Source organism: Nycticebus coucang, chromosome 7 (genome assembly GCF_027406575.1).
Source record: "Nycticebus coucang isolate mNycCou1 chromosome 7, mNycCou1.pri, whole genome shotgun sequence".
NCBI classification, from domain to species: domain Eukaryota; kingdom Metazoa; phylum Chordata; class Mammalia; order Primates; family Lorisidae; genus Nycticebus; species Nycticebus coucang.
In genome coordinates, this window is record NC_069786.1 from 16,020,899 (window position 1) to 16,163,841 (window position 142,943).

Here is a 142,943-nt window from a genome sequence, read left to right on the forward strand (position 1 = left end):
CCACTAGCTCTGGTGTATGTGTCTGACGCCTTAGCCGCTTGAGCCACAGACGCTGAGCCAGAGTTCCAGTTTTCTTACCAGCGAAGTGGGTGTGATGACATCTACTTCCATAGGATGTCAGGAGTTAAATGGGATCACGAGTGGGGAGCACCTGAGTTCTCTCCCTCCTTGGCTTTGGCTTGCCTTTGAAGAGAGTCTCTCTGCAGTCTCATCTGCTGCTGTTTCCATTGTTTTGGAGCAGGAGTCTTTGGGAGAAGAGGTGCCCCTCATGACCTCTGCAGAGGCTGGCACCTGTAACAGGAGACACTTGCAGAGGGGGATGTGCAGTGGGTAACAGGATGTTTCTCTGATCCTGGAGGGAAGGCACTGTGCCAAAGTGCATGTGGCAGGCTCCACCCACGGTGATTTGCTGTGACTACTGAGCAGGGCAGGCCTGGTCAGAAAGGGGATACTTGACTGCTCCAAAAAGATGGATCGCAGCAATCTAGGGCAGAGAGGGAGAGCAGGTAGAGGATCATAGTAGGGTCTTTTCAGTGGGAGTTATCAGGGTTCAAATCTAAGCTCCTCTACTTGCTGGGATGTGAAGCTGGGGGCAGGTTGTCTGACCTCTTGGGCCTCTGCAGCCTTATCTGTAAAATGGGCCCATCAGTGGTCTCATAGGGCCATTGTGAGCACCAGATGAGCTGGTAAACATGATGTTTCCAAACAGGGGTTGGATATGCCAGGGGCTGGACATATGGTGGCTCTCTGTTAGAATACACCCAGCCTGTCTGGGCTATGTGGTGCATGACAAATATCAGTGATGCAAGTGAGCTTTGCTTTAAGAAAACCAAACCACAAATGCCCAAATCGATAAGTTTGACCATTTGAATTCTAAAGGAACTTTTTTTTTTTGGAGACAGAGTGTCACTATGCTGCCCCCTTGGTAGAGTGCTATGGCATCACAGCTCACAGCAACCTCAAACTCTTGGGCTTAAGAGATTCTCTTGCCTCAGCCTCCCAAGTAGCTGGAACTATAGGCACCTGCCACAACACCTGGCTATTATTTTTTTGTCGCAGTTGTCATTGGGGTTTAGCTGGCCTGGGCTGGATTCAAACCTGCCAGCCTTGGTGTATGAAGCTGACACTGTAACCACTGTGCTACGGGCACCAAACCATGAAGGAACTTTTTAAAAAATAATCACTTCATTTTGGAATAATTTTATTTTATTTTATTTATGAGACAGAGTCTTTACTTTGTCTCCCTCGGTAGAGTGCTGTGGCATCACAGCTCACAGCAACCTCCAGCTCTTGGGCCTAGGCGATTCTCTTGCCTCAGCCTCCCGAGCAGCTGGGACTATAGGTGCCCGCCACAACGCCTGGCTATTTTTTGTTGCAGTTTGGCATGGGCCAGGTTCAAACCTGCCACCCTCGGTATATAGGGCCGGCGCCCTACCCACTGAGCCACAGGTGCCACCCTGGAATAATTTTAGATTTATAGAAAAGTTACCAATAGAGTATAGAGAATTTCTGTATCCCCTTAAACCAGTTTTCCCCAGTGTTTACATTTTACCATGTATATTTGTCAAAACTAAGGAACTGAGATCACAGCAGTCTTCTCAAGTCCATGCAGGACTTTATCTGAATTAAAGGAAAAGTTACTCTCGTGTCCTGAGAAGCCAGTGAAGTTCTTGATGGAGAAGCTGGACTCAGATACCAGGATAAATCACAGTGAAGATGATGATATGGGCCTTTCTATGGATAAATTAACATAGAAAATCAAAAGATTCCTCCAAGTGAATGACAAAGGGGGCACAAGCTTTCAAAATCTATAAGATATAGAAAAAGCAATCCTATCAGGAATGAGATTCAAAGAATACAAGTTTATAGGACCAAGATAACCCAGGGGTCAGGAGGCCTCAGTTCACCCTTGGGTCTGCTATTTACTCTGTGTCTTGGTAAGTTTCCCTTACCTATGTGCCTCAGTTTCTTCATCTGCAAGATGGGAATAATATTCCTTGCCTGGTGGTCCTGGGCAAAGTATGGCAGACACTAGTTTTCTCTTCAGATCCCTTCTCCCCTGATTTTTAGCTGGGCACATGACACTCCATAAAGACTACATTTCCCAGCCTCCCATGCTCTCTCACCTCCAGTTGTGACAGCTAAAAATGTCTTCAGAGCAGTGCCCTTAGCTCAGTGGGTAGGGCACCAGCCATATGCACCCAGGCTAGAGGGTCTGAACGCAGCCCGGGTCAGCTAAACAACAATGACAACTACAACAAAAAAGTAGCTGGGTGTTGTGGCGGACACCTGTAGTCCCAGCTATTTGGGAGGCTGAGGCAAGAGAAAAGCTTAAGCCCAAGACTTTGAGGTTGCTCTGATCTGTGACACCATGGCATTTTACCAAGGGCAACATAGTGAGACTGTCTCAAAAAAAATTAAAATTAAAATGTCTTCAGAGACTGTTATTGTCCTCTGGGTGAAAAGCCAGTTTTGATCAAGAACCACTGCTCTGGCACCAGTTCAAATAAGAACAGGAATATAAACTAAGCCACAAATAAAAGCCATATACGTAAATTTTTTTTTTTTTGAGACAGAGTCTCACTATGTTGCCCTCCGTAGAGTGCCATGGAGTCATAGCTCACAGCAACCTCAAGCTTAAGGGATTCTCTTGCCTCAGTCTCCCAAGTAGCTGGGACTACAGGTACCCGGCACAACGCCCGGCTACTTTTTGGTTGCAGTTGTCATTGTTGTTTAGCAGGCCCATGCTGGGCTCAAACCCGCCAGCATCGGTGTATGTGGCCGGTGCCCTACCCACTGAGTTACAGGCACTGTCCATATATGTAAATTTTTTTAAGTAAAAAATAATCAGGTGAAATCAATTTCATAATATATTGTATTTAACCCCGTACATTCAAACTATTATCATTTATCATGCAATCAGTATAAAAATTATTGATGGGCTGAGCTCCAGTCTTTTTTCCTATAAAGCTTTGAAACTGCTGTGTACTTTATACCTTGATTTAAATCCACCATATTTCGAGTGCCCTATAGCTATATGTGGCAAGTGGGTAGCATATACTGACCACATGATAAATGATAATAGTTTGAATGTATTGGGTTAAATCCGATGTGTTATGAAATTGATTTCGCTTGTTTATTTATTTCTTTTTTGAGACAGAGACTCACTATGACACCCTTGGTAGAGTGCTGTGCCGTCACAGCTCACAGCAACCTCAAACTCTTGGGCGTAAGTGATTCTCTTGTCTCAGCCTCCCAAGTAGCTGGGACTACAGGCGCTTGCCACAACACCTGGCTTTTTTTTTTTTTTTTTATTGTTGTTGTTGTAATTGTTGTTTGGTAGACCTGGGCTAGATTTGAACCTGCCAGCTCTGGTGTATGTGGCTGGCACCCTAGCCGCTGAGCTACAGGCACTGAGCCTCGCTTGTTTATTTTTACTCTAGAAGTCTGTTCACTCTAGACTTCTAGAACTTCAGGGGGAAAGAAGCCTCTGTCTTGTCTAAGCCACTTTTTATTTGGGGGGTTTCTGTTACTTGCAGCAGCATGACCCTCACCAGCACATGGGAGGGTTTGATCAACCACACACTATTGAACTCTCAAGAAGTAATTAAAAATGAGACACAGCTGAAAAGTGAAAGTGCTTTCCGAGAAGGCCAATAAGTGTACCTGTGTAGTCCCTGCACTCTCTCACAGGCTCCAAAGGGGAGGCATCATCAGCTTTATTCCTTAGATAAAGATCTGAACTCGGACAGCGTGGCAAGTGCTGTCATGTCTGACCCAGTGCATCCCCCCACCAGACACCCGGGCCCCTGCTGCAGGGAGACTTGGCAGGTGATAGCATTGCCCCTCTCTTGGATTCAGCGGAGCTACTTTGCCCAGTCAAGTCCCTTCCCCAGGGCAAACATCTGATTATGACTGGTCATTGTGGGCATATAAAGGCCTGACTCCCACAAATTCTGGACAACTCTGAATGCCATCCCAATCCCAGAGATGTCGTAGGCTCCATCTAGGCCTCCCTGCTTGACTCCACTCCCTGCCCTCTCCTTACCCCCACAAACATCCAATGCTATTGTGATCATGTTTTCACATGCTTTCCCCTCTGGCTAAATCCTATCCTTAAACTCCTATGCATCCCTCAAAACCATTCTCTCAGGTGTCAAGCCCCAGCCTTCATGGTGACTTTTGCCAAGAGCAGCTGAGAGTGCCTTGTGGAACTGCCAAAAGAGTAACCCCTGGGGACCCTGTGCGACCCTTTCTGCTACCTCTGGAGGGACCCCAGGCTGGCCTGTGGGAGCAGAGCACATCTGATCACAGGATCATGGGCATGTTTGCCCAGCACTGGGTGAAGAAAGGAATGCAGGACCTGAGGACAGGAATTGATAGTAGCCAGACAGCACAGGCCTAAATTGGCAGACCCAGCCTTAAATCCCAGCTGTGGCATTCAGGCTCCTGAGCCTGTTTCTTCATTGGTAAGATGCAGTGATGGGCTTACTTCTCAGCATTGGGGAGATGAAAGTGTATCGTCCAGGTCTGATGCGAAAGTCAATATTCCCATCATCCATGAATCATGACCATTCACAGAACAAAGACATGGAAAATGGTAGGCCATCTCCTGCACATCTGTCTTCTGCCTCTCACGGGACTGGCAGCCCCTGAGGTCCAGACTAGGCCTAACAGTGCCCCGTTACACCTAAGAGTCACAGGTTAAAATATGCATTCTTATTTACACAGTATGACTTACACCACAGTATGATGTATCTGTAGGTATTACTGAGTTTACATTCAAGTTAAAAAACCTTCAAAGGAGAGAAGGTATGTAGTCACCCAAAATATACAGAGTTATAACTAGGTCATAAGAGTGATCATCTCTGAGAAGCTAAACTCACCTGACTCTAAGCTTCATCTCAATCATGAAACTAAACCTTATTACTCCCACTTATGGCAAAACCAAGATTCAAAGGGCCCAGTATACCATTTTTCCATTAGTATGAAACAAGCCAGCCCACACCTTTGTGGCTTAAAACCACAACCATTCGTTTGCTTACAAGTCTGCATTTTGGGCAAGGCTTGTCTTTGTTCCATGAGGTGTGGCTGGAGCACGTCAGGTTGGTTCTGCTGGGTGGCCAGGGTTACTGGAGACTGGGTGGGTCTCCCTCTCCAACTGTGCATTCGGATTCTCTATGTGGTGGTTCAGAGCTCCAGGAGAATGAGGAGAAGGTGCCTGGCCTCCCAGGGGCCAGCCAGGAGCTGGAACAGCCTTGCTTCTGCAGCATGCTACAGTCGTTCAGCAAGTCACAGGGCCAGCCCTGATGGAAGGGGGAGGGGAGGGAAATAGAAGCCACCTCTTGTTGGGAGAAGTAGCATGGGGTCAGTTTACTCCACCCAAGGTCACACATTCTGACCAGTTCAGTGGTAAACTCAGGTTGGAGCCATTATAATCTGTTTTCCCTCCGCCAGGGCTTTGCACACGCTGCTGGGTGCTCTACTGGAGAACTTCCTCAATCTCCACTTCATGGATTGTCTTAATTTACACCCACCCATGTGTCAGGGGGACATCACTTTACCCTGGAGACTCTGTGAGCTCCAAAGTCCTCCTCTGGGTTCACAGAGCAGCCTCTCACCACACTGCAATTGCTGCTTACCCAGTTAGAACTCAGGAAGGAACCAGCAAAGGGTGTGTTCTTTCTAGACCACCCCAGAGAGCCTCCCATTTAAACACTGTGCTTGTCAGGAAGACTAACAGGGAGCTTAGTGTTCAGGGTACGTATTAGGAAGTCCCCTTAGGATTAACACTTGGGCAAGGGACAGCATGAGTAACTTCCACTGTCTCATGGGGAGTGCTGGGGCTAAAACACCCCATCAGCATTGTCTCCAAATGGGCAGAGATAGCCAGATTTTTATACTCTGGTCAAGATAGCCAGTGGGATGTGGACCATCCCAAGAGGGTATGCCTTTGGTGAAGGGGCTCTCTGTAGCAGAGGTAGTTCCTGGAGAGGATGATGGCTGGAGGCTGCCTGGTGATAGCACTACCTGTGACTGGGGAATCATTTCCACTTTTCTTGGAGGCCAGAAGAACAGTGGGCAGGTTGTAATCCTTGAGAGCTGTTCGGAGGAATTGGCTTGGAAGTTATGCCTGTGGCTGGAGGGAGGGGATCAGGAATAGCAGAGCAAGGAAGGTTTTACCCTCATGCATGTTTGGGGGAGCTGGAAGTTCTGGGCCTGGGTCTCAGCTGGACTTCATTTGCCTGTATACTCAAGGACAGAGTGTCCACACAGCACTGTCCCATTCATTGGAGAACTGTATATCACCTGGTGTGTGTAAGTCCTGGCTCATCTTCATAGAACTCCCCTCCCTCCTGACACCCCCCCCTCCATGACCCACTGTCTACATACAGGAGTGATCTTTCCAAATGATAAATCACAAATACAATTCCTCTGCTTAGAGCACATGTAGAATAAAATCCCAGCTTCCTTCCCCTGGGATCTGCCCCATCCACTCTTCCATCTCATCTCCAAAGCTCTCCCCACGGTGTCCTCAAGGCCTTGGCCTTGCTGTTGCCCTGTTCGGAACCACTTTCCCTTCAGATGCTCGCATCCATCCTCTGCTCAAAGTCACCTCCTTTGGGAAACTTCTCTGATTGCTCACTTGATCTTTGGTATATTCTTTTTTTTCGTATTTATTAAGCGCTTAATTCGACGGGTCCCCAACACCGTTATAGGGAGTGGGGATAACGCAGTGAGGTCCTGCCTCCTGGAGCGTACATTCTAGTAGGAAAGACAATCAACACACAAGTAAATATTAAAAAAAAAAAGCCACAATTTCAGAGACCGTGAAGCGCTAAGAAAAATAAGAGCGACGTAAGGGGATAGAGAGTGCCTGGGCGGAGGTCTCTGACTTCCAGCTCAGAGCGGCCTGTCCCCAACCACAGAGCGGCTCTAGGGACCAGCCCAGGGAGCACAGAGGGAATCAGGGGCTAAGGAGTGCGTGAGGCGGGTTACCTGAGCCCACCCTCGGGGCCGGGTCCCCAGGGCTCTGGTCTCGCAGCCCAGGAGCTCGCGCTCTCTGGGGAAGGTACGCCCGCGCGGGTCGGCCAGGTACTGCGGCCGGCCGGGAGCCGCCCACCCCGCCGCGCTTCCTGGGGGGCGGGTCAGGCTGCGGCCCCGCCCCGAGGCCGCCCATAAATGCGCCTGCCGGGCGGGCGCCGCAGGTTCAGAGCGCGGCTTTCAGGTGACCGTGGGAGGTCGGCGCGGCCCGCGTCTGCGCTCGCTGCCGCGCCTCGGAGGGCGCGCCCAGGGCTCCAGCCATGCTGTTCTGGCACACGCAGCCGGAACACTACAACCAGCACAACTCCGGCAGCTACCTGCGGTAAGGCCCGTGCGCGGGGGCGCAGCTCCGGGGCTCGGGTGGGGGGCGCCGTCGGACGCCCCTGGGCGGCGGGGACAGGAGAGCCCCTGCTGGGCCCCGGCCTCCCGGCTGTCTGCCCTGGGGGAGAGACCCTCCCAGAGTCCCGCCTAGGGACTGACGGACGGACGCGGGCTGGACCAGACGCGCCGAGTTAGGGGCCGGTAGGTGGGCGCACGGAGCCGGATGATCCCGGGCGCGCACCTGCTGGCCACAGCCGCCTCAGGTCGGCCCACCTCCCGGGTCTCTCCTTTCCCCGCACGTGTGAGACAAGTAGAGGAAACTTGCTGCCCTCAGCCCGGTGCCTGTCCCGGGGAAGCTCGGCCCCTGCTCTTGGCCGGTCTCCGCCGGGGTCCCTCTGTGAGCCTCGCGTCCTTAGCGGCGCCCTTGGTCGGTCCCAGGGGCGGGCGGTGGCCTCGACGGGCAGCAGGGGCGGCGGGCTTGGGAGGGGCCCGCCGCCCCTTACCCCCGGGTGGTCTTGCGTGTTTGCTGGAAGCCTGCGGGTTATTGCCCTGGGTGGAAATCTGCGGAGATTTGACTTGTGCTCTTCAAAGGGAAAAGTTGGCCTGTTTTACAGAGTTTTCCACACCCCCCTTTTAGGAAGTAGGACCCCCGTTTGCTTTAGTTTCCAGAGGATTGTTTTTCCTTGTTCTGCAGCTGGCCGGGTACTAATGGGCAGTAATTTCACTTTCTGAACTCGCCTGAACCAGCTTTAGCCTGTCTTTATTTCCATCCTAGTCACAGTTTATTAAATGTGCCTAATTTAACTCAAAGGGCATTTGATGTGGGCTCAGGGAAAGTGAATTATGAGGCCAAAGCAGTCACGACATTGACAGCCCCCAAACCAGAACTACCCTAGTGCTCGTTTTTTGGCTCTAAGAAGTTCCCGCTCAGATTTTAACACAAGTTAGTTGTAATTCCGGGCTTCTGGTAGGTATTTGTCCAGTAGTCTTCCCTGAAGACATTCCCCCATTCCAGAAGGCAGGGGAACATCGGTTTTAACGGACATATCTGCTGTTTTTGATTCATGGGCCTGAGTGGTAGGAGATGGAAGCCCAGGACTGGCAGCCTTCCTGCCACGGTGGTGTGTGTCTCTGCAGTGAAGCCCGCTGGGGCACGTCAGCCCCCCTGCCCCGGAGACTGTGTCCATCCACTTTCAAAAAAATGCTGCAACTGAATATATTTTTGCAGTATTGTCCATTGCTGTTTTAGTTGTAGTTTTGCTTAAATTTTAGTTTATGACTATTAAATTCATTGTCATATCTTAAAAATGAATTTGAAGGTGACCCTGAGTTGAGAGTGAGAGTATTTAAAATTTCCTAAGTACCTACAATGACATCCCATTAGGGAACCATTCTCCTGTCATATTAGAGGTGCAGTTTTGACATTTGTTACTGCGATGGAAATTTGTCCGTGGAATACCTGGGATACCGTGATACCTTTTAGGATTTGGTATTGCATGAAGAGAGGAGGGTGGGAGTTGGGGGGGAAAGGTGCTATAACGCCATATCGGTTTCTGGGGTCATTTTGGGACCATGGATAAAGAAGGTCCATACTCTTTGTTTCACTTCTTGGAGGCTGGGGATTTTGCCCTCATAGAGGTTCACCTCTTTGAGGGTCGAGGTGGTGGTCAGTGCATGTGTCTGACCCCTGACTCTAGAGTGAGGGCCTTGTCTTTTTCCTTGCTTTTTTTGTATTTTATTTTTGGTCATCTTCTCGCTCTGCAGAACTCCTGCAAATCGTCTGACCTCACCAGGGTAGTGGCCTTTACTCCCTTCCCCCTTTTCTGTTTGATGTTCTCGTGACTTTTATTCCTTGGCAAATAAGGATGCCAGGCTTCAAACAAGTTTCTGTTGAGTGATGGTTCTTAACCATCCCCCTCCACCTTTTTTTTTTAAATTTAAAGGCAGTGGCCCATGGATTATTAACTTAACATGGTCTGGGCAAACATGAAATTATGCAATCCCCGGGTGAGCAGGCCTGCTCGCTCCTCCTGTGTTCCTAGAGAACCACACAGGTTGGGAGTGTGCCCTGCTCTGGAAAAAGGAAGGTGCAGTGTGGGGGAAGCCAAGATAGTCCTTTTACCCCCTGTCTTTTGGCAGTGGACGGTGGCAGCAGAGCCCTACCTGGGGCAGGTGTCCCAGATGTGCCGAAAGCCAGGCTTTTCCTTCTCAGAGTTGGTTAGATATTGTTGGGGTGTGTGCTGGGTTTGTGTTGTAGAGTCATTCGTTTATGAGGTACGAGGAACAGATTGTACCGGTGACTCTGTGTTTATATAGTAAAGCGGGGTCAGCTAATTGGATTCCTAACCCAGGACCCACAAAGGGAGGAGGCTTATCAAGATAAAGGGCATGGGCACTTTTTTGGCACCCATTTCTGTGCTGTTCTTAATTTACAGGTCTTAAACACGTTTTGCCTGCTTACAGGTTATTCACATTCTCAAGGATTTCTTTGTCCCTTATGAGGACATTTTAAAAATACATTTAGAAACAACTTCCTCGAGCAATCACAGGTTGATAGGGAGCTTCTTCTTTTTTTTTTCTTGAGACAGAGTCTCACTCTGTCACACAGGCTACAGTCCCATGGCATCACAGCTCACTGGAACCTCAAACTCCTGGGTTCAAGTGATCCTCCTGCCTGAGCTTTCCGAGAAGCTGGGACTACAGGCACCAGCCACAATGCCTGACTAATTTTTCTATTTTTACTACAGATGGGGTCTTGGTCTTGCTCAATGTGGTCTTGAACTCTTGAGCTCAAGTGATTTTCCTGCCTCAGCCTCCCAGAGTGCTAGGATTACAGGTGTGAGACAGGGCACCCAGCCTTGATTTTCTTTTTTAACATGGGGAATTTTGTTTAGAGGTGGAGGAAAAAAATCATTGAGCAAGCATCTGAAGATTTCCCATTTAAATTAAAAAACAGACTTGAAACCAAGGTCCTTATATCTTGTTTTGCCTCTGGGAGGGATTACTGTTACTCTGAAAACAGATACGGGCCAGTTGTCCTCTTTAAAGGAGGGACAGAGGTATGTCTCAAGTGGGTGAGTGAAGTAAACAGTTTCTTCATTTACACAGTTTACAAGGACTGGAGGAAAGGGTTGTATTGGTCTAAGAAGTGGCTAATAAAGAGAATTATAGACTTTTTTTTTTTTTTGATAGAGACAGAGTCTTACTCTGTTGCCCTCGGTAGAGTGCCGTGGCGTCACACAGCTCACAGCAACCTCCAACTCCTGGGCTTAGGTGATTCTCTTGCCTCAGCCTCCCAAGTAGCTAGGACTACAGGTGCCCGCCACAATTCCTGGCTATTTTTTTGTTGCAGTTTGGCCGGGGCCGGGTTTGAACCCGCCACCCTTGGTATATGGGGCCGGCGCCCTATCCACTGAGCCACAGGCACCGCCTGAGAATTATAGATTTTTAAAAACTCAAAATTTTTGTTCAGATTCTTACTCTAAAAGCGAAGCTTTACAAGTAGTTGGTCTCTCATGGATAAAAACCAAATAAATGACTCCTGAAGGCCATTTCATTGCTGCTATTCTCTCCCTCTGCCTGTCACGGAGAGGATTTCTGGAGATCATAGGTCACTTTGCCTTTTTACCTCCTCTGTGACCTGATTTGAATAAACCTCTTGGGGGCTGTTGAGGGAAACCAGAAGGGTGAAAGGGTGGTTTACTCTGCTGTGAGGCATGTGGAGTGTGCTGGAAGTTGGGACCCTGGGTCTGGGTCCGCCTGCTGTCGGGAAGGGGCCCCTGGGGCTCTGCTTTGACCCCCGCGTCCTTCCTGTGTGTTGCAGTGATGTGCTCGCTCTGCCCATCTTCAAGCAGGAGGAACCCCAGCTGTCCCCTGAGAACGAGGCCCGCCTGCCGCCCCTGCAGTATGTGTTGTGTGCCGCCACGTCCCCAGCCGTGAAGCTGCACGAAGAGACTCTGACCTACCTCAACCAAGGTAGTGGGGAGCCCTGGCCAGGGCAGAACTCTTCACGTGAAAGGCCCATTTGAGCCTCATTACAGTGTCACAGTGGGTGAGGGGCTGACCCTTGGAAAGGATTACTGGCTTTGGTGTGAGGTTAGGTTCAAAGTCCATTTCCTAGCTGAGAGAAGCTAGAGCCTCAGTGTTTTTATCTGAAAAGTGGAAACATCAGCCAAAAGTAGTAACAGGGTAACATTCCTCACCAACCACCTCTGTGGAGCAGAGGCCCAGTGACTGGTAATGTTATTACTATTTATTGTGACTATAATTAATGTTCTTGGAAGGCACAGATTGAGCACCTTTGGTGGACTAGGTTCTCTCTTCTTTCTGGAGCTTCCCCTGCAGTGGGGGAGGTTGGCTTATGTCCTGACCCAGCACTGCAGCTGGGTTGTCAGGCTGGACAGAAGCCTCTGTGGTTGTGAGGACCGGACTGCTCACCGTGTTCTGAGAGAAGTGAGCTTTGTGGTTTGAATGCCAGTGCTAGCACTTCCTAGCTCTGTGACTTTGCGCTGCCTTTTTTCTGAGTGTCAGTGTTTTTATGTGTAAAAGAAGTATCATTTTGTGAAGTTTAAAAGAATGAAAACATATGAAGTGCCTGGTATGACAGCAGTTGTTCAACATCAGACCACATGGGCCAGTGTCCTGACGGATACTCCATCATGATCGTGTGTATGGGTTTATTGTGCATTCTTCCTGGGCCATCTTATAACCATCCTGGCATCGAGTAGATTTATATCCCCTCTATTTAAAAAAGTTTTTAATGGACTTTTTTGAGACAGAGTCTAGCTATGTTGCCCAGGCTCCTGGATTCCAGCGATCCTTCTGCCTCAGCTTCCTGAGAAGCTGGGACTATAAATGCATACCATTGTGCCTGGCTCCATTTAAACATTTTTATTTATTTATTTATTCATTCATTCATTCACTCATTCATTCATTTTGAGACAAAATCTTAAGCTGTCACCCTGGGTAGAGTGCCGTGGTGTCATAGCCCACAGCAACCTCCAACTCTTAGGCTCAAGCAATCCTCTTGCCTCAGTTTTTTTCTATTTTTAGTAGAGATGGGCTCTTGCTTTTAGCTCAGGCTGGTCTTGAGCCTGTGAGCTCAAGCTATCCACCCACCTCGGCCTCCCAGAGTGCTAGGATTACAGGCGTGAGCCATTGCGCCTGGCCTAACAATTTTTTTTTTAAATGTACCCTGGGCATGACATAGCTCTGGCCACCAACCCAGGCATCAAGCTGGGATGAGCAAAGCACTGTCCGTCTGCTCTGCCCCTCACTGATATTATACCCTAGCAGCAGGGCATGGGACACTGGTTTCTATATGGCTGCACCGAAATGCAGGGAGCTGTAGTGTCTTAGCAGTTTGTCTTTTCTCTGTAGAGCTTTGACTCCTCAATTTGGGAAACCAGCCGGGGCTGGAAGTCCAAAGTGATTATCAGACTCTTTTCTAACTGCTGAACTTACCAGCTTCTGGGCCAAGAAACCAGCTCAGAATTAGCAGCTGGCTCTGTTTTTATATCCCTCTGGGTAGAAACAGCTCCCTCCCATTGTGGAGATAGCTCCATGGAGTGTGATGGCTTATCCCTTGTAGTTGGCTTGCTGAGCCAAGCTCCGTCAGTTGTGGAGTGTCTGGCTCAGGTCCTGAGACCTGGGTCCATCTGCAGGGCCAGTGGCCATTGATGGTGGGCAACATGGCCAAGTGTGTGTGTCTGTATTTGAAAAAGACCTCTGCCATTTTCTTTTTTTGTGGAAGGTCAAGTGCTACTTGTGCACCTTTGAGCACTTTCTTTCCTCTCTGGATCTCTGCTTTCTTGCTTAAATGTAGCAGGAAAAAATTAGATGTTTACAGAGTCTGAGTTCTAATGTAGTTCTTGTTCTTGGCTACGTCCTGTGGTACTTGGGAGTGAGTCCGAGGTCCGAGGTCTTGCAGCTGGACCAGGACGTTATGTGTTTCCTCCACCCCACCCCCACACTTTTTAATCAACTAACTTTGGAAAATGTTTGGCATTCAGTATACTAGATCTTTTTGAAAGACTTAAAAAATGTTTTGTTCAATATAGATAAAAAAGAGGAAAAAGAATTAATCTTCATCACCTCACCCTGTGTTCATTTGGTGTATTTTCTTTAGATATTTTTAAAATTATATTTTCCTGATTATTAAAGTATGTTTAGAAAAGTAAAAAGAAGACTATTAGAAGAAAAATAAAATTAAAATCCTAAATTCACCAGAAACCACTGCTAAACTTATTTCTACATATTTGCATATGTATCTTTTTTTTTTTTTTTTTTTTTTGCCATTTTTGACCGGGGCCAGGTTTGAACCCACCACCTCCGGTATATGGGACCGGCGCCCTACTCCTTTGAGCCACAGGCACCGCCCTGCATATATATCTTTTAAAATTCTATTCACTGTGGTGGGGCAAGGTGGCTCATGCTCATAATCCCAGCACTTGGGAGGCCAAGTTGGGTGGATTGCCTGAGCTCAGGAGTTCCAGACCATCCTGAGCAAGAGCAAGACCCCATCTCTAAAAATAGCCAGACGTTGTGGCCAGCGCCTATAGTTCCAGCTAATCAGGAGGCTGAGGCAAAAGAATGCTTAAGGCCAAGAGTTTGAGGTTGCTGTGAGCTATGATGCCACTGTACTGTACCAAGGGCAACAAAGTGAGACTCTGTTAAAAAAACCAAAAACATAAAACTCCATCCACTGTATTTCTCAACTATCCTCATGTCATTAAAAATACTTTGAGGACTTAAATTTTGTATAGTTTCATTCTTTGACCAGTTTCATATTATGGATGCTTAGTTTTCAGTTGTTAGAAATTAAACCCTGCTGGCCGGGCGCAGTGGATCACACCCGTAATTCTAGCACTCTGGGAGGCCGAGGCGGGTTGGATTGCCATTTGAGACCAGCCTGAGCCAAAGTGAGACCCCCATCTCTAAAAACAGCCGGGCATTGTGGTGGGCTCCTGTAGTCCCAGCTACTTGGGAGGCTGACACAAGATAATCGCTTGAGCCTAAGAGTTTGAGGTTGCTGTGAGCTATGACGGCACTCCACTGAAGGTGACAAAGTGAAATTCTGTCTCAAAAAAAAAAAAAAAAATTAAGCACTGCTAGGATGAACATACTTATACATAAAGCTTCCATGAAATGATGATTGTTTATTTTTATTATTATTATACTTTTAGAGACAGGGTCTGACTCTGTCACCCAGCAGTGGCCGGATCATGGCTCATTATAACTTCAAACTCCTGAGCCAGAGAGATCCTTCCGCCTCAGCCTCCCAAGTAGATGGGACTACAGGCACATGCCACTGTGCCCTGCTTACTTTAAAATTTTCTTCATAGAGGTGGGGTCTTGCCTTGCTGTGTTCCCTGGGCTGGTCTTGAGCTCTTGGCCTCAAGTGATCCTCCTGCCTCAGCCTCCCAAAATGTTAGGATTACCGGTGTGAACCGCCATACCAGCCAACTTTTAAAATAAATACCTAAGAAGTAGAATTTCTGGATCAAAGGGTTTAAACATTAAGGTTTTTGATACATATTACCAAATTGCCTTCTCAGAAGAATGTACCAAATATCCCCTTTCCAATATTGAGTATTGTCATCTGATGATGGTGAAACATGGAATTTATTAGAGTAGCATTTCTATGATTGCTAACACAGTTGATGATTTTAAAATGTATTTATTGGTCTTTATTTAGTAGGTCCATGTTCTCTCCACATATTTCTGTTGGCTTATCTCTCATTGATTATAAGAGTATACTGTTGATGAAGAATACCAACCTTTTAGCTTCTGTATATTGCAAATATTTTTCTCTGTTGGTTGCTGGTCATTTATCTGTTTTATTGTGTGATATCTATAGTGTGGGATATATGTCATGACTTTACTTTTTCTGTAGCAATCTTTTTAAATGTCTATAATCAAATCTTTTTATTTTTTACTTATTTATTTTTTATTGTTCGAGATTCATTGAGGGTACAATAATTAGGTTATACTGATTGCGTTTATTAGGTAAAGTCCCTCTGATAATTGTGTCTTGCCTCATTCATTCTTTTTAAATGAATTTTTCTTTTATGCTTAGAAATGTTTGCCTATCTCCAAATTAATTAGCTTAGTAGTTTTCTTTCTTTCTTTTTTTTTTTTTTTTGTAGAGACAGAGTCTCACTGTACCGCCCTCGGGTAGAGTGCCGTGGTGTCACACGGCTCACAGCAACCTCTAACTCTTGGGCTTACGCGATTCTCTTGCCTCAGCCTCCCGAGCAGCTAGGACTACAGGCGCCTGCTACAACGCCCGGCCATCTTTTTGTTGCAGTTCAGCCGGGGCCGGGTTTGAACCCGCCACCCTCGACATACGGGGCCGGCGCCCTACTCACTGAGCCATAGGCACCACCCAGCTTAGTAGTTTTCTAAATTTCATTTAATGTTGTCTAAATTTTAACACTGAAATGCATTTGGAATTTATGATGTGATGTTAAGATCTAAGTTTATTTAGTTATTGTCTAACTTTTTTCTTTCTTTTCCTCATTGGTTTATAATGTCACTTCTGAAACATTTAAAAAGACATCTTCTAAAGTGTTAGGGAAGACTCTTGTGGAGATATTTGTTCTGATGCTCTATTGCTCACGGGACTGATCATTGTAGACTGGAAATGTGCCTTCCTGTTTGTTTATTATTATTATATTTGGTAGCAGAAGTAACTTTCATCATTCTTCTTAGCCATAACATTCCCAATCATTTATTCTAAAAGAGGGAGTTTACAACCATTGAGATTTCTTTCTGTACTTTTTATAAACATTGATGAGATTACATGTTTTATATAGTTATTTCTCACTTTTATTAAATAGCATTCTTGTAATAACATTTTCCTTTATTATTAAAGTATCTTAAACATCATTTAAAACATCTACATATTTTTCACTCTATATTATTTTGGGCAGAGAATGTTGTCATAATTGTTGGAAAAAATATACAATGTAATTACTTTAGTATCTATTGCCCATAAAAGAGTAGACATTCTATATGGCTAAGCTATATCTGTCATTAAGGTTGAGTATCCCTTTTCTAGAATGCTGGGACTAGAAGTGTTTCAAATTTCTGGATTTTTAAAAAAATTTGGAGTATTTTCATATACATAACGAGATACCTTGGGGATAAGTTCCAAGTCTAAACATGAAATTCATTTATGTTTCATAGATCTTTATGCACATAGTCTGAAGGTAATTTTATATAGTATTTTTAATAATTCTATGCATGAGACAAAGTAAGTAAAAGTGTCATATCTCAGTCACCCATGTGGACAATCTGTGGTGTTATGCTGGCACTCAAAAAGTTTTGGATTTTAGAGCATTTTAGATTTTGGATTTTTGGTTGAGGGATGCTCAACCTATATTGCATCCTGACTGTTAAGTTTGGTGCCTTGAAGGTCAAGTGCTCTGCAAATACTCAGAAATTTTAAAACAGGCATGATTATAGTTCTATTATCTCTCCTTCTTTCTCTCTCTCTCTGCTATTATTAACAATACTGGCGGCGCCTGTGGCTCAGTTGGTAAGGCGCTGGCCCCATATACCGAGGGTAGCGGGTTCAAACCCGGCCCCAGCTGAACTGCAACCAAAAAAAAAAAAAAATAGCCAGGCGTTGTGGCAGGCGCCTGTAGTCCCAGCTACTTGTGAGGCTGAGGCAAGAGAATCGCTTAGGCCCAGGAGTTGGAGGTTGCTGTGAGCTGTATGAGGCCACGGCACTCTACCAAGGGCCATAAAGTGAAACTCTATCTCAACAAAAAAAAAAAAAAAAAAAAAAATACTGTACTAGGTATCTTTTTCAGCATTTAAGTAGCTTATTCTATGTCATATGAAAAATAGTCATTAATTCAGTTTTTAAAAAGTAGTAGTTTTGACACAGTACCTTTTTGGTTAATTGAAAAGTGTGCTATTGGCTCGGCACCTATAGCACAGTGGTTATGGCGCCAGCTGTATACACTGAAGTCGGTGGGTTTGAATCCAGCCTGTGCCAGCTAAACAACAATGACAACTGCAACAGAAAATAGCTTGGCGTTGTGGCAGGCACCTATAGTCCCAACTACTTGGGAGGCTGAGGCAAGAGGATTGCTTGAGCCCAAGAGTTGGAGGTTGCTGTGATCTGGGACGCCATGGCACTCTACTGAGGATAGCGTGAAACTCTGTCTCAAAAAGAAAAAGGAAAGTGTGCTATTAAGTATTTAATGTTTATAAAGCACTATTGTATTTATTATATTATTCTGTGAGACCATTTCATATCTTTTTCCTTGCAATGATAATATTTAAGATTCTCTGAAAATATGGAAAAGATGCTGTATATGTAAATCCAAAAGTCATTTAAATCACTGGAGGCCCATTTCTCAGTGCCGCATTAAACCGATGCCTTGACAACATGTAGCTTGGGTAAGATGTGTTTCTTATGGATTCTTGTCACCAAGCCCAATGGCTGAAAATGGCCTGGAAAATAATGTCCTCTTCCTCTGAAAAAGTCCTTCTGCAGGGAGGGAGAGCTGTTGAATAGAGGTTTGTAGACTTTTCAGATAATCTCAGTTTTGTCAATGGCCAAAGGTCATTGTGGACAGATCTTCCTGATGAGGTAGGTGGTGTGGGATGGGTGGGGAGGAGTCAGGGATATCAGGAAAGAGAGAACCCCAGGCAGTCTGCTAGGGAATTCTGGCTTTCAGATAAGAAACAACTTTACAAGAATGGCTTGCAATGGGGAAAGCTTTGGTATTTTCTACCAGAACAGCTCTTGAGTCTTGAAATGCGTTTCCACAGTAGGCTTACTTACAATTTTATTCATGGAATAAAATTTCCTGTTGGTTGGAAAGGAGGATAGATCAATAGGAGGAGAGACATGCCACGTACAAAGAGAAAAATGGGGTGAAGGAGAGTACCAGTTGAACACACTGTCTCTCCCAGGTATCCTAAGTGGTGAAGGGTGACTAGGAACAGTGTGAGTGATGTGGCTGGAGAGGTAGACCAGATGACCAAGAGCTCTAGCTGCCATGCTGAGGCTATTGGGGCCAACTAGGCAAGTCACATAACCTTTCTTTGCCTCCAATTCCTTATCTTTAACATGGGTGAAATAAAACTCTTACAAAGGAGGTGCTACTGTATGGTTAAAATGAGCTAATGAATGTAGAGTGCTGAAAATGGGGCATGGCTCATAGTAAGCACCCACATAGTAGTTGCTGTTATTAATAAAGAGGAAACATTTCACCAATTTTCATCTATTTTGGAGGTGAACAAGGTCATTGAGTTGGGACTTGGAGAATTTTTATCTTTTCTTTTCCCAGTTCAAAGATTAACAGAGTTGGCTCAAGCACTAAGAAGTGCATCTTTTAGAACTGGAAGGCTGCAGCTTTGGGACTGATTGAAGGCAGGAGGGCCTGCCTAACTTTTTTTTTTTTTTTTTTGCAGTTTTGGGTGGGGGCTGGGTTTGAACCTGCCACCTCTGGTATATGGGACCAGCACCCTACTCCTTTGAGCCACAGGCACCGCCCAGGCCTGCCTCACTTTACTATTCATTCTTAACTCACTGTAGAAATCACGTGATAGACTTAATCCTGGGTGAGAAATTTCTTATGCAGGATGTTGAGAGTAATGATTACAAAGAGTGCTAGATTCTCAAATAAGGGGAGCTGTTGGATTAAGAAGGGATTACATAACCTGGGAGGTGGGAGCTTTAGCCTTTAGGGTTAAACTTCTTTGTTTAGCACTTTAGCATTTAGAATCCACTTTCTGATATTCTCTTGAGTTATTCTCCCAGTTTGTTATTCTTCCCCAGTTGTTCCCGTTTTATGGATGACAATCTGAGAGAGGTGAGGTCAGGCCCCCCTCCCATATCATGTGCTTAGGCAAGCCTGGGAAGGGATTGGGGAGTTCTAGAAGGGGAGGCACCCTTTTCTTCTCTGGCTGCTGCTTCTAGGGAGGATTCTGGGGCGAGGCACTCCCACGAGCTTCACCTTCCACTTGGTACTTGTGATTGAGCTCTGAGGGGAAGTGGTGGGTGGGAGGAGGAGGAAGAGTATAGGGAAAGATGGGGAATGGAGTGGAGGAGGGAGGAGTGGGACTGCCACCTTGGAGAGATAGAAACCGCATAATCAGTTGCTCCCACCCCACCCCTCTGGGGGAGTCCTCTCTTCCTACTCCTAGAACCCAGATAGAGGTGCAGCTGTCTTTACCAACTCGGTTCCAGGGAAATCACTTAATCTCTAAAAGCCTTGGTTTCCTCATCTATGAAATCAGGACAGTTTTACTTTGTGGGCTTCCTTGAGAATTAAGTGAGTAACAAATGTCTGGAAAACAGTAAGTGCTCAGAGTTTTCCCTCTTCTTATTAGAACATTGACTTTGAATTTAAGGAATGAGGTAAAGGATCAGTGATTTTGTTATCTCTTCTCCATAGCTGAAGTTTTCTTTCCAGATTAATTTTTAGCCTGAAGTTTGGGAATATAAACTGAATAAACTAAATGACCCTAAAATATATTACTTTTTAAAATGCGTTCTCCCTTATTGGTCTTTTCCTGAGTATAAAGTTGTACATGCTTATTATAAAATAGAACAGCCAAACAAAACAGAAATATGTGCTGTAGAAAATTTCCCATAGTTTTCCCTTTCAGATTTTTCTTAATCATTTGTTAACCTGTATATATCTAATTATATAATAGACACACGTGCATGTACACTTACAAGGATGGGTATAATGTTTCATTTTTAAGAGAAGTAGAATCATATTTACCGTTTGACAACTTGCTTTCGTTTTTAAACAAAATACCCTCCATGACTTTCCGCGTGGGTATGTTAAAAAGTAATGAGCAAAAGCTGATCTTTACTGGTTACACTATGTGACTGTATAGATATTGCATACTTCTGTCTTTTTTTGGGGAACAGTAAGCTTGTTTTTGTTTTTTTCGTAGTTATACCCAGGACTCTAGTGAACATCCTTGCACATATCTTTGTTCTTAAGAACTTAGAAAGCACTAAATATCTGTAGGACAAATATCTAGGCATGGAATTGCCAGCCCGTTTTGCTAAATCCTGCCATATTGCCTTTCACAGAGACTGTACCCATTTGTACTTTTGTGAACAATAACTATCTGAATACTTGTTTATTTTTTCCTCCCTTCCCTCTCTGATCTCTGTCTGCAATATAAACCCCTTGAAGGCAGGGACCTTGGCATCTTGCTCGCTGCTGGTCCCCGCCCGGTGTCTGGCATACACGACTTCTTTGAGTGAATGAAGAGCGCTTCTTTATCTTTGCCAGCACATTTTTTTTTTTTTTTTTTTTTAGAGACAGAGTCTCACTGTGCCGCCCTGGGGTAGAGTGCCATGACGTGACACAGCTCACAGCAACCTCTAACTCTTGTCTTTAGCAACTTGAGTGCTTCTTTATCTTTGTCAACTTTTTAATGTTTGATAATTTGTGGGGAAAGCATAGGGTGTTCTTGTTTTAATTTTCTTTTTTTTTACCACTCATTTACATATTTTTATTTGGAAATGTTTCTATCAGTACAGTGAAACTAAACGTTAGACATGGGATGTCACCAATTTAGATAGCATCAATTTATAAAAGAGAGACAGGGAAATTATGTACATGATGCAAGATTTCAGAACTTCAGCAGAATGGGCAGCTTCATGTCAATGCCATTTCAGTAGTGATTTATTTCAGTCGACATACTTTCCAAAAATGTCACTATCTCTAAATAAGAAATAATCCTTGTCATCTAGAACTACTTTAGTGCCTCCATATTCTGGGAGAAGAACTTTATCTCCAACTTTCACACTAACTGGTTGAATCTCTCCACTCTTTCCTTTAGTGCCTGACCCAACAGCCACTACTGTTGCTTGCAATACTTTTCCTTGAGATTTTTCTGGAAGCATAATGCCTCCTTTGGTTACAGTTTCGGCTGCACACCTTTCAACCAATACTTGATTGAAGAGTGGAAGAAACTTTCTAAATGCTTTTCCTGCCATGGCTCCCACCTCTGTAGCCACCACTCTACTCTCCCCTTGTTTTAATTTTCATTTCCTCGATGTTGCATATTTTTTCATTTTATTGCTCATTTTCACTCATTTGTCAAAGTGCAATTTTCATACTTTTATTTATTTGTAAGAGCTCCTTGCGTGTTCAGGGTATTATAATATGTGTTGGGAATATTTTCCCACTTTTCATTCATTTTTTTATTAACTTTTTTTGTTGATTTCTTTTACATAATAAACGTTTTTAAAAGTAAATTTTTATGTTGCTTTATATTGGACTTCCCCTTAATTATTTTCCTGTTTCATGTTTCATTTAAGAAATGCTTCTCCGACCAGGCATGGTGGCTCACACCTGTAATCCTAGCCCTCAGGGAGGCTGAGATGGAGGATCCCTTGAGCTCAGGAATTAGTGACCAAGCTGAGCAAGAGGGAGATCCTGTCTCTACTAGAAATAGAGAAATTAGCTGGGCATTGTGGCAGGTGTCTGTATATACTCTCAGCTACTTGGGAGGCTAAGGCGAGGTGGTCACTTGAGCCAGGAGTTTGAGGTCATTGGGAGCTATGCTGATACCAGGGCACTCTAGCCTGGGGCAACAGAGTAAGACTTTGTCTCAAAAACAAAGAAGTGCCTCTCCATTGTAAGATTTTGATAATATCCATCTGTTACCTTAAAAATGTCTTTTCCTAATCTTTGATGCTTTGACATTTATTTTGGTGTATAAGGAATGAAGTAGGACTCCTAACTCTGTTACTTTCCTTAGGGCCATCATGTTGTTCCATGATAACTTAATGATTAATGAACTTAATTCTAAATGTAGTAGAATGCTCCATAGTTATAAAAAGAATGAAGCAAATCCTGCTGTATGTCCATGAAAGATCTTTATATTTCTGTTTTGTTTGGCTGTTCTATTTTATAATAAGCATGTACAACTTTATACTCAGGAAAAGACCAATAAGGGAGAAAGATCTTTCATGGATATACGGCAGGATTGGTGACAGTCTTGGTGACACTCTTAATTTGCCTTTCTTATAAACTGGGTGACAAATTTGAAATTGTGAATTTTGGCATTCCAACTCTGACTCTTCTCTTCTTTCCCAAGTTACGGAACCTGTTTTCTGTGAAATAGGCATAAGACTCACCTCAAGTGTTGCCTTGAATATTAAATATTTTTGTTGTTTTTTCCATGTAAGGATACTTTATTTTGGCTACATAAAATTTAGAAATGTTTAGTCAGCAAATAATATGATTGACCACATAACACAAATAATATGATTGACCACATAACAAATAATATGATTGACCACATAACCACATAAAAGAAAAAAACTGGTGTCCACCTATAGTCCTAGCTACTTGGGGCTCAGGTGGGAGGATTGCGTGAACCCAGGAATTTGACTAGCCTGGGCAGTGTAGCAAGACCCCATCTCTGAAATAATAAATGAATGAATGAAAAAAAGGGAAAAACAAAAGGACCGAACACTTCCCAAAATGTCAATTCCCCGTTATTAATTTATGAATTTAGGGCTAACCTAATAATATTAATAAGTTAGCTGAGTGTAGTTTGTCATTAATTGGGTTTTTGTATTTCTTTATTGTTTTTGAAACTAATCAACATGTATTGAAATATGTGGTTACTTATACAGATTGCTTGTCACAACTCAATAGCATATAGAAATAATTATTGCTGTTTCAGAGGTCTCCACTTGGTCAAGTCAAACTTCAATTACATTTTAAGTAATAATGAACCAATTAATTAAAATAAAATGGGAGTATACAATCTAATTCCAGATGGTCCAGTGAACTGGGAATGACATATTCTTAAGAATTATATTGAGGGTGGCGCCTGTGGCTCAGTGGGTAGGGTGCCGGCCCCATATACTAAGGGTGGTGGGTTCGAACCTGGCCCCGGCCAAACTGCAACAAAAAAAATAGCTGAGCATTGTGGTGACTGCTTGTAGTCCCAGCTACTCAGGAGGCTGAGGCAAAAGAATCACCTAAGCCCAGGAGTTGGAGGTTGCTGTGAGCTGTTACGCTATGACACTCTACTGAGGGCGATAATGTGAGAAAAAGGAAGAAAAAAAGAATTATATTGAAGCCATCTAGTTTCTGGAAGCACTTTGAAGGAAAAAGAGCTAATTGAAAGATTTTCTGCCCAAGTTGAAGTGTATTATAAAGCTAGTAAACAGGTTACACTCATGACAGAAGGCTTCGGAGCCCCTGAGTCACCTGTGTGGAGCCAGTCCTCTGTGTTTGGCCACATTTAGTAGAGATACTCCAGAGAACTTTTTTTTTTTTTTTTGCAGTTTTTGTCTGGGGCTGGGTTTGAACCCGCCACCTCCGGCGTATGGGTGGGGCTGGCACCCTACTCCTTTGAGCCACGGCGCTCTCCTCCAGAGAACTTTTTCACTGGGGAATGTGGTAGGTCTCCTTGACTGAGAACAGATTAAAACAAGCCCCACACATTTCATTTTGTGGCTTGAGGATAGCCATCTGGAAGGACAGACAACAGTTATAAAGGTATCAAAACCCTTCTAAGGGAGCCTGTCACAGTGGCTCAAGCGTGTAATCCTAGCACTCTGGGAGGCTGAGGTGGTGGATTGCTTAAGCTCAGGAGTTGGAGACCAGCCTGAGCAAAAGTGAGACCCTGTCTCTACTAAAAATAGAAAAACTGAGGCAAGAGGTTTACTTGTGTCCAAGAGTTGGAGGTAGCTGTGAGCTATGATACCATGGCACTCTACTCAGAGCAATAGCTTGAGACTCTGTCTCAAAAAACCCCCTTCTAATGGATCATGCCTGTAATCCTGCCACTCTGAAAGGCAGGGGCAGGTGGATCACTCAGCTTAGGAGTTCCAGACCAGCTGGAGCAAAGCAAGACCCCATCTCTACTAAAAATAGGAAAACCAGCTGAGCATTATGGCAGGCATCTATAGTCCCAGCTATTCAGGAGGCTGAGACAAGAAGATTGCTCAGGCCCAAGAGTTTGAGGTTGCTGTGAGCTATGACACCATAGTACTCAATCCCAGGATGACAGAGTGATACTCTGTCTCCAAACAAACAAACAAACAAACAACCCCCCCCCAAAAAAAAAAACCCCTTCTAATCCCAAGTGACTACAACTGCCAGCCCAGAACCCTGTGAGAGTTATGCCCCTAAACCCAGCAAATGCCGAGCAGTCAGGATGGAACATCAGTGGGGTGGGCTGGGGGCAGGATACCAGGTTTAATGAACTTTGCTCTGGTCAGTACACAGATGACTTATGATTTGTATGGTACATTGTGGAAAAGTCATATTTAAGGGCCAGGTACATCAAAGGGTTTCCATAAATGCTGCTTTTGTTTTGCTGCTAACTTTGGTTGTTTTTATGGGTGTTGCAGGGGAGGAGAGTGAAGAGGGAGTAGGAAGGCCCACTTTGCTCCGTATAAAATGAGTGCCAGGGTCAGGTTTCAGGGGCCACGGCACTGGGGTTAGAATAACTACTTGGAAGAACGCATCCAGAATCTCTGCTCTGAATGAGAAGGGTGTTTTATGTTTTGTTTGGTTTTAAAGGAGCCACTCTACGCAAGTAGCTCTCTTGATTATTCGACCCCTTCATATTTCACAGAGTGAAGATGGAATGTTCCTGGGCCATATGACCTGCCAGGTAGGGGCGGGCCCTGGGCTGCAGGCCACAGGAAGAGGGTCAAATAAATGCCTCTTTGTGTTAATTAAGATCTAATATCCCTACCTTACTTTTCTGAGGACTCTGTATCCTTTTGACAGGGCCTTGGGTGATGTTCTTCCTTGCGTTATCTTGAGGAGAATCTTGTTGCATGGGTTGGAGGCCAGAGATGGACAGTGGGCCTCCCTTCCTGCTGTCTCCCATGGCCCCACCCTGCTTACACAGGACTGTTCTCTGGATTCCTCAAGGGGCATCTCATCCAGACCTCTTTAACTGATGGGGAACTGGGGTCTGGAGAGTAGAATAGACTTGTCAACATGTGGACCAGGTTCCTGAGAGTCTCCTGCCTCCAGATTGGCTCCAGGCTGGCATTTGGGCCTCGGGCCACCAGTATCCTCGCCTCTTGGAGTGTGCAGTGCCTGATGTGTTAGAAGTGAGCAGGGACAGGGATCTCTTTCACTGAGCACCCCAGGGGTGGAGTCTTTGCCTAAGCAGAGTTCGTTAGTCGCTGCGTGCAGGTGTTAACAGGTGACTTGCTTTTCTTCTCCATCTCTTTCTGTGAACGAAGACTGTACAGTTCGTAGAAAATGTGGGCCCTACTTCGTGCTTTGCGAGTGAGGACCTCTCCCGTGCCCAGCCAAGTGCTTGGGTGAATTTAGGAGGTTCTTGACCTTTCTCTGCCCTTCTCCAGCCTATGACTATGCCTAGAAACTTCCATCTAGGAGGTTAGAGGATCCTGGGAGTCCTGGATGGGAGGGAGAGTCCACACATGTTCTAGTAATTCATAGGGAGTGGACAAGGGTAGAATCCTAAAGCACCAGGGCTGGGGGCCTTAGACAACATGTCTGCTATGCTGTCTTTCTGCTTAAAGTGTCCGTGGACCAGCATCACCCAAGAGCTTGTTAGAAATGTAGACTCTGATGGTCTGCTGCAGGAAAACTGTATCAGAATCTGCAAGTTCCCAGGTGCTTATGAATGTATTTGAGAAGCTCCGGCCTAGCCTTTCCATCCCCACCCTGTGGGTAAACTGAGGCCCAAAGGTTTGCCCTAGAATGCAGAGCAGTGCCTCACTCTGGTCTTTTTCTTTTCTTTCCTTCTCTCTCTCTCTCTGTCTCGCTCTCTTTTTCTTTCATACTTTCTTTCTTTTCTTCCTTCCTCCTTTTCTTCTTTCCTTTCTCTCAGTAGAGTGCCGTGGCATCACACAGCTCACAGCAACCTCCAACTCTTGGGCTCAAGCAATTCTCTTGCCTCAGCCTCCCAAGTAGCTGGGACTACAGGCACCTGCCACAACCCCCAGCTATTTTGTTGTTGTTGTTGATCAGGCCCCGGACTGGGTTTGAACCCACCAGCCCCGGAGCATGTGGCCGGTGCCCTAACCACTGAGCTACGGGTGCCCAGCCCTCTGTTTCTTTTTTAAAAATATCTTTATTGGGGGATCATTCCCATACCATACAATCCACCAATTTAAAGAACATAATTCAATGTTTTTTGGCATATTCAACTAAACACTCTAAACCAGGGGTCCTCAAACTGCGGCCTGTGGGCCACACGAGGCGGTGTGAATTGTATTTGTTCCCGTTTTGTTTTTTTACTTCAAAATAAGATATGTGCAGTGTGCATAGGAATTTGTTCATAGTTTTTTTTTTTTTTTTAAACTATAGTCCGGCCCTCCAATGGTCTGAGGGACAGTGAACTGGCCCCCTGTTTAAAAAGTTTGAGGACGCCTGCTCTAAACCATCATCACAACTAATTTTAAAACATTTTTGCCCTTCCTAAAAGAAACCATGCCCCCATTAGCAATGAGTTCCCATTCTCTCCTTCCCTCCTCCCAGGTCCTAGGCAATCATTAACCTACTTTCTAGCTCTGCGAATTGACCTGTTCTGGACGTGTATAAATGGTATGATGAACGTGGTGGTGGTCTTCTGTGTCTGGCGTCTTTCACTCAATAGGATGTTTGCAAGGGTCATCCGTGTTGAGCCTCTTGTCAGTATTTCCTTCCTTTTTACTGCTGAATAGTATTCTGTCGTATGGATGTACCACATGTTATATTTATCTTTAGTTGATAGACATTTGGCTTGTTTCTGTGTTTGTGTTTTGGGCTATTATGAATAATGCTGCTTGTGCCTTTGTGTACAAGCTTTTGTGTGGACCTGTGCTGTGATTTCTCTTAAGCATACATGTAGGAGTGGAATCGCTGGCTCCAATGGCGACTCTGTTTTCCAGGGCAGCTGCAGCTTTTCAGATTGCTACCAGCAATCTAGGAGGGCTCCGGCTCCTCCACCTCCAGTGCCTCTCCTTCATTGTCCGTCTTTATGATGGAGTGAGTGTGGGTAACAGAGCGCTCTTCTGTGGTCACTGTTGGCTGTCTGCCGACATGATACAAAGCTGGGGACCCTAAAGCAGGGTTGCAGCTGGGCCTCAGGAGCACACTGGAACCAGGGATTTGAACGCCATGAGAATTCTCTGACTTTCTTCTCTGTTTCTCCCCCAGAGATCTGCCTTATGCAAACTTTGTTCACCAGCTTCCCTGTCCCTGTGGCCAGAGGGCAGTCAGCAGGGCCACCCAAACCTTCTGAGAACATACTTGCCTGGAGAATTTGGTTCTCTCATGCCTCCTCTCCTAAGTCTGCACTCCCAGGGAGGGAACTGCTGGCCTGGCCATGCCATGTGCTCACCTGGACTGGGTGTGGCCAGAGCAGGGCCCTCTGTAACTATGGCTACAGCCAGTTCTCTGAGAAGGTCCTTGGGTGCTCTGAGTGTGAGTGAGAAGAGGAGGCTTTGGTGCCTTGGCTGCACTGGCAGGTCCATTTGCCCCAGCACTGACTGCTCAAAAAGTCCTTCCTCTCACCAGAGGCACAGACAGTGGGGCTGCTTGTGGCAGGCAGGCAGTGGGGTTGGAGTATGAGCAAGCCAAAGGTGAATTGCCAGATGGGTCCAAGATCGTGGGATTGTGGCCAGTGGCGGGCACAAGCTCGCCCTCAGCCCAACACATGGGTCCTCTGTACTGAGCCCAAGCCTGGGGCCTGCATGTAGTCACAGGGCTTGGAGGGGAGGTGCCCAAGCCCCAGTTCTGATCTTATTGTAGAAATTTGGTTTTCTACTTTTTATTGTCCTTTGTTCTGTTAACTTATAGAGCAGTTTTTTCCTTCATATTTTTGAAATTTATGTTTTTGGTAAGTTAATGCATTCAATTAACTCAAAATATAAGTGGCGCAAAAGGGTCTCCCTCCCACTCCCGCCCCCAGGCACCCTGTCCCTCCTCAGAACCAGCTGATGGTTATCATTGCTCACATATGGCTTTGTGCATATGCAAGCAAAGATGCGTATCCGTCTTTTCGTCGTAAGCACACACAACAATGGTAGTGACATGTGTGTTTGAGATTTCTGTGAAACTTGTCACATCATCCTCCAAAGAGATGGGACCTGCTTGTACCCCCACCTCCTGGGCAGGAGGGTGCCTGTGTGGCCAGCCTTTTGAGCCTTCTCTTATATGCACAGGGAATAGTAGCCTTATTTTAATTTGCTTTTATTTCATTTGTAGCGACTGTTACAAATGAGACTGAGCATCTTTTTGTATGTTTATCCGTTCTTTGTATTTCTTTCGCTAAAAACTGACAGTTTATTGGCCATTTTTCTTCTGCCCTTTTGTGTATTGATATGCAGGAACCACTATATTAGATTGAACCATGTGCATTTGCCATTTTATAAATCAAAATGGGCCGAGTGTCCACAGTTTCATTGTTCATTTTATTAGACTAAGGATTTCGTTCAGAAGTATGGGTGGCTGGATAGGAGTTCAACATGAAAAACGGAATTTTCTTGGTTGCCGGCCATAACCAAGTGGGTAGCACACAGGCGCGTGGGGAACGGGAGGTGGAAGGAGATACTTGGAAACTATGCTGATTCTTGATTTTTTCCTCAAACTTTTGTCCGCTCATTTTAGCATCTACTGGTAGATTGTGTCTATACCAGTTGTTATGTGGTGTTTGCCTAATGGTGATTTTCTATTTATTTCCCTCTTTTTTCTGCAGTTGTGATTGGACTGCTACTATTAAAAAAAAAAAAAAGAGCTTTCTTTTCTCTACTATTAATTTATTCACTACTTTTTATATATCAGTATAGACCCATGGGTATTTTATTTTATTCTATGAGTTAAAAATAGCATTGCCATCTATTTGGTTGTTGAAATTGTCACAGCTGTGGCCGGGGGGAGTTCCTTGGAGCTGGCTTCTGTGTGGCTTTGACATGGCCTTGTCCTTTCTCTGCGCCTTTCCTCACTCTGACACTGCGAGATGCTCAAGGCACAGCCTCTCTCCCACTTGCCCTGGCAGTGAAGGCTCGTTCGCTGCCCATGGCGAATGTATCTCGTTTTGAAAGCTTTCTTACTCCGTGAGCCTTTCTGTTCCTCGCTAAACTCTGTTTCATGCTTGCCAAAAAAAAAAGAAAAAGAAAGATGCTTGAGGCTTTTCTTGCATTTTCTCTGCCCCAGCCAGTCTTTTCTCTAAGGAGCTTCTAGAACATGATTTTATTTATTTATTTATTTTTTGTTAGAGACAGAGTCTCACTTTGTCGCCCTCAGCAGAGTGCAATGACATCACAGCTCACAGCAACCTCCAACTCCTAGGCTTAGGCGATTCTCTTGCCTCAGCCCACCGAGTAGCTGGGACTACAGGTGCCCGCCACAATGCCCGGCTATTTTTTGTTGCAGTTTGACCATGGCCGGGTCCGAACCTGCCACCCTTGGTATACGGCTCCAGCGTTCCACCCACTGAGCTACAGGCGCCACCCATGATTTTTTTTTTTTTTTTTTGAGATAAAGCCTCAAGCTGTTGCCCTGGGTAGAGTGCCGTGGCATCACAGCTCACAGCATCCTCCAACTCCTGGGCTCAAGCAATTCTCCTGCCTCAGCCTCCCAAGTAGCTGGGACTACAGGTGCCCGCCACATGCCTGGCTATTTTTTGGTTGTAGCCGTCATTGTTGTTTGGCGGTCCCAGCCTGGATTCGAACCTGCCAGCTCAGGTGTATGTGGCTGGCGCCTTAGCCGCTTGAGCCACAGGCACCGAGCCCATGATTTTTTTTTTAGACAGCATCTCCCTCTGTTTCCTGGCCTGGAGTGCATTGGTGTCATTGTAGTTCACAGCAACATATCAAACTCTGCCTACTTCAGCCTCCTGAATAGCTGGGACTATAGGTGCCTGCCACAACTCCTGGCTAACTTTTCTATTTTTAATAGAGATGGAGTCTCATTCTTGTTTAGGTTGGTCTCTAACTCCTGAGCTCAAGCAATCCACTCACCTCAGCCTCCCAGATGACTAGGATTACAGGCATGAGCCACAGTGCCTGGATTTTTTTGTTTGTTTGTATTTTTTACGTTTCACACATATGTACATATATAAACATACACATACACATATACATACTTACTACATACCTTACACGTGTTTACTGGGATCCGTTGTGTGTCAGGCGTGAGGCCTGGTCCATGACATTCATAAAGCAGCTGCAAGAAGGAGAGGTGCCCAGCACAGTGTCACGCGTTATGGTCCTTCAGGATACGTATTTGGGTCTTGCTTGCTTTTCCTCACTGAATGCTGTTCTCCTTTCATGTAAGCGCCCTGTGTCGCAGGTGCAAGATTGTGCTGAGAAGGCAAACCACAAATGCTGGCCACAGTAGGTGTGGGGTCATGCTTTCTGTGTCTGCCATTAGGACAGGACTGTTGGCATCTGGCCCTCTTTTCTCAGGGGTAATGATGGCCTCCATTATGTTTTATGTGGCATTAATTACCCAAACCTGTAACTGTTAGAAAGTAAACAACCTATAAATCTTGGCTGGCCCAGGCAATTGCCTCCTGTTCTTGGGAACACCATGATCTGGGCAGGAGGCCCTATGCTGGGTTCTGCTCTCTGAGGCAGAGCCACCCTGGCTTGTCCACGTTGCTCCGTAGCAGCACCTGCTGGGTATGGCCCCTAAGGAGGCCAGCTGGTGGGGGGGCTTGCCCCGGGCAGTGCTGTGGTCATAGCGCCAGACCCCTGGAAGATGGTTGGTGGCCAGTGGAGTCATCCCTGCCTGGGTTGCGTCCCAGCTGGGCTGTCTCCCGGCTCTGTGACCTTGGGCGTCAGGGCAGTCGGTGTGTGGAACTGTTGCGAGAGCTGGAGGAGAGCTCATTTGTGAAGCACAGAGTACACCAACCATGGGTGGGCTCAGTAACTCTCCACATTCAATACCTCTTCCTGGGCACTTACTACATGCCGGGCTGGAAGTCTGTCATCTCATTTAGTCCCCACAGCAGTTCTGCAAACAACATTTTGCAGATGTTGAGAGTGAGATGCAGAAAGGTTAGAGAACTTGTGGCTTGTGGTCCTACAGCTGGAATGTGGTAAGGTCTGGACTCAACCCTGGTGGGTCTGACCTGACCCCTCTCCTTTTGTCCCGGGCTAGGCTACAGGCCACTCAGTCTTTGCCACTAACTTGCATTGTGACCTGAGGCCCATCAAAGCCTCTCTGAACCTGAGTTTCCTTGTCTCTAAAAGGGGCATAGTCATATTTACTACAGGTTCTTCAGGACGGTCTCCTGGGTTGGAGGGGACTCTGCCTGTCTGGCAGGGTCTATGTGTATTTGGTGTTCTGTTGATTAGACTGCCTTCCCCTCTCATTCACCTGTCTGATTGGCTTTTGTGTACCAGCCTGACACTAGGAGAGTAGATACCCATCGCTCTCATTGTGAACATCTGTTGGTGCTTAGAAGCACCTGTCCCTCTTGTCTTCGTTTTCTATTTTTTCAAATTCATATGTAGTACATCACTAGTTTTTTTATAGGTCAATACTGAAGATGTAAAGATGTATAGAATTTTGAAGGGGAAGGTCCTTTCTGGTTCACTGCATGTATTAGACTCCCAAATATAGGGGTATGTGTATAATTTATTGCAAAGCAAGCATAGTCACACTGTGTATACACTATTCAGCAAGCTTTTTCCTACATATCTGTGTATGATGGTGGGTGGTTTTATAATGGATCGAAGCCTGCCCAATTAGATTTTTATAATCTTAATTTTTGAATTATATTTTAACTTTTAATTCACAGTAGTTTTAAATTTTAAATTATAGAAGAATCGAAAGGTTAGTGTGGTGAGCATCTATATATCTTGCATCAGATTCACCCATTTTTTTTTTTTTATGTTTTGTCACATTTGCTTTATCTCTGTTTTGTCCACACAGATATTTATATGTGTCTACATATGTACACGTGGCTATCTCTGTCTCCATGTATAGATAGCTGTCGATGTGTAGATCCAGACATCTCTGTTGTATCTTTCTTTTCCCTCCCTGAAAGATTTGCGAGTTAGTTGCTGACAATGTGATCTTTTCTTCCTAAATAACTTTAGTGTGTGTTTCCTAGGAACAAGAACATTCTTTTGCATAACCACAATTCCATTATCAGATTCAGGAAATGAAGCATGAATACAGTGCTACTACCGATCATGGCGCCCCCCTGAAGTAGGGCTGGTGGTTCTGATGACGTCCTTTATAGCAGGCTTTGGCCTTGATTCTAGCCCCAGTCCAGGGCTGTGCATTGTGTCGAGTTATCTCATTCTTCATTGCCTTGAATCTGGCTAGATCCACGTCGTCTTTCACAACATGGACGTTTCTGAAGAGTGCGGGCCAGAAGATTGTAGCCTGTTGTTTCCGTTTGGGTTTGTCTGATTTTCCTTGTGATTAGATTCGGGCTGTGCTCTTTGGGCAGAAATAGTGAGTGACTCTGTCCTTCTCAATGCCCCATGCGGGAGACACCTGATGCTGACGTGGGCTGTTTGGTTAAGGTGTGTGCCTCATTCTCTGTGATGACTGCAGAGTATTCCACAGGTTAGAAGTAACGTGATTTTTGACCGTTTAGTTTATCTCCAGTTTCTAACTGTTAGCTGTACTACTGCATCGAACAGACTATTGCAAATATTTTTAAGCATATATACCGGCAGTTCTGTGCACTAGAGTCCTAGTGCATTTTTTAATATTGATGGGTCTTGTCAAAATGCCCCGTGGGCTGTTACAGGTTACCTGCCTGACAAGGAAAGGGCCCATTTGTCCACCTCTCTGACCTTGTGGGATGCTGGCAGTCCGTGGGTTTTTGCCAGTCCTTCAGCATTTCTTCGGTCATTAGTGAGATGGAACATCTCAGGCTCTTCATGGTTCGGCCGACTAGTTCCTGCTCTGTTATTTGCCTTAGGAAATTTAATATCAAATTCTGCCACCCTTGATTAGAAACCTATTACATACCAAAACTGTACAAAGGGCTGGGGCTAGGGGTGACCTTGTAGGGGCCTGTTCTTTTTTTTGCAGTTTTTGGCTGGGGCTGGGTTTGAACCCGCCACCTCCGACATATGGGGCCGGCACTCTACTCCTTTGAGCCACAGGCGCCACCCAAGAGGTGGGGGGCTGTTCTTTAGAGAGTTTTTCCTCTTTTGAGGAGCTATGACAGTTATCATGTAAGAAGACCAAGAGGTGATGGGCAGCATCTCAAAGTGTCAAAAACAGTTGGAAGGAAGAAATCAGCAAGAAGAAGGGAGATTATATGAAAATTGAAATGTCAGTGTCCAAAAGTGTTTTCTTGGAACATGGCCATGGCCATTCATTCTTGGGCCATCCAGGGCTGCTTCCTTGTGACGGTGACAAAGTACAGTCGTTGTGAGAGAGGTTTTTTTTTTTTTTTTAGACAGTGTCTCACTTTGTCACCCCTGGTAGAGTGATGTGGCATCCTAGCTCACAGCAACTGCAGACCCTTGGGCTTGAACAGTCCTCTTGCTTCAGTCTCCCAAGTAGCCAGGGCTTCAGGTGTGTGCCACTACACCTGGCTGGTTTTTCTATTTTTAGTAGAGATGGGGGTGGGGGGTGTCTCAGTTTTGCTCAGGCTGGTCTCAAACTCCTGAGCTCAAGCAGTCACCCCCCTTGGCCTCCCAGAGTGCTAGGATTACAGGTGTGAGCTGCTGCAACAGAGATCTTAAACAGGCCACACAGCTGAAAAGTTTGCTGATGCCTGGGCTAGAAAGTATTGGAGGTTACAGGTTGCATGTGGCGAGAGCGAGAAAGCCAAGATTTATTGAGCACTTATGCATTTTATTTAATGTCCTGCCTCCTTCCCTGTTAGAAGGAGGAAGGGTGAGGGGATGGAGCCCGAACACAGCCCTCCTGTGGGAGCAGAGGAAGTCCACACCCATTTGTGTGTCTGGGGCCCTTTGGGCAGGATCCAGGAGTCCTTCCCAGGTGGGGTAGGGTGTGGCATCTCCTTCAGCCTACCTCCAGCTGAGGAGCCTCTCACTTCCCCTTCCCCAGGGGAGCACAGTCTTTCTGGATCCCTCAGGCTGCAGCTGGAGAGCCCAGGCAGAAGGGGGCCCTTGGGTGGAGCTGGGCAGTGAGGTGTGACTACTGTGACCCAGCTCCAGCCACTCCCAAGGTCACCTTGCCTCCTCTAGGCTGGGATGGCAACCACCTGCAGTGGGCTAGTTTACATCACAAAGTGACCTGGGGCTCATTCCTTCTAGCCTTTAAAAGGCCTGTACTAGCTTCAAAGCAGAGGTTTGGGGCCAGGACTTTGGAAGGAATTGCCCGGAAGCCTTTTTGGGCACTGCATGCCCAGTCTGGTTCCTGGGCACCTTCTCCTCTGAAGCTCCTACTGGGTTGAAGTTCTCATTGCATTGAAAGCCTTCCTAGGCGGGCAGAAGACCTGTACCCCCCCTTCTCTGCTGGGTGTGCCTTCAGCTCTCCAGCAGCTCTAGGCATTAAGTGCTAGTATCATTCATGCTTTGGAGATGCAGAAACGGAGACTCCCAAAGCAGCACTGTTATGTGAGCCCAGGCTCTATAAATTAAACCTGACTGCTTAGCCAGCTGTCTAGCAAGCTTAGGTATACATACAAGAACATTGGTAGCTGCTTGTGCATATATTTTATGCTATGTATTTATGCTGTGTGCTTATGATTCTGTATGAAGGCAAGATATATCCTTTAAAACATAAATTTGAGTTTAAAAGTGACTAGACTAGGGGTGGTGCCTGTGGCTCAAGGAGTAGGGCACCGGTCCCATATATCGGAGGTGGCGGGTTCAAACCCAGCCCTGGCCAAAAGCCACCAAAAAAAAAAAAAAAAGTGACTAGACTAAATAACACAGGCTAATCATGGGGCCGTGGGCCTTTGAGGTAGCAGAATTGTGGGATATAAATAAATGAATTCAGAGAACTACTGAGCAGAGGAGCCCTAGGAGCCCCCTGTAGGGTGAGGCTGAAGAGTCAGAATAAGCACAGAGCAGCAACACAGGACGGCAACCACTCCTCGGGGTTTTTTCTTTATTCCCTTGGGAGAGAAGGTAATAAAGAAGGTTGGAAGAGAGGTAGAGAACTATTTTAACTTCAGATTTAGAAGAACAAGTACTCATGTGCCTAACACGGTCTTTTCAAACTTTCCCAATTTGCTTCTGGTTTTTGGCTCTGCCTTGCCTCCTTCCCCAGGTGCAAATCCCTGTTGTGAAATGGGTGTTGGCAGTTTCCGTGCACATTCTTAGATTTGTACTCCATGCCCATGTATGTGTCAAAAGCAATAGTGTTGTTTTGCATGTCTTCAAACTTTTTTTTTTGTAGAGACAGAGTCTCACTTTATGGCCCTCGGTAGAGTGCTGTGGCATCACAGCTCACAGCAACCTCCAACTCCTGGGCTTAAGCGATTCTCTTGCCTCAGCCTCCCGAGTAGCTGGGACTACAGGTGCCCACCACAACGCCCGGCTATTTTTTGTTGCAGTTGTCATTGTTGTTTAGCTGGCCCGGGTCAGATTCGAACCCACCAGCCTCGATGTCGCGGCTGCCGCCGTAACCACTGCGCTAAAGGCGCCGAGCCCAGAAGACATACATATTAACGTACTTTTTCCTTTATGATTTGTGCATTTGTTTCTAGCTTAAAAGATATTTTCCTATCCCACGTCATGGAGTGATCTCAGACTGATTTTAGAAATGTTCTAATGTGGCCGGGTGCAGTGGCTCATGCCTGTAATCTAGCACTCCGGGAGGCTGACGCACATGGATTGCCTGAGCTTAAGATTTTGAGACCAGCCTGAGCAAAAGTGAGATCCCATCTCTAAAAATAGCTGAATGCTGTGGTAGGTGCCTGTAGTCCCAGCTACTTGGGAGACTGAAGCAAGAGGATCGCTTGAGCCCAAGAGTTTGAGGTTGCTGTGAGCTATGACACCATAGCACTCTACTGGGGCTGAGGAAGTGGAACTCTGTCTAAAAAATAAAAAAAAGAAAAAGAAGAAGAAATGCTTGAAGAAATGCTTGAAGAAGAAGAAGAAGAAAGTCTTGCTTTTACAGTCAGGTTTTTTTTTACTTTTATTTTTTTTAGAGACAAGAGTCTTGCTTTATCACCCTCAGTAGAGTGCCATGGCATTACAACTCACAGCAACCTCCAATCCTTGAGCTTAAGTGACTCTCTTGCCTCAGCCTCCCAAGTTGCTGGGACTACAGGTGTCTGCCACAATGCCTGGCTATTATTTTTGTTACCCTTGGTATATGGGATATATATACCACCATATAGACCACAGGCACCGCCCTACAGTCAGGTTTTTACTCCCCTAGAATGTATCGTATATAGTATGAGGCAGGGATTTATTTTTCCATACAGATAACCAGTTACCCTACATTATTGAAGAAGGATAAAGTCATTTTTAAAAAATACTGTCATATATCAAGTTTCCAAATATGAAAATCTAGACTGCTCTCCTTGTTCTTTTCTACTGGTCTGTTTGTGGTTCTGTTACCATGACTTTACAGTATGTTCAGAAGGCTGGAAACGGTACAGCAGCTTGTGTTTCTGGTTTATTACTGGAAAGCAAATAACTACTATGTTGTGTTGTGGTTGTACATCCCTCAGAAGTTGAACTTCCATCTTGGCTCAGACAGCTGGGCACAGGGGGAAATGAAGGATTTGAGCCTTACAGAAAGGGGAAATAAAGTGAGTATCAAGAAATTCAGGGGAAATGTAATGGAAGACTCCTTCAATACTACAGCCAGATGGGATCTCTAAACAGTGTGTGGAGTAGTCTACCCAGGGTGAAAAGGATGGTCTGGTGGCCACCGCTCAGTCTTGGGAGTCAGACCGGGTTTGATCTTTAACAGGATAATTCACCTCTCTGGAATTTAATTTCCTCATCTATAAAATGGGGCAACAGTAGGTTTCCTCACAAGGATTGTTGAGAGGGCTAAATGAAAAAATGCACAGGGGGATTTAGCAATGTCCTGGCCCATACCTGGATGGCAACAAAGTGGTGGTTATTTTTACCCTATTTTCCTTGATTTTAAGAGCAACTCCTTTCCCAATTTCACAATTCTGAAATTAGAACAGCTTTTACTATTACTCCGTATAATGGTTTGGTTTTCTCTTACAGATCATTGCTTAGAATGTAGGAGACAGACAAAAATATCTTAACTTGGGAAGGAGTTATGCTGTATAATATTCAGGGCAAACTTCACTCAGAATGCCAGATGGAAGCAGGTGCCTACTAGGAAGGAGGAGTTGAGAGAGAATCACTTAAAACTACAGATGTCCTGTGCCCAGCAAATGACACCTACCAGGTAGGAGAGGGCAAAAGGTGTGGTAGGTGCTGAAGGCGGACTTAGACTCTGCTCTTGGCTTTGCTGTCCTGTACGGCGTGAGCCTGCCCCACACAGCCTCTGCTTCTCCCTATCCAGTGGGACTCATAATCCTGAGTGCTGCTTCCCTGGCTCTGAGATTCAGCTGAGTTTTTACCTGTGTAGACTTGGCCACGTGTGAGTACCAGGGAACGAAGCTGTCAGTTTCCAGGCTGTGCCTCTCTCCTGTCAGCCACTGTACCTGGCTGGGGATTTCTTTCTTATTCATTCTTCCCCCTGAATTACAGAAATCCTACCTGCGCTCCAAAGCCATCTCAAAACGTATCTTCTTCTTCAAGCCTTGTCTCCCCTCCTCCCTCCATTCTGGATGAGTATTGTCATTATCTCCTTTGTCTCTCAGAGAAGTGTTCAAATTCTGCCTTGTTTTAGCTCTCTTCTCGTTCTGTTGGATGTACCCCAGAAGATTGCCAGCCCTTTGAGGGCAGAAGCGTGGCTGACTTTTGCGAACCTTGTAGTTCTAGCAGAGGATAGCACTGCAGAGAGCGTGAAATCTCATGGAAGCATTTGCTAAGTACCTACTATAGGCCACACAGTGCAGTGGTAGGAAGACGGCCCAGAAATGGTGCTGGCCAGGGAGGAAGTTGTCCATGTGCCCTAGGTCAGGTCTGCTTGTACAACCTCCCCCATCCACCTGTGTGTGACCACGGACAGTGGCCTTCTGTGTGGCATGGTGCTGTGTGAGTGGGGTGGGAAGGTCAGCCTGGTCCTTGTGCATTGGCTTTGAGAGGCAGACCTGGGGACCATGGCTGGATGTCCGTGTGTAGGCCTGAGCAAGGAGAGAGGGGCTCTGGAGTATGTGAGAGGGGAAGGGTGGGGAAGGGAGATGGGGTGGGGAGCCTGTGGATCATCAGGACTCTGGTGATTCTGGGCCCAGGAGAAGCTGTGGGCCCAGACCTGAGGTGTCAACCAGTAGCTCTGGTCTCCAAGGTGCTACCCCTTATGTTCAGGGGTGGAGACTGCCCTGTGTGGGACAGGGATGCCTCCGGCTTGGTGTGAGCCGAGGTGGCCCTGAAGAGCCTGGGGCCATGGTAATCGGGCCCTGGGGCTCCTGTAAACTCATGATAATGACCACTTGGACCTTGGGCCTCATGCCAGGGCCCTGTCTACATTCTTCATCAGGGAAGGCAGCGGACACTGGAAAAACCAGTTTGGGTGTATGAGGCCCATTTTATGTTGATCTTAAGGGAGTATTATTGGACTTTAGGGGGCAGTTTAGGAGCCTAGAAATCTTTCTTTAAACTCTGGCTCTTTCAGAAAGTTAGATGTGTTGGTGAGGTCAGCACACCCAACTTCCCTAAGTCATGTCTGCTGAACAGGCCAAGGGGGCAAGACAAGAGTTTAGGGTTTGTCCCTTTTCCCTCTGGGGAAAGCACCCAGCACGTCACCCTGAGCAGTGCTTGGGCTTGGCGTGGTCAAAAAGGGTTTGCTGTCATGACCTTTGTGACAGTCGAGAGGGGAGCCTGGCGGAGAGGGCACAGCTGTGCTCGCCCAGGGTCATGGCCAAACCCAGCAGGAGCCTTGGTGAGTGAGATCTAGGCACTGCGGGGTGTGGCTCTGCTCATCTCCTTGTCCCAAGGGTTCCCACTGTAATCGTTCAACATATAATTGTTGCTCAGCATACATTTGGAATGAGTTGTTCAGTTACCTATTCCTTGCCTACTCAATTCATTGGTGAAGAGGGTTTCCTGTGCAGTCAAGTTACTATAAACGTCTTAACTTTAAACTGCAGAAGATCATTCTCTCATAGTTCTGGAGGCTAGAAGTCAGAAATCTGACAGGGCTGCCTTCCACCTAGGGCACCTGGGGGACTGTCTACCTCCGACAGCTTTTGCTGGCTCCAGGCATTCCTTGACCCCTTTCCCCACTGGGGCAGCCTCGGCCTCCATGGTCACATGGCTGCCTCTTCTCCTGTCCTTCTCCTTTCTGTTTCTCTGAGCACCAACATTGGATTTAGGGCCTGTCCAGATAATATGGGATGATCTCCTCATCTCAGAATCCTTAACCTGATTCCATTATATGCTAAGACCATTATTCCAAACAGAAGGTCACATTCCCAGGTCCTGCAGATTAGGATGTAACTGACCTTTTTGGAGACCACCATTCGGTTCACTAAGGGGGGTGTTTAGATTACTTAATTATAAAGTAATCTTTATAATTACTTGCTTGTTCAGATACATAACGGGTTTTAGCCACTGGGGTTGCTTTTCCTAGTTTATTGTTTGCAGTAAGTTTTAAAATTCATACATATATGTAACTTTAAGTCTTATATACCTATATTTCCTTTTCTTCCTACGGTTTTAGGTTCAGAAAGTCCTTCTATATTGCCTGATAAGTAGTCATTCTTGTTAGAATAAAATGTTAAGAAATTGACTTTTAAAAGAATAACCAAATTGTATATATTTATCACATATGTCCTGTTTTAAAATAGGTATACATTTCATGCTTTGACATATGTATACAGAATGGCTAAATTGAGATAGTTAACATGTATCACCTCACATACTTACCATTTTTTTGTGTTGACAAAGTACCTATTTGCATATTTCAAGGACATAAATACTCTGTTATTAACTCTAGTCACCATGTTGTACAATAGATCTCTTGAACTTTTTCCTCCTGTCTGACTGAAATCTGTATCTTTTGACCAATTCCTTTTTACCCCCCTACCCTGCCAAGAAATTGACTTTTTAATCCAGTGATAATTTGTTTTGATATTTACCATGCGGTATCTGCACTTTGAAAAAGTGCAGCCTGTACATGTAATAAAATTTCATAGGCCTATATACAGACAGGCATACAAAAAAACAGGGGGCTGGGGTAACCCAGGGAGATCAGAGTAAGGCTTGTAGTTTTATAAATTTCACTATGCCCGTATCAGTTGCCTGGTTTGGATAACGGGCCATAGTTACATTAGTTGCCACCATTGTGGGAAGCTGCGGAGGGCACTCAGGACTTTAATGCACTATTTTTGTAACTTCTTGTGGATCTGTAATCATTAAAAATAAAAAACATTTGCAAAGCAAGTCAGATTTACTAGTATCAGCTACTAAATCATGTATTCTCTTCTTTGTATTTTTCTGTTGTTGTTGTAGTTTGGCCAGGGCCGAGTTTGAACCCACCACCCTTGGTATATGGGGCCAGCACCCTACTCACTGAGCCACAGGCGCCGCCCTATTCTCTTATTTGTAAAACATCCTTTATTGTGATATATGCTAGAGTGTCTCAGAGTTGTGTTTAACATTTCATTTGGGACATATTGGCATCATTTGATATATGTATTGTAGTTTTCCCCTGGAGGAGCATGGTGTATCCTATTAATTCAAGCTATATTTTAAGTCTGAGACAAAATGTGTGTAGTTTTCTTCAGGTTATTCATAGATCCTTTTAAAGTTTTTTTGTTACTGTGGATGGCTCTCTTCCCTTTGTATTCTCTAACTAGCTTGTGCTGGTTTTGTGTCACTGAATAGAATCCCCACACCCTTTCAAATACATGAAATTCTTTTAACTGGGGAAATGCTTTTCATTCTGCCATTAGAGACAATGTTTAACAGGCTTCTTCGTTCCTTTAAACCTACTCTCAGGAAGGGTATGGTCAGTTATTTACTCTGTAATGTGAATTTAAGTAGCCATGTTCTCCATACATGTGTATGGGGGGAGGGCTTATAAGGCATAGGCATTTGTGTTTTGTAATTTTCATGCTAACTATATTTTCCTGGATTCTGTTTCTTTGAAAATTGGATCTCAGGGCGGCGCTTGTGGCTCAGTCGGTAAGGCGCCGGCCCCATATACCGAGGGTGGCGGGTTCAAACCCGGCCCCAGCTGAACTGCAATCAAAAAATAGCCGGGCGTTGTGGCGGGCGCCTGTAGTCCCAGCTACTCGGGAGGCTGAGGCAAGAGAATCGCTTCAGCCCAGGAGTTGGAGGTTGCTGTGAGCTGTGTGATGCCATGGCACTCTACCGAGGGTGACAAAGTGAGACTCTGTCTCTACAAAAAAAAAAAAAAAAAGAAAATTGGATCTCTGAAGGGGTCGCATGGTGAGTTGTGTGGGATGTCCAGGCTGGTGGACAAACTGACCATCAGTCTAGAGAGTGGGCTGAGCTGGCCATGGGCTCTTTTCTCTGCTTTGCTCCTCGGGACCTTGAGGCCTGGGAGGGCACTGCAGGTGTTGAGAAGGCCGCTTGCTGGAGAGCCCCAAATTGGAAACACTCAAATGGAAAAGGTACCATTAATCTCCACTCAGGCCAATCTTATGAAATCCGACTGCTGGAGAATCGGAAGCTGGGAGACTTCCAAGATCTGAACACAAAGTATGTCAAGGTAAGCCTGGGGGCTTGATGAGGGTTTGCGCCCCTGGGCTTGCTGGGGGTGGGTGGCAGGCAGGAGTGGCTGGGAGGTCAAGGAAAGGCCTCAGAGAGAGAGGCTGGGCGTCATCTTGGCCCTCATCCGTGAGAGGCAGCCCCTGTTCCCATGTCTGGAGCCTGTTGTCCAAGTGGGGATCAGACAGAGAGGCTGGAAGCACTGAGAACCCGCGTGGCTTGGGCAGACAGGACAGGCTTAGGCTCACTCCTGGCTTTATCACCTACTAAACTTTCCTGAGCTTAGTTTGTGCTCACCTGTACAAAGAGTTGATAAATTTGACATGTCTGTAAAACACTTAGTAATCCAGGGAAAACTGGTCATCGCTATTATTTTTGCTGGGGTTCTGGGAGGGAGTAGTATGTGGAGCTTGAGAACTGGGATAGAAACTCCAGGAGGAGGGCCCCTGAAGGGGGGGCTTGGGGACAGAGGCAGGTTCCTCTTGGGCTCCGCCTGGCCCCACACTCAGCTATTGCCCTGCTGGCCTTCCCTCCCCAGAGCATCATCCGCGTGGTTTTCCATGACCGCCGCCTGCAGTACACAGAACACCAGCAGCTGGAGGGCTGGCGGTGGAGCAGGCCTGGGGACCGGATCCTGGATATTGGTGAGTCCCCCCCAGTAGACAAGGCCCAAGGCCCCCAGGCCACACTGGAGTTCTTCTTGGACGCCATCTGAATCCATGCCTACAGGGCTTTTTATTGCCCTCCTGCTCTATGCTAAACCCTGTGACAGTTTGCAGAAATGACCAGGCCATCAGCTCCTGCCCTCATGGAGCACGATTTTCAGTGGAAAAGACCTATGGAATTCACAGACCTATTGTCAGGGAGGCCCAGGAATCCTGTGCAGAAGAATGGAGACGTAAAGATTTTAATAAATAATGAGACACATCATGACCATCATAAACATAGAGGGACAAGAGAAATGGGATTTGGGGGGCCCAGGTCCCGGCCTGTAGTTCTTTATCCATAGCCCTGCGGGTTGGGTGGGTTTTGGAATTCAGAAGCTGGAAGGACGGTAGATGCCTATACCCATAGCTTCAGGGATCACTGCCCATAGCCACCCAAGAGCAGTGATATTCCTACACGGAGGTAAAAGAACTGTTCACACAAAATGGGATAAAGACCACAGGAGCTTCGTGGTGATTCAAATTGGCATTTGGCATTTCAAATTGAGGTGAAGGAATTTGGGCCTGTAAGAAGAGTCCTTCCCTAAATATTTGGGAGAAGCTGACAGTTGCACTTTTGTGTGTGTGTACGTGTGTGCAGATATTCCACTGTCTGTTGGTATCTTGGACCCCAGGGCCAGCCCAACCCAGCTGAACGCAGTCGAATTTTTGTGGGACCCTGCAAAGAGGGCATCTGCGTTCATTCAGGTAAGGGGAAGGATGCTCCCCTTTCACTGGAAGCCTGGGCTTTGGAGTGTCCAGCTTGCAGTTTCGAAAACCAACTGGCATGAAAGGGCCTGGAAGGGCTCCTGTTCTCTGTGGCACTGTAGGGGGGAGGGTGTGAGAGTTGCTCAGAGTCACGGAGCGTGTCGGTCCACAGGGCTGGGAAAAGGACTTTGGAGGGTTTTAGAATTCTGTTTGGGTTCAGCTTATAGAATATATAACCTTTTAGAAACTTATTTTCTGACGTAAATAATTTGAAAGTAACATTTTCTCCATTATAGTTTCTATTGTTGTATGATTCTTTTTGAGCCTCTTAGTTTTCTCACCCATTTTATTAATCAGATAACGAATATGAAGCCCGTTAACACAGTACCTGGTCCATAGGGATCACTCAAGGAAAGTTAGCAATCTTTTCTTTTTTTAAAAAATAATTACAGCACTCTTATTGTATTTAATAAATAAGCAACGAAATAAAATAAAAGCCAAATAAAATAACCAAAAAAACCCCCCAAAAATATATTTAAAAATTATTATAGTGTTATATATTGAATTATATTATTATAAGTATATATGGAGTATCTTCCATGTGGCAGGTACTTATCAGAAATATAGATATGCTTCAAGCTTTCTAGTTACACTTCCAGCTGGGCCCAAGTAACTCGGAACTGGGACATTAGAGAGTGGTCAGGGTGACCCTGTGGTCCCTGCCCTGAAGTCTGTAGGACCCCCAGGGAGAGGTCTCAGGGTGGGAGAGAGGGTGGGGCTGTTGGGGTCGGTGGCTTGGAGCAGTGGCAAAGATGCAGCTGGTCAGTCAGGGTTAAAGGTAGGACAACGTGTCTTTTGCGGGCAGGGGAACAGGGTGGCCATGGGCCTAAGGGAATGGGTAGAGTGTCGGAAAGAGCAAGAGGTTGAGGCAGGCCTGGGCTGACAAGGCTGGGACAGACACCTGCACACAGGGGGACCCAGCCCAACTGCACCACGTCTCCCTCCCAGGTGCACTGTATCAGCACAGAGTTCACCCCCAGGAAACATGGGGGTGAGAAAGGCGTGCCTTTCCGAGTGCAGATCGACACATTTAAGCAGAATGAGAACGGGGAGTACACAGAGCACTTGCACTCGGCCAGCTGCCAGATCAAGGTGTTCAAGGTAGGATGGCCCCCCACTTGCCCTTCACCTCGCTGCAGTCACATCCTCCCTGCAGGCTCATCCTCCCCCATGACCTTTGAGATTTCTCCTGGAAGCTCAGCAGGGAGCCCTGTGTCCCTTTAGTGCTGGCCCTTCTGCCTGGACTCTGCATAAGCACTGGCTGTGTGTCAGGGAGTGATGATTGCCCCTGCCCTGGTGGGAACATCTTCTTACCCGTAGCACCTGCTCCCTGTCTTCCAGAAGCCTTGGCATCCCCACATGTCAATCCTTGGCTCTACTTTATGAGAATGATTGGATTTGCACACTGTTTTAGACTTTTTTTTTCCCCAAACCCTTTATAATTGTTCACAGGTTCTCACATCTATATTTCTCCTTAAAACTCAAGTCAGGAGGCCCTTCCTGCTTAGGGCCCATGGCCACTTTTCTCCCTGCAGTGGCTTCCTGTGGAGAGGCATTTTCAGAGGCACCACCTCACTTTTCCTTTCTTGCTTCATTCCCTGCAATCACCTGATACTGTTTTCCATCTCCTCCATCTGGACTGAGTATTTCCTGAAGATGGTAGTCAGTGATCTAGCTCACTGTCTCGTGTGGCCTCAGGGAGATATGGAGGGTTGCAGCAGAGCCTGCATCATTCTTAGGGTGTGAGGGTGGCCTGTGCTGGAGCAGGGCCTAGCCCCTATAGGCCCCGCCAGCCTGGGCAACTCTAGCAGATGTTTGTGAAGAGGGAATGGACCCACTTTCCAGGCCCCAGTGCCTGTGCTGTCATCTCCTTCTTTTGCATTTAAGTGAATTTGGAACCTGCTAAAAAAGTTCCTTCTGCTGGTGCTGGAGACCCAAGAGGAAGTGGCTTCAGATAGGGCCTTGTTAGAAAGCTGGGCGTGTACTAATCTCCCAGATTTTAGGCACAGACCTGTATAAAGTCCATGCTTGGGTTGTATGTGGAAATAAGAATCCACAGGTAGAATCATACCTGGGTGGCTGATCTGCTCCCCAGCTAGACTGGTAGCCCCAGGGGTCTGGGACAATGCCACCTCTCTCTCTGTAGCGTCCTCTGCAGAGCCTGGCACACACACAGCTCTTGGCAGTGAGTTGAGGATGGTGCCAATTACAGCCACTGTAAGTGGAGTCAAGGGGGAGCTGACAGTGTCTACACTTGGGAGACCACATAGCCAGGCTGCTGCTGTCCTTTGCCAGAGTAAGACTTGGCTGCCCAAACACCATGGCAAAGGATTCTGAAGCCCCGGCTGGGCTCCGTGATTGGGATGTGGACTGACCTGGTGGGGAGACAGAAGTGGTGGTAGGAAGGTGTTTGTGTCTTTCCCGCCAGAGCGTCACTCCCTTCAGAAGCCCACTCTGGGCTTAGGAAGCAGTGAAAGGAAGTCCTCCAGGGGAAGTTGTGCTTCTCTACTGCTTTTATGTCTTATTGCTGCTGTAACAAGTGACTACAGACTTAGTGACATAAAACTACACACGTTTATCATCTTACAGTTCTGGCGATCAGGAGTCTGAAAGGGGTCTCGTGGGCTGATGGTGTCAGCGGGGCTGCATTCCTCCCCGGGGGCTCTAGGGGAGGCTGTATTTCCTTGCCTGTTCCAGCTTCTAGAAGTCAGCTCATTCCTTGGTTCACAGCCCTGTCCCCATCTTCAAAGCCAGCAAGGACAGGCTGAGCCCTTCTCATGTGGCCTGCTCTGACCTATCCTTTTGCCCTCTTCTTGCTGTGATCATATTGGGCCCACCTGGTAATCCAGGAAAGTTTTCCTATTTTAATGTCAGTTACTTATAATCTTAATTCAACGCGAAACCTTGATTCCCCATTTGCCAGGTAAGGGTGCATATTCACAGGTTCTGGGCTTTAGGATGTGGCCATCTTCAGAGACCGTTATTCTGCTGACTGTGTCCATCCATGCAGTGGATTCCGTGGCCTCTGGTCTTTCTGCCCACTCTGGAATGCAGTGCTTCTTATCCCCCTACCCCTGACATTTCCACGGCTGTGCACTATGGTCTTTCCCTAACCTCTGGATTTGTGTTCCTCCGGTCATCCCTCTTCCCTCGTGCACAGGCCACATTTGGTGTCCCTCCAGCCAGTGTCCACCCTCAGGTAGTAGTTTGCTTCCTCACCCAGCAGCTCTCACAGAGTGTACCCTGGGAAAGAGGCACCAGGCTGGGCAGCAGGAGAGAGAAATGGGGTAGGGACCTCTGCCTGAGGGAGGGCCCTGTCCTTCCTAAGGCCCCCTTTCTACACCTGAGCCAGGGGCTTAGGAGCGAGGGCTCTGGGGAGTCAGATGCTTAGGAGTAGCTCAGGGAGCTGGGCTGGAAGCTGCCTTGCCTGAGTGTCCTGAGGAAGACCTTGGCACCTCCTGCCAGGGGATTGGGGAGCCGGAGTCCCCAGGCCCCTGAAACTGGCTCCTCAGGGTGGATGGGGGTGGTGAGGAGCTTCCCCTACCCTTGGAAGCTGATGAGCTGAGCGTGTATAAGCAGGCTGAGCTGAGCCTGACTGTCTCTCATAGGGGAACCCTGGCTTGTGGGAGCTATGCTCTGGGTTTTTGCATTGGGTACCAGGGACTCTGGAAGGAAAGGCAGGGCCCTTCTTGCCAGTGGGCTCCCTGCAGGCCTCACTGAGGCTGAATCCATGCAGACTCAGCCACCGGCTGGTATGACCCCACCCTACCTGTAGCCTCTGGGCAGGGAAGAGGTGGAGCAGAGAGGCCAGGTCACGTGGTGGGTGTGGATGCCCGTGTCCAAGCCACTGGCGTCTCCCCAAGCCCCAGCCTCACTCTCAAACTGAGCACTTGGTCTGACGTTCATGTGTCCGTACAACTCCCTGTAACCCTGCCGAATACTCCCTAAAAACCCTTTAGCTGGGGGCCCAAAGTTGTGATGTGAGGAAGGTGCTCACTGGAATGAAAATCCCTGAAGGTGCCACTGAGTTCGAACTCCTTGTTTATTGCCTGCACACCATGCGTGGTCTACTGCTCACCTGGTAAAGCCGCTCAGTCTAGGGCTGTTTCGCTCTGTGTCTGAACTTGCCAACTGGCCCGTGAGCTCATGAGACACACATACTCAGGTGATGATGCTCGCAGTGAGCCCAGAAGGTCCCTGAGAGTGGGGACTGCTGGGCCAGCTGTTGGTGCTGCACACCTGAATCACTTTAAGTTCAGCTTCCTAATCTGTGAATAAGGAGAATAATAGTAGCTATGAAGCCTGCACACCCTCTTTAAGTTTCTCAGGTTTATAGGACACCCAGGATTGGCAGCCTCTCCCTCTGTAACTTAGCGATCTGAGGATGGGGACATTACCCTGCATGTGGAGTATAGGCTGGGAGCTCGCAAGGGTCGTAAGAGTCAGGTGCATTGCCGGGACTTCCCAGCATGCAGGTGTAGACCAAACCCAACCAGCAGCTCCTACTTCCTCCTTTTTGTAAGCAGTGGAGGTTGGAAAGGATCTTTTCCAGGCATTTCTATGTGAGCAGCCTCTGAGATCCCTCAAGTGGTGAAGTGCTCCTGGTAGGACCACATGTTTGAAGACCCAGAGGGGAGAGAGGGGCTGTCGCCTCTGTGATCCTGCCTTTGCTTCCAGCCCTGGGCAGAGGCGGGGAACATGCAGACCTCCAGGGGCCGCTGCTCAGTCTTCCTGTTGGGTCTTCCTCCAACAACTGCCTTCGCCCCTTTTGAACTGATTTTACCCTATGTCCTACCTTGCAGCCAAAGGGAGCTGACCGGAAACAGAAGACTGATCGGGAGAAGATGGAGAAAAGAACAGCCCAAGAAAAGGAGAAATACCAACCGTCCTATGAAACCACCATCCTCACAGAGGTAAACGGCCGGGCACTAGGCACAGAGCTTCCAGAGGCCTTCCCCCAAGAACAGGTTGTTGGTTTAAGATTCTTGGAAAGTTGCCCATTGTGGGTGAGGCTTCTGAGCGTGTTCATTCAGTGGTACTGGTTCCCAGTGTCTGGAGCGCCTGTGCATCTGGTGAGGCCAAGGGCTGGACAGGTGTTTCAGAAATAACTTCCAGCCCTCTGCCACCTTGGAATGTGTGTGTGCTCTTCAAAATTAGGTTGTTTTTATATTTTTTAGTAGGTAACATATTCATATGGTTCAAAAGTTTAAAAGTACGATAGAGTGTACAACAGAAAACATCCCTCCTGCCACGGTCCCAGCCTCGCAGTTTCTCCAAGGGCAGCTGGTGCCTTTGGTTCCTGGTGCATCTGACTTGACCTTGTCTGCACTGAAGCCTGCTTTCTACACCAACCGTGTGCACACACACACAGTTTTGCACCTTGCTCTTTTCAATTAATAGCTTATTTTGGTGTTCCTAAAGAGTTCTAATTCCCTACCCCATGATATAGCCTCCATGAGCTATGGCCTGTTGGTGGCATGCTGTGGTTTCCAGGCTCTGGTAATTTAGACAAGGGGGCAACAGTCCTTGTGCGTGGGCAGGTATGAATGTGGGAAGACATCGCAGGTGTCTACTCTCAGGGTGGGATGGCTGCCTTAAGCACTTGCTCTTTTGTTGTTTGGGTAGAGGTTGGAATGCATTTTCTCTTAACCCTGACATTGTTGCTAGCCCACTCTAGCCAGGGAAACTCCTGAGGTGCTCACCTCTCACCAGCTCCTGTTTTTCCCAATACAGGTCTCACCAGCACTGCCTCTGACTGAGTGCTGTTAATTCTTTTTTTTTTTTTTTTTTGGACAGAGCCTAAAGCTGTTGCCCCAGGTAGAGTGCTGTGGCATCATAGCTCACAGCAACCTCCAACTTTTGGGCTTCAGAAGCGATTCTCATGCCTCAGCCTCCGAAGTAGCTGGGACAACAGGTGCTGGCCACAATGCCCAGCTATTTTTTGGTTGTAGTTGTCATTGCTATTTGGCATGCCTGGGCTGGATTCCAACCTGCCAGCTCTGGTGTATGTGGCTGGTGCCTCAGCTGCTTGACCTGCAGGTGCCGAACTGGGTGCTGTTAATTCTGAATGATTTGTTCCCACTGCTTTCTGCAGTCAGGCCGACTAATTGGTGTTGGTGTATGTTCATTGAGTAATTGGAATAGGCTCTCTGAGCGTGGGCCGTGTTGACCATGGTGGGGGTAAGGCTGTGTCGAGGGTAAGGCATGGTGCATGTAAGAGAATGGCAGCCTGGGCTGGGCTGGATGTGGTACTGTGTGTAGGCATGTGTTTGTGTGTTGTGCATGAGTTTGTGTGTGTAACGCAGACAGTATAAAAGCTAATTTGTGGCTCACACAGATGCGTGCTGTTATTTGACTGAGGGTAACAGTGGCCAGAGAGCCCTGGGGCAGGAAGAGCCCGGCCCCACCCTCAGCCTGCAAAGGAGTGGCAGGGTACAAGGACTGCATTTGTGGATTGGGACTTAAAATAGCTTTTTCCCACGCCTGGTCTATGCTTGTGCAGGTGATAGGTTCCCCCACCTCGTGATCCTTTCTCTTATGGGATGGCCCTCAACCTTTCCACTGTTTTTGGAACTTCCCCTAGAAGGAGAGGTCCCGGTGAGCCTCATGCAGTGTCTGTCTGAAGCCTCGCCACAGCCCAGTATCATTGGCGGAAAACCCTACCCTCTGGCCTGGGACCTGGGGAGGTGCAGGCTGCCCCTTCTATCAGCTCATCAGCTCTCCTCCTCAGGCTGCAGGATTTAGCACCAACAAACACATTCCAGCCCACGCTCACAACACGGTTAATGTTTACCAACCCTGTGGTTCGCTGGGTGATAGTAAATCTTCAGGAATGCTTCAAATTGGCTCTCTCCAAAGAGGCGTCATTGCAGGGCAGAGAAGAAATGAATACTTTGTCCGCTGACATCTCCCAGCAGGCAAAACCTGTATGTCTTTGCTTTCTTTGGGAGACTCCTCGTGTGTTCTCATTTTTGGCTTCTGCACTAGAAGTTTTTTGAGGGCAAGGATCACATCTTTCATGTTTGTGTGTCTGCCGTCGCCCCTAGCGGATACCTGAAATGTAATAATCTCACATAGAATTTTGAGAGAAGTTGCTTTTCGGGATTGTGCAGCGCTTCTGTCCTGTCGGCAGCTTCTTTCTTCAAATAGCCCAGGGTTGTTTTTATAGTTCTGATTTTAGTTTATTTCTGTGTTTTATTTATTTTTTGAGAAGAGGTCGTGCTATGTTGCCCAGGCTGGTCTCAAGCTCCTGGGCTCGAATGATCCCCCTGCTTCAGCATTCTAAGCAGCTGAGACTACCAGCATGGATCTCACTGGTCATTTTTTGTCTGGATGTTGCCTCAGGTCTGTCCAGTGCTTCCTGTAACACATGTGCACACATTCATCTGTACCAGGAAAAGCTCCTTCCATGCAGCCAGACTGTTTTATTTTTTTCCTCCCTTTTCTTATGGACCCAAGAATTTTTTTTTTTTTGAGACAGCGCTCCAAGCTGTCACCCTAGGTAGAGTGCCATGGCATCACAGCTCACAGCAACCTCCAGCTCCTGGGCTCAAGCGATTCTTCTGCCTCTGCCTCCCAAGTAGCTGGGACTATAGGCGCCCGCCACAATGCCCGACTATTTTTTGGTTGCAGCCATCATTGTTGTTTGGCGGGCCCAGGCTGGATTCGAACCTGCCAGCTCAGGTGTATGTGGCTGGTGCCTTAGCCGCTTGAGCCACAGGCGCCAAGTCTGGACCCAAGAATCTTGTGAGAGACAGTTTCCCACTTGGCTTGCTCACTGAATGTTACGTGTCTTCTCTAACGTATTTGGTTTACTCTGCGTGGCCCGTGGAACCTGCCTGGCTGTGGGTTGCTAAGGAAATGTGTGCTACTTGTTGAGGATGGGTCCTGTGTCGTTGGTGTTGACAGGTTCTTGCTTGGGAGGGTCCAGGGAGCCCAGGTCAGCACCTCTGCAGACCCCAGCTCCTCTGAGGACCGCTGCCCTGTGCTCTCTCCACAGTGCTCTCCATGGCCTGATGCAGCCTACCAGGTGAACAATGCCCCGTCCCCAAGCTACAATGGCTCTCCAAACAGCTTCAGCCTCGGTGAAGGGTATGTGCCAGCTGTCTATCTCTGTTTCCCTGGAACGAAGACAGGTGTAGGTTCTTTTCTGATCATCCTCTCTCCTGTTTGGTTCTCAGGATGGGCAACTAGTGTTTCCGTCACAACAATTTTTAGCATTTGCAAAGCTTTTTGTGCTTGGAAATACATCCATAAACATCTGATGGGATAGCAGCCCAGGACTTGCCCAGTAAAACCAAGATTGGCCTGAGGGTGCATTAGGGCAGCCACCTAAGATTGCCTCAGGTACCCTCTGCAATAGAATGGCTGTCCCAGACAGTGGAGCTTTAGGGAACAGCTGGTGGCTGGGAGGGCTCTTCCTAGTTCTTTGTCTACCTTTTGTGTAAATTCACTGAGTGGTGGGGATCCGATGAAGAACCCACTCTGGGTTTTTAGGGCTTATGGCACAGAAGCAGCCTCGCTGACACAGTCATGGGGCAGAACTATAGGCTGTTTTCTGACTGTCTCTGGCTTCAGGGCAACACCAGGACACCTCTATCCCATTTCAGGAGCAGGAGCAGAGGCAGGGTAAGGCCTAGTAGGAGCCCACCTGGTTTCTGCCTGCAGGTTCCTCAGAGCCCAGCTTAGAGACAGAACTTTTCCAATAGGACCATGAGATTTTTCATGAACTTTTTTTTGTTTGTTTGTTTGTTTTTTTTTTGAGACAGTCTCACTCTCTTGCCCTGAGATTTAGTGTCATGGTTCACAGCAACTTTAAACTCTTGGGCTCAAGAGATCCTCTTGCCTCAGCCTTCTAAGTACTGAGACTAAGGCACCTGCCACAATGCCCAGCTAGTTTTTCTATTTTTAGTAGAGTTGAGGTCTCCCTCTTGCTCAGGCTGATCTTGAACTCCTGAGCTCAAGTGATCCACCCACCTCAGCCTCCCAAAGTGCTGGGATTACTCACATGAGCCCCTGTGCCCCACTGTTTGCGAACTTGACTCTATCCAAGCGAAGAGTCCTCCTGTGGGAAGGCATGAACATAAAGAAGAGGTCATACTTCGATTCGAGCAGACCTAGTTGTAGATCTGTACCTGTTGAGGGGGGACCTCCTTAACCTCCCTGAGCCTGTTTCTCTTCTGCAGAGAGGGAGTGAGAATTCCTCACTGCAGCTGGGGAGAATGTGTGAACAAATGCTTTGCACTCCGCAGACATTTGATGAAAAGCAGCTGTTTTCACTGGTGACCGCTCCAAGGGTCATCCTGTAGAAAAGGATCTTTTCTTCCACTGTAGTAAAATATACCTGCCACAGCCTTGACCATTTGTAAGTGGACAGGTTGGTGTTAATGACATTCACATTTTGGTATGGCCATCACGACTGCCCATCTGAGAGGGCCATTTCCGAGGGTGTCTTTCTCCTACAAACCCTGGTGCTCAGGTGTGTGCCTTCTTCTTGAGTTTGCCTTTGAGGAAGGTGGTAAGACTCCCTTTTAGGAAAAAACATGACAGTGTTTTTCCTCTTGGATAGATGCCACACTCTGGGTGCTCATTTACTGGGCGTCTTTTCCCCTCTCCCACCACCTCATAGAAAGATGTGTGGCCGGTGACCCTTTGGTTTGGCGGCAGCTTCCCAGGTGCTGAGTCACTGGGAGGGCAGCCTGGGTCCTCCCCTCCCCCTGAGCTGGGGCTCGCTGTGGACACTGAGTAGGAGGGAATTCTGAGGAGGACTTCCCTGGGTCAGACCCCAGTGGAGGGAATCGTCATTGGCTGGGTCAGTGTAGTCTATCAGGGTTTCCTGTCCCCACCGAAGAGCCCATTAAGGCTTTTGAGGGATTGGACGATGGCTCCTGCTTACGTTCCTCTGACTCAGGAAATTGTTGAGCACTGATTTCATTTAAAACAAGTCCTGCACTTGTTTGCAAGCAAAATGCCAGGCAGATGGCAGGACTTCTGGCAGGTCCCTGGGAACTTGCTCTGTCCTCACCACCTCTTCCTTTCCTTTGCAGCAACAACTCCCCGACCCACCTGGTGGAGGCCCTGCCCGTGGCCAGTGACGTAAGTGTTTGTGCCTGGCTTTCTAGCTAGCGGTCCCCAGGGGTCCCAGCTGCCTTCTCACAGCCTCCGCTCTCTCCCCACAGCACCTGCTCCCATCCGCCTCCATCCAGGACGCTCAGCAGTGGCTCTACCGCAACAGATTCTCGCAGTTCTGTCGGCTCTTTGCCAGCTTCTCAGGTGAGCACCTCTGAGTTGTGTTTAAAACCGTGGGCATCTTTGGAGACCCTTAGTAAGGCCAGTCACCCTCCAGGACTTGCTCTCGACCTCTGTGGGTGGTGGCTTTGTCTGGGAGACCCAGAGCGGTATGGGTTCACTCACTCATTTCAGAGCAGAGGCAGAGGCAGGGTAAGGCCAGGTGGGGGCCCACCTGGTTTCTGCCTGTAGGTTCCTCAAAGCCCAGCTTGCAAACAGAGAACTTTTCCAATGGGACCATGAGATTGTCCGTGAACTTGAGTTGTGTTTAAAACCCTGGACCAGGGAGGGAAAGCAGAAAGAGGGACGGAGGGAGGGGGGTGGGGCCTTGGTGTGTGTCACACTTTATGGGGGCAAGACATGATTGCAAGAGGGACTTTACCGAACAATTGCAATCAGTGTAACCTGGCTTATTGTATCCTCAATGAATCCCCAACAATAAAAATAAATAAATAAATAAAATAAAATAAAACCCTGGACCAAGTACAAAGATGCTGCCTCTAGAAGGTCCCAGTTGAGTGTGACCTTAAGAGGACTGTCTGAGGGCGGCGCCTGTGGCGCAAGGAGTAGGGCGCCGGTCCCATATGCCAGAGGTGGCGGGTTCAAACCCAGCCCCGGCCAAAAAAAAACAAAAAAACAAAAAAAAAAAAAGAGGACTGTCTGGGTCACATCACCTGTGGAGGTGGGTGCGCTCAGGTCTGCCCAGAAAGTGTCCCCTTAGCCAAATGGGGCAATGCAGGCCTTCCTTGCTCTTTGCCTACTAAAATTCTTTTTTTTTTTTTTTGAGACAGAGTCTTATTATGTCTCCCTCAGTAGAGTGCCATGGCATCACAGCTCACAGCAACCTCCAACTCTTAGGCTTAAGCGATTCTCTTGCCTCAGCCTCCCAAGTAGCTGGGACTACAGGCGCCCGCCACAACGCCCAGCTATTTTTTGGTTATAGTTATCACTGTTTGGCAGTCCCGGGCTGGATTTGAACCTGCCATCTCTGGTTTACGTGGCTGGCACCCTAGCCACTGAGCTATAGGCGCTGAGCCTTCCTACTAAAATCCTGTTCATCATGGTATATACAAAGCCACAACCTGGGAGATGGAGATGAACCCACAACTGATATGGGAAAACTGGTTCTTCCTTGTTTAAAAGGCTTTGGAGGGTGGCGCCTGTGGCTCAAGGAGTAGGGTGCCAGCCCCATATACCAGAGGTGGTGAGTTCAAACCCAGCCCCAGCCAAAAACTGCAAAAAAAAAAAAACAAAAAAAACCCCCAACAACTAAAAGGCTTTCTGATGGATCCTCAGTGACACTGTTCTGAGCTGAACAGTGAGCCTTGCCACCACATAGAGACAGTCCAGAGTGACAAAGTAAAGATTTGTCCAAAGCTAGAGGAGCAAGTCCTTGAAGGAAAACATCATCCCTCCATCTGCCAGCTCGGCATGCCTGGGAGCCTTCTTTGGTTAGGGGTGGAGGGCTCAAGGAGGGCCGGATGGTGACTCTGTCCATAGGACCTTGTGGCTTTGAGTCAATGCAGACATGTAAATCACCCACTTCAGTGCAGAGACTCATCTGTGATGGGGGTCAGGGCTCAGAGGAGGACCCTGCCCTGGACTGGGTGGAAGGGAGGGTGGTCAGCCACAAGGTGGGCACCTGCCTGGTGGTTGCAGAGCAGAGGACCTGAGGGTTAGAGTGGAGTCGCTGTGCAGAGGTAAGGCCAGAGAGGCCCTGAGGGCTACAGACAGATCAGGGCCTGGTAGAATAGCAGGGGGACTTTGGCTTTTACTCCTATGGACAGGGAGCCGTGGTACCTGCAGAATCGTGTGTAAAACCATGCCTTACAGTGGCAGGGAAGAAAGGGAGGGGGATTGTGGCTATGGGCAGGTTTGCAGTAGAGGCTGATGTCATGCGTGTATCTTGGAGGGTCCACGTGGGCTCAGGCTCTCACGGGCTTTGAAAGAGGGTAGCTCTCGTGTTGTGCTCACCTTTTACCCCACCATTCCTCTGTCCCCATGAGGTAGTACTTTCCTTTGTTCCTTTAATTATGGGCCAGTCCTCATATACATGGAAATAACACTGTGGGAAACTCTCAGGCAGAATCTGCTAGAGCCCAGGACCCAGCAGTGTTGTTGGGTTAGACCCAGCAGACACCCACACATGTATTGACCCAAGACAAGGCTGGAAATATTCATAGAGCCTGTTTTTAACAGCCGCAGACTGGGAGCACCCTGCTGCCGTGGCATGTCCATGCAATGATGGTAGATAGTAACAGTGGGGAAAGCCAGCCCTGGAAGAGAGTTGGCTGTTCACGTCCCTATACATAAACATCAGAGGACACACACGGCTCGTCTGCCCCATAAGACAAGCAGGATAGGGTTCCCCGAAAGTGAGGGAGTGGCTGGCGGGGCGGGCCTGTGATGCTCGGTTGGTGGTGTTATGTTTCTACATCTGTGTTCTGGGGACCTGGTATTTGCAGGTCATCAGCATCCGGCAAGACACACACGTCCCTGTACAGAAACGCATGTGTCACCGTGCCACATGCCAATGAAATGTATGCCCAAAGATTAAGTGCCAGTAAAAAGAAAAGTGGCAGGGAACAGCAGCAAAGACCCATGGTTTCTGTTCTGCTCCCTTCCGAGAGCACTGACATCTCCTGGGCTGTGACCTTCTGATGTCGTTTGGCTCTTTGTTGTCTCTCTCTGGGGAATGTCTGGTGCCCACTGAGGGTGAGGCTGGCTTTTCCCCACCCCCAGCCCTAGTGCTGGAGCCGCAGGAGCAGAGTCCTTCCTCTGTGTCCTATGTAACAGGAGGGCCACTTTCCTGCCTAGGTGCGGATTTGCTGAAGATGTCCCGAGACGATTTGGTCCAGATCTGTGGTCCGGCAGACGGGATCCGGCTCTTCAATGCCATCAAAGGCAGGTGGGTGTTGGATTCTCTGGGAAGCTGGCCAGGTGACACTGCCTGGCTGCATGAGGTGGGAAGCCCCCACCTCAGCCCCTGTACAGGGGATGGGCTGGTTGGTGGGCCTGGGGCTCCTTAGGCAGGACCCTTTCTGCAGTGCAGGTGAGCGTAGGAGAAGTGTGGTAAGAGGGCCACAGACTGAAGCGGGGCAGTGCAGCACAGCTGGGGGGGGGGGTCAAAGCTAACATAACCCCTGCCTGGAAGCCACTTCCTCTTTGTTTTTATGGGAGTCTTGACCTCTGGATCTCAGCCCCTTAGCTATTTGCTCTGGTTCTGAGACACTTTTGCTTCTGGCCCTGAGTTGTCTTCTTTCTGGGGGAAGCCGTGGATTGGGCAGGTCACCAGGCATCTTGCAGCAGTTTCAGGACAGACACCAGAGCAGTGCCATTTTGTAGGGCTTCCTGGCACGGTGTAGTGGTCTGCAGCTGCACTCTCCACCACAGGAACCACTGGCCACTTATGGCCACTGAGCACTTGATCCAATGCTGATGTGAAGGACAGACTGACTTTTACATTTTATTTAGCTTTGATGAATTAAAATTTTAACCGCCACACATAGACAGCATAGTTTTAAAGTGAGAGAATGCTTGGGTTTGAACCCCAGACCTGCTCTTCTGTGCTGTGCAGCAGGGGGAAGGCCCTTTCCCCCGTGAACCTCAGTTTCCTCATTTGAGAAGTGAGAGCAGCTGTCCTAGCTCCCTCACAGGTTGTATGAGGGGGACGTGAGTTCTGCACATACAGTTCTGAGCACGGTGCCTGGCACAGAGTAAGCAGAGACCGTGTTTGCTCTAATTAGTGCCTGAAAAGTGCCTCGTGTCTTGGGATTTGTGTTCTGGGCAGGTTGTAGGATCAGGGAGGGGTCCACCCCTTGGCCTCTAGGCAGTCTCCCCACTCTTGATAGGCATTCCCAATCCTCACCACTGTTTTCTTCCTCCCCAAGCTCTGCCCACTGCTGTTTCCATCCTGAAATGTTCTGGAACAACTGTGATTGATTCTCCACACCTACTGTCTCTTTCTTCTCCTTCTTCTAGGAATGTGAGGCCGAAGATGACCATTTATGTCTGTCAGGAGCTGGAGCAGAACCAGGGGCCCCTGCAGCAGAAGCAGGAGGGCAGTGGGGACAGTAGCCTCTGTGGTAGGTTGTGGGAGCAGAGCCAGTGCCTGGGCTCGGACTTTACTGCCTGGCTTCCAAGCCTGAGGCCCCAGCATGAGCACGGGCCCTCTCTTGTTAAGGATGGCCCCAGTCTCCTCGACCCTCACATGCATGGGAATGTGGCCCCAGTCTCCTTGACCCAGCCCCATGCATGCACCTGCCTTTGGGTGCTACCCCAGCACACAGGGGAAATGTTAGGATTGTCCTTGGTCTTTCTTCAGAGCGTGGCAGTCAGGGGCTGACCCCTGGACCACCAGATCTGAAGACTTGTTTCCTGGCACGGCTGCCTGTGCAGCTCCTGATGGGACAGGGTGTGAGAGGAGTTCAGGGTCATGGCTGGACACCTGCTTCCTCTGAGTGCTTTGGGCAGCCATGGTCAGCAGGGCCAGCAGAGGCCAGTGATGATGACAGGTGCCAGCCTGGGATTCGCACCCTGATTTGTTTTAGGACTAAAATCATAAACACCTGGAACTGTCTCTGAAAAGTTGAAAAAAGTACAGTTAGGGTCCTGTCACAAAAGGGGAACCTGAGAAAAGGGGCCTGGGATTTGTACCTGGTGTTATTACTAAGAGGACCACCATGCAGGAGCCACATTCCCTGGGCACAGTTTGGCTATGATTGGCCCCTGTGGAGTCCTGGGATCTGGTGTGTGGCTGGATCCCTGTGACCTCTGCCACTGTCTTTGAAGGGAGCCACCTTGTGTGTCTTTTCAAAATATTGGACCTCTGATGAGGTTTATTTGAACCAAGCATTCCTTAATTAAGGGAGAAGTTTGGGAGCTAATTTGATCCAATTATATTTGCTTTGGAGGACCTTGAGGTTCCTTAAGGTTGAACAATCCCTGCCTGGCTGTTACAATTACAGTGGCAGCATCTGTTACCTTCCAACTTGCCGACAGCACAGTGCCCTCCTGGTGCCCCCTTCTCCCCTTGGGGTCACAGCGCTTAAGTTGAATAAGGTTTTCTGGGAAAGGGTGAGGCTCAGACCTTCCTGTTACTTTCACTCTTGGCCACCTGAGGCCATCCAGTAACTCTTAAAACGGTGTAAAGAGAAAAAGAAGGGGACACAGGATTTTTCTGTTCCCTCTCGAAGTGGGTGTACATCATGCCACATGTCAGATCACTTCACCCCCAGCTAAGTGCCCCTGGGTTCAGCGTGAGCCTGCAATCTCTTTGTTCACGGTGCCCCGAGAGAGACTGGGAGGCATTGAGAATCACAGTTGGTCCTGCAGACCTGCCCTGGGCATGAGCATCCCGTAGAGACTTCCTGCTTTCTTGGGGTGGGCAGGCTGGTCTTAATGTGGTGGCCACTCAGGAAGCAGGCACTTGTCCCTCCCTTCCCCAGTGTATCACGCCATCTTCCTGGAAGAGCTGACTACCTTGGAGTTGATTGAGAAGATCGCCAATCTGTACAGCATCTCCCCCCAGCACATCCACCGGGTCTACCGGCAGGGCCCCACGGGCATCCATGTGGTGGTGAGCAACGAGGTGAGGGCTGCTGCCTGGCCAGCCCCAGTGACGGGCTCTGGGCTACGGGGTGGGGGGCATCAGAACCCCTGCAGCAGAAACTCTGGGTGCTTGGGGAAGATGGGCAGGTTTATCTGCATGCCACCTGCCTTTGGCTGCTGTGGCTGTGTGAGAGTCCTAAGGCCCCGTCTGGATCTGAATGGCTGTCCTGCCGAGCAGCCAGTCCTCACCCCTCCCTTGCCTAGGTGCCACGCAGGGGCCAGGAGCACAGACTCCACCCTTGCCCCTGCTGCCCTCAGGGCTATGGAAATCAGGAGAGGGCGCTACCTTGAGGTGGACGGCAGGCCCCAGGGAGAGGCGAAGTGGACTCTGGGAGAGGAGAGGAGAGTCCTCTGCTGAGTGGCGCAGGTGCCACAGCCTTCCTGGGTCTGTCCCAGGCATGGCCAAAGTGAGGGTGCTTGAGCAGGCTTGCTGGTGAGTTTAGGCATTCCTCGCACGTGGTAGAACAGAAGCTTTTCAATTTCCTCCTCATGACAGTGCCAGCATTTATGGAGCTCACTGTGTCCTGGCCACTTTTTTTTTTTTTTTATTAAATCATAAAAAGGTAGATCATGTATACATTAATGCATTTAGAGGGTACAATGTGCTGATTTCCATATACAATTTGGAATGCTTACATTGTACTGGTTAATATATCCCTCACCTTATTTACTTAATTATTGTGTTAAGACACTTATACTCTATACTTAATAGATCCGACATGTACCCTTGCAATATGCACCATAGGTGTGATCCCACCATTCGGCCACTGTTTTAAGTGTACACATAGTGACTCATTTAATCTTGGCTGCCTCCATATGAGGCAGATGCTGTAGGAAACTGAGGCACAGAGAGGCTGAATAATTGCCTCAGGTTGCACAGCTGGCAAGGGGCGGAGCTGTGGCGGGGACCCAGGCACTTCACCTGTAAGATATTCAACCCCTCCTCAACTGCCTTTCAACACTAAGCTGTGCTGATGGGAGCAGGAAGAGACCCTAAACCCCCAGCTCAGACCCCAAGCCAGTTATAGGAACTTGGGAATCCTCTGGGTGGAAGGTTCTAGGGGAAACTGCATGTAAGGGTGGTGAAGAAACTGCAGGGTTTGGAATTGCACTGGGGCCTCCTAGCCGAACCATCTTGGGGAAATTTATTTAACCTTTCTGTGCCTCAGTTTCCACATCTGCAAAATGGGGATGGGCGTACTCAACAGACAGGTTGCAGCGAGGATGACATGAGAGAACAGCATCAGGTTCCAGGAGACACTAAATAAGCAGTGGATCTTGTGATTGACGGGCCTGTGCTAGGGAGCAAGTGGCGGGGAGATCTTTTTAGATGTGGGGATGTGTAAAAGGTAAGACTCTTAAGGGTCCGTATATTTCATTATTAGTAATAATTGTATTGCCATTTGTTGCCAGAGCCCTTTAATGTTCTTGAGCATCTTCTCTCAATTTTGGAAATCAGCAATGTGAACTTTCCCTTCCTTTTTATTTATTTATTTATTTATTTAGAAACAGAGTCTCACTGGGGCTCGATAGAGTGCTGTGGCGTCACAGCTCACAGCAACCTCCAGCTCTTGGGCTTAGGCGATTCTCTTGCCTCAGCCTCCCGAGTAGCTGGGACTACAGGTGCCCACCACAATGCCTGGCTATTTTTTGTTGCAGTTTGGCCGGGGCTGGGTTTGAACCTGCCACCCTTGGTATATGGGGCCCGCGCCCTACCCACTGAACCACAGGCACCACCTCCCTTCCTTTTTAATTAAAAAGTACTTCATAAGTATCAGAAGTTAAGCAGTGCAGAATAGCAGAAGACAAGTGTGGGCCCTTCCTCACTCTTGTCTCATAGAGCAGTGTTTTTCAACCTTTTTTATCCCAGTGCACACTTGAACTTATAAACTAACGTAACACACTTAGATTATGTTGATAAAAAAAAAAAAGAATATACTGTGCCTTGAACTACTTTTTTTTTTTTTTTTTTGAGACAGAGTCTCACTACATTGTCCTGCATAGAGTGCCATGGTGTCATAGTTCACAGCAACCTCCAGCTCTTGGGCTTAAGCGATTCTCTTGCCTCAGCCTCCCAAGTAGCTGGGACTACAGGTGTCTGCCACAACACCCGGCTACTTTTTGGGTGTAGTTGTCATTGTTGTTTGGCAGGCCCAGGCTGGATTTGAACCCGCCAGCTCCAGTATATGTGGCTGGCATCCAAGCCACTGAGCTACAGGTGCTGAGCCTGCCTTGAACTTCTTTTGAAAATAATTTAATTAATGATGTTTAAAATTTTTCACGGCACACCAGTGTGCCGCGGCACAGCGATTGAAAATCACTGTGTCCTAGAGGACTGTATAATAGGTCTGTGATTCTGCCCGCTAACTTTTTTGTGCTCACGTCTGTGTGTGTGTCCTGGTGCGTGTAGGTGTGGGTTTTAAATACAGCAAATATCCAATGGTACATTTACATGCAGCCTGGTTTTCTTATCACCGATTCAGAATTCCTTTTGTATCCACTCAAATCTGATGCAGCTTTTTTTTTTTTTAACCTCCATGGTACAGTACCCCTAAGGAAAATGAAGCCCTCAGTTCCTGACTTGAGAGCTTACTATAGAGTAGCCAGGAAGGTAAATGAGCCCTGAGAAGTAGCATGGAAGGCTTGTCGCTTTGCATTTCAAGGTATATTTCTTTTTGTGAGGACAAAAGCCAAGAACACAGAATCCTGGCTGTTTCATGGGTCCCGGAAGGAAGTCCCTTCCCTAGCTTGCCCTGTGCCCACAGGAGGAGGAGGTTAAGCAAATGGAGCAGAGAACAGAACTCAAATGCCACCCGGGCTAAGTAGGCGATTCTTATTCCCCAAAGTTTCCTTGCCTCTTAACCCTGAATCAGTTGGAAACCTTTGGTTCTTAATTGCCTGAGCGCTGGAGGCAGCCTGGCCAGCCACAGAGCCGGCCCTGGGGTGCAAGGGTACTTTATTAAACAAGGGAGTTACTGATTAAGCCCGTGTGGGCTCTGCTTAGGGCTTTGCATGCCCAAGTGGCTGAGCTGCCAAGAGTCCTAGATGGAGCAGGCCAGCGGTATAGAATAAATGTACTTCACGCATCATTAGACCTGGAGGGGACGGGCAGGGGTTGGCAGGTGGATGGATTTGCAAGATTTGAGGCAATAATCCAGAGCAGGCAATAAAATGTAGATGGCGGTTTTTTAATTTGGAAAGGAGTTTTGCTATTATCTTGGCTAGTATATGTGTTGTGTATGTGTGTGTATTTGTAATATTCTTTAAATGTACGTTGTGAAATACAACATATATATGGAAAGAGTGTGTACAACTTAATTGTGCAGTTTAGAGCATTATTGAAGTACTTGTGTACCAGCACTAGAATGTTATGTTAGAACCCTCTTGTGGGCTCATACAGATTTATAATCCCCCCGCCTGCTAGTCTGAATTTTGTATCAATCATTCCCTGTTCTTCCTCAATATATTTAATTTTGTCGATTAAGTGGAGTAATCATATATTCTTCTGTGACTTTCTTCTTTCACACCAAACTATATGTTTGAGAGTTGCACATTCGAGTGTCCGGCTGGAGCTCGTAGGCACGCTGAGCGGAATATGATTAGGCCACAGCCGGTCATGCTTCTGTGTTGGTTGACAGGGGCTGTGAAGGGTTTTGCATCAGCGCCAATGGTTCCGGGTGTCTTCATGTGCACATGGGTGGGACTTTATTTGGGGCACGAGCCTTGTGGGAGAATGTGTGTGATCGTCTTTACTGGACCATAGGAGTGGTTTTTTTAAAAAGATTTGCACGCCCACCAGAAGTGAAAGCTGGTTCCCATTGCTCTATATCTTGGTTGTATTTTTGTCATTAAAACAACCACATTTTACAGGTGGGGCCATGGAGACAGGAAAAAAAAAAAGGTTTACTTGTCCAAGGTCACTGGGTAGTTAATCAAATTACAACTCCAGAGAGGAGTGTAAGCGCAAGTGATTATGCTTGTTTCTTGCCTCAAATATAGATGTAGGGAGTGGAACCCTCCTTTCTATTTGTCCTGGTAGGACCCGATTATAGATGTTGCTAATTACCAAGGTTTCTATTTTAAGCAGCATTTTCTTTCTTTTTTTCTTTGCAGTTTTTGGCCGGGGCTGGGTTTGAACTCACCACCTCCAGCCTATGGGGCTGGCGCCCTACCCCTTTGAGCCACAGGAGCCACCCTAAGTAGCATTTTCTTTAGTTTTTTTTTATGTGCTGCTAATATACCTGTAGACATTCTTTTTTTTTTTTTGTAGAGACAGAGTCTCACTTTATAGCCCTCGATAGAGGGCCGTGGCCTCACACAGCTCACAGCAACCTCCAACTCCTGGGCTCCAGCGATTCTCTTACCTCAGCCTCCCAAGTAGCTGGGACTACAGGCGCCCGCCACAACGCCCGGCTATTTTTTTGGTTGCAGTTCAGCCGGGGCCGGGTTTGAACCCGTCAACCTCGGTATATGGGGCCGGCACCTTACCGACTGAGCCACAGGCACCGCCCCTCCTGTAGACATTCTTATAATGTGTCTGTTATCCATTATTGGAAGACACAGGAAGACAAAGCAAAACCATACAAACAAAGAGTCCTGTATTAAATGGTAACATCTCGATTCCCTTTCAGGCCTCTTTCCATCCTTTCTGATCAGGTTTCTGTTATTTAAAATTGGAATTATACCCCACATTGATCCTGTCTCATCATTTTTTCAGGGAATGCTGCAGCAGAGCCGTGTTCCTGTATTCAGACACGGTGGCAATGTCATTTCTGTGGCCAGCCATGGGTAGCTAAACCTTTCCAGATTTTGAACTCATGGCTAAAGGAACATGTTCTCTCTCTTTTCTTTCAGATGGTGCAGAATTTCCAAGATGAATCTTGTTTTGTCCTCAGCACATTGAAAGGTAAATGCCCTGCCTCTCCCTCCCACCCCCCATCCATTTTCTTCTTTAATTGAAGCATGTGGGTTGGGTGTGGTGGCTCACTCCTTTAATCCCAGCACTTTGGGAGGCCGAGACAGGAGGATCACTTGACCCCAAGAGTTCAAGACCAGTCTGGGTGAGACCCTATCTCTACAAACATTTAAAAACTTAGCCAGGCATGGTGGTGTACACCTGTAATCAGTGGGAGGATTGGTAGAGCCCAGAAGTTTGGGGTTACAGTGAACTATGATCATGCGACTTCACTCCAGCCTGGGCGACACCCTGTATTTTAATAAAGAAAAAAATATTAAAACAAAAAAGTAGCATGTGGGCTGGATCCCTTGGGATACTGAGGTGGAGCCAAGAGGGTGGGTGGGCCTGCCTGCGTGACGAGTCCCTGCTTACCTGGGAAAAGACTTTGGAAGAGAGAGGGCACAAAGTGGCACTGAAACCTAACAGCAGGAATGCCAGAATGAGTGAGATTGACCCTGAAGTCACTTCTGGGAGGGAAATCCTGGGCAGGCAGTTTCTCCATGAACTTGGTGTGGAGGAGAAACAAGATGATTTGTGTTTCCTGGGTGGGGGGGTGTCTCCAGGAGGGTCAGACCGGGAGTCCAGCTGAGTCTGTAGGTGGAGTAGGGGGTGGGAAAGGGTCCAGCTGAGGAAGATGTCCTGCGAGGACATCAGCAAGCCTGCACTGCCGAGAAAGAGTTCACGGACCAGTACTGTGACCTTCCTGGGGGCTGGGATCGTGTACATATGGGGTACGTCAGAGCAAAAGTCCTCTGGGTCGTAGACCCTGAAGCGTGATGAGGCCATTTCCCCCTTGTTCTGTGGATCTACCCAACAAGTGCCTTTAGGGGCCTGCGACTGTAGCATCCCAGAGGACCACAATTGGTCCAAAGCCTCCTTGGACATAGGTCCTTTCATCCTTGGGCCTTGTGCTGTGGTAGAGAGAGACACTGACTGTCAAAAAGAAAAGCCAAACAAGGCAGAAGCCGAGGCCTGTGTTGAGATTCCTGCTTCTACTACACTGCCTAATGCAGCCTTATTTTGCCAGTGTCTGCTGACGCCTTAATACGGTGCCTTATGGGACTCCCTGGTACTGTGGCGCTGAGCCTTTCTTCCTGTGACTAGTCTTTCTCTCTTGCAGCTGAGAGCAATGATGGCTACCACATCATCCTGAAATGTGGACTCTGAGCAGAAGTAGGACACGTACCTGCCTCCAACTCTCAGCCCCATGGACCCCCTTGGATGTAGAAATTGCCCCACTATCAGTTGTGGCCTCACCAGGCAAGCTGAGGCTCGGAGGGACCCTGCCTAGTCTGTGAGAGCTACAGACGACCAACCAGCAGAAACCTGTGGACAGAGTCTGGTGTGCAGAAAGCCAGTGGCTTCCTTCCTTCCTCCCCTTGGCCTTCAGCTTTTGAGTGGTTCCTTGTTCTTTTTCGTTGGTCCAATCCTAATATTCTAAAAAGGCAAACAGTGGGAGCGTTTCTCTGAAACCTGAGGCCCCTTAGTGAGGCTTATCGGCGTTTTTGGTGCCTCCTGTATTAGTCCCTTTTGGCCTCCCTCCCACCTTCTGAGGAAGCACTGTCCCCCCATACCTCCTTCTCTGGTAGCTGGCTCCATGATCAGCACTGCTGACTCCTTGGGAGCAGGTTACCCTCGTTCTCCTGGGGTTATGCTCGCTTCCCTTCTCAGTGACCCTGGGGACCTTCCACCCTTTCTGTTCTTAGATGATTTGATGGGAGTGGGTTATCCTATGCCTTAGGCCTCTTTCACCTCTCCCTTGTTTCTGAGGATCTGCTGCAAAGCCTGAAAATGTGCTCATCTCTCTGCCTGGCATGGTGGACACCACAATATCTAGGCAAGGCCTTTCTCACTGATGCTAATCCTGAGGCTCTGGGAGAGGGCAGCGGGTGGGAATAGAAAAGATACTGTTCAGGCACATTGTCATGAGTGGAAAAGGTATAGGAACAAAACGATTCCTCTGTATGACTTCCCTAAGCGATCGTGGGTTAGAAGGACTAGGAAATGAGCATGTTATATCATCTGATGACTTTGACCATTACAATACCAAGAGAAGACCTTGGTTAACCACTGCCAAGTTTCCTAGGGACTTTGTATTTTCTGTGGGGGCCTCTCATGTGCATTTTTATATGTTTTCATGTGTAGGAGGTATGTTGAAGGTATTTTGCCTACATTGAAATGGTTGGATCACCTTTCTAATGGCCTAACTATGAGAAAGTTGAGTATCAATCACTGGTAGACTCAGAAATTTGTCTTGCCTTTGGTTCTTGGGGTCCAGTGATGAGGGCTTTAGCACTTTGTTGGTTTAGTTTCATCTACCAAACCTTGATGAACCCTATGACCTTCTGAATAGGATGTTATAGCTTCTAAAGTCGCAACCCACAGGAACTGTATTAAAGGGCCACAGCATTAGGAAGGTTGAGACCACTGTTCTAAAGGAAGCTTTTGTGGAATGTAGTGCCAGGCTCAAAAATTGCTTTATAGATAGGGAAGGCCCTCTGGGCCTATCTATAGATATCTATCTCTACCTATAGATAGATAGGCCCAGAGGGCCAAAATCACCTACATCATATCACATAGTGATAGGGTAATGATAAAAATTTATCATACAAACCAGGACACTTCTAAGAGTGAAAGGGACTCCGTTGATATAACGTTATGTTAGGGTAATAGCTGTGGTTCCTGCAGAGTGAAGACGAGCTCCTGATTCATTTTCCCTTTTTGGAGAAGGGGAGGAATGGGTGGGCTATTGAGAGGTAATATACACAGCATATAATTTATCCATTATAGTGTATAATTCTGTGGTTTTTAGTAAATCCACAGATGCACAATCAATTCATGGAATTATAATCAATTTGGAACATTTTCATCAACCCTAAAAGAAACCCATCACTCTCCCATCTCCCCCAGTCCAAGCAATCATAAATCTACTTTCTATGTAACATTTCCCTATTCTCGGCATTTCATATATATGGAATCATACGACGTGGACCTTTGTCACTGGCTTCTTTCACTTAGCATCATATTTCCTAGGGTCATCCAAGCTAAGTATGTATCAGCACTTCATTCTTTTTTATTGCTGCATAATATCCCACTGCATAGATGTACCACGCTTGTTTATCTGTTCATCGGTTGATGGATATTTGGGTTGTTTCTACTTTGGCTATTATGAATAATGCTGCTATGAACATATTTGTACAAGTTTTTATGTGGACTTATGTTCTAATTTCTTTTGGGAATATACATAGAAGTGGAAATGTGAGGTCTTGCAGTGACTGTGTTGAACTTTGTGGAGAATTTCCAGGCGGTTTTTCACAGCAACTTTATTATTTTATGTTCCTGTTAGCAATGTCTGAGGATTCCAATTTCTCTACATCTTCTTCAACCCTTGCTATTATGTCTTTTTGATTATAGTATCCCAGTGGGTATGGAGTAGCATCTCATTATGGTTTTAATTTGCATTTCCCTGATGGCTAGTGATGTTGAGCATCTTTTCATGTGCTTATTGGCCATATGGATATCTTTGGAGAAATGTCTGTTCAGGGCCAGGTGCAGTGGCTCACCTGTAATCCTAGCACTCTGGGAGGTGGATGGATTGCCTGAGCTCACAGGTCGAGACCAGCCTGAGCAAGAGTGTGACCCTCATCTCTAAAAATAGCCAGGTATTGTGGCAGGCGCCCATAGTCCCAGCTACTCAGGAGCCTGAGACAAGAGAATCACTTGAGCCTAAAACTTTGAAGTTGCTGTAAGCTATGATGCCATGGCACTCTACCAAGGGTAACAAAATGAGACTCTCTTTCAAAAAAAAAAGTCTGTTCAGATCCTTTGCCCACTTTTAATTGGGTTGTCTTTTATTATTGAGTTGTATGAGTTCTGTATATTCTGGATGCAGGTCTTTTATCAGAGGTGTGATTTATAAACGTTTTCTCTTGTTCTGTTGGGTGCCTTCACTTTTGTGGTGATGTCCAGTATACGTATTTCTTTTCTTTTGTCATTTGTACTTTTGGTGCCTTACCTGAGAAACTATTGCCTTATCCAAAGTCAAGAAGATTTACGCCTATGTTTCTTTCTAAGAATTTTTATAGTTTTCACAATGGTCTTTGGTTCATTTCAAGTTCATTTTTGTATATGGTGTGAGGTTAGGGGCCAGCTTCATTCTTCTTCATATGAATGTTCACTTGTCCCAGGACTGATTGTCAAAAAGATTATTCTTTCCCCATCAAGTTGTCTTAGCACCCTTGCTAAAGGTCCCTGGTTCTTACTGGATCTTTTTTTCTGGGAGTGGTGATGTCATTAAGAAGCTTACCTTTTTTTTTTTTGTAATTCAGTCCCACCATTTTCACAGCTGTCTTCCTATCCTGTTCCTGCTCTCTCCCCCTTTATCTGCCTCAACAATACTGGGTCGTATCTCTCTCCGATGTCCCCCAGTCTTTCTTGGTTTATGTTCCAGCTCCACACACTAGTCCTAGGGGAAAGTCAAGAGCAATTATTTCCCTTTTTGAATCATGGGGAATCTGAGTCACATAGAAGTGAAATAATTTGCTCCAGGTCACACAGCCCATCAGTGGAAGTGTCAGGAACAGACCCCAGCACTTCAGCATATCTGTAGTCACTATACCTAAGTGATGCCACTACCCGCACCAAGTGATGGTAGGCTGCATTTTAATTCTCAAAAAAAAGGCTACTATTTTACTTCTTAATTCCCAAAAAGGGTACAGTAAAGGTCTATTACTTTAAGTTTGCTGTTAGTGTTTCATTTCTGACATGCCTCCTGGCATTTGCTCGGCTTAGTATCTAATGGTTCTAGTTAAATCTTGAAGCTTACAAAGGAATAGGATATAATAAATACTAAAAAGGACATACATGGTAATTTGGTACCAAAATGTCTCAGCTGCCTAATTCAGCAGCTTGTCCCTTACATGGGAATCAAAGCTACAGGTCTCACTTTTTGTTTGTTTAAAGTATAGAAGGGCCACAGAACTTCCCGCTCCTCTTCACCGTCTTTCCTGTGAGCTCCAAGCCCAGAAGTCTGGGCCTGCTGGGCAGGGCAGCTCCTCCCAGCCCCTGCCCTGCCCTCCGCTGAGGCTTCTCCTTGGTAACAGCAGCTTTTTAAAGTGACCCTCAGAGGGAAAGAAGGCAGACACATGTGCCCAGGTCTCCATCTTATACCAAAGCCCAAAGCTGAGTCCTTCACTCTTAGTCCATCACGTTTTTTTTTGCTGGTCAAGTGTCTGTTTGCAAGGTTGTGAGAAACCTTTTCCTGTTCATCAGGTTGTAGCTTCACAATAAAGGGACAGAGGTTGTTGAGTGGGGTGACAGTAGACTTTGCTGGGGGAAGGGATTGTGTGCCTTTGGAAAGGGCAGGATGGGGTGGTGAAGTCAAAGCCTTGGCTTGGGGTCCTAAACAAAGGTCAGGCATTTCCCTACTGACCTCTTGGCCAGGCAGCCTCGGGCCCCTTAAGCAGGGCTGATAACCTAGAGAGGGCTTTACTGGGGGCAGCCTGGAGCCAGCAGAGCATCGGTCACAAGTTTCCAAGTCCAGTGTTCCTTCAGGGCTGTCCTGAGTAACTGAAGACCTGAAAATCATTAACAAGTGAGTGAAATGAATGGAAAAGCCTCTCATGCTGTTGTCAGTGGAGCAGAGGGAGAAAGGCCCTAGGCTGTCCAGGCAGAGGGAAGCTGAAGGGGTAGATGTTGGCTCTACCTGGGATGTGGGAGGAGGGGTCAGGGGACTAGAGTTGGGTCCAAGGTTTCAGCCCTTCATTCAGCACAAGTCTCTTTGCCTCTCTGGGTCAGTCTCCCCTTCTTAAAAATGCAGGCCTGGAGACCTGCCATCTGTGCTGGCCAGTTGTAGAATGAATCCGGGGGCACCAGGGCTTTCCTTGTTTCCCTCCATCAAAATCCTGCAGTGGGCGGGTGACCTTTGTGTGTGCATCCTGGTTGTATGTGAGGCTGCCGGTGCTTCACAGGAGTCGGCGGCATCTTCATCATGTGTCTTCAGGAATCAGCTCTAGCAACTAGGTGGGTGATGGCACTGTCAGCACTTATGGGAGCCCCAGGTGTTCCCTGCCAGCCAGAGAGCAGACACAGCGTGGGCTGGTCTGCAGCCACGTGGCGGATGTGTGTGCTTGTGTGTGCATGTGGGACCCTTTCCCCTTTACTCCTGTATTAGCCATGAGCATCAGCTTAGCAAGATGTAGAGACCTTTGCGTTTGGGGAAAGCAAGCTCCGTTGCAGCCGGTTGATGCCCTTGTGATCTTGTGTGACTCTCCTGGGGAGGGCCATGTAGGTGAGACTGGCTACCCTAGTTAGGGGGGTGGCCCTTCAAAGTCAGTGTGGGGAACACTGGGCGAGGCCCCCAAGGTCAAGGCCCCTGGAGTGGGTCTTCCACACAATTGCTTCCTGGCAGCGCCACACTCTGCTCACACTGTGTCCTCTGTCATGTTACCAAGGGGTTGGCCAGTGAGGTGCTGGTGAGGCCACCCAGGGTATCTTTCCTGGCTCCTGAGAGCTCCTGAAACTCCCACTGAGTGTCCAGACCTCTCTGAAAGAGTATTACCTGGCTTTCCTTGTGGGTAACAGTGAACAGATCTGAGTGGCAGTTCCCATGCCAGTGGCCACAGGCTGGACCCACTGAGTCCTGTCTGCCATTGAGGGGCCTTCTAAGGGCAGTGTCCCTAGGAAGGAGTTCTGAAGTGTGGGAAGCTGGGGGACAAGGTGGCAAGCTCTGGCCAAACTGCTCCCTCCAAAGGGCCAGTGTGTGGCCTGTCCTGGTGCTCTTCATGCTGAGAAGCCCTGGGGTGGGCTGCAGGAGCCAGCAGGGGCCAGGGGAAATTTTCAGACCTTTACCAAAGAGAGAGTAATATAATCAGCTCCATGCACATCATCTTGCAGTTAGGGTGCTGACCCTCATTAGGGGTCACGAGAGTGGGCTGGCCTTGCCTGCCATCTGCCTTCGTGGTCGATTTAATGATCGGGGATGTTGTCTCTGAACCCACACACACCAAAAAAAATTATGGAAATTTGTTTTCTATTGTGCTAACCCATGTTAATTTTGCATCTTGACTCTGAAATCCTGAAATATTTACTATTGAGCCCTTTATAGAAAAAGTTTGCCCAGCATTGAGCTAGGTCTCCATTGCTCTCCCCGTGGGATTATTTAAAGGAAATCTCAGACAATAAGGACTTGAAAACTTTTCTTTTAAATTTTTGAGCTTTGAGCAGCCTCTGAATTTCCCCTGCCTGTTGTATGTCTTGCTTCCTCTGTGGCCAGTGAGCTCTCCATCTGGCTTGTGTAGAGTCCTTCCCAGTCCCTCAGTGGGGTTACAGAATCCTCTGTCCCCCACATCCCTGCCTGTTCCTAAAAACCTGCTGGGCCTTTGTGTGTCAGTGTGTGACGGCCCTGTGTGGGTACGGGCTTTGGAGCAGTGGTGGGTAGCAGCCTTCTGACCTGATCACTGAAACACTCCTGCCCTGGGACAGGGGCAACCTGGTCTTACCTGTAACCAGTGCTTTAGGAACTGAGGACCATTTGGCTTCTCTGGAGACTGAAAACTCCTCCCCATGGCCCTAGCTGCTTTGAAGGGGACTGCTCTTGTGGCCTTGGCCTGGTGGTTTCAAGGGGTGGCTCCTCCATTTGCGGCCACATGTATCTTCACGGGAGACAGTGGTGTATGGAGGGAGACGCAATGTGGACCAATATCCAGCTGGGGTGGTCAGCCCACACAGCTATCCAGCTTCTGGACCCCTCTGGATTTTCCTTCTGTGTGCAGGCAGTGATCCTGCTGTCTGACCCCTTCCCCTAGTGACAGCAGCAGGAGTGGCCTCTCTTGCAGCCAACTTTTGCGTGTCCAGCCTTCGCACAGTGTCTGCTCTGATCCTCCCTGCAGCTCCCAGCTTGATGGGGGGTCCGAGTACACAATTTTCCAGGTGAGGGCATTAACACTGAGAAGTTAGAGAGAGCCCGGGCTCCTACAGCTACTGGCTTTGTCTTGAGGCCTCATTGCTGGGGAGGCGTGCTGTGCTGGGGAAACCTTTGTAGGGTATGGTTATTAAAGACAGAAAAGAATGGACCATTTGGGACACCTCTCCCGAGAGCCCCCTCCTTGCTAGGTGAAAGCGTGGTGACTATGTTCTCTAATGTTTGTGTATTTAAAGTGATTTCTTTCCTAAGATGTGACATCCCCACCTTTTTCCAGATCGGGTGACTCTTTTCTAAAGGTGGTGGGAGTATCTAGTGGACTCAAGTGGCCCTTGAGTGGGTCACGTGAGTCCCGGGGAGCGAGCCATCAAGCCTGTTGTCATCCTGCCATGTTGTTTTTGTACATGAAATAAAGCATATTTTGCACTTACTACTGTACCGTTGTCAGACAAGAAATCTGTATGTGGGATCTGTGCTTGGGTCAGAATGCAAATAAAACTCACATTTGTAAGAAACCCCAGTAGCTCTGGCCTTGAGTTGTTCTGTGTTGCTTTGGTTTTTTTCTTTTTAAAATTATGGTAAAATATACATAAACATAAAATTTGCCATCTTGGCCACTTGGGGGTACACAGTTCAGTGGCATTAATTGCATTCCCACAGTTGTGCAGCCATCACCACCATCCGTCTCCAGATCCCTTCGTCTTGCAAGCCTGAGCCTCTATGCCCACGAAGCCCTAACTTTCCATCTCCGGTCACCCCAGCCCTTGGCAACCAGCCTTCTACTTTCTGAACCTGTGAATGTGACCATCCTGGAGACCTCAGACAGGGGAACCATGTGGTGTTTGTCTGTGTGCCTGGCTTCTTTCACTTAGCACAATGCCCCAAAGTCCTTCCAGGATGCTGCGTCTGTCAGTTTCCTTTTCAGGCCGAATGGTTCTTCCATCACGTGGGTGCGCTGCATTTTGCTCATCCATTCTTCCGTTAATGGATATTTGGGTTCATTGCACTTTTCAGTTACGTGAATCATGCTGCTGTGCACATGGGTGTGCAAACATCTTTTCATGTCCCTGCCTTCAGTTCTTTTGGATATATACCCAGAAGTGTGATTGCTGAGTCACATGATGATTGTGTTTTAATTTTTTGAGGAAGCTCCCTTCTCTTCCATGGTGGCTATACTATTTTATATTCCCACCAGCAGTGCCTGATGGTTCCAAGTTCTCTGCATTTTTGCCAACACTTGTTGCTTTCCAGTTGGTTTGCTTTTGACAGTAGCCACCACTACTGGAGTCCTCAGGTCTGCAGAGCTTGAGCAGCAGGTGGGCTTGCTGCCCCCGGACAGCCTGTGTGCGGTGCCATCCCACCTCCTGTGGGGTCAGAGCCTCAGCCTGGCCTGCTGCCCACCAGCCTTTCTACACCAGCCTATTTTCCTTGCCAGTCTCTGGCCTGCTCAGAAGCCTCACCACCCAAACCATACCTGGTCCTGCTGATGTGTCCCCAGCATGCCTCTCAAGTCATGTGTGCCCCTGTGCCCACAGCTGCAGCTCTTTTGTGTCTCCTGCTCATGTTCCCTTGAGGATGGCACCCCCTCCCACTGTGCCAGGGAAAGCCCCCTCTCCCGACTCCCTGCACATCCCTGTGAGAGGAGGGGTGTGTGCAAGTGTGTGTGCGTGGGGGGCGGGGGAGGGGGCTTTGGCTCTAGGACTGTAATCCTGACCCACATGATCCTGAGTGAGTTACTGAAGCCCCCTGAGCTCTGCTCTTCCACCTGTGAAATGGGAATACTCCGACAACTGTGGGGCATAAAGGAGACTGAGTACGCACAGCAGAGAGCACAAGGCTTGGCACAGGCTGAGGCTCCTGGGACGTGGGGGTGCAGTGCAGGCTGGCTCTGAGCGGGGAAACAGCTGGTGTTCTCCAGGGTCCCAAAGAAGGTCATTGTAGCTGAAGGCGAGTGGTGGTGGGAGGGGGTCGGAACAGGCAGACGGCCTTTTGGGAGGTCATTAGTTCTCCCCCATGGGGTCAGATCATGGGATTTCCAAGGTTACCCAGTACACACCCACACATTAACAAAAGTGTCACAGAACTGTACTTGACTCTTCCAGTTCAGTTTTCCTTTAGAAATGCAGGTCCTAAACCTGCCAAGTTCACTTCCTGGCCTGCTGGTGGGCTGTGCCCTACCCTTGGCTATAATGACACAAGCCCTTACAGACAATATGCAAGAGTTCTGATTTGTGTTCTAAGTAAGTGGGAAGCAGTTCTTAGGTCCTTAAACTGAGAAGGATGGTGGGTGTCTTAGCCCATTTGAGCTACTGTAACAAAATAGCACAGATTGGGTGGCTTTTTACAATTTCTCCCAGTTCTGAGGGCCAAGAAGTCCAAGATCAAGGTGCCAGCAGATTCCGTGGCTGGTGAGGGCCTGCTTCCTGGGAAGAGGCCAGCAAGCTCACTTGGGCCTCTTTTATAAGGACACTAACCCCGTTCAGGAGGCTCCACCCTCACGTACTAATGACCTTCCAAAGGCCCTACCTCCAAATACCCTCACCCTGAGTGTTGGGTGAGGGAACACAAACATTTGGTTTATAGCAACGGAGTCAAGAGCAGAGTGTAACTAAGGAGTCTGCCGAGGTCACCAGAGCCTGGAGACTTCCCTGCACCACCCTTTATTTCTGGTTCAGCTGCCACACCTGCCTGCTGGGCTTCTGCCCTGACAGGGAACTCAAACACGAATCAGAAAGACACAAGGAGCTGGATGGTGTGTGCTCAGAGGCACCTCCTGGCCACTAAAGTCCAGGGCAGCAGGGCTTCTTCCCTTAAATCTGCAGGATAGGCTCAGTGCCTATAGCACAGTGGTTATGGTGCCAGCCACATACGCTGAGGCTGACAGGTTCCAACCCGGCCTGGGCCAGCTAAGCAACAATGGCACCTGCAACAAAAAATAACTGGGTGTTATGGCGGGCACCTGTAGTCCCAGCTACTTGGGAGGCTGAGGCAAGAGGATTGCGTAAGCCCAAGAGTTTGAGGTTGCTGTGAGTTGTGATGTCACAGCACTCTACTGAGGGCGACATAGTGAGACTCTGTCTCAAAAAAGGAAAAATAAATAAATAAATAAATAAAAATCTGCAGGGTAACTGGGCAGGCCCGAGCAGGGCACACCCACTGAGGCTTGGCCGAAGGTCCTGCTGCCTCCCACAGGTGGGAGCAGAGGCATCCTGCAAGATGGTCCAGCAGACATTCCCCATGCCATGTTGTGGGTGTGAAGCTTTCAAGATGTGTACCAGAATGTGTCATTTTTAGGAGCAGTGTGCAGTGCTGTGGTTCTCACCCTGGCAGCATCACCTGGGGGACTGTTCAGCAGATGAGGGGCACGTGCCCATAGACTTTGACGCAGCAGGTCTGGGTGGGCACCTGAGAATTCACATTGCTGAAAAGTTCCCAGGTGATGCCAACACTGGTAGTTGAGAGACAACACTTTACCTCTAGGGTGGTGGATAACAGCGTCTGGCTTCAAATTTGGCTTCTGGCTTTGTGACTCTGGGCAAGGTCACTAACTTTTCTGTGCCTTGCTTTCCTTAGCCGCGAAATTAGTCTGTGGGGACTAATGCTCATGTCTGCCTCAGAGGATTGTTATGGGGATTAAATGAGTTTGATTAAAGGGTTTGGAATGGCCCCAGCACACAGCAAGCCAGTAAAAGGCAGGAGGTTTTGCTGCCTGGTTTGAGCTCACTGGGTGGTGGGAACCTGTGGCCCCAGCTGAGAACCAGGGTCCTTGAGCATCGGAGCCTCCCAGAGAGCATGTCATACACAGGCCGGGTCTGCATTCAGTGGTAGGGTGGAGAATCTGCATTCCTAACAGGTTCCCAGGGGGTGCTGGTGCTGCTGGTGGGGACACACTTTGAGAACCACTGGCTAGGAGGCACCTGCCCCCTTTCTAGAAGAAGCCTGTAGGGGGCCAATGGGTCACTCATAGCGCAGACCGGGTGTGAACAAAATGTGTGATAGGGAGGATGAGGACCCGAGGCCTTTAGGGTCGGCTGACACCAAGGTCACCCCAAGTGTGAGGAGCTGTGTCTCAGCTTGGGGGAAACTGAGTAGTGAACCCTGTGGATGGGCTCCCTGGGAGGGCAGAGGGACCTTCTGGGGGCAGGCGTGGAGGCTGCCATGTCTCTACCCCACCTTCTGCTCCAGGCTAGGGGCAGTGGCTGCCCTCCCCCTGAGTCCTGGGAAATCCAGGCCGCAGCAGCTTCTGCATTACTGACCATGGTGACCCACTTGGAAGACCAGAGAAAGTCACCAGCGGGAAGGGGCAGGGGTACCCATTGTGTAGGCCTCTGCTAGGTCGGCAGGATGGGCCCTGGGAGAGTGACTCCTGGGGACCAAACCCTCAGGAGCCTGAGGGAATCAGGCCTTGCAGGAAATCTGCCTGAACCCTGGGGACACTGTAAGATACAAAGCAGTTCCTCAAGGGAGCAGTGTCTGAGCAAGTTCTCTCAGCTAAGCCTGGGCTGCAGCGGAGCTGGCTGCCCATCCTTGCACCAGGAAGGACAAGCCCTGGGCTGCCGTGCTACAGACATAGGCTGCAAGGACAGGACCACAGAACCCGCCACCCTGCCCAAGTCCCTGACGAACACTTTCCAGGAAGGGTGCACCCCTGCTCTCTCCAACCCTCCTCTGAAGGCTGCACCCCTGCCCTCTCCAACCCTCCTCAGTCCCCTGTAGCCTCTTCAGGGAGGAGCCCAGTGGCCAGGAGCCTTCCAGAGCACGGCTGGGTTGAACATTACCTACCATGATTGGGTGGATCATTATTTAAACTCAATTACAAGGGAAAGGAGTCATCTGGAGAGGCTATCAGGCAGGAGCAGCTATTGGAATATCTGATAAGCCCAGATGACATGGAGTAGGGGAAGGGGCTGCCCCGAACACAAGTCCATAGGGAAGAAAGGTGGATGGAGGAAAATCAACCACCTTCCCTCCTCCTCTTCCTCCTTCCCTTTCTCCTCCACTCTCTCCATTCTCTCTGTCCACACATGTTTTTTGAGCATCAGAGGAGGGCCTATGTCTCTCCTGCATCAACAAGTCACAGAACTGGCCCAGCCGTCCTCTTGCTGGGGCCCTTCCTCTGTGCTCCTCTGGGCCCCTGTGCCTGGGCTGCCTGTCTCTCCCACTGCGTGGAGCTCCTAGAGGATGCAGATTGGTCAGCCCGACTGCTGCCACTCTGGAGTCCTGCCAGGGCCTGTCAAGGAGAAGCCTTCCAGGAGCATTTGTTGAATGAGTAAGTGATGGTGCTAGGCAAATGAGAGGATGGGACCCTAAAGCTCTGGTGAAGGCCTGTGCTGGCCACAGTGACTAACATGCCTCATCAGGACTTCAGATTAGAGTCAGCTTAGCACACAGAACAGGGACAGAGGACGGCAAATTGGACAGGGGAATAGAGACTGGGACAAGTACCAAGCATGGGCACAGGGATATTGGGCGTTGGTGTGAAAAGGGTCTGAACAGCCCAGGCAGGTACCTGCCTTGTGCTTCATAGACTTCAGAAGGGATCCAGAATATACCACTTCAAAGAGGGCTTTTTCATTTGTTTGTTTTTCCTGAACTCCCCTTATCAGCCTAAAAACAGAGCCTCCTAGAAGAATGCAGCTGCAGCAAATCCCTCCCTAGGAGTTTCGAAACCTTGGGAGATTGACTCCTATCACCAGGGGGAGAATTCAAGAAGGCAGCCCTGGCACCAGCATAAGAAATCACCTAAACAGACATTGTCACAAAACTGTCCTATCTATATCTACTCTCCTGAGGGCCCATTGATCTTTCCTAAAAGTAACTTGTTTTCCTACAAGTGCCCTTCTTACTTCCCCTAAGATGGTTTATAAGTCCCACCTGCTAACCTCCTTCAGTCTCATCTTCTGTGGCCTCCTGCACAGGTATATGAGTACAAACCTATCTTTTCTCTTGGTAATTTATCTTTTGTCAGTTGAATTCACAGCCCCCCTTTCACTGAACACGAGGGTAGAGGAAATGTTTTTCCTCCTCGTTATCTCATTCAGCAATTCCTGTGCCTTTTGAAGTCTCCTCTGTGCCCATGAGGAGGCCGAGGCTCAGAGAGGTTGTGTTACTCGAGGACACAGCTGGTCATGGGGCAGAGCCAATCTCTTACCCTGTCAGCTTCAAAGACGGCTGTCTTTCCACTGTGCCGTGTGGCTCTTGGCAGAGAGAGGAGGCTGATGGTAGGGAGTGTGTGGATCCTGGCTAAGATGCTTCTCTGAGCTGGGAGGGAGGATGCTGGGATGTCTAGGTTGGTTGGGAGATTCTCCTCCCCGTCCCATACAGGAGATTTGCCTTGGGGGCGGTCTACATGCCACCGTTTCTCTTCTCTACCTCAGCCAAGTCCCCCCCGAGGCCTGCAGAGAGAGAGGAGCTGGAACCATCTCCTCCATCCCAGCACTGCACCTACCTGCCTCCCTGGGACTGAGCGGGTCAGGTGGGCTATGCAGTCAGGGGGCCCAGCCCCTGCCCAGGGACCCTGGGCCCCCAACCTGTTTATGGTCCCTGAATAGGCACATCCTACTGATGGCCCTGTTGCTGCCCATTGTTTGCAGGGCTTCTGAGCTCCTGCCCCAGCCCCTGCCCCCGCAGACACCTCCTGGTCGCCCCATTTCCAGAGATTGCAGTTTCTGCAGTGTCCTTGGCCCTCGCCTGCCATGCCCCTGGGAAGCCAGGCCCTGTCTCACCTCCTTACAGCTCCCTTCCTTCACTCCCCACTCCCATCCACTGTTCCCTTTGCGGCTCGGGCTGACCTGGGAGATGGACCCTGACCATGACACCCATTGGCTATTTGCCATTTAATCTCCTTAAATCTCAAGTCCTTTTTTTTTTCAAATGAGGACTAGCAATACTTATTTCAGACAAATTTTGTGAAGGTGAATAAAACAAATATTCTGAATACATTTGAAGGGTGTTTTTGTTAGGCTGCTTGGAGCCTTTTAGCCTAGAATTCCCTACCATGGCAATTGTCATGGAAGGAAAATCTTTGGGAAAGGACCTTCTGGGAAAACTTTGCTTTGTCCTCTGGGCTGTAAGGGCATCCCTGTGAGGAGGAACAGAAGGGTGACAGCAAAGCCTGGCCTCTCCCCTGCAAGGAGCGCTGCTGGTGTCCCTTCTCTGCCTCCTGACCGGCCTTCCAGCCTGGGCTGCCTTGTCCATTTCCAAGCTTTCTGCTGCCCCCGTGTCCCCGAGGGGAGGGATATCGATGTTTTGAAATTAATCTGACTTTAGGAAAGAGGCCACGAGGGCCCTGGGCAGAACCATGTGTTCTAAGGAATGTTTTGGGTACTGTTTTATTTGTTGCTAGACTTAAGAGCTTGAAGAATGAGTCTGTGTTTCTGAGGTGAGGTTGATGCAGACCTGCCCCCAAAGTCTGGGGACACTGAGAAGCTGAAGAAAGAGGCTGACATATCCAGTTTCTCAGAAAGAAACATTTATTAGGGACTTATAAACAGATGGCAGAGAGGCAAGATGGTGGATTTCCATGCTGTTAACCCTCCTGGCTCAGACTTACATGCCACAGGGATGAACGCGCAGGGCACCTGGAGTCCACTCCACAGGGAAAGCAAGCATGCTCTGCAGACTGCCTAAGGGCAGAATTCAGGGTCAAGGTGGTTCTGATCTTAGGGTGGGATCTCTGGTCAAAGTACATAAGTTAGAAATCTCAATGGCATTCCCAGACGGGGTCATCAGACGTCACCCGGCAGATCAGCATCACATGTGAAGTTGCTTCAGCCTCCACCGTGCATACACTAAAAAAACAATCTGTAAAGCCTTCCAAAGAAGACTCCCAAGAATTTAAAACACCACTACTGTGATAATCTTTGTTAGAAAGAGATTAAGTTGGCAATATCCTGAGAAGATTGAATTAAAATGCAATATTCTTTTTTTTTTTTTTTTGTGGAGACAGAGTCTCACTTTATGGCCCTCGGTAGAGTGCCGTGGCCTCACACAGCTCACAGCAACCTCCAACTCCTGGGCTTAAGCGATTCTCTTGCCTCAGCCTCCCTAAAATGCAATATTCTTTTTTTTTTTTTTTTTAAATATGGAACGCTTCACGAATTTGCGTGTCATCCTTGCGCAGGGGCCATGCTAATCTTCTCTGTATCGTTCCAATTTTAGTATAAGTGCTGCCGAAGCGAGCACAAAATGCAATATTCTTATATCATGGCCACATCAGATAAATAATGTTGGACTTGCAAAAACAAGCCCGAAATGTCCTTGGATTAATACAGTAAAGGTTTATTTCTCCTTCATGTCCCAGGCCCGTGTCGGCTGCCAGGGCTACATTCAAGATGGTCATCTGGGGACCCAGGGTCCTTCCCTCCAGAGGGTCTGCTGTTTCCTCTGGCCTTGGTGTATGTGGCTGGTGCCTTAGCCACTTGAGCCACAGGCGCCAAGCCTGTTTCCTCTGGCCTTAGAGCCCTCTGCTCTCCCTTTCTCCAGCCAGAGAAAAGGATGAGGGAGAACCTGAGGTGGAAGGAGAGGTTTTTGAGACTGGTGATGTCTGCACTTCTGCACATATGATGCTGGGCAACACAATCTCCTGTCCCCACCCACCAGCCTGGCTGGGTGGCTGGGAAATGTCATCCAGCCGTAGAACCAGTCTTCTCTGCCACAATGGCATTGAAGACACAAATAAATAAAGCCTGCTGGAATGAGTGGAAAAGGAAATTGCCAAACCTTATTGTGTGTCATCTGGGCCAGGCTCTGTCCCGAGTCTACAGATGCCAATGCTCAGTCCAGCCCCACTTAGGCGCCAGCATCAACTTTACCTTTGGAGGCAGAAAACTGAAGCCAGGAGGGTTCATTAATTGCCCGAGAAAGGGTTCAACCCGAGGTATTCTGACTCGAGTTTGTGTTGAATGTTTGACTCTGGAGCCCACTGGCAGCCACAGCCACTCTATTCTGCCTTTTTTTTTTTTTTTGAGACAGAGCCTCAAGCTGTCACCTTGGGTAGAGTGCTGTGGAATCACAGCTCAGAGCAACCTCCAACTCTTGGGCTCAAGTGATTCTCCTGCCTCCACCTCCCAAGTAGCTGGGACTACAGGCACCCACCACAACGCCTGGCTATTTTTCTGCAGCCATCATTGTTGTTTGGCAGGCCCGGGCTGGATTCAAACCCACCAGCTGAGGTGTATGTGGCTGGCGCCTTAGCGGCTTGAGCCACAGGCACTGAGCCAGAGAAGAGCACTCTATTCTGCTTTAAGAGAGACACAAGTTAAAGAAAGACAAGGTTAAAATTGGGCTGATCTTTAGGGTCCAGCCTCGGTGGTCATTAATTCTTTTTCTTAAGCCCGTTGTCATTCTGAGTCCACAGCGCAGTGTGCCAAGCATTGCCGTGTGCTAGGATGATTCCCCCATCCTGTGTGGTTATGGATTTGAGAGGGGGTGATCATAGTCACCCCCTCCTCCACACTCATCTTACAGCTTCTGCTTGCCTCCCCAACCCAAGTGTGTGCACTGGTACCTTAAAAAAAAAAGGTGCATTGTTTTTGGAAAGACAAATTGGCCTGCAAGTTTCCATGCCCCACCGCAGATTTTGTATACAAAACAGAACCTGGGGCCTGGCCTGGCCCAGGGCTGGGCTCGGCACACAGAGGCCCACTGTCAGGCAAGGCAGAGTTTCAGTCCCAAGTATCTGGCACTGAAGCAGATCGAGACTGGGTGGGAAAACAGCTCTCACGTGACTGTGCTAGGAACCCTGGAGTCACCCAGGCCTGTGGCCTTCAAACTTGCCCCTCTGAACCCTCATTCAAGGAAACAGCATGTGGCCTCACACCCCACACGAGTGCTGCTACAGGGGACTGCATGGGTGGAGGGCAGCAGGGGCCTCTGAGGTCCGCAAGCCATGTAGGCAGGGTGAGAAAGCCCGGGTTGATCTAACCTCTTCTGTTGTTGCTCCTGCTGGGACATTGAGGTCCCGAGAAAGGAAGCAACATGCCTGCCGGAGGGTACCTGCTGACTTGAAAGGAACTCAGGTACCGTGGTGATAGGTGTGTAGGAAAAGCAAACTTTTTTCTCTGTCCCTCCCACACACCCAATTCTCCACTGTCCAGCAGCACTGGGTGCCTACAATTCTGACACCAGCCACCCCAAGTCAGCCACCCCTCCACAAGTCAAGGGCTCTGTCCCACAAGACCACCCTCAACTTCACATTCCTCTTGCAAGTAGTGGGTCTCCAGGTCACTCACGCTTCTGTTTGACTCGGCTACAAATCGGAAGTTCCCATGACCCCCTCCTCAAGCTTAATCATTTGCTATCATAGTTCACAGAGCTCAGAGAAACTTGCTTACTAGCTTGAAATATGAATGGTGTAACATTGTTAATGGGATGACAAAGGAAACAGATGATCAGGTACAGAGAATGAGGGCTGGAATGGTCCCAAGCACAGGAGTTTCTGTCACCATGGACTTGGCGTTCACCAGACAAAAGCTGTCTGAACCTTGTGCTTTAGGGGTTTCTATGGAGGCTTTGTCATGTAGGCATATGGATTATTTTTTTTTTTATTTTTATTTTCTGGAGACAGTCTCCAGCTGTTGCCCTGGGTAGAGTGCCGTGGCATCATAGCTCACAACAACCTCCAACTCTTGGGCTCAAGAGATCCTCTTGCCTCAGTTTTTCTATTTTTAGCAGAGACAGGGTCTTGCTTTTTCTCAGGCTGGTCTCAAACCCTTGAGCTCAAGCAATCCACCTGCCTTGGCTTCCTATAGTGCTAGGATTACAGGCATGAGTCACTGCACCCGGCCATAGGCATATGGATTTTTTTTTTTTTTTTGAGACAGAATTTCAAGCTGTTGCCCTGGGGTAGAGTGCCATAGTGTCATAGTTCACAGCCACCTCAAACTCCTGGACCCAAGCATTTCTCTTACCTTATCCTCCCAAGTAGCTGGGACTACAGGTGCCCACCACAACACCTGGCCATTTTGTTGTTGTTATTATTGTTGCACCTGTCATTACCAGGCTCGAACCCCCCAACTTTGATGTATGTGGCCCTACCTACCCACTGAGCTATGGGCACCTCAATCTCCCAGAGGACAGGGGTGGGGCTGAAAACTCGAAGCTTCTAATCAGAGCTTAGTCTTCCTGGTGATTGGCCCCCAAAAGTCACCTCATTAGAACAAACGATACTTCTATCCCTTGGGAATTTCCCAGGGATTTAGGTGCTCTGTGTCAGGAAATGAGGTCTAAGACTGACTATGGGAACAAAGGTGCCCCTAGCTCCTCTGTCACTTGGAAAGTTACAAGAGTTTTTGGGGCTCTGAGCTGGACCACGATGGGGGATCCTGGAGAGCAGATGACCAGGTTCATCGAGGTCAGTGTCCTGCAGTGAGGATTTCCTGAGGCCAGGGCTAGAAGCTGCCAGCGGGCTCTAGAGTCAAAACCTCGACAACAGTCAAGATACAGACATCAGTGGAGAAGTTCCAGGAACCAACACGGGACAGCACCCCAATCCAGATGAGTCTCAGACAGGAGAGTGATGGTAGGAGCCAGAGAGAAGGCAAAACTGGCTGGGACAGCCCATTGAAGCTGGTGTCCCAGGAGGCCAAGCAGGTAAAGTGATGTGGAAAGGCCAGGGCATAAGTCAGCGTGCATGGCCAGAGAGTGGGCACTCTGACGAGGGGGTCAAGCCTGGACCCGGTGGTGACCACGTTATTCACTTTGTGATGTCATTTAGCTGTGTGCCCTGTTCGGTACATTTTTTAATACGTTTCAAAATTAAGATAGGCTTAAAGAAGAGGAAGAAACTCTCGGAAAGTGAAATTTATTACTCCACAAAGAAGGCCTTGCTGAGGGTGCTGTGAGCCAGAGCATATACCCTGTTTCCCCCAAAATAAGACAGTGTCTTATTTTAAGGTGTGCTCCCAAAGATGCGCTAGGTCTTATTTTCAGGGGATGTCTTATCTTTCCTGTGAATAGGTCTTATTTTCGGAGGATGTCTTATTTTCGGGGAAATGGGGTAGTTCCTATGGATCCAGGGGACCTCCTGCCTCCACATCTTCTTTACCCACCTGCCTGCCCTCAGTTTCTTCCTCACACAAGCTGGTGGCACTTGGCGTGGCCCAGATTCCCAGTGCTGGCACGAACAGGCAATGTGGTGTCTACCCCAAGCCTGTCTCTGTGGCACACCCGGGCAGTGGGGCCAAGCAGGGGACGCATGGCCCAGCCATTGTGCTTCTCCAGTGAAGCTGCTCTAGCTGAGAGCTTGGAAACATGAGGGTCCTCATAATCGGTGAGGATGGATGTGAACCTTTGCCTTCCTGGCCTCCTGCCTGCTGGCGACCAGGAAGCCCAGCCCTTAGGAGCGAGTGCTCAGATGCCCACCCATGGGGCATTTTGGCCATTATACTTGGGACAAAATGTGTGGAAGGGCTTGGCAGATCCATCCCCAACCATCTCTCTGGGCCCTGGCTTCTGAGTACATTGAATAAGAATAATCACACCTGCCTCCCACTGCCTGGTTTCAAAGCAGTGATGGAGAAAGCACAAGGGCCTGTGCCTGCATGGGAGGGGACCAGTCACACATGTGGCTCCCTTGCCGGCTGCCTTCCCTCCCTCCGGGTATGTCCACACCCTGCCTGAATGTGCTGCTCTCTGGCTGAACATCTTCAGGGCCCTCACCTGCCACCGGGGCCCCTCCTAACCTCTTCTGAACCCAGGTGGGGTAAGACACCCTCCCAGTTCCCCACTGGGCAAGAGCCTAGGAGCACAAGGACTTGTCATAACCAGCTTCAGATCTCGGATTCTCCCACAATGGCCTAGGCCCTGGCCACAGCAGGAGAGAAGCTTGGCATCCTCAAGGGATCCTGAAGGCGGGGTGGCGCCTGTGGCTCAAAGGAGTCAGGCACTGGCCCCATATACCGGAGGTGGTGGGTTCAAACCCAGCCTTGGCAAAAAAAAAAAAAAAAGAGATCCTGAAGGCGCAGAAACTGAGAGCCGCTGCAGCCGTTTAGAGCAGTCTCAAACCTCGGTTTCCAAGTTTTGGTTCTGCCAAATAATCTGGATACAGCTCACTTGAAACAGTAGCAGCAGGCGACACCCATAGCTCAGTGGGTAGGGCACGGGCCACATACACTGAGGCCCAGCCCGGGCCAGCTAAACAGCAATGACAACTGCAACAACAAAAAAAATAGCTGGGCATTATGGCGAGCACCTGTAGTCCCAGCTACTTGGGAGGTTGAGGCAAGAGAATTAAGCTCGCTTAAGCCCAAGAGTTGGAGGTTGCTGTGAGCTGTGATGCCGTGGCATTCTACCCAGCGTGACAGCTTGAGACTCTGTCTCAAAAAAAAAAAAAAATTATTAAAAAATAGGCTCAGCGCCTGTGGCTCAAGCGGCTAAGGCGCCAGCCACATACACCTGAGCTGGTGGGTTCAAATCCAGACTGGGCTCGCCAAACAACAATGATGGCTGCAACCAAAAAATAGCCGGGCGTTGTGGCTGGCGCCTGTAGTTCCAGCTACTTGGGAGGCAGATACAGGAGACTCGCTTGGGCCCAGGAGTTTGAGGTTGCTGTGAGCTATGATACCATAGCACTCTACCCAGGGCGACAGCTTGAGGCTCTGTCTAAAAAAAAAAAAAAAAATTATTAAAAAATAAACAAATAAATAATAGCAGCAATGCTGAGGTCAAATCCAGTGTGGTAAATCAAGCACTGGTATAAAGGCACCAACAGGACTCACCATTTAAAAAAAGCCCGGAAGGAGTTTAGTTCTTCAGGACAGTAAAAAACTCTTTGGTAATGCAACAAAGCCCACCTAATATTTTTTCTTTTTTTTTCCTTTTATTTATTTATTCATTTTTATTACATTTATACCTGTGTACATTAATACATTTATAGGGTACAATGTGGTGATTTTATATGCAATTTGGAATGCTTACGTAGCCTTCCCCTCACTTACTTAACTGTTGTGTTAAGACATTTATACCCTACCCTTAATAGATTTGACGTGTACCCTTGCATTATGCACCATAGGTGAGGTCCCATCAATTACCCTCCCTCCACTAGGCCTCCCCTCCCCCTCCTCCTCCCTCCTTCCTTCTGGGCTATAGCTATGTTTTCAGGTGTTGGACTTTGGGAGGGCCAGGGTTCTTTGGGAGGTTTACTCTTGGGACAGCGTTTAGCATGCAGGACATGTTTAGGGGCTCCTCTTGTGACCACACTGTGGGCAGTGGAGAGGAAGAAGCAGGATGGGCAGAGGGAGAGGTTGGGTTGCTAGGCAGTGTCCCTGGAGGCCTCAACAGGCCCAAGCTGCAAGCTGGGACCACACTTCAGAGTTATCCCAACATGGGGTCAGGTGGCCATTCCTTTATAGCCCTGCCGGTCAGTTTGGGTGTGATGTGGAAAGATGCAGTCCTTGTAGGCACAGCCCAGGGTTAAGGGCCAGCACCCTCACCCCCACTCCCCAGCTGGGGGAGCACATCCTTCATCCCCAAAGGGGAATTTGGCTGGGTCACCACAGTCTGCACCGCACTTCAGCATGTGCTGAACGTCCCAAACTGCTATGGCTGGAGGGGAGGGTCTGTTATGCGGAGCCTGTGCTAGGCGCTTGGATCTGTTCCCTCAGAAAACTCTCGCAGTGCTCTTCAGGGTGGGTATTGTTATACCTATTTTCCAGAAAAGAAAACAGAGGTGGCTCACGCCTCTAATCCTAGCACTCTGGGAGGTGGAGACGGGTGGATTGCTTGAGGTCTGGAGTTCGAGACCAGCCTGAGCAAGAGTGAAATCTCGTTTCTAAAAACTAGCTGGGCGTTGTGGCAGGCGCTTGTTGTCCCAGCTACTCAGAAGACTGAGGCAAGAGGATAGCCTTAGCCCAAGAGTTGGAGGTTGCTCTGAGCTATGCCACCATAGCACTCTACTGAGGGTGACCAAGTGAGAGTCTGTCTCACAAAACACAAACGAACAGACAAAAACAACAACAGAGGAGAAGGAGGTAAGTTACTGGGAGGGGTGCCCAGAATGCCGTTACTCACCTACCACCCCCCTTCCACCCCCTCTCCCGGTGGAGTCCCTCCACTGTCCACACCTCCTGCTCCGCCACTTCGGGCTCTGAGACTGGCTGCAGGTGTATGGGCTGCCCAGAGACTGCCCATGGGCCATGTCCAGGCCTGCTCAGTGGTCAGCTCCCCACATGCTCCTGCTAAATAGCAGGTGGTATCTGGGCTGAGGTCTTGAGAGGCTGGCTGCAGTGATCCAGAGCCCAGCAAGGCGTGCAGGGCAGGGCAAAGCCAGGTCCCTGGTGAAGGACTGTTCCTAGGCAAGACTGAGGTCAAAGGTGGGTAGAGTCAGGCTGCCCTGGAAACTGCCCCAGTGCAGATCAGATGGTGGTGACACACCTGCCTGGGAGGACATTCAGTTACAGACCTGGGTATTTCTGTGCCCCAGGAGCAAGCAGTGCTTGGCCCTGGGGTCAGGCTCCAAGGGCTCCTGGATAGGGGAAGATAATGACGGAGAACAGATCAGTGACTGCACAACACTGCAACCAATCCTCTGAAAATGGTGATGGTGGCTGTCTGTGCAGAGGCTCTTAGCTCTGGACACCAGGGGTGCTTTATGGCTTGTACTTGAGAGTAACTTGCAGGGCAGATATCTTCATGCCCATTTCTGCTGAGGGGGTAACTAAGATCTAAGGCTCACTGGAGGCCACAAATCATGGAAAGTGGCCCACTTTCCTTCCCACAGCCTCAGGCCCTAGTCCTTTGAGCCACAGGTGCCACCCAACATTTTTTTTTTTTTTGCAGTTTTTTTTTTTTGGCCGGGGCTGGGTTTGAAGGGCCCTAGTCCTTGCATGAGCATCTCCAGAAGTGCCCTACACCAATGGCCTTGCCTATAGCTGACCTTGGCTACGACCTGAGGGAAGATCGGGAGCTGTGTTTTAGGAGAGAGGCATGACGGGGGAGGCAAACATCCTGTCAGGGCAGGTTGGGAACAGGGCTGCAGCTGGTCCAGTCTCACACAGCTGAGCTCACTTTGTCCTTTAACCTAAGCTGCTTCTGCTTCCTGGGCTGCTGGAACGTCAAATCTGACCAGGGTAGAAGGGCCCATGTGGCCTTCCCCCAGACAAGGGGCTGAGTGCCCTTTGAAGGCGGCAAGGAGCATCCCAAACTTGAGAACAAGGTTTGGTCCCTGTCTCTGACGGAGGTGGCCATTCAGCCATCTGCTCAGCTTCTTGGGGCTGGACCAGCACCTTCCGCTGATCTCTGGGGCTCACTGATCAGAGTCCTTTGTTAAAATAACTGGGCTTTCCCCCCTGACATCCTTTGCTGGGCAATTCTGCCTGGAACGAGTTCAAGTCCCCTTTGAGGAAATGTTCCTCCACGGCGCTGGTCCAGCTCCCCTGTCTTTAAACTTGGTTCTCTGCCTCGGGCAGTCTGGAAGGTCCTCTGATGGCAGGGAGCAGAGGGGCACTCAGCGCAGCTCCCTGTAACAGGTACCTGTAACCTCACAGAGCTGTGTTCCTGGTGCAGAGAGGGACCCAGTGGTGCTGGGTGCTAGGAGCTAATCTAGTCCTGGGAAACACAGTCATAGAGACTCCTCTGTCCCCTGTATAGTTGGCCGACCTTCCAGAACTTGAAGATAGGGACAGGAAAAGGGTCAAAACTGGGGTTGCTGGTCTCCTTCCCACATAGTTCCTCCACGCTACCCTGGCTACCCCTCTGCCTCGGGGGCTTGTGCTCAGCTGCCTGCTCCACGTGCCATTTGTGCTGTTCATCCACAAGGCCACCTGCTTCACACACAGCTGCCGTGACCCATCCAAGACCCTGGTGGCCCTGCCCTGACCACCCCCCTCAGTGCCTGGATTTCCCCTCCTTGCTTCCTGTCAAGGTCTCCAGAGGGCATGTCAGCTGCCAGGGGGTCAGGTGATGGGAGGGGCAGCCTTCAGGCTCTAGACCGAGGGCCCTGGGGAGGGGCAGGTGCAGCGTCCCAGGAGGCTGCCTGGGTTAACACTGCTGAAGGTGACAATTCACTGTTTGTGCGTCCCCCTGTGCCATGGTGAGCTCTGGATGGTGGGCCTGTTTTCTTGTGCTGCAGGAGCACTGAGCATGGACGTGCCATGTCACCCGGCCACAAATCTGGGTGAGACACTGTCCCATTCTTCTGGTACTCACTGTCTGATGTGGCACAGAGGCCACAGAAGCAAAGTGTGACGGGAACATGCAGGAGTGAGAGGGGCTGCCTGGAAGGGACCCCTCGGCCCAGCCTCAAGGGGCTGGGGTTGCTTTCTGGAGATGAGGCTTGAGGTTTTAAAATTGATCCCCCCCAACTCTCTGCAACATTTTTTTCTTTTAGAAACAATTGCAAACATACAAAAAAGTTGTAAAAAATAGTACAGAGAACTCAATATGATTCTCTCAGATTCCTTAAAATGTTAACATTCTGTTATGTTTGCACTCTCGTCCCTCTCCCTCCTCCCCATCTTTCCCTCCCGCTTTCTCATTCTCTTTATATATATATTTTTTATTTTCCTTTTTTGAGACAGAGTCTCACTTGTCGCCCTCAGTCACAGCTCACAGCAACCTCAAACTCTTGGACTTCAGCAATTCTCGTGCCTCAGCCTCTGCAGTAGCTGGGACTACAGGCGTCCACCAGCCCATCCAGGTATTGTTTTTTTAGAGGCAGGGTCTTGCTCTTGCTTAGGCTAGTCTTGAACTCTGTAACTCAGGCAATCCACCCACCTTGGCTTCCAGAATGCTAGGATTACAGGTGTGAGCCACTGTGCTCAGCCTCTCTTAATACATTAAAAAAAAAATGTTTCAGACTAAGTTGCAGACATGAGGCTCTTTTACCTGTGAATTTTTTAGTGAGTGTTTCCTGAAAACATGTACATTTTTAGCAGAACCACTGTGTCATGATCCATGTTAGGAAATCCCATAAGGTAATTTGGATTTCATTTTGAGGAGCTCCTCTGGTCAGACATCTGAGGTCCTCCAGTGAGCATGGAGGACCGGGCAGTGCTTTTGTACCAGCACCCAGGAGTGGTAGGGGACACCCGGCAGCAAAGCAAGGCCACCACAGAGGCCTGGGGCAGGCTTGCAGGCCTGCCGGCAGTGGGCCTGTCCCTCTTGGTACACAGACGAGGCCCTGGCCTGGAGCCTATGGTCCCAGTTGGTCCACAGGAAGAGAATGAAGCTGACCAGTTCAGTGAGAAGTTCAGTACTCACGGAAGAATCGAATGTACTTACTGTGCCCAGGGAGCGGCGAGGAGAAGGGCAAGGAAGAAACGGAAAACAGTAATCTAGCGCGAGGGTCTGTTTTGCAACCCAAAGTGCCCTGTCCAGTCACCCTTCTTCTCCCAGGGCCTGTTCTTTCTGTGGCCCCTCCCCACCAGTCTTGTGTTTCACCGTGCCCAGTGCCATCCCCTCTTGGCCTGCCATGATCTCAGGGCACGTGGACTTGCAGGTATTCAGAGCTCCTGTCATGTGAGCTCCGGCAAGGTGCAGAGACCCCCTGAGCCTCCTCAGCTTTGTAGGTTGTGGTGGAAGCTCTGGGGGGTGAGGGTAGGAGATGTTTTGCCCAAAGCAGACCTCTGTGCAGGGCTGGCGCCGTCACGTGTTGGACTCCAAGGCTCTCCATGGGCAAGACCAGCAACTCCCAGGTGATTTTTTCCCCAGCTCAAGGGGTCCCTCACTCTTTGGAGAGAGCCTTGAGCATAGGCCTGGACCGCCCCTACTTGCACACTCTTACCAAGGTGAAGGCACACAGGAGCTGTCAGTCAGTGTTTGCCAAAGCCATGAGGAAGATCACCCCAAAGTCACTGCCTAGTATGTGGCAGACCCTTGGGAAGCGTCAGTTGTTTCATAAGAGTGGCCTTTACCCCATCCAGAGTTATCCCCTGGGACAGGTGCTCAGAGGCAGGTAACACACTTGGGGACCCACTGTGCCGTATTGACGGGTGACCTGCCTCCTGCCTATGTTCCAGGGTGGCAGCCGACTGCTTGTGGAATTACTGACATGGAGGAGGTGAGAGGTGGAGCCTGGCCTGGGGGTGCTGAGGAAGGTTGTGAATAGGACTGCTGAGGCCAGCCATGCTGGGCAGCTCCTGGGTGTGGAGACGCAGGCAATGCCTATTAGAGGAGAGAGTGCAGGTATGTGAGCAGGGGAGGGGGCCTGGCTGCAGCCCTTGGCTGCTGCTGGAGCCTTTCTCTGCCTCGTGGAGTAACCTGATACCCAGCCATCTGCCTGAGGTGCAGAGCGGGCTGCCCCTCACCTGCCTCTCTTGGCTGCTTCTCTTGCAATTTGAAGTGTTGCAAATTGCTCTATGATGTTCTGGGGCCAAACCATGTCCCTGGCCCACAGCCCACCCCCAGGGGCTTGGCATGAGCTGCGTTGTCCCTGGAAGACAAGCTGCCTTTGAAAGTGTGAGGGTGGAAGGATTGGAAGGCTTTGGTTGGGAGGGCTCGGTCAACAGGCATCTCCGCCTGTTTGGCAGCAGAGAAGGCACCTGCCTGAGGGTCACACAGTGCCAAGGTGGAGAGAGGACACAGCCCTGGGACAGAGTGCTCCTGTGATATACAGAATAGAGCAAGTGCTGGAGCCAGACAGCTTGGGTGTCACTTATGAGCTGAGTGACTTGGCAACTGACGTTTCCTGCCTCAGTTCTAATCTGTAAAATGGGGCTGGTAATAGCCAAGCTGGTCCAACTCAGGACTGAGGGGCTCAGTCTTTGGCTGCTGGAAGGTCACCTGTCGGGACCCTCTGGGCATTGCCTTGGCTGAAGAGACCCCCCTCACCCAGGGCCATGCCTCCTTCCTGGGCAGAGGACTCTGTACGTCCTACGTGGAGGAGCCTTGCCCCAACCTGGGACGACCTACAGGGCCCTGCCAGCTCCAGGGCTGCCATGGGATTGGCTGGGGCTCCACTGAGACGGCTTCCCTGCCCCAGTTCTTCCCCTACTCAATTCTTTCTCTTCTTTCCTACTGCACATGGAGCCCCAGAGCACACCCTGTCAGGCACCCGCATGTTAATATTGGACGCAGAATCTGCTTCCAGAGAGACCAGCCTGCTACAGGCTCTTGGTTGCAAGCATCTAACTCCTGCTGAAAGGGACGAGGGAGCCCCTCAGGGCCCTCAGGAGGGTTTGGTGTGGGAGCTGCACCATCAGGTACCTGGAATGGAGCAGCCGGTACTCCCTCACTGCTGTGGCTAGGCCACGCTCTCCCCAGCACATGGGGACATGGCCCATGGAGGGAGAGATGGGTTAACCCAGGAATAAAAGGTGAAGGGTGTTGGGTGGCATGGATTAGGGAAAAGCACTTGAAGTTTCTTTGCAGAAAACCATGCCTTCTATACTATACTCCAGGGAGATGGTCTCTTAGAACAGCTAATTAAATATTTCTGAAGGCAGCAATCACAGCTGATTCAATTCTGTTTAAGAGTCTGTACTGGGCTGGGAATTTAGGTACACTCAGTATGTACTCAGTGAGTAATGAGTGAAAGAAAGGAGGTCTGTCCCCTCTTGGAACGTAAGCTCTCTGAGGGAAGGGCCACATCTGCTTTGTTGACTGCCCCATCCCAGTGGGGCACAGGGCCTGACATTTATTTGTAGGATGCCTGAGTGAATGCACGCATTACCTTTTCCAAAGTTCTCCAACCTGTGATCCTTAGTATTTCACAGTCAGTGTCCAAATAAGTTTGAGGAACGCTGCGTATATCTTCCTGTCAGAGTCATTCCAGATAGCACGTTAAAGGCTCTGAGAAGGTCTGTAGTGACAAGGCAGTCTCACCTTACTCTATCCAACATTTCCCAAATTTATTCTGCTCCCAACACACAGACCCCTTTGAAAACTTATGGAGATCAGTGTACCATGGAGCACGTTTTGGAAATTGTTGCTTTAATCTGAGAATCTTGAGTTTGAGGCTGGCTAATTCAGGATGTCTGAACGCAAGGGGAGGGGGAGGAAAATCAGAGCTCTGGCGTGGCGATGGGACAGGCTGCCCCCTCAGGGCCTGGGCTGCCCTTTGGACGGAGGACATCGCTCTGTGTGCAGAGGGTGCTGAGCAGGAGCTCTGTGGGGTGATGAGGGAGAGCGACAATTCTGAGAGAGGGGCTTGGAGCAGGTTTTATGAAGGCCCTTAACCACAGGGAGATACTCCTCCCAGTTCCTCTGAGGGCTCCCCACGATGACAACACTGGCCTCCTCCCGTCTTGCAGCTTTATGGGATCACTTGGGCTCCTTTGAACACCTCTGCGCCTTGCCTGCCCTGCTCTGGGTTAACACACCTAGAAGCAGACGTTTCTCACGGATGTGCAGAGGATGGACAGAAAGAAAGACAAGAGGGCAAACCCAGTCATGGGCTCAGGCCTTTCCAGTCTCTTGGGCTGCCAGCAGGGGCTCGTTCTGGGCTGGCCCTATGCTGCAGATGTCTTAGGTGGGGCTTCCTGCAGACTTGATGGAGAAGAGAAAGCACTCAAGACTCAGGCTGACTTTCATCTTGCAGTGGGGACGCAGACTGCATGGGGACAGGGAGCTGGTCAGGGGCAGCCTGGGCCCAGACATGTCTGTGCCTTAGGAAACATTGAAGAAGACACCAACTAATTGGCACAGGTGATACGGGTGGGGAAAAGACAATTTCTACTGTGGGACCATGGCTTCTGCCCATGACAGCCTATAGTCTTCTTAGGGAGCCCTGTGAACGGTGGGGCTCAGGGCAGCGGGTGTATCTTGGAAAGGTGGGGAGGCCTGGCTATGTGTATCTTGGAAAGAAGTAGAGTTATTTATAAGGGGCAAGAAGGGAGTTTAGAGGAGTAGAGCCATCCTGGAAGGCTTTCTGGAGGAGGCGGGCCTGAGTGAGTGGAAAGGGTGGGTGTCCTGCATTAGAACTAGAAGTACCCATTCCCGGAGACCCCTGGAACCAACTCTGAGAGGGCAGAGATTATGTCCAGAATATACGTCTGGAGTAGAGTAGGGCACCCCTAACAAAGACTTAAAAATATAGGAAGCAGCCCAACTTCTGGGCAATTACATGTAAGGTCAAGAGCAAGATCAGAGAGGAGCATGAAGTTCCTTGAAGAAGACACAGCACTCCCAGGCCAGCCTCCCTGGCTGAAGGTTACAACTTGTTTCATCTATGGCAGGCACAGCTGGCTGTTTGTCCAGCCTCCATCCACTACTGCTTCTTACGTCCTTTATTTCAGAGGCCTGAACATGAAATTACTCCATTATTCAATCTCCCTATGTCAAGGAGTAGAAAGATGCTGCATTTCTGGACTCTAGAATTTAGGCAAAAGTCCCAAGAGGGAGAATTTTTAGTTAGAACTCTGGGTGCATGGGCAGTACTGCTCGGATTACCCAGCTCTCCATGTTCCATGTCCAGGTCACAGAGCAACCTACGGATGGTTACTGGTTGTCTGATGAAGGTCTGCCTTGGTGTAGAAGGTGTCAGTCATGAGCCAACAGTGGTTTCCATCATGGCTCAGAATTGCTTATTATAAATGGACATGTCAGCCTGACAATTTATACATGTGAGTCTACCCTGAGAGATGAAACAGCAGCTGTGTCCCCTAAACCAGGTTCCCAAACCCTTGGATTATGGGACTCACCTTGTGGCCAATAAATGTTGAATAAACGCGGGATTACTGTGCTTTCCCCAGTGATGCTGGAGTCTTGAGAGGACGACCTGCACGTCCTTGTCCCATGCAGCTTGAGTGCCCAGCACAGGACCTGGATCGTGTACCAGGCTCTCAGGGGACAGGGAGGCTTAGGGAGAGGCACCCAGAGGACAGAAGTAGAGTTGTTCACCTCTACTGTTTCCAGACAAGCAGATGGGCCCCAGGGCCTAGGAGCCCTCAGCCTATTTCCAGAAGCAGAGTCTTAGGCACAGGACCCTGGGCCATAGCCAGGGCCACCAGCAGGTTTTTTAGGATGCAGCTGCTCTTTGAATCTGCTTTGTGTTTGCCAGAGTCTTGCTCTCAGGGGATTATTTCTGAGTTCAGTCTGGCTCCTTGCCACCAATGGCTTCTTGCACCATCTCATGTGGGGAGAGGCTGAACTCTGGGTTCGGGTGTGACCCCAGATATGGTGTGGATCCAGGTTTTGCCTCCAGGATAAGGTGAAGGTTTAGATTCAGGTTCATGTTAGAGCCACAGCTAGAAGGTCAACCCCCGAGTTTGGGGTCACGCTTTTGGGCATCTCATGGGGTGAGAAAGTTGGGATTGAGAAGTTGAGGTTTAAATGGCTGCGTCTCAGCACAGAGCAGCTTTGGACGACCCTCTCTAACTCCCTCCAACCTGCTCGGGTCTCCCCTCCTCTCGGTACCTGCTGCCCTCAGTACAGGACTGGCTGGCTCTTGTGAGTCACTCCCAGATGTGTCTAGTCTATTTGGATGATTGCACCAACTTCTGTGAACAGGCTCCTGGCCTTCCATTTACTGGGCTTTCTTCCTCCTTTGAGCACCGAGGAGACTCCAGTAAATGCTGACTGCACGAATAAAGTCAGACTCCCAAGGGCAAAACTGTCCTTCTGATGGAGACTTTTAATTTATTTTCAAGGATTTTATTGACCTTGAGGGATGTAAGGAAGTTTAAGACCATTGTGCTAGTTGTGGGTATCCATCCTTCATCCATGTATCCATTCCTTCGCTTACCCGTTTATCTGTCCATCCATCTATTTCATAAACATTGTTTGCAGTCTCCTATGTTCTGAGCCTTTGCTGAGCCCATAGAGAATGAAGGAGACGTGCAGACTGAACTCAAGCTACTGGGAATCAGAACAGCTGGGCCAATGATGGGTGTGACGGAGCAGAAAGGAGGTCATGTTCTGAGGAGCCTGCAGGCCGATGCCAGCCTCACCTCTTTCCTAAAAAGGATGCCTGAAACTTGCCAGGGGAGAAGGTGATCACCCATCAAAGAGGAAGAGAGGAGCATCCATATGGGCAGAGATGTGAGGCCAGATGAGAGGTGGAGGTACGTGCGGCCTTTGGGGAGTACAACAAAGTGGGCATAGCAAGGCGGCAGGTGCCATGGGGTCATCAGGCAGGCCAGAAGCCTTGGAGGACATTGTCCTAAGAGCCTGGGGAGCATGGAAGGAATTTGAGCCAAGAGTCAAGCTGATGTGAATTGCCTTCTGGGCCCCTCATCCTGGAGACTTCAGTGGTGGGTAAGCCAGGGTCTTGGCATTCCCCTGAAAGGCCAGGGCAGTAGGAGAAGCATGCCCGAGAGGCTGTGCTAAACGCAGCACAGGCTCCAAAGTCCCCCAGAGATGGAGGCGCTGGGCAGCCCCAGGTGGGGAGGGAGGAGGGCGGGGAGGGCCTCTTGGAAGCCGCATGTGTAAGCTGAGCAGAATTTGTAGCTGACTCAGGGACCCGCATGGGTCAATGGTTTGGAGGGTTCTGTCGGGCAATCTGGGTCCTAGGGCTGCTCCCCCCTCTGAAAGGAGGGGACATGCTGATCTCAACCAGGAAGCCCGAGGCTTGCTGATCTTGAGTGCCTGCCCAAGCTGGGCCTGCATCTGGCTGCATACCCAGGGCGTGTGTTACCCAGCCTGCAAGCACTGGATCTAGGCGTGCACAGAGCAGGCAGATGAGGTGGGGTAACTTGCGGGGTCCTGGGTGCATGTGGTTCCCTCTGCTACCACAGCCAGTCGGAGAGGCAGTGTCTCCTGAGAGACAGCCAGAAGTTTCCAGGGTTCAGCCTCCAACCACTGCCTCTGGATGCTGGTTCAAGCCTTGGGTGGTTATTGTTAACTAGGAAGCTCCTGCTGGGTACCAGGCTTTGTGCAGGGTGCATGATGTATATTATTTCATTTAATCCTTGGAGCAATTCTTCAAGGACTCAGCACCATTTTACAGAGGAAGGAATTAAGGATCAGCAACATAGTGAGTGAAGGAGGCCAGATGCAGCCCTGAAGGAGACCAGTAATTCCAGCCAGCCCTTCATGCCCTGTGCCACAGAATAGAGGCCTGAGAAGTTCTCAAAGTCTTCGTCTTCACATGGGTTCACCTGGGAAAGCAATGCCTGAGGCTTTTGGCTACTGTGTGGGAACTTAAGGAAGCATGAGCCGGGGGGATAAAGTGAGGGACAGGGCAGTGGAGGTAGAGGGGCCAGCACTGATGCTGGGATGTTGCGGGTACCCCCCAGGTTTAACTTCCAGAGGCTGCACTCATTCATTCCTGTGCTCCTGCCTCCCGACCTTTCAGGGGGTGATGTGTATTCCGAGGGCACATGCCCGCAGCTTCCCAGTGGAGGTGCAGGGGCAAAGCGAGGGGCCGCTGGGATGCAGGAAGGCCCAAGAGGCCGTGACAGGCCATGCATTGGCAGCTGAGCTGAATCGGGGCTTACCGAAGGTCACCTGCCACCCCGCCCACTGAGGTGCCTGTGATAGTAAGAGGTGGGAGGTGGCCTATCCCTCTAGGTATCAGAGAGAGTGTCTGAAGTGATACGAGGTGGCCAGGAAATGGAGCATGAGCACAGTCTGGTCTAGAAAGTTCTCAGTAGTGTGTGTATGTGCGTGAGCTCAGATGAGGAAGGTTGGCCCCAGCACTGGGAGGTCCCAGGCTAGCACACCATGAGTAAATCTCAGGCTGGGCAGGGGACAGTGGAATAGCACATGCCCCAGCTGTCCCTGTTGAGTCCTCAGGCAACCCAGGGGCCCCGAGAGAACAAGAACGATGAGTAACTGGGCTGTGGCATCCAAGTAAACACCACCCAAACCCCAGACCAAACCGCCTGCCGAGGCTGCCAGCTGCAGTTGCCAGAGTAATCAATACCCATTGTTCTCCGACCTAGGCAGTGTTCTCTCAGCACTTCTGACCACTGTGTCCCAGGAGACGGCTAGGCATGGGCTTACATCATGTGGATGGACACAGCTTAATGGGATCCGTTCCCCGAATTGTGCCACCCCATGACCTTCTGCTGCAGAGTCACAGGTTGAAGACAGCTGCCTGGCTGGATCTGGACAGAGAGCAGCAGCAGGCCTACGTGGACTCCAGTCCTTGAGAGCTGAGTGACCTTGGCCTTGGGTTCCTTGACTGCTCAGAAGGGTAACCATACGTAGCTCTTTGCTATCTCTTAGGGTTAGCAGGAAGCATACCAATGCCCTTGGAAGAGCATCCCCTGGGAGTGAAATGAAAGCCTCATGACTCCTTCTCTTGTTGGGCGAGAAGATGTTCAGTTTGGGGAAAGGAGTGTGGGCGTCCCAGTCAGACAGGCCTGGGTTCACTCACTGCTTCCCCCATCAAGGCCTGTCATCCTTTTGAGCTGTGGAGCCAGTGAAGCCAGCCTGCAAAATCGTCAGGAAACTTGGAGACCTCTGTGCCTGGCTCTTAGCATGGTGCCAGGTGCCAGTGAGAACTGTGACATGGATGCGTGGTACAGGCACCACTGGGCACTCTCAGAGGACCTCTTTCTGAGTGACTGACCCACTCAGGTCGAGTATCACAAACATAACAGGCCCACATCCTCTCTGTGCTTAAAGGCCAAAGTCGTCACACACCTCTTCCATGAAGCCCTCTGGAATTCTTCCAGTCCTGTGTATAGACCCTTCCCCCAAACTTTGAGATCCCATGTCATCTATTTCATTCTTGTTAGCTCTTAATCATTGCAGGGGACATTTGGGTGAGGAGGGGACTTCCCAGCCCATTTACCTGCCCCTTATTCTGTAGATAAACCACTCACTGTGGGTCCCGAGGGGAGGAGACATTCTCTCACCTAGTTCCTGGGCAAATGGAACTGGGCTTGGCCCAAAGGACACTTCCCCCCAGGGCTCACACTCCTAAATGGGTGATATCATGCACAGGGAGAGTTAGACTCTTTCCCCAGGACAATGTCCACAGGTGGCAGCAGCAATCCCAGTGTCCAGCCGCAGTGGGAGCAGCAGGTTTTGGTGGACCTTACCCAGAGGACTGCAGGGGTGTGACCTTGGGGAGTGACCTTGGTGAGATTTCTTGCTCCTGGGCCTCCCTTGCCTTCTGCCCATTTCCTGAGCCTGTCCTTACCGTCCTGTCGATCCTGAGATCCCCAGTAGCCGGTGTTGCACTTCTGTTGCTTGTACCCAACGTGAACATTTGCCTTTGAAAGATACCAGCTGTTCCAGGTGAGCAAATAATCCTTCCTACTGGACCACACTCTCAGTGGGCAGGACTGGTGTGCCTGCCAGCAATACCTCCTGGGACTTGGCTGCCAAACACACCTAGGATAGGACTCAGGTTCTGGCACTTACTGAATTGAGGGTCTGAGCAGTTATTTAGCCTCCGTGAGCCTCAGTTTTCTCATCTGTAAAATGCACAGAAAGATACCTGCTTCTGGAGGTAAATTTGAACATTGTGACAGGAGGAGGAGAGAGTAGGACTTAGGCTGTGCATAAACCAACCAAACTGGCCTGGGGATGAGGACAGGGATGGGGTGAGGCTCCAGGGCATTGAGGGCTTATGGTGACCGAGGCAGAGCACATGATAATTCTGTTTTTCTCTTTGCAATTTGAATCTTATTTCTTAATTGAAGTTTCTAAGGGTGTATATTGCCTCTCCAGAGACAAAATGTGAGATCCATAAGGAAAAAGATTCATGTTTTCCTCTTTGTATCCTCCCAGCACCCAGTACATGGAAGTTACGGAATAAATATTTGCTAATCAATTAGCAAATTTTTGCAGGTTCCAACTTCTGCTGCCTGGACTTTTCAAAAAGAATGTCTGCAGAGGGTATGACCTATAAGAAGATATAGATTCTGGAAAAATTCAGTCCCCTCGTATATTCCATGCCTCTGCCAGGAGTTGGGAATAAAATCGAGCCCATGGTGCAGATAAGAAGTTACTCTCACTACTTTGCCATCTGTGCTAACATAACAATTTACAAATATATATAATAAATTGCTCAGCTTGTTCCTCATGCCAGGCACTATATGTTATTTCATGTAATTGTCACAAAACTCTTAGTAAGTAGGTGTTCCTATCAACCTGATTTTATGAAAGTAGAATTTGGGGCTTTGGGACCTGCTTAAGTTCATATAGTAAGGAAACAGTGGAGCCAGGATTTGAATGCAGGTATGTCTAACCCCCCAATCCATGGCCCTAACCAATGTTTTGTGCTGCACTGATAGCACAAAATTGGCCATAAAAGTTAAGGAAGGCTTCCTGGAAGAGATGGTAGATGAACTGAAATTAAAATAAAAAAAAACATATCTTTTAATGAACACTTTCAAATGCTCACAGATGTAAACAAGATATAAATTAAATTCTTAAGGAATGAGGCAGAATGGGAGGAGAGATGCCTCCTGGAGCCTGGGATTGTCAATACGTGTGTGCTTTGGAGCGCACACAGGTAGGAAGGTCTCATAGAGTGTAAGATCAGACCAGAGGCAGCAAGGGACAGGTGGGGCTAGAGTGGTGGACATCCGTTGGGAGCTTGAGTTACTTAATACAGAAGATGCTAGTTCCTTGTCTTTGGATTCCCACCCCATGATTTGGGGCAAAAAGAAAGCATTTGCACGGGTACAAGGTAGAGGAAGGAACTTGCTGTTTGGGGATTTCTCCAGCAGAGGGTGGGTAAATAATTTCTTTTAGTTAGACACAGTTGGGCTGAAGGGCGTGGAGTTCAATCTTTCAGGACTGATGGTTCTAGACAAGGAAAGGGAATCTGAGTTATTCCTGCAAAGCTTAGTATAGGACACAGTCAAAGGACTTCATCAGAGCTGGGGTGTCAACAAAACTGGGCAGAGCCAGGTATGGCCCTGAATTTTACAGCCAGGGTCCCTGGGCAAAGTCATTTTCCTACCTGGCATGTTTATACAACAGAGATGGTTGTTGCTTGGGTTTAAAAACATTTTATGGTTGGTTGTAACTTTTGACATTGAAATTATCCCCATGTGTCACAGAGTAGTCCAACTTCCTGAAGAGCAGAGACAATTCCCTGGGATGTCTATGATAACAGAACTTATCACTATGTTAGGCCACAGTCAACGTCACCATGAACCTGGCAATGGACAAGTTTGCAGCATCCAGACTAACTATCCATTCATTCACTCATTTACCCATTTATTTGCTCTGCTTGTTCTCTCTTTATATGTGACCCTGTCTTTGTTTTGATAATTTTCCTGTTCTCATGTCCAAGATTCACGACCTACATCAAGAGAAAAGAGGAACAGCCAAGACAAGAAGTTCTCTGGGAATTCCTTCTTAATTTCCTCTGCCATCTTGTCTTTTCTCAGGTCAGGCTTGAAATATTTTAGTAAGCAAAGAAATACAGAAGACAAAGCACATCTGAACTTCACTAGCATGTGTGATGAAACCAGTCACAGTCTCCCTGTGCCCAAGATGAAGGGAGAAGATGTCAGGAGCATGAGTGTGGCCACTTGAAGCTGTATGTCCTTGGCAAATTACTGAGTGCCTATGACCCTTCATTTCCTCCGTCTGTAGAAAAGGATATCTGGGCATATCACACACCAGACCCTGTGGTGAGCACACCACATGTGCAATCTTACTTTTTCCCATGTGCAATCTTACTTTTTCCCATGAAGACTATATGAGGCTGGTAAGCCAGTTCTTCCCTTTCACAGAAGAAATTGAGAACCTGGAGAAGTTAATACTTGTCCCTGGTCAGAGGACATGGCTATTGATCTGATTGATTTGAACAGACACCATGTTCTTAAATACTCAACTCTACTTTTGGGTCATAGGATTATTTTGATGATGGGATAATCTAATTCATGTAAAGCACTCAGGGTAGTGTCTAGCGCCGGTAGGTGCTCATTATATGTTAGCCGTGGTGGTTTCTACTTGATAATTGGGTCGTGGCATAACTGGCTCTCGGCTTTACTCAGGCTTGGGGATGATTCCAAGGAATATCTCAGTGTAGGCCATACACCTGCTTTCTTCTTGGCCCCTTCCTGCTTACTAGATTTCATGGGATGGGAGCCTTGTGTATGTCCCAAAGGTAGGTGGTGCAAGGAACATAAAACGGATTAAGATCTCAATGGGCAATAATCAAGACTCAAATCTAACAAGATCAGATTGAACAGGGACAAACAGAGGTTCTACCCTGACAGTTCCATTTAATTTAATAACCATTTATGTAGCATTGACTGTATATCATGTTTTGTACAAAATGCTAGGGGTGAAAAATTGCAGAAGAAGCAGACCCTGCCCTTGAAGATCTTTCTTCCTTCTAAAATGTGCCTGCCTAAGGAACAGCCAAGTCCTTGCTATTCTGTCTTCCTCACAGAGACCATCCTTAACCATTATGGGACCAATGGACCAGGCCAGTTTCTTCCCCAGGCTCCACACTAGACTGGCTCACAGAGCTCGACAGCAGAGCACAAGAAACAAACATAAGAACCCTGGTGATACTTGTCTCTCTTCCTGGCTGCCCAGCACATGGACCTCCTCCAATTTGGGGAGAATTCTCTGTTCTCCAATTGGCTCCAATTTTTTTTTCTTTCAGTTTTTGGCCAGGGCTGGGTTTAAACCCGCCACCTCCTGTATATGGGGCCAGTGCCCTACTCCTTTGAGCCACAGGCACCATGGCTCCAATTTTTGGTGGAGAAAACTTCATGCTCAAATTGTCTTATTTTGACCAGTGTGATCTAATTTGTACCGACTTCTAATCTTTTTGATATGATCTTCTGTCCTTAAAATTAAAAAAAAAAACGGAAAAAAGAATTTTAGACACAGGAAGAGATCCAGAAGATAAAGAAGACCCAATAAACATGTGAGAATAATGTTTGAGGAAGAAAATAAAAGCAATGGGATAGAATTGATATGAGTTTCTTGAAATAAAAAGACTTGAAATAAAATGTTGACATGAAATGTTTCCTACACACCTAGGAAAAATGACCCAGAATACAAATGATGTGCTATAAAGTAAAATTATTTGATTTTGTAGAAAAAAGTTTTTTGTGTGTCTAGCAAAAAAGATCAAGTCACTCTAAGGCTGTGTTGTCCAATTTGGTAGCCCCTAGCCACATGTTGACTATTTACATTTAAAGTCAAAAATTAAATAAAATTAAAAAATTCAGTTCCTCTCAAAATTTTTTATTGGCTTTCATCCAGAGATGGCCTTTATTTATTTATTTATTTTTTGCAGTTTTTGGCCGGGGCTGGTGAACCCACCACCTCCAGCATATGGGGCTGGTGCCCTACTCCTTTGAGCCACAGGCGCTGCCCCAGTTCCCCTCAAATTTTAAGTGCTCAACAGCTGCACCTAGCTAGTGGCTGCCATATTGGATGCGCAGATTACAGAACATTTACACCATCACAGAAAGCTCTGCTGGACAGCTCTGCTCTGTGGAAAAGAGATCACGTTGCCATCGGACATTTTTTTTATTATTATTATTTTATTGTTAAATCATAGCTGTGTACATTAGTGTAATCAAGGGGCACAATGTGCTGGTTTCATATACAATCTGAAATATTCTCATCAAACTGCTCAACGAGCCTTCATGGCATTTTCTTAGTTATTGTATGTAGACATTTGTATTCTGTCTTTAGTAAGTTTCACCTGTACCCATTCTAAGATGCACCGTAGGTGTGGCCCCACCCATTACCTTCCCTCCACCCTAACCTCCCCCCTCCCTTCCCCTTCCTTGGCCCTCTCCTCATAGTCTTGTGCTATAGTTGGGTTATAGCCTTCATGTGAAAGCTATAATTTAGCTTAATAGTAGGGCTGAGTACATTGGATACTTTTTCTTCCATTCCTGAGATACTTTGCTAAGAAGAATATGTTCCAGTTCCATCCATGTAAACATGAAAGAGGTAAAGTCTCCATCTTTCTTTAAGGCTGCATAATATTCCATGGTATACATGTACCACAATTTGCTAGTCCATTCATGAGTCGATGGGCACTTGGGCTTCTTCCATGACTTAGCAATTATGAATTGGGCTACAATAAACATTCTGGTACAGATGTCTTTGTTATATTATAATTTTTGGTCTTCTGGGCATAAACCTAGTAAAGGAATTATAGGATTGAATGGCAGGTCTATTTTTAGGTCTCTATTCTCCAAACATCCTTCCAGAAGGAACGTATTAGTGTGCATTCCCACCAGCAGTGTAGAAGTGTGCCCTTTTCTCCACATCCACGCAAACAACTCTGGTTTTGGGATTTTGTTATGTGGGCTACTCTTACTGGGGTTAGGTGATATCTCAGAGTAGTTTTGATTTGCATTTCTCAGATGATTAAGGATGATGAGCTTTTTTCATGTGTTTGTAGATCGTGCGTCTGTCTTCTTTAGAGAAGTTTTTCTTCAAGTCCCTTGCCCACCCTGAGATGGGATCACGTGTTCTTTTCTTGCTAATACATTTGAGTTCTCTGTGGATTCTGGTTATTAGACCTTTATCGGAGGTATAACCTGCAAATATTTTCTCCCATTCTGCAGGCTGTCTGCTTGCTTTACTTACTATGTTCTTGGATGTGCAGAAGATTTTTAGTTTGATCAAATCCCAGTAGTGTATTTTTGATACTGCTTCAATTGCCTGTTGAGTTCTCCTATAAAATATTCACCCAGGCCGATTCCTTCAAGAGTTTTCCCTGCACTTTCTTCAAGTATTTTTATAGTTTCATGTCTTAAGTTTAAATCTTTGATCCAGTGAGAGTCTATCTTAGTTAATGGTGAAAGGTGTGGGTCCAGTTTCAATCTTCTACAGGTTGCCAGCCAGTTCACCCAACACCATTTGTTAAATAGGGAATCTTTTCCCCACTGGATGTTTTTAAATGGCTTGTCAAAGATCAAATAATGGTAAGTAGCTGGATTCATCTCTTGGTTCTCTATTCTGTTCCAGACATCTACTTCTCTGTTTTTGTGCCAATACCATGCTGTTTTGATCACTATTGATTTATAGTACAGTCTCAGGTCTGGTAGCGTGATTCCTCCTGCTGTGTTTTTATTGCTGAGTAATGTTTTGGCTATTTGAGTTTTTTTCTGATTCCATATAAAATGAAGTATTATTTTTTCAAGATCTTTAAAATATGACAATGGAGCTTTAATAGGAATTGCATTAAAATTATATATTGCTTTGGGTAGTATAGACATTTTAACAATGTTGATTCTTCCCAGCCATGAGCATGGTATGTTTTTCCATTTGTTAACATCTTCAGCTATTTCTTTTCTTAAAGTTTCATAGTTTTCTTTGTAGGGATCTTTCACGTCCTTTGTTAGGTATACTCCCAAATATTTCATCTTCTTTTGCACTACTGTGAAAGGAATAGAGTCCTTGACTGTTTTTTCGGCTTGGTTATTGTTGGTATATATAAAGGCTACAGATTTGTGGGTGTTTATTTTGTAGCCTGAGATATTGCTGTATTCCTTGATCACTTTTAAAAGTTTTGTAGTAGAATCCCTAGTGTTTTCCAGATATACAATCATATCATCTGTGAAGAGTGAAAGTTTGATCTCTTCTGACCCTATGTGGATACCCTTGATTGCCTTTTCTTCCCTAATTGCAATGGCTAAAACTTCCATTACAATCAACCTATGCCACTTTAGAGGACAATTTAAACCATTCACATTAATTGAGAATATTGATAAGCCTTTCGGGAGTCCAGTGGACATTTTTAATCCTTTTGCAACTGTGGAAGTTGGAATTTGATCAAAATTTTATGGGTGGGTTTACTTTTGTGGTGGAGGATTACGCTGGTCTTTATGGAGGATAGGTCTGAGAATATCTGGGAGAACTGGTTTACCTGTGGCAAATTTCTTCAACATGTGAATGTCATTGAAGTATTTAATTTCTCCGTCATAAATGAAACTCAGTTTAGCTGGGTACAGGATCCTGGGTTGAAAGTTATTCTGTTTTAGGAGATTAAAAGTCGATGACCATCCTCTTCTAGCTTGAAAGGTTTCAGCAGAGATATCTGTAGTTATTCTAATATTCTTGCCCTTGTAGATGATGGTTTTCTTTTGTCTGGCTGCTTTCAGAATTTTCTCCTTCATATTAACTTTAGTGAAATTGATTATGATGTATCTGGGGGATGTCTTATTTGGGTTGAGTCATGCTAGAGCTCTGAAACTGTCTGCTATCTGAATTTCAGAATCTCTTGGCATGTCTGGAAAGTTCTCCTTCATAATCTCATGGAGAAGAGACTCTGTGCCTTGTGAAGCCACTTTGTCGCTTTCAGGGATCCCTATAAAATGAATATTGATATTCTTTGAATTATCCCACAGCTCTCTGAGAGAGTGATCTGTTTTTGCCCTCCATTTCTCTTCCTCTTTGAGAGTTTGGGAGTATTCAAAAGCTTTGTCTTCAATGTCAGAAATCCTTTCTTCTGTTTGTTCCATTCTGTTACTGAGGGATTTTACTGTGTTTCTCAGATCTTTGAGGGCTGCAAGTTCTTGTCTCAATGTGTCAAAATCTTTGGTCATTTGGTCTTTGAATTTGTTGAATTCTTGAGATATCTTTTGGGTTACTGCTTGGAATTCTAATTTGATCTTATTTGCTATCCAGATTCTGAATTTGATTTCTGACATCTCAGCTATTTGTTTGTGCATGGGATCTTGTGCTGTGTCTCCCCCATTGATCCTTTGGGGAGTTTATCTACTCTGTTTATTCATATTGCCAGAGTTTTTCTGTTGATTTCGCCTCATGGTTGTTTTTCACCGTTGCCTCTGGCTGTCCTCAGAGTTGGGGAGGTGTCTCTCCAAGATTAGACCCCAGCAGGATCACTCTATTGTTGCTGGATCTTTGTAGGGAGTGACCCTGTGTAGTTCCTCTGGGGCTGCCCCAGCCAGGGAGTTCTGGTTGTGGAAGCAGCTCCGGAGTGTGACACACCCGGATGCAGCAACAGGGCGGGAGGTGGTGCGCACAGTTCTGGGAGTGCCTGGCACCCAGTGACTTTAGCACAGACAGTCCATGGCTCCAGCAGTCTCTGGCCAGGAGAAGGGCTCTGCGCAGAGGCAGGGAGGGCTCTGGAGGGCATGCAGCTACCAAAGTCCCTGGTCAGATGAGTGGGCCGGTGTGGAGGCAGGGAGGGTACAGGAGGGAAGATGTAGGGTTGCGTGGCTCCCACAGTTCCTGGTCAGGGCATGTGAAGGCCCGGCGGTCGCGGGTCACGGGTTGGGAGTCACGGCTCAGCTCTTATGGAGGTCCGAGCAGTGCCAAGCCCGGGAGTTTGAGGTTGCTATGAGCTGTGACTCCACAGCATTCTACCCAGGGCAACAGCCCAAGCTCCAGTGTGCCCAAACTGGTCTCACTCTGCCCACGAGGGTTAAGGCTGTAAGGCAGCTCAGTCCCTGCCTTTAGGCTGCTCAGTCACTAGGTTACTATCTCCCGCCCTATCCTTGCTCCTTGACCCTGAGGGCAGAGCTTGCCAGGGCAGTTCTCTCGCAATGGCTCCCTGTGGCCCACAGCCAAACACTATTACCTCCATCTGGCTCAGCGGCTCAGTCTGGGGCCCTAGACAATGCCCAAAGTTCTCGGCACTCTGTCTCAAGCTCTTCCCAAGGCAGTTCAACTGAGTGCCAAGTCCAAAAACACTGAAACAGTTCACACAGATAAGGCCTTTCCGGTTTGCAGTCTCACTTCTGCTTGTACTTACGGCTGCCGGTGGGATTAGGTCGATCAAGCACACTCAACCACTTGCCAGTTTTCCACTGTTTTTGTCCTCCTCTTGATGTCCAGAAGTCCCTTGCTGACTCCCTGTATCCTCAGAGGGATGATTATAGGCAGATTCCTCCAGCCAGGGATGCCTGGAGTCTTATCTCCCCAGACTCACGGTGCCCAGTTGCAGGGAAGCTGTTACTCAGCTGCCATCTTGCTCCACCTCTCAATCAGACATTTTTTTGAAAGCATCTCATGCAGGAAGGCAATAGATGAACATACTTAAGACATTGAAGGAAAGAGCATTTGACATAAAGATTTTATTTCTTGCCAAATTGTCCTTCAATTGTAAAGACCACAAGGTGCTGAGAATTTGTAAGAATTATAGAAAACTAAATGGCAGACTTTAGGGAACATATTCACATGAGCCCTGCCTGAGAATCGATAAGACTTTGTGCAAAACTAGCATTTTTTCTTCATTAAGTATTTTGTAGAATTCATCAGTGAATTCATCTGGGTCTGCACTTTTCTTTGTGAAAGATTTTTAACTACACATTCAATTACTTTTATAGACATAAGGCTTTGATAATTTGTGTCTTTCAAGGAATTTGCCCATTTCATCTAGGTTGTCAGGTTTTTTAATTTATTGGCATGAAATTATTCATAATATTCCTTTACTATCCCCCCCTCTTTTTGTGAGACACAGTCTCACTCTGTTGTCATGGGTAGACTGCAGTGACTTCATCATAGCTCACAGCAACTTCAAACTCCTGGGCTTCTCACAGGGAGGCAGATATTCAGTTCAACTTAAAGAAGAACCTCTCTTCCTCTCAGAGAGGCTGTATGTACATTCTAAGAATGACACAACAACAGTGGGGTTAGGCTAAATCACCTCTAAAATCTGTGCAACTCTAAGAAAAGCTTTAGGCTTTTCCTTTTGAGACAGAGTCTCACTCTGTTGCCCAGGCTAGAGCACATTGGTGTCTGTCTTGCTCACAGAATCCTCCAACTCCTGGGCTTAAGGATCCTCCTGCCTCAGCCTCCCGAGTAGCTGAGATTACAGGTGCCCGCCATGATACCCAGCTAATTTTTCTATTTTTAGTAGAGATGGGGTCTCTCTCCTTCTTAGGTTGATCTGGAACTTCTGAGCTCAAGGGGTCCTCCTGGCTCAGCCTTCCAGAGTGCTAGGATTTCAGGCATGAGCCACCAGGCCCAGATGTCAATTTTGGACTTTTTCTAATTCCAAAAGCTAGTAATATTACTTATTAAGCTTGAAAGACATGCCTAGCATTGTACTATGTGTTGTTGAGGCCTAATGTTGGTTTGGGGATTATAGAAAACTAAATGGCAGACTTTACTCTCAAACACATCATGATCTAGTTGATGACGTTTGACTAGTGTACATGTAGAGTAATAAGCAAATAAAAGAGTTAATAGCCATAATTTTCTGAGTGCTGCAATCTGCCAGATGCCTTCTATATATGTCATCTCATGTAATCCTTGAAGTAACTTTGTAAGATAAGTGCTGTGATAATTTCCACTTTATAGATAAGGCTTCAAGAGGTGAAGCAAGTTATCCAGGTCTATATCTGATGAGTAATGGAGCTGGGATTCAAACGCAGCTGTTTGTCTCCAAACTTGTGCTTTTAAACATTTCAGTGGGAAAAATTTAAGATTTTTGAAAAAGTTAGGACCGTATGACTTGAAGGGTGTTCTAGAGGAAAAGGATTAATGCAAATCAAAGACTTCTTACGTGCCAGGTGCCACGCAAAAGCCGTCTAATTTAATCTTCAGAGAACAATAAGAAACACATTTCTTTAGCCTGAAGTGCCATCCAGGACTTGGTCAAGAGATAGAAACCACACTTAATATTTTTGCAAAAAGCAATTAATATAAAAATTATGGGCCAGGTATAAAGTAGTTTATTAGGTAACCGAAAAGGCAAAAACTAAATCATACAGAGGTAACTCTGCTAGAAGTAGCTACCCCGCTATGGCTGAGGGGAACGGAGGGAAGAGATTTAAATTGTTACTTGAGCTTGGAGGAGAAGCCCTGCAAAGCTGAAACTCAACCTCTTCTGGCGGGTGGGGAGAGGTGGCAGGGGGTGAGTAGAGATGCTGCGTGTCTGGGCTGACGTCACTGAGAGGCTGGTTCTACTGAACTTGGAAAAGCGCAGACTGGAGAGGAAACTGCTGGTGGGGGGAAGAAGTGCTCCTGGATTGCACTCCTCAGTGCAGAAAGGAGGCAGAAAGAACCAAGTCCTGCCCGCTAGCACCGAGTCTCCTTTTACTGCTCCGTATCTGGAGGAGCTGGTGGTGCAGAAACAGAGTTTTACAGAGCCCTGCCTCAGCATGATACTGTGGGGGAAAGAAGGGTGCTGACAACAAGGAAACGGATGTTCAGACAGTTCGAGACACATGCTTCAGGCTTCATGCTGGTGAACACGTGCTTGACTCCACCACCCAGGCTTGTACAAGTGCTGGCAGCTTTTGTGACCTCATTTTGGGGCTGCTTTGGGGCCCATTTAGCCTTTATATGTCACTTCCCTACCCTTGCAGGGACTCCTGCCTCAATGGGCTGCACAGCCTGACCCTTGCCGACTTGGAGCTCGGCCTTGCTCCAGGAGCCCTGGGAGTGCCCTCTTTGTGCTCCCCAGCCCTGGAATCTCTGCTGACACATTCCTTGGCTTGGCCTCGTGCCCCTGTTCTGGCAGGGCCAACCTGCCAGTGGCAACTGCCAAGCATCTGCTCAGCCCTCGATGCTAGGAACAAAGAGATGTCTCAGCCCAAGCGTTACCTGTCTCTCAAAGGCCTCAGACGACATGGCCAGGGCTGGCCCCTGGGCCAGCTTCCCAGAAAAATGGGTTAGGGGGGTGTTCAGGCATGTCTGGCTCATGTTCTAAGGGCCAAGGAGACCTCCCCTGGGGTGGTGGGCTTGTAGTGAGTGGGTAGGGGGAGCTCATAGCAGTTTACTATCTTCACAGCCACCCCTCAGAATTTATTGAGTATGTGCTAGGCATCAGGCATGGTGCTTACCTTTGCCTTAGGAAACTTAGGGCAAGTTCAAGATACAGTCCATAGCGGAGTAAGGAATTAGGACAGGATGGAGTTCATGCTCTCAATCCCAGGTGTGCAAAACCCCACAACTTTAATTTTCTATAATTCACATTGATTTCTCTTTTGCAATTTCTTTTCATTTTGAGACCAAATCCTTCATGGATCACAGTTAGTTTGAGGTTCCCTTTCTTTTCCCAGAGTTGTGCTCTAGGTTCTGGGAGTCTTAGGCAACTCCATGGAATCTAAGTCGTTCAATGAGGCAAAAACTCTCTTGAGCCCTTTAATTTGCATCCTGTGGGCCTCCTCAGGGCACACGTGTGCATATACGCACACGTGCAGGCACCACGCACACACAAACACACCAGCACACACATTTCCCCCTCCGTGGTTACATTTATCTCTGGACTCCCCTCTGGTGTCCCTTTCCTGACTAGCAAACACCTGGCTGAGTGGACTCAGGACATGAAGACACACCCAGAATGTGTTCTGCAAAGGATGACACAGGGAACAGACATCAGATAAGAGGCACCCAGGTGGCAGTCACAGAGCCAGGCACTTGACATGCTTTTCTTCAGTCTTTACCAATGAAAATAGGTGTGCTGTTATGCCCATTTTTCAGATAGAAAAACTGAGGTTTAGAGAGGTTAAGGGATACATCTACCTTGGCACAGTGAGGATTCCGTCAGACCCCAAGCTTCTTTCTCCACAGTCATGTCCAGCTATCTTAGTGAAGAAATCCTGATGCCCTAGAGGGCCCAGACAGGAGGTAATGGGACAGGGTGCCACGTTGTTCCTGGGATGGTCTGTGAAAGGCTTCCCAGGGTCTGGGTTCCATCCATCCCTGACCTTTCACTTCTTGCATGTAAGGGTCAGGAATTTCTGCAGGAAGAGTCAGAATATCAAGTGTGAAGCATTCTGACAGCTCCCCAGTTATTCGGTGACAGCCTTGTGGCACAGAGCTAGCTGGGTACTAGGCCTTTGGCCAATGCACTCAAACCACCACAAATGGAAGAGACTCAAGTTTGTGGTTTTCCTGGTGCAAGAATGGGCAGGGTTGGGGATGCAGCTGAACAGCCTGCGTATCGGAGGGGATATTTCCTGGGTACAGTGAGTCTGAGCCTGGGGAAGGAATGGCAGCCCCCTGCCTGTGCCTCTGAGACTCACTCTGTCCCTGCCCTGGAGGGCAAGCCCAGGAGTAGCTAAAGGCCCTTCTACTCTAGCCCTACCATTGCAGACATGTTTAAAGAAAACTGGGCTGGGAAGCCCAGAGCAAGCCCCTCTCAAGTCTGGAGCCCAGAAGATTCCAAACTCTTCCAGTAGGAAGAATCCCACAGGGAGACCATCAACAAAATGTCAGGAACCATGACACCAGCTGAGCTTTTGGTGCACATGATTTGACAGAGTAGATAATGAAAATTTAAAAGTATGGTATATAGTTACACTTGCAAATGAATTTATACTTCTTCACCTAAATAGCATTCAACTCCTTTGGTTAGAATAAAGGCAATGAGTAGATGTGTGTGATGTTATTTGTTCAGAGTAGAGGCAATTCTTGGAGCAAATATGATTCAGAGGTCAATTGCATTTCATCTTGGTTCCCCACCACAAGCATAGCCTCCCCTAGCACTACTGGGGTGTGCCCCTTATGCTGCTCAAACCCTGGGCCCATCACCCACAAGCTGGAGGGGCCCTAGATTGGAGGATTTTAGTAACCTCCTCTTCTGAGCTTCCATGTGCCCTTCCATGCTGTGGTTTCCTCTTTCCCACCTGTTCCTAGGGGTGCTGAGATAGAAGGAGATACTGCCCATGAGACATGTGGCTGGGTCAACACCAGCCTGTGGCCTCAGAAGCTGTTCCCCTCCTATAGTTTCAGATAGTAGCAAATCATATGTCTTCTTTCCTACCATTATTGAATCTTCAGACTTGGAAGGGGAGGAGGAAGAGCAAAAATTATTTTACAGAGGAGGGTTGATGGTTAGGGTGCATCTGCCTCAACTTTCCCAGGAGTATCTTATCAGGGAGAAAGTTAGCCCGTCACCTTCCCGAAATTAGAGATTGTTTGGTTTTCCCTTCCACACTATGAAGTGCTGGGTCAGCTTCCCAGGCTTGGTAGATTAAACAGGTAAATTACACAGAGCCACAGGAAGTTGATGGAGCCAGAGGAAGAAACAAAAGAATTTTCAAGGAGACCCAGAGGCAAACCTTCCTGGTTGATTTCTCCATTTATTCTTTCACCAAACCTTCCAGTAAATCTTTTATGGCCTTTTCTGTGCTGGCTGTGTGCTGGGTGTGGAGGCTGCAAAGTATTTGAAGATCTGTTGCTATTTTCAGAGTTCTTTATCTGGCGGGGGACCCAGACATGCCCACAGATTATTAGTATACAGTGTGATAAGTGCTCTGACCAAGTGAGGTGAAGGAAATGTGGGGACAGAAGGGAGGAGCACCTCATGCAACTGCAGGTCAGAAGAAGTTCCTGGTGGAGGTGACAGTGGAGGTCACCATGAAAGATGAGTATGATCCAAGATGTGGGTATGGGAAGAACATGAGTAGGGAGCTGGCAGGAGGAACTAAGGCTTTGTTCATAGATGGGGCCCTCCTTTGAGGTATGGCCTTGTCACACATGTGAATTTTACCCAAGTGAAGAGCCCAAGATCAAAGCAGACAGAAACCACACCCCTTGTCATGATTACTTGAAGTTTACTTCCTCAGAAGCCCAGGTGGGAGGAAGCTGGTGAGAACAGACTGACTTTAAACATCAACATTTTGTGATGTTTATGATGTTAAGGCTTCCCCTCTCCCCTTTCCTGTTCAGTGGTCCTTTATCACTATCCTTCACAGAGTCACCAGCTGGAATTTTTTCCAAGATCACCTTGGTCACATTATCCTTCTGTTCAAGAAACCCTGTGCTCTTTTTATTTCTAGCCAAGATAAAGTAACAGGAAATCACCTAAAAGAACTGAGACAGTATTTGAGACAACAGTTTTAAGGACAATGAATATCAATCAGTCCAGGTTAATGATCTCTGAGAAATGGGAAACAAATGAAGTAAGCCATACAACTGCCCCAGCTTACAAGTTCCCAGGCCGTGAGGCAGAGAGGAGACCTAGAGAGATCCTGGAACTCTCTGAGTTGAGATGGAGCTGAGGGTCCAGGGAGATTAAGGCAATGAGAGCTGGCAGGACAGAGTGCCAGAGAGATGAGAGCTGCATAGAAAGAGAACCCCAGAGATCTTCAGAGAGTCCTCCTGGAGTATGCAGCAGAGTACTAAATGATTGCGACTACCCAAGGTTGGAGAAGAGTCAGAGGTGACAGTGCCCAGTGTGCACACAAGGTCAAGGATCATGCCTTCTCCCACCAGGCAGATGGGGAGACTTCACAGTTCACAACACATTGGTACAGCACTCAGGAAGGACTTGCCTTAGTGTGGGGAACAATTAACTTTAGATTAGACATGTCTTCATCTAAAACTCATAAAAGCAAGACCTTAAAGATTCAAACTATTTAAAATACTAAACTATGTATCAGAACAAACCTCAAGATTATTTATAGGAATACTAAAAATCCAGCACCCAAAGGGCAAATTTAGCATTGTCTAGCATTCAATCAAAAATGACTAGGCATCCAAAGAAACAGGAAAATAGAACACATAGTGAGGAGAAGTATTAACTGAAATCTACTAGATCTGCCACAGATGATAGAATTAGCAGACAAGGACATTAAAAAGTTATTGTAATTGTCTTCAATATGTTCAAAGAGATAAATAGAAGTATGGAAGATATAAAAAAATCTAAACCAAGCTTCTAGAAATGAAACTGCAATGTCTGAGATGAACAATACAGTGGATGGAATTAGCAACAGATTAGACATTACAGGAAAAGAGGATTAGTAAACTCAAAGGCATAACAATGAAACTATACAAAGTGAAACAAAGAGAGAAAAAAGAAATAAAAAATTAAAAAGAGCATCAGTGATATACAAGCCAACTTCCAGTAGTCTAATACACATATAAGTGTAACTCAAGTTTCAAAAATAGAGGGAAGAGAATAAAAAAATATTTTAACAAATAATGGCCATAGATTTCTCAAGTTTGATTAAAACTATAAACACATCAAATCAAGAATCTCAGTGACTCTCAAGCACAAAAGATATGAATAGGACCACACCAAGGTGCATGATCATCAAATTGATCAAAACCACCAATATAAAGAAAATCTTAGAATCATGCTATATATTAACAAGGATAAGTTTTGCGGCAGATTTATTTTTTCAAATGACATCAAAAAGATATTTTAAATATATGGTTTAAAATATAGAAAGGAAAAAACTAAAAAGCAAAAAGACAACTTAGAATTCTATATCCAGTAAAAAATCTTCAAAAAATGAAGGGGACACAAGGATTTTTCATATATACAAAAGCTAAAAGAACTCATTACCAGCAGACTTGCACAAGCAATACTAGAGCCTTTCAGGTAGAAAGGAAGTGAGATAATGAAGAGTATCAGGAATAATAACTGCATGGATAAATAGATAAGACATTTTTCTTATTATTTAATATTTTGAAAAGATAATTGTCAAAATAACAATAAAAACTGTTAATAAATAAACATAAATAATGTATTTGGGGGTTAACATATGTATGAGTTAAATATAATACAATAGCATGAAGTCTGGGAGGAAAGAAATGAAGTACACTATTGTAAGGTACTTTTTTTTTCCTTTTCTTTCTTTTTTTTCTTTTTAGAGATGGGATCTTGCTATTTTGCTCAGACTGGCCTCAAACTCCTGGGCTCAAGGGATTCTCTTGCCTCAGTCTCTTGAGTAGCTGAGACTACAGACACACACTTTCATGACTGGCAAGGTTCTTATGCTGTATATGATGTACTATAATATATACTATATTATAATGTACTATAATCCAGCCTTTAAGCTGGATTTTTTAAAGTTAAAGTGCATACTATATACCTTGGAGCAACTATTAAAATGACAAAACAAAGAGTTATCACCAAAAAGCCAACAGAAAAGATACAACTAAATAATTAAAGTACATAATTCATGTAAAAGAACCAGGAAAAAAGGAACAAGAAGATATGGGACAAACAAATAAAAATAAATAATAAAATATTCTATGTAAATGAAAACATATCAATAATAACATATATAAACGGTTTAAACTTTCTAGTTAAAAAACAGACTATAAAGGCCATGCATGGTGGCTCACACCTGTAATCCTAGCACTCTGGGAGGCAAAGGCGGGTGGATTGCCTGAGCTTACAGGTTCAAGATCACCCTGAGCCAGAGTGAGACCTCATTTCTAAAAACAGTTGGGCATTGTTGCAGGTGCCTGTAGTCCCAGCTACTTGGGAGGCTGAGGCAATAGAATTGCTTGAGCCCAAGGCTTTGAGGTGAGCTGTGATGCCATGGCACACTACTGGGGGCAACAAAATGAGACTCTGTCTCAAAAAAAAAAAAAAAACAGACTATCAGGTCATATTAAAAAAGAATACTTAAATGTATGCTGCAGATAAAAAACACTTTAAACTTAAAAACACAAATAGGTTAGGCTGGGTGCAGTGGCTTACGCCTTTAATCTTAACACTCTGGGAAGCCGAGGCAGGCAGATTGCTTGAGCTCACAAGTTCAAAACCACCCTGAGCAAGAGTGAGACTCTGTCTCTAAAAAAAAATAGCCGGGTATTGTGGCAGGCATCTGTGGTCCCAGGTACTTGGGAGGCTGAAGCAAGAGGATCGCTTGAGTCCAAGAGTGTGAGCTATGATGCCATGGCACACTACTGAGGCAACAAAGTGAAACTCTGTAAACACACACACACACACACACACACACAAATAGGTTAAAGTAAAAGGGTGGAAAAAGATATACCATACTAACACTAGATTTAAAAAAAAAAACTGTAGTGCCCACATTAATATCAGGCAAGGTAGATTTTAGAGCAAAGAATATTACCATAGATGCAGAGAGGCATTTCGTACTGATGGAGTCAATTCACCAAGAAGACATGACAATTCTGATGTTTGTGCTTCTCATAATAGAGATTCAAAACATGGAAAGGAAACACAGACAGACTTCAAAGAGCAACAAATACAAAATTACAGTCAGAAATTTCAATACCCTATTCCCAATAATTTATAGCAAAAGTAGATAGAGAATCAACAGGGTTCTACAAGAAATAAAACAAACCGAGTTGACATAAAGGATTTCACATAACAACAATAAATGACAGAATATATACTCTTTTCATGCACTCATGGAACACTTACCAAGATAGATCATGTTTTGGGCCATAGGCTTCAATAAATTAAAAGGGTTCAAGTCATGTGAGATGGGTGTATAATGACCTCCCAAAGATGTCTATGTCCTGATTCCTGGAGCCTTTGAATATATTAGGTTACATGGAAAAGTGGAGTTAAGGTTGCCATTCAACTGACCTTGAGATGGGGAGATTATTCTGGTCCAGCGTAATTACAAGGGTACTTATGAAAGGAAGAGGAGGGAGAGAGAGAACCAGAGAAATGGAAGCATGAGAAGACTCAGCCTACACTCCTGGTTTGGGAAGGTGGGAGAGGGGCCTCCAGAAACTGGAAAGGGCAAGGAAACAGATTCTCCTTCAGCCTCCAGAAAGGAATATAATTTTAGCCCAGTGACATCCATGTGAGACTTCTGGACTACATAACTGTAAGGTAAAAATTTGTATTTGCCTATGGCTCAGTGAGTAGGGCGCCAGCCCCATATACGGGGGTGGCGGGTTCAAACTCGGCCCCAGCCAAACTGCAACAAAAAATACCCAGGTGTCGTGGCAGGCGCCTGTAGTCCCAGCTACTTGGGAGGCTGAGGCAAGAGAATCACCTAAGCCCAAGAGCTGGAGGTTGCTGTGAACTGTGATGCAACAGTACTCTACCCAGGGTGACAAAGTGAGACTCTGCCTCTAAAAAAAGAAAAAAAATTGTATTGTTTTAAGCCCCTAAATTTGTGGTAATTTGTTACAGCAGCCCTAGAAAAGGAATACATTATACAAATACGTTAGAATTAAATTAAAAACCACTGACAGAAATCTCGCAAATGTTTGGAAATCAAAAAGCACAACTCATGGCTCAAAGAAGAAATCCAGAGAATGAAATTAACTGAATGAAAGTGAAAACAGATCAAAATGTGTGGGATCCACTAAAGTAGCATCGAGAGGAACATTTATAGCACTAAACACTTAGATTAGAAAAGAAGAAAGGCACTAACTCAGTGACTTCAGCTCTTGTCTTAAAAAACTAGAAAAAAGGAGATCAAATTAAAAAATAAAAGTTATAACAAAGACCAAAATAGAAAGCAATGAAATTGAACACAGAATAAAGAAAATCAATGAAACCAAAAGGTGGTTCTTGGAGAAAAATCAATAAAATCACTAAATCACTAGCCAGATTGTTCAGGAATGAAAGAATATACATATTACCAGTATCAGGGATGACAGAGGTGTGGTGCTATCACTATGTCTCCCTCGGTAGAGTGCTGTGCTGTCACAGCTCACAGCAATCTCAAACTCTTGGGCTTAAGCCACAGCACCTGGCTATTTTTTGTTACAGTTGTCCAGCTGGCCCGGGCTGGGTTTGAACCCGCCACCTTCAGTGTATGTGGCTGGTGCCGTAACCACTGTGCTACAGGCGCCAAGCCAGTACAAGGGAATATTATCAGCAACTTTATGCCAAAAAATTAAAAAATCTAGGTGAACTGGATGAATTCCTTTAAAGACACACATGATTACAGCTCACCCAAGAAGAAACAAATAAATGGAATAACCTTATATCTTCAAAATAATTTGAGTTTTCGATTAAAAATCTTCCCATAAAGACACTCCATCAAATCCAGATGGCTTCACTGGTTGCTATATTTAAGGAAGAAATAATGCCAATTCATAAACTGTTGTTTTTTGGGTTTTGTTTGTTTGTTTTTGAGACAGAGTCTCACTATGTTGCCCTCAGTAGAGCGCTGTGGCATCACAGCTCTCAGCAACCTCAAACTCTTGGGCTCAAGCAATTCTCTTGCCTCAGCCTCCCAAGTAGCTGGGACTACAGGCGCCTGCCACAGTGCCTGGCTATTTTTTTGTTGTTTTTGTTGCTGTTGTCATTGTTGTTTAGCTGGCCTGGTCTGGGTTTGAACCCACCAGCCTGAGTGTACGTGGCTGGCGCCATAACCACTGTGCTACAGGCACCAATCTTATAAACTGTTTTTAAAAATTGATGAGGATGGAATACTTCCCAACTTATTCTATGAGGCCAGAATTACCCTGATTAAAACAATAATCATGACATTACAGTGAAAGAAAGTTATAGACCAAGTTCTTTCATAAATACACATGCAAAAAAAATTTTTTTTTTTTTGGCAGTTTTTGGCTGGGGCTGGGTTTGAATCCACCACTTCCGGCATATGGGGTCAGTGCCCTACTCCTTTGAGCCACAGGCGCCGCCCACACATGCAAAAATTTTAAACAAAAATTTAGCAAAGTGAATCCAACAATATATAAAACAGATAATACAAGTAGGGTTTATCTCATAAATGCAAGGTTGATTTAACACTCAAAATTGATCAGTGTAATTTGAGACTCTATCTCAAAAAAAATTGAAACTAAACTTTGATTCAAACCTTATACTATATAAAAAATTAACTCAAGTCTCGTATTCCTAAACCATATTTAAAACCATGATCATATAACAGGTGCAGTAAAATTAGTTGAGAAAATCCATCACCTTTTTTGGTTACAAAAAAAGATCAGCACTTAAATTTCTACTTAGGAATAGAAAAAAACCCAACTTCTTCAACCTGATAAAAGACATCTATAAAAATCTTCTAGCTAACATTACACTTCATTGTGAAAGGCAGAATGCTTCTACTGTAAAATCAGGAATGACTCCTTGGAAGGCTGAGGCAGGAGGATTGCTTGAGCTCAGGTGTCTGAGGTTACAGTGAGCTATATAATCATGGCACAGCAATCCAGCCTGGGTAACAGAGCGAGACCTTTTTTCTAATAAAAATCATAATTGGCCGGGTGCGGTGGCTCACACCTATCTATAATCCTAGCCCTCTGAGAGGCTGAGGTGTGTGGATTACTTGAGTTCAAGAGTTCAAGATGAACCTGAGCAAAATGAGATCCCATCTCTACTGAAAATAGAAAAACTAGTCAGGCATTGTAGTGGGTGCCCACCACAACGCCCGGCTATTTTTTGGTTGCAGTTCAGCTGGGGTCGGGTTTAAACCCGCGAACCTCGGTAAATGGGGCCAGCGCCTTACCGACTGAGCCACAGGAGCTGCCCCCTTTTTTTGTTTTTTTTTTTTTTTGAATTTTTGGCTGAGGTTGGGTTTGAACCTGCCACCTCCAGCATATGGGTCAGTGCCCCACTCCTTTGAGCCATAGGCACCGACCTTTTTTTTTTTTGAGACAGAGTCTCAAGCTGTTGCCCTGGGTAGAGTCCCATGGCCTCACAACTCATAGCAACCTCAAACTCCTGGGTTTAAGCGATTCTCCTGCCTCAGCCTCCCAAGTAGCTGGGACTACAGGCGCCACAACGCCCGGCTATTTTTTAGTTGTAGTTGTCATTGTTGTTAGGTGGGCCAGGGCTGGATTCAAACCCATTAGCTCCAGTGTATGTGGCTGGCACCTTAGTCATTTGAGCTATGGGCGCTGAGCCAAGAAATTCTTTTTTTTTTTAAATTTATTTATTTTTAATTTTGATTTTCTTGGAGACAAGGTCTCACTATGTTGCCCAGGCTGGAGTGCAGTGGCCATTCTTAAGTGAGATCCCACAACTGATCAGCACCGGAGCTTTGACCTGCTCCGTTTCTGACCTGGACCGGTTCACCCCTCCTTAGGCAACCTGGTGGCCCCCCACTCCCAAGAGGTCACTTATATATATTGATGCCAAACTTAGTGCGGACACCGGATCTGCATAGTGCACTACAGCCCAGAACTCCTGGACTCAAGCGATCCTCCTGTCTCAGCCTCCACGTCGCTGGGACTACAGGCACGTGCCACCGTGCCAGTGGAATTGAAATTCTTATACCTTTCTAGTGGAAATGTCACATCACATACCCATTTGGAAAACAGTTTGGTGGTTGCTAAAAACGTTAAACATACGTCTATTCTGTGATCCAGCCATTTCACTCCTAGGTATATATCCAAAGCGGGGATGGGGAGAATATTTCCATACAAAGATTTGAACACAAATATTCATACTATTTGTAGTAGTCAAAAACTGGAAACAAATGTCCAACAAAAGGTGAATAAAGAAAAAAATTGGGGCGGTGCCTGTGGCTCAGTGAGTAGGGCGCCGGCCCCATATGCTGAGGGTGGCGGGTTCAAACCCAGCCCCGGCCAAACTGCAACAAAAAATAGCCGGCGTTGTGGCGGGCGCCTGTAGTCCCAGCTACTCGGGAGGCTGAGGCAAGAGAATCACGTAAGCCCAAGAGTTAGAGGTTGCTGTGAGCCGTGTGATGCCACGGCACTGTACTGGAGGGTGATACGGTGAGACTCTGTCTTTACAAAAAAAAAAGAAAAAAATTGTAGTGTATCTGTATCTGTGTAATGAAATACTACTCAGTAATGAAAAAGAATGAACCATTCATAGTAGGCTATAACACAGATAAATTTCAAAGTAACTATGCTGATGAAAGAAGCCAGTAAAAATGGATACCTAGCACATACTGTATGATTACATCCGTGAGAAACTTTAGAAAATACTAACTAATTGGTAATGACAGGTGGTAGAAATGAGGGCTTCCCAGGTGCAGAGGCACACTTCCCTGAGCCTATGCATGTCAAAACATAATTATAATCACGTTTTTCATTAATTATAATGTCATCGTAAATATGTGCAGATCATTGTATATCTGTTACACCTCGAAAAAGTTGTTTTAACAAAAACTTTCATGGGTACCTGCTGCTTGTAATGACAGTGCTATCTCCTCACTGAGTGTCAAGGCCTGTCACCATTTGATTCCACTTTCTAGAACTCAACTTGTTTAAGAAAGCTGGAATGGCTTATTTATAGCTCAGCATTGAAAAGCAAAGGAAAAAAGTTCACCTACAGTTTATGGCAGATATTTTGTGTGTGGGGGGGGTCGATGACACTACTTGGAGATAACGCAGCCAGACATGTCTTCCTATGCAGCTCAGAGCTGGAGCACAGGCCAAGTTTAGGGCGAATGGGAAAAGCTGAGAGAGGAAAGATGAGTTCATGCTCTGTTCACTAATCTGGTCAGCTGAGAAGTTGTTCCCCTAAATAGCAACGACAGATTTACATCATTTTTATTATGGCGATTGGAAAATGAGAGCCACAGAGAAATTTTTTTCTATTTTAATTATGAGGGAAAAGGAAGTAAAAAGACACGCTTCTCTTTGGAAGAATTTAGGAGAGATAAAAAGCATCTTTGAATCAAACGGGACTTCCCAAATGACATCTTGTGTCAGCAAATTGTTGCAACTTAGCTGCCAAAGGAGATGCGAAGTTGTAGTTGGTACAGGCAAAAGCCAAGAGAACTAGAGAAATGTGTAGTTGACTTTTTTTCTTATTTTTTGCGTCAAAGGAAGATAAATATAAAATCCATCCACAGAAATTTAGATGAAAGCTGAGGTCAATAAAATGGTATTGGTGTGTGAGGGCAACATTTCTTTTAGCCTTGCTCAATAATTTTCTCTTTTTCTTGTTGACATGGATTCCTTAATATTTATAATAGAAAAAGACAAAGAAAAGAATGAGGAAGAAGAGAAAGAAATGTGACAGAGACAAGATTTAGCTCACAAACCCTAAAATATACACTTTGCTGTTTTTTTCCTTTTATAACAAAGTTTGCCAACCCCTGCTCCAGTGTAAGCCAGGTGGCAAATACCCAGCACATGTTGCACTCCCCCATGTTTTAGTCCATTGCAGACATTGCTAATCAATCACAGCTCTCTTTCCTAGCCAGGTCTGGGCTAGGTCACAGAGTCTGTCTCAGTAAACCTCAGGCAGCCATTACAAATCAATCACAATTGGCATGTGGGATGAAACCACTCACCATCCCTCGGCTTGTGGATGTGCCTGGATTATTCAGTTCCTTTAGGCTGAATGACTTCAAAGCCGAGTGCTGGGAAAAGTTAACCTCAGATTAACCATGTCTTCTAAAGGGTGATGCCCAGGTACCCTACAGCCTCCCTAAGAAAAGTGAATGGAAAAAGCGACATTAATGTGTGAGCATAAAAACAAAGGAATCTTTTATTTCTATACTAATCCTCCCTTCACCCCCTTTAATCCAAGATTAGCAAAGAGCTCCACTCAAAAAAATGCTTCCCCCTGGCTGGCAGAAGTACTGTTAACATGTACCTGTGTCTCAGGGGTTGGCTATGACCTGTGAGATTAGAATGTTCCTTTGGCATAGGAAATTTTAAGCATCTTAAATACGTAATGTGGAAAAAATCAGAACAATATAACCTTGTCAATAAACTTTCTGGCACAAAGTTTCATGGCAGGAAGTGAGGCAGGGTAACAGCTGAGAAAGAGGAAGTAGGGCCTCCATGAGGCTCACAGTGGTGTGTGAGATACTCAGCCCCCAATTGAAATGTAACACACACACACACACACACACACACACACACCACACATGTCTCATAATGTCTGCAATATTTATGCTGGAGAACTTTTATTTAATTAATTTACCAATTAATTATTTATTGAGACAGAGTCTCACTTTGATGCCTTTGGTAGAGGGCTATGGCGTCATAGCTCACAGCAACCTCAAACTCCTGGGCTCAAGAGATTCTCTACTCTCAGCCTCCTGAGTAGCTGGGACTACAGGTGCCCACCACTACGCTCAGCTATTTTTTTTTTTAGAGACAGGGTCTTGCTTCTGCTCAGGCTGGTCTTGAACTTGTGAGCTCAAGGGATCCATCTGCCTCGGCCTCCCAGAGTGCTGGGATTATAGGCGTGAGTCACCACACCCAGCTAGAGACCTTTTATTTACTCTAGAATTCTTTCTTTTTCTTTTACTTTTTAAAAAAACTTTTTAATTTTTTTATTTTGGATTAATATAAGGGTATACACTATTGGGTTACATTGTTTGCATTTGTTAGGCAGCATCCAAGTTGTAGCTGAGTTCCTCACCCAGGAAGTGTGCCATATATCCTTAAATTGTACCCTTTTATTTTTGAGACAGAGTCTTGTTCTGTCACCCGGGCTAGAGTGCAGTGGACTCAGCCCAGCTTACAGCAACCTCAGATTCCTTGGTTCAAGTGCTTCTCTTGTCTCAGCCTCTCAAGTAACTGGGACAACAGGTGCCTGCCACCAACACACGGCTAGTTTTTCTGCTTTTAGTAGAAATATAGTCTTGCTCCTGCTCAGGCTGGTCTCGAACTCCTGAGCCCAAGTGATCCTCCTGCCTCTCAAAGTGTTAGGATTACAGGTGTGAGCCACCACACCCGGCCTACAGTAGAATTCTTTAACCATGATAATAACAACTATTACATATCAAAGGAAGATTACATGCTGGAGACTCCAAGTACTATTTCTGTTCTTTACAACTATCCTATGAGTTCGTTTCTGTCCATGTCATTTTATGGAGGAAATAACAGAGGTTTAGGGAATGTGGCCAAAGTCATTTCAGCTGCTGAGTACCTTCATGGAGATTTACACCCTGAGGCCAAAGTGAGCTCTTCCCTCACACTGGGCTGTTATGAGAGTAGGAATGGGTGGGGCATGAGGGTGTCTAAGCAGAAGGACCTACTCTGCACATACTCACCTGGACCAGCGGTGCTCAGAAGGTGAGCTGGGGAGGTGCATTCACCTGCCAAAGGCCAACACAGCCCAGAATTTATCTAAGCATGCCGATGTGAACCTTTTCATTGCTCTATGTTCTTCAAGACTTTATGACATTGCAAGTACAAGTTGGATCTATCATGTGTAGAACACAAATGTCCTAGTGCTATAATTGGGTAAATGACGTGAAAGCTATGTTGATTAGTAGGATGTAAGCACTCCAATTTGTACAAATAATCGACACATTGATAATGGTATAAATGTATTTATGATCTATGTACAAAAGACATAATTAAAAAAAAAGACTTTATGAGACCATCAGGTGTTTCTGCCTTCCTCCTGGCTTCACACAGGACCAAGACTTTTCACACAGTGCCTTGGACAAATAGGAGACCACGTTAAATTCTGAAGCAAAAACAAATGCTTATTAGGGAGTCCTCCCTCATACAGATCTAGGATTTATTCCCCACTCCCCCCAAGAAACTTGGTGATTCTGAAAAGCTGAGGTATTTGGGTGTTTTCTTAAAAACAAACTGCAAATTCTTCCTGTCCTGGCCTCCCACTGTCACCTTCTCTGAGGAGTGGTGGGCAGAGGAGCCGGTGAGGAAGGGGGTGGCAAACACGTAATTATACAGAATGGCTAGGATGTGGCAAGAAAGGCGTTGCCTGGCACGCAGGGTCTGTTCCCAGCTAGGCCCTTCTTCCTAGTCCTCCCGCCGGGTACAGCTAACAACTCTGTGCACTATACACAAAACAAACCTCACAGGACCCTGAAGCAGGAAGAAGGAAGCAGGCCCACTAGGGACCTGAGGAACCGCACAGACTCGGGTCTCTTGGGTTGGTTGTTCCTATGTTCGCCTAATATAACTTAGACTGACATGGGCAGGGCTAGCAACCTGAAACTTTAGGAAGCACAGACCCAGAAAAGACCCCCCAACAGCTTGCTTTCTCTGGCCAGATGACTGGGAAAGAGACAGCCTAGTGAGGGAGGAAACATCCAATAGTCATCCTGCTCCAGTCAAACACACAGAAAAACCCTCCCCGCCGCCACCCTCTTCAGCAAAGGCAAAGTGGGAGCTGAGACTTTAATTCAAGCTGGAAGGAGGCTCCCAGTCCTCTAGAAGGTGAGTGGGGGGGGAGGGACTTTCACTCCTCCCTGGCAGTAAGGAGGCCAGAAAATGTATTGTTTAATTTCAGATGAATATGAAGGTATGATTAGGTTACATTGTTTGCATTTGTTAGATAAAGTCCAAGTTGTAGTTGTGCACCTCACCCAGGAGGTGTGCCCTGTACCCTTACATTGGGCCTGTGAGGTGAGAACATACCAATCTCTCTCCCGCCCACTTGAGGGGTGTCTTGTCATTTTCCATCAGAGCTGTTTCTTTCTTGTTTGGGTGTATATTTATTCATCTACTGGTTTTCTATTATTATTCTTGAGTACATTGGATACTTGATTTTCTATTCTTGTAATACTTTCTTTTTTTTTTTTTATTGTTGGGGATTCATTGAGGGTACAATAAGCCAGTTACACTGATTGCAATTGTTAGGTAAAGTCCCTCTTGCAATCATGTCTTGCCCCCATAAAGTGTGACACACACTAGGGCCCCACCCCCCTCCCTCCATTCCTCTTTCTGCTTCCCCCCCATAACCTTAATTGTCATTAATTGTCCTCATATCAAGATTGAGTACATAGGATTCATGCTTCTCCATTCCTGTGATGCTTTACTAAGAATAATGTCTTCCACTTCCATCTCTTGTAATACTTTCTAAGTAGAATGGTCTCCAGCTCCATCCAGGTTAACACAAAAGATGTAAAGTCTCCATCTTTTTATGGCTGAATAGTATTCCATGGTGTACACTTACCATAGTTCATGAATCCATTCATGTATTGATGGGCACTTGGTGATTATGAATTGAGCTAGATAAACATTCTAGTGCATATGTCCTTATGGTAAAATGATTTTTTTTTCTTCTGGATAGACGCCTAGTAATGGGACTGTGGAATCAAATGGAAGGTCCACTTTTAGTTCTTTGAAGATTCTCCATACTTCTTTCCAAAAAGGCTGTATTAGTTTGCAATCCCACCAGCAGTGTAATAGCGTTCCCTTTTCTCCACACACTCATCAGCATCTGAAGCCAGAAGATTAAAATAAGAACCAGAGTCCCATAGCATAAGGCCTAAAATGACAAGGGTCTAGGAAAACATCACTTGTTATTCCAAGCGTTCTGTCCTTTGACCTCGCCTATGCCACCAGCTGCAACGATAAAAATAAATACATGATAATAATTACTATTATTACAAAGGTCATCATTTACTGCTGTGCCAGCCACTGTGCTAGCTATTTTTGCATAAATCATCATATTTAACACTGACAACCATCCTATGAAATTGGTCCCATTGGCCCTCTTAGCAGACAAGGAAACCAAGGGTCAGAGAAGCACCCAGAACTTAGGTGGTAGGTCCAGTCTGACAGACCCTGAGCCCTGTTGTCCTCTGTACTAAGAGGGCTGCCCTGATGAATTGGAGGAACTTGGGGAAGGAGCCAGTGCTGCCTTGTCATTTTCCTTTAGAAGGCTACGTGTGGCGAAGGTCACGTTGCCCATGGTCATTCAGCTGGTCAGCAGTGACGGAGCAGAGTCCAGGTGTCTGACATTCTAGAGAGGAGGGGAGAAAGGGGCTCAGGACTATTCCTGTGACTCCAGATGGCCTCTTTCCACATTGTGTGGTGACTATCAAGGCCCTGCCCCTCCCTGAGCCACATCTTCCTCCTCTCAGAGGGTTCCTTGTATGGAGGGGCCTGGCCCTGGGCTGGGGACACAGGAAGGAGTCCAAAGATTTTCTTTTTTCAGACTTAAATTTGATCATCCAATTGACTTCTGCCTGAGGTTGTCCTAGCTGAGAGCTGATCCTTTTAAAGGAATTTAAAGGGATTAAGCAAGATGATGCTTTAAAAAGCACTACGTGGCCATCCTGCAGTCACGTCACAGGCCAGGTCTCCCCCAGTGTTACAAAACTGTGAGAAAGGATGAGACTTTGCCCCCAGTTAGACAACCCGCCCTCCGGGCCTCCCAGATTTCTGGGAGGCTTCATTCATTCATTTGGCAAGTGTTTGTTGAGCAGCCACTGTGTGCCAGGCAGCCTTCTAAACATGGGGCTGCCACAGAGCAGAAAGCAGACGGAAGGCCATGCCCTCCTGGTGCCCACATTCTGGAAGGGACCTCAGTAAAAGAGGGACAGAAGTAAATGAGATGTAATCAGGGGAAAGGTAAAGCAGAGACAGGCACAGGGAGTGTGCCCAGAGCAAGTGCAGCCTGGCTCCCTCGGACACCCACTGCCTCCACACCACCACTGCACACAGCAGAGCGGCTTCTCTCTGTCCCACAGCTGCTCCACAATGCACAGCCCCTACACGCCCCATCTCTACTCGGTTCTTTTCAATCTAATTCTTCAAAAGTCAGTTCAAGGAAGATTTGTTAAAAAGAAAAACAAGTCAGCTCAAGGGCCACTCCTCCAGGACCCCCTCGCTGGCCCCTCGCAATGCACTTACGCCTACACCACCGCTCTGCCCGTGCCTCTGTGTCCCAGTGGGGCACAATAGACAATCCAACAACCTCTGGGAGGAATTGGCCCCAGCCCTTCCAGTCACCTTGTCAGGCGCCTACTTTATTTTTTTTTTAATTAAATCATAGCTGTGTATATTAATGTGATCATGGGGCACCATACACTGGTTTTATAGACCGTTTGACACATTTTCATCACACTGGTTAACATAGCCTTGCTGGCATTTTCTTAGTTATTGTGTTAAGACATTTACATTCTACATTTACTAAGTTTCACATATACCCTTGTAAGATGCACCGCATGGGCGCCTACTTTGTGCTCAGAGAGGGCAGTAAGTTGCCCAAGGTCACACAGCTGGGCCCTGACTATCACTCGGCGTGCCTGTCATAGCACTGCAGTCTCACCCAAGAGCTCTAACTCTGCTGCCGACTTAGGAACAAATTCTGGGCAGCTGCCCCCTGGAGAAGAGAAGGAGTCGGGGCTTGAGAACTTTGCCATAGCCCTGCGTCCACCAGAAAAGCTCCACAAGGACTGTCCCAGGGACATCCATCCCTTCCTGGTCTGTCTCCAGGGTGCCTCCCAAGACCAATCACTCCAGCACTCACCACGTGTGCCCAGGTCTGAGGGCCACAGGGAACACAAGGAGACAGCAAGACATAGTTCCAGACTCCAGGAGTGTGTGGTCTGGCAGGAGACAAGTGATCCCAAACACAGCAGCAGCATACAGGGAGGGAGCACAGAGGGGCCCTGACCCTGACCAGTGCAGGTTACCTGGAAGGAGGGGCGTCAGCTGGGGAGCTGGGGTGGGGGCAGTCCCTGAGTGGAGGTGGAGAATCCACAGCATCAGGCTGCGGGAGTTCAAAGTCCAGTTCAACCAATTATTGGGTGACTTTGGGCAAGGGACCTCATCTCTCTGTGCCTCAATTGTTCTCATCTGTAAAGTGGGCAAGATAATACCCCGCCACCTGTTGTGATGACTAGATGAGTTTGTACAGGTTGTACTTGTAGAATGACACTGGCCTGTGCTAAGCACTCCCCAAACCTCAGCTCTCATCACCGGCGCGTATGTACATGACTGTGCGTGCATTTCAGCCCCATTTCTGCACTTACTGCCTCTCTGCGTCTCAGGGACACCTGTCAAGGGGGACCATTCTGTTTCAAGGTGCAAGAAAAAAAGCATAGAGGTCTTAGCCGTGTATTTGGCTAATAATAGGCACCTGATAAAGGTTTAAGAAGTAAGAGTAAAGGGTTACTGCAAGGCTGAGCGTGGGACAGCGTGTGTGTGTGTGTGTGGGGGGGTGTTCTGCTGCTTGGACAGGGTTCTGTGCTGTTCTGAGAGGTGGCCTGAACATTTTAAAAATGTTATTTAGTTGCGAGTATGCTCAGGGTAAGGACTGAGTCTTATAAACCTTCAGATCCTCTGGGGCTCCGAGCATACCTTGCAGGGTGTGTTTCACCAGAAAGAGACTCAGAGACTGGTTTGGCAAGGTGCTCCCTCAAGCATCCAGGGCAGGCTAGGTAAGGCCAGGTCTTATCCATTTCCGGGCCACTGGCCCCTAACCAGGAGCACACAGCATCTTATGGAATCGTGTTTCCTTCACAGATCATAATGCATTGATTTTTTTTTTTTTTTTTCAAGACACAGCCTCAAGCCCTGGGAAGAGTGCTATGACATCACAGCTCACAGCAACCTCCAACTCCTGGACTCAAACGATTCTCCTGCCTCTGCCTCCCAAGTAGCTGGGACTACAGGCGCCCGCCACAACGCCCGGCTGTTATTGGTTGCAGCCATCATTGTTGTTTGGCAGGCCCGGGCTGGATTCGAATCCGCCAGCTCAGGTGTATGCGGCTGGCACGTTAGCTGCTTGAGCTAGGGGTGCCAAGGCAATGCATTGATTTTTTTTTTTTCCTTTTTTTTTTTTTATTGTTGGGGATTCATTGAGGGTACAATAAGCCAGTTACACTGATTGCAATTGTTAGGTAAAGTCCCTCTTGCAATCATGTCTTGCCCCCATAAAGTGTGACACACACCAAGGCCCCACCCTCCTCCCTCCATCCCTCTTTCTGCTTCCCCCCCCATAAACTTAATTGTCATTAATTGTCCTCAAATCAAGATTGAGTACATAGGATTCATGCTTCTCCATTTTTGTGATGCTTTACTAAGAATAATGTCTTCCACGTCCATCCAGGTTAATACGAAGGATGTAAAGTCTCCATTTTTTTTAAGAGCTGAATAGTATTCCATGGTATACATATACCACAGCTTGTTAATCCATTCCTGGGTTGGTGGGCATTTAGGCTGTTTCCACATTTTGGCAATGGTAAATTGAGCTGCCATAAACAGTCTAGTACAAGTGTCCTTATGATAAAAGGATTTTTTTCCTTCTGGGTAGATGCCCAGTAATGGGATTGCAGGATCGAATGGGAGGTCTAGCTTGAGTGCTTTGAGGTTTCTCCATACTTCCTTCCAGAAAGGTTGTACTAGTTTGCAGTCCCACCAGCAGTGTAAAAGTGTTCCCTTCTCTCCACATCCACGCCAGCATCTGCAGTTTTGAGATTTTGTGATGTGGGCCATTCTCACTGGGGTTAGATGATATCTCAGGGTTGTTTTGATTTGCATTTCTCTAATATATAGAGATGATGAACATTTTTTCATGTGTTTGTTAGCCATTCGTCTGTGATCTTTAGAGAAAGTTCTATTCATGTCTCTTGCCCATTGATATAAGGGATTGTTGGCTTTTTTCATGTGGATTAATTTGAGTTCTCTATAGATCCTGGTTATCAAGCTTTTGTCTGATTGAAAATATGCAAATATCCTTTCCCATTGTGTAGGTTGTCTCTTTGCTTTGGTTATTGTGTCCTTAGCTGTACAGAAGCTTTTCAGTTTAATGAAGTCCCATTTGTTTATTTTTGATGTTGTTGCAATTGCCTTGGCAATCTTCTTCATGAAGTCTTCCCCCAGGCCAATATCTTCCAGTGTTTTTCCTATGCTTTCTTTGAGGATTTTTATTGTTTCATGCCTTAAATTTAAGTCCTTTATCCATCTTGAATCAATTTTTGTGAGTGGGGAAAGGTGTGGGTCCAGTTTCAGTCTTTTACATGTAGACATCCAGTTCTCCCAACACCATTTATTGAATAGGGAGTCTTTCCCCCAAGGTGAGTTCTTGTTTGGTTTATCAAAGATTAGGTGGTTGTAAGATGTTAGTTTCATTTCTTGGTGTTCAATTCGATTCCAAGTGTCTATGTCTCTGTTTTTGTGCCGGTACCATGCTGTCTTGACCACTATGGCTTTGTAGTACAGACTAAAATCTGGTATGCTGACGCCCCCAGCTTTATTTTTGTTACTAAGAACTGCCTTAGCTATACGGGGTTTTTTCCGGTTCCATACAAAACGCAGAATCATTTTTTCCAAATCTTGAAAGTACGATGTAGGTACTTTGATAGGAATGGCATTGAATAGGTAGATAGCTTTGGGAAGTATAGACATTTTAACAATGTTGATTCTTCCCATCCATGAGCATGGTATGTTCTTCCATTTGTTAATATCCTCTGCTATTTCCTTTCTGAGCATTTCATAGTTTTCTTTATAGAGGTCCTTCACCTCCTTCGTTAGGTATATTCCTAGGTATTTCATTTTCTTTGAAACTATGGTGAAGGGAGTTGTGTCCTTAATTAGCTTCTCATCTTGACTGTTATTGGTGTATACTAAGGCTACTGACTTGTGGACATTGATTTTATATCCTGAAACATTACTGTATTTTTTGATGACTTCTAGGAGTCTTGTGGTTGAGTCTTTGGGGTTCTCTAAGTATAAGATCATGTCGTCAGCAAAGAGGGAGAGTTTGACCTCCTCTGCTCCCATTTGGATTCCCTTTTTTCCTTGTCTTGCCTAATTGTATTGGCTAGAACTTCCAGCACTACGTTGAATAGTAAAGGTGACAGAGGACAACCTTGTCTGGTTCCAGTTCTAAGAGGAAAAGCTTTCAGTTTTACTCCATTCAGTAAAATATTGGCTGTGGGTTTGTCATAGATAGCTTCAGTCAGTTTTAGAAATGTGCCACCTATGCCTATACTCTTCAGAGTTCTAATTAGAAAAGGATGCTGGATTTTATCAAATGCTTTTTCTGCATCTATTGAGAGGATCATGTGATCTTTATTTTTGCCTCTGTTAATATGGTGGATAACGTTTATAGACTTGCGTATGTTAAACCAGCCTTGCATCCCTGGGATGAAGCCTACTTGATCATGATGAATGACTTTTTTGATGATAAGCTGTAATCTATTGGCTAGGATTTTGTTGAGAATTTTTGCGTCTATGTTCATGAGTGAGATTGGTCTGAAATTCTCCTTTTTGTTTGGGTCTTTTCCTGGTTTTGGTATCAGGGTGATGTTTGCTTCATAGAATGTGTTGGGGAAGATTCCTTCTTCCTCAGTTTTTTGGAATAATTTCTGCAGTACAGGAATAAGCTCTTCCTTGAAGGTTTGATAGAATTCTGGAGTGAAGCCATCTGGACCAGGGCATTTTTTAGTTGGAAGCTTTTTTATTGTTTCTTTGATCTCAGTGCTTGAAATTGGTCTGTTCAGGAGGTCTATTTCTTCCTGGCTAAGTCTAGGGAGAGGGTGTGATTCCAAATATTGATCCATTTCCTTCACATTGTCAAATTTCTGGTCATAGAGTTTCTGGTAGTATTCAGAGATGATCTCTTGTATCTCTGTGGGATCAGTTGTTATTTCCCCTTTATCGTTTCTGATTGAGGTTATTAGAGATTTTACTTTTCTATTTCTAGTTAGTCTGGCTAATGGTTTATCTATTTTATTTATTTTTTCAAAAAACCAACTCCTTGTTTCATTAATTTTCTGAATGATTCTTTTGTTTTCAATTTCATTGATCTCTGATTTGATTTTGGATATTTCTTTTCTTCTACTGAGTTTAGGCTTAGATTGTTCTTCTTTTTCCAATTCCATAAGATCTCTTGTGAGACTGTTGATGTGCTCTCTTTCTGTTTTTCGAATGTAGGCACCTAAAGCGATGAATTTTCCTCTCAAAACTGCTTTTGCAGTATCCCACAGGTTTTGGTAGCTTGTGTCTTCATTGTTGTTATGCTCAAGGAAGTTAATGATTTCCTGTTTTATTTCTTCCTTCACCCATCTGTTATTCAACAGAAGATTGTTTAATTTCCATGCCTTTGGGTGGGCTTGAGCATTTTTGTTAGAGTTGAGTTCCACCTTTAGTGCCTTATGGTCTGAAAAGATACAAGGTAAAATTTCAATTCTTTTGATTCTGTTGATATTTGTTTTGTGTCCCAGGATATGATCAATTTTGGAGAATGTTCCATGGGGTGATGAGAAGAATGTATATTCTTTATCTTTGGGGTGGAGTGTTCTATATGCATCTATCAAGCATAGTTGTTCTAGGGTCTCATTTAAATCTCTTACATCTTTGTTTAATTTCTGTTTAGAGGATCTGTCCAGCTCTGTAAGAGGTGTGTTAAAGTCCCCTGTTATGATGGTATTATCAGATATCATATTGCTCAGACTGAGTAAGGTGTGCTTCAAGAATCTGGGAGCATTTAAATTGGGTGCATAAATATTTAGAATGGAAATGTCTTCTTGTTGTAGTTTTCCCTTGACCAATATAAAGTAACCATCTTTGTCTTTTTTGACTTTAGTTGCTTTAAATCCACATGTATCTGAAAATAAGATTGCAACTCCTCTTTTCTTCTGAATTCCGTTTGCCTGAAAAATTGTCTTCCAACACTTGACTCGGAGCTTTAATTTGTCTTTTGAGGCCAGGTGTGTTTCTTGCAGACAGCAAATGGATGGCTTGTGTTTTTTAATCCAGTCAGCCAATCTATGTCTCTTCAGTGGGGAATTCAAGCCATTAACATTTATTGAGATAATTGATAAGTGTGGTAGTATTCTATTCGTCTTATTTGGTGAGAGTCCATTGCTTAGTTTTATCTTTTGCATCAGTGTGGAGGTTAGGTTTTGTCCTTTGATTTCTGAGTTCTTACTTTGCTGCTGATCCATTGTGGTGGTCAGTGTGCAGAACAGGTTGAAGTATTTCCTGTAGAGCTGGTCTTGTTGTGGCGAATTTCCTCAATGTTTGTATATCCGTAAATGATTTGATTTCTCCGTCAATTCTGAAGCTTAGCTTAGCAGGGTACAGAATTCTGGGCTGGAAATTGTTCTGTTTAAGTAGGTTAAAGGTAGATGACCATTGTCTTCTTGCTTGGAAAGTTTCATTAGAGAAGTCTGCGGTCACTCTGATGGATTTGCCCCTGTAGGTCAACTGGCGCTTACTCCTGGCAGCTTGCAGAATCTTTTCTTTTGTCTTGACTTTGGACAGGTTCATCACAATGTGTCTTGGAGAAGCTCGGTTAGAGTTGAGGCGACCTGGGGTCCGATATCCCTCTGAAAGCAGTGTGTCAGACTCTTTGGTGATGTTTGGGAAATTTTCTTTTATAATATTCTCTAGTATGGCTTCCATTCCTCTGGGGCATTCTTCTTCCCCTTCTGGAATTCCTATAACTCGTATGTTGGAACGCTTCATAAAGTCCCATAATTCTGACAGTGAACGTTCTGCTTTCTCTCTCTTCTTTTCTGCCTCTTTTACTGTCTGAGTTATCTCAAGAACTTTGTCTTCTACCTCTGAAATTCTTTCTTCTGCATGGTCTAACCTGTTGCTGATACTTTCCATTGTATCTTTAAGTTCCCTAATTGACTGTTTCAGTTCCTTCAGGTCTGCTATATCCTTTTTATATTCTTCATATCGTTCATCTCTTATTTGATTCTGTTTTTGGATTTCCTTTTGGTTATTTTCCACTTTATTAGCAATTTCCTTCATTGTTTCCATCATTTCTTTCATTGTTTTCAACATGTGTATTCTAAATTCCCTTTCTGTCATTCCTAACATTTCTATACTGGTGGAATCATCTGCAGTAGCTACCTCATGGTCCCTTGGTGGGGTTGTTCTAGACTGGTTCTTCATGTTGCCTGGAGTTTTCTGCTGATTCTTCCTCATGGGTGATTTCTTTTATCTGTTTCCTTGCCCTAATTTTCCTTTCACTTCCTCTTGCTCTTTAAGTTCTTGTGCCTGTGGACTAAGGGTTACAGGACCAGAAGGGTGAGAAGGTTGAAGAGCAAAAAAAGGGGATGAAAGAAAGGAGGACCGAGTGATAAGAAAAAAAGAAAGATAGCGAAAGGAGAGGGGGTGGGTATAAGGAATATTGACAAAAAGAAGAGAGGCACAGAAAGAGGGAGACAGGGCAATATAGGTGTACAGTAGGGTACTTTGACACAACCTTAAAAAACCCCACCTTCTGGGGGTGCCCAGTTGCGTGGTTCCCTTGAGGTCAGCAGCTCTTTGCTAACCTGATCAGACACAGTACCCCACCTCCACCAAGTAGAGAGGAAAGACAAAAATGCTATAAATCAAACCAAAAGAAGCAAACAGAAAACTTTACGGGGATAAAATTGGGTGAAAAACCAAATTATATCGGTAGAAACACTAGCAAAAATGAAGTTGAAGTTATTAAAAAAGGCAGCAATGGGAAATTATAATGAAACTAGGAAAATTGAGAAAGAAAAAGGGATCTGTGTGGAAAAGATTGAAATTAAAAAAACAAAAGAACATCAGCAACGTCAAAATAAACAAAGAAAAAAAACAACCAAACCAAAAAAAAAAAGAAGAAAAAAATACACAACCAAAAACAAAGCAGTTTGTATATGTTATTGAATATTGTCTGGGCAACACGTGGTCTTCTGGGGTATGAGATGTTAGTCACAGTTCTGATACGACTGGAGGCTGCTGATTTCTCAAACCCCAGCAGGTAGACACCCTAAATCTCTCTTCAGCCTACTTAAAAGGCACTTTGAACTTGTAAACTTGCTGAGCAGAAGCTTTCCCAGCTTTCTCGCTGGAATCGCTGCTGAAGTGGCTATCCACTTACTCAGTGTGCCAAAACCGGTCTCACTCTGCCCCTGAGGGTTAGGGCTGCAAGGCGGCTCAAACCCCACCCTTAGGCTACTTGGTTGCTGGGTTGCCAGCTCCCACCCGTTTCTAGCTCTGCGACCCTGAGGGCGGAGCTTGCCGGGGCAGATCACTGACAATGGATCCGTGTGACCCACCGCCAAACACTATTAGCTCCGTCTGGCTCAGCAGCTCAGACTGGGGCCCTAGACAACGGCCAAAGATCTCCGCACTCCCGCTCAGGCCTTCCCCAAGGCAGTTCAACTCAGTGCCAAGTCCAAGGACATCAAAACAGTTCACAGGTAAGGCCTTTCCGGTTTGCAGTCTCGCTGCTACTGAACTTACAGTTGTGGGCGGGTTTAGACGGATTGAACACACGCGACCACTTGCCGGTTTTCCACTGTTTTAGTCCTCCTCTTGGGGTCCAGAAGTCTCTCGCTGACTCCCTGTATCTTCATAGGAGTGATGATAGGCAGTTGCCACCAGTCAGAGATGCCTGGAGTCCTATCTCCCCAGACTCACGGTGCCCAGATGCAAGGAAGCTGTTCAATGCATTGATTTTTTAATGCTTCCTTAGTTTTGTCCAAAACATCAAAGTAATGTTTGGTTTAATAATTTGAAAAATATGGAGAAGTATGAAGCAGTCACATATAATCCCACCCAAACATTACTTTCTAAGGTACCTGCTTTCATTTGCTGGTCAATAAATATTTTAACATATGTGGATGTCATGTATATAGTTGTGTGGATACTAAGAATGATGCCGAATTCTTGGTATTTAGAGTCCTTCCTCTACCAGGCACTGTGCCTGGTTGTCCCAAGCATTACTCCATGTGAATCAGACAGGCTCTGGGGGCAGCCCGCACTGCCCCCCGTCCTGCCTCTCTGACAGGATAGGGCATTAGGTACAGAGGCCATAGAAGCAGACACTCTGGTGATCCTAGGAGAAGGGCAATGTCACTTGAGCTAGAACAATCAAGGAAGGCTTCCTGGAGAAGGGGGACTGAGGCTGGCCTGGAAGGAAGGGGTGACCTGGGAAGTCGCCCCAGCAGCGGTGCAGTGTGACAGTGGCTTGGAGCTACAGACACATTTTCGATTCCTCTGAGCTCTGGTATTACATTCGCTGTGGAGGGAGGCTGGTGAGCCGGGGTTCTGGGTGGGTAAAGCCTAGACACTGAACCAGAGAGACCTGTGCTGAAATCCTGGCCGTGCTGTACTGCTGCAGGAAGATTGCAGGTCACTTTCCTTCCTAGGGGCCATGTCCTCATCTGTACAATGGGCAGAAAATGACTCCTGTGTACAGGGCTAGCATGAGGACTCAGTGAGTCATCTGTGCCTTAACTAGAGAATAGCTCAGCACAGGGTCAGGATGCCATGAGAGCACACAGGGAAAGGGAAAGGAACATAGCTGGAGCTGGGCTTGTGAGGTGAGTGCCCTGGACTCAGGCTGTCCCAGGACAGTGGTGACTGCGGCTCTCTCTCCACAGCCTATGCACACCTATATCCTTAAGACACTGGAAATCCAGCCTCCCTTAGAGTCAGGGGGACTCTAGAAGACATGGGTCAGGTGTCATATCTTGGCCTTGGTCCCCCCCGCCAGCGGTGGCCAAGCTAGGAGGCCTGACTGACTGACAGCGATCCCTGGCCTCCTCCCTCATAGAGGAGCCCTCAGGCCTCCCTGCACTGCCCCGGGGACTTGGGCCAGCAGCACGGCTCCTGCTCATCTCCTTCCCTGGCTCTTCTCCCAGCTCTGCAGTGAGTCCAGCCCTCAGGTCATCCTGATTCCTGCCCCTGCTTCTGTGACTCGCCTGCGTGTCACTCCCTGAGCATGGGAGGAGTTCAGTGGAGAGTTCTCGGCCCAGTGGGGGCTGCCCACTTGTGGGGGTCCCCACTTCCCCCCTTTCACCTCCCACTTTCATCATCACTCTGAATTCCAGCCACACTCACCTATGTTCTTTCTACTAGAAATGAGCACCTATTACCAGAAACCCTTGGCTGTTAATGCGGAAACACAGACGGCAGTTTACACACTTATTTCAGAAGCACTGGGCTCACATTTTTAATTTCACCCAATTGTTTGTCTGCCCCACTACCTCCCAGCCCCAGCTCCCAGACTGAGGATACCTGCTTGTCACTGTATCTGGATACTGTTTGTATTCTCTGCAAACTCAGCAGAGCTCTTCTCTGGGAGCTGCTGGCCAGAGGGAGTGGAAGGACAGCCCTGGGAAGGTGCTGGAAAGTCAGAACTTACTGTGAGATTTCTGTCCTCAGGAGGCTCTCATCGTCAAGGGTACTAGATCTCTGTCCTAAAGACTTTTCCCATGGCCTTTAAAAAATATTTTTTATATTTTTTTATTTTTATTTTTATTTATTTATTTTTTTGAGTCAGAGTCTCACTATGTCGCCCTGGGTAGAGTGCCGTGGCATCACAACTTCCAGCAACCTCAAACTCTTGGGCTTAAGCAATTCTCTTGCCTCAGCCTCCTGAGTAGCTGGGACCACAGGCACCCACCACAATGCCCGGTTATTTTTTTGTTGTTGTCGTCATTGTTGTTTAGCAGGCCCTTGTCAGGTTCGAACCCATCAGCCCTGTTGTATGTGGCCAGTGCCCTAACCACTGAGCAACAAGTGCCAAGCCAATATTTTTTATTTTATTGATTTATTTATTTTATTTATTTTTTTGAGACGGAGTCTCACTTTGGCACCCTTGGTAGAGTGCTGTGGTGTGACAGCTCACAGCAACCTCCAGCTTGTGGGCTTAAACGATTCTCTTGCCTCAGCCTCCAGAGCAGCTGGGACTACAGGCACCCGCCACAACACCCGGCTATTTTTTTGTGCAATTCTCATTGCTATTTTAGCTGGCTGGGGCTGGGTTGGAACCCGCCACCCTTGGTATATGGGGCCAGCACCCTACCCACTGAGCCACAGGTGCCGCCCAGAGCCAATATTTTTTTATTTCAAAATAATCATAGATTCATTAAAAGCTGCAAAAGAAGTGCAGAGACACCTGTGTACTCCTCACCCAGGCTTCCCCTGTGGCAGCATATTCCAGGGGTGTGGACAATATCAAAACAAGGAAATCAGCACCGGCACAATTCACGGACCTAGTCAGATTCCACCATTTCCCATCTTCTCGTGTGTGAGTGTGTGCGTGTGCAATTTTATCACAAGTGCAGGTTTGTAGAACCACCACCCAAACTCAGAGCCACCCACCACCCCTTTGTCATCACACCCATCTGCCTCCCTCCCGCTGCATCTCCCGTACCTGGCAAGCACACATCTGCTCTCCACCACTGTGATTTTGCCATTTTGAAAATCTGAGATTGCCTTTTCTCTTTAACATGATAAACTTGAGATCTGTTTTAGTTAGGGTCCTACAGAGAAACAGAACCACTGGAGGAAGTGTGTGTATGTGTTTGTGTGTGTGTAACGAGGTATATATGTGTGTGTGAACACACACATATGTATGTACATATACAAATGAGAGAGAGGGAGAATTATTTTAGGGAGTTGGCTCACACAATTGTGGGACTGGCAAGTCCCAAATCTGCAGGTGGGCCAGTAGGCTTGAGGCCTTGGGAAGAGTGGATTTGCAGCTTGAGTCCAAGGCAGTCTGGAGGCAGAATTCCTTCTTCCTCAGGGACTTCAGTCTTTTTTTTTTTTTTGCAGTTTTTGGCCAGGGCTGGGTTTGAACCCGCCACCTCCCGTATATGGGGCTGGTGCCCTACTCCTTTAAGCCACAGGCGCCACCACCCCGCAATTTTTTGGTTGCAGCCATCATTGTTTGGCTGGCCCGGGATGGATTTGAACCTGCCAACACAGGTGTATGTGGCTGGCACCTTAGCCGCTTGAGCCACAGGCACTGAGCCCAGGGACTTCAGTCTTTTTCTCTTAAGGCTTTCAACTGGTTGGATGAGGCCCACCCACATTATGGAGGGTGATTTGCTTTAATCAAATCTATTGACTTAAATCTCATCTAAAAAATATCTTCACAGTGACATCTGGACTGGAATTTGACCAAATATGTGGGCGTTGTGGCCTAGGCAAGTTGACGTATATAATTAACCATCACAAGATTCATCCCAGTTGTTGTGTGTGTCAATAGTTCATTCCTGGCTGGGGTTGGTGGCTCAAGCCTGTAATCCCAGCAATCTGGGAGGTCAAGAAGGGAAGATCGTTTGAGCTCAGGAGTTTCAGACCAGCCTGAGCAAGACCCTGCCTCTACTAAAAATAGAAAAAGCAGCTGGGAATTATGGGGGGCACCTGTAGTCCCAACTACTTGGAAGGCTAAGGCTGGAGGATCACTTGAGCCCAGGAGTTTGAGGTTGCTGTGAGCTAAGCTGACAGCGTGGCACTTCACCAGAGTGAGACTCTGTCACAAAACAAACAAACAAACAAGAACAACAACAACAAAAAAATTTTCTAAAGTGAAAAGAAAAAAATGACATACTATTGTATTTGTCTGATAGGTCTTTTCATGAAATACTTATTCTAATGTCTGGAAGCATTTCATTTAAAAAATTTTAAGGGCGGCGCCTGTGGCTGGGCGGCGCCTGTGGCTGTGCAGCGCCTGTGGCTCAGTCGGTAAGGCGCCGGCCCCATATACTGAGGGTGCCCCCAAAGTGCAACCCCCCAAAAAAAAAATAGCCGGGCGTTGTGGCGGGCGCCTGTAGTCCCAGCTACTTGGGAGGCTGAGGCAAGAGAATCACTTGAGCCCAGGAGTTGGAGGTTGCTGTGAGCTGTGTGAGGCCACGGCACTCTACCCAGGGCCATAAAGTGAGACTCTGTCTCTACAAAAAAAAAAAAAATTTTAAAAATAGATTTAGAGTCAAGCATGATGCCATTTACCTGTAGTCTTAGCTACTCAGGAGGCTAAAGTGGGAGGATCCCAGAAGCTTGAGGCCAGCCTGCGTCACATAGTGAGACTTTGTCTCCAAAAAAAGGTAGATTTGGCTCCAGAAAGGCAAAATAAAATTGAAACAGACAACAAAGTTGAAGGTCTTACGCTCTGATTTCAAAAATACTAAGGTACATTTAAACACAACATAACCATAACAGTGTGGTCCTAGCAGGCAGACAGACCTGTGTCCCTGGAGTAGACAGAGAGCCCAGAAAGAAACTCTCACAAAGGTGGTCAGATGACTTTGGACACGGGTGCCACAACTACTCAAATGGGGAAAGGACAGTCTTTTCAACAAATGGAGATGTTGGAACCTCTGTATAATCTAGTGGGAATGTAAAATGCAGCCGCTATGCTAAACAATGTGCTGTTTCCTCAAAAAGACAGAATTACCATGCATTTCAGCAGTTCCACTGCTGGATATGTACACAGAAAATTTGAAAGAGACGATATTTGTTTTATATATATAATATATATATAACACAGGGTGGCCATACACACACACACGTGTGTCCATATATATATATATAGATAGATAGATAGATAATGTTCTGTTGGCTCTGCTTCTCTGGATAACCCTACTTCATTTGTCCATCCATGTTACACCAGCATTATTCACAACAGTAGAAAGGTGGAAACAACCCAAATATCTGTCAGTAGCGGAATGGATAAACAAAATGTGGTATATACATACAATGGAATACCATTCAGCCTTAAGAAGGAAGGAGGTCCTGATACTTGTTACTGCACACGAAACTTGAGGACATCATGCTAAGTGGAATCAGCCAGTCACAAAAAGATAAACACTGTATGAGTCCACTTACATGAGGTGCACGAAGCAGGCAAATTCGTAGAGAGCAAAGTAGAAGGGTGGTTTCTAGGGGCTATATCGAGGGGCGAATGGGGAGTCAATTTTAATGGTGCAGCATCTCAGCTGGGGAAGATGAGAAAGTTCTGGAGAAGGCTGGTAGTGATAATTGCCCGACAATGTGAATGTACTTAATTCTGCTAAACTGTACGCTTAAAATTAGTTAAAATAGTAAATTTTATATTGTATATATTTTATCACTATGCTATGTATAACAGATGTTTAAAATTCATTTTCATGAGAAATTTTATTTTAGATAATAGAAATTTAAATAGAACAAGAGTCAGTCTCCTTCTCATCTCAGACCCCTGGTCCTTCCTCCAAAGACAACCATTGTTAATAGTTTTTCTCTTTCCCTTAAAACTTCTTTTATACTCATATGAACACCCATTGCCCCTTTAATGGTATTACAGAATACACTCAGCTGTGTCCCTTAAATTGTGGTTAGCTGTAGCTTAGAATAATTAGATTATAATAACAAGCTAAGGTATCTCCTTTGGCCTGAAATGTCTACAATTTCAGAAAAGATTAAAAACAGATGTCCCTAACTGTGCTGAGAAACAGGGAAGAATTCCCATGGTAAGGAACTTCTGGCAGGGCGTTAGGGGATGGAAGGCAAAGGGATTCAAGAGAAGAAGCTAAGCACACCACAACTTGTGTAGGAAAGCAACAGGTGGGAACAGCTCCAGGGGGCCCCAAGCCAGGGGGTGACAGTCCTGTCCTGGGAATAGGATGGAACTCAGGGGCATAGATGGGATGGGGCAGGCGGTTCAGGTATCTCAGTAAGAAAAGTTAAGATACAGAAGAAGGATCCAGAATTTCTAACATTCATTTTTCTGGGAGTCTCAATCTGAGGGAACAGAGAGAATGAAGGCAAAAAATACTTGGGTCAATAATTGAAGAAAGATTCTCAGAGCTGAAGAAAGATAAGATTCCTCAGACTTCCAGGGCCTACTAGGCGCTGAATAGGAAGAATGCTATAAGACCCTAACACAGGCACATTATGGTAAAATTTTAGGCCTCAAAGTTAAAGCAATGA

The 142,943-nt window shown here is 47.1% G+C and overlaps 2 protein-coding genes and 1 non-coding gene across 3 annotated transcripts; 1 reads left to right on the forward strand and 2 right to left on the reverse strand.

The window, feature by feature from the left end:
* Positions 1-7,209: 7,209 nt before the first annotated feature.
* On the forward strand, positions 7,210-72,781 carry TFCP2L1 (transcription factor CP2 like 1). The gene is made up of 15 exons (XM_053597746.1): positions 7,210-7,366; positions 11,189-11,340; positions 41,944-42,020; positions 42,558-42,663; positions 43,325-43,431; positions 44,440-44,592; positions 48,294-48,404; positions 51,491-51,582; positions 53,538-53,586; positions 53,670-53,763; positions 56,596-56,686; positions 57,760-57,863; positions 59,226-59,368; positions 64,243-64,294; positions 65,466-72,781. The coding sequence occupies exons 1-15, from the start codon at positions 7,305-7,307 to the stop codon at positions 65,510-65,512; spliced, it is 1,440 nt and encodes a 479-aa protein (XP_053453721.1). The 5' UTR covers positions 7,210-7,304; the 3' UTR covers positions 65,513-72,781.
* On the reverse strand, positions 21,044-21,380 carry LOC128590432 (10 kDa heat shock protein, mitochondrial-like). The gene has a single exon (XM_053597747.1). It carries the CDS (start codon positions 21,350-21,352, stop codon positions 21,044-21,046), a length of 309 nt encoding a protein of 102 aa, XP_053453722.1. The 5' UTR covers positions 21,353-21,380.
* Positions 72,782-80,343: 7,562 nt separating the features above from the next.
* Positions 80,344-80,450, reverse strand: LOC128590934 (U6 spliceosomal RNA). The gene has a single exon (XR_008381394.1). It is a non-coding gene; the product is annotated as a U6 spliceosomal RNA (small nuclear RNA).
* Positions 80,451-142,943: the final 62,493 nt, after the last annotated feature.

What these genes read in the sequence shown, in the direction of transcription:
- TFCP2L1 (XM_053597746.1), top strand. Translation starts at nt 7,305, where the DNA reads ATGCTGTTCTGGCACACGCAGCCGGAACACTACAACCAGCACAACTCC. An exon ending in AGCTTCAGCCTCGGTGAAGG is followed by an intron (nt 51,583 to 53,537) that starts GTATGTGCCAGC and finishes TTTCCTTTGCAG; the next exon opens with CAACAACTCCCCGACCCACC. An exon ending in ATGTGGTGGTGAGCAACGAG is followed by an intron (nt 59,369 to 64,242) that starts GTGAGGGCTGCT and finishes CTTTTCTTTCAG; the next exon opens with ATGGTGCAGAATTTCCAAGA.
- LOC128590432 (XM_053597747.1), bottom strand. Translation starts at nt 21,352, where the DNA reads ATGGCAGGAAAAGCATTTAGAAAGTTTCTTCCACTCTTCAATCAAGTA.